A 144,179-nucleotide genomic window follows, 5' to 3' on the forward strand; every position below is an offset into this window, starting at 1 on the left:
GAAAATAAGTCGACCTAATCTAGTATTGTTCGCTAGGCACAATAATTAAAAATCATAAGAAAGAAGTATAACTAAAATTTACGTCAAAAGGCGCTAAATTAGAATATAGAAATATGCGTGCATACCCAGACGCTCAAAGAAGAAAGCTTGAGGACTATTCTCCCACATAGTAAATGCATAGAAAGTAGACTACGATTTGACAATGAGACTGGTTATGATACTGATTTAAAATACTACATGTAAAATGTTTAAAGATTGTAGGAGTCTGGGGGGGCAGTCTAGGTGGTAGTCAGGGGGCAGAAGTAGCTACTAGAGGGGCGCTCGCCCCCCTTGCCCCCCTCTGGCGTCGTCACTGCTTTCTTAGCTTCAGATATGTATGTAATACTACGCAGTACGTGCATATAAAGTTTGAGGTTTGCCCTACTTCGAGTTGGGACATGCAGTATGGAGGTAAAGTTTCACATTTACTCAACTTCGGCACTGCCAGGACGTTGTACGCCGGGGCAAATTGCTCCAGCCATCTTTATTTGTTAGGTTTCTCCAGAGATTCATTCTACACAGACTGGGTGAAACCCTGAGAAGTATTGGATAAAAATAGAACGAGGAATAAATCCCACTTCTGTAAGTAGTGTTGACCACGAAACGAGATATAAGATTTTTAGCCTCGTCTCGTAAATTCTGTAGAAGTTTCGTTTCGTCTCGATTCTCGAAGAATTAATTTTTCTCACTTTTCGAAAAGCTTTTATCATCTCGTTTCGAAAATTTCTCGTCTCGTAATTTTTTAATAAGTTTCGATTCTCAAATAATTATTTTCTCTTCTTGTCTCAATCTTCGAAAAGCTTTTCTCGAATCGTCTCGAAACTTTCTGCGTCCCGTAAGTTTTGTAAAAGTTTAGTGTCTCGATTCTTGTAGAATTATTTTTCTCATCTTGTTTCAATGTTCGAAAAAGTTTTCCTCGTTTCGTTTCGAAAATCTATGTACAAAATTTGTGCTCCTATTTTTTCTTAAGTCATCCAGAATTTATCAGAATCCTTCAACGTCACGAGAGGCCTTCGAGGGTGTGACGTAACAACATTTTAACAATACCTATTAATGTTGTATATTTTGTAATTTGCGTAACTTTAAACGTTGACAAATCGTCGCTGCGCCTCGAAGAACCGCTGTGCATTTTTTGTCGAAAGTGAGTTATGCCGTGCAATTCAACCTGAAAACTGTCAGGCAACGTCCTTATAATGTGATAAGTGAATAATCAATTGTTTCGACACAATAATAAAAAAACAATAGATTGAAAGTAAAGGTAGCACAAGTTCTCATCATGTACGTATTGATCATCTACATGCTTACAAAGGAGCAAAAAGTAGTATCCGACTTGTGCTACGTAAACACAAATGTAGATTTGTGTAGCAAGCTACAACAATGTCCAGTGCATAATGTACGCAGAACCAATTTCATTATATTTTTCAAGTATTTCCGTGAATATTTGACAAAATTATAGGTTTGGAATGTTTATTACTTTTCCTGAAAAGTACTTCGTTATCTTACTGACTAGCAATTAGTTTTTCGAAGTGCAAACCCGAACTTTGATGTCTAACAAAATATCTCTGGAACGGAAGGTTTGAACCCAAAGAAAAACACATGCTTACTAACTTCGGTCCAGATCAAATGAGTTATGAAATGAAATGAAATGAAATCTTTAAGTTTTACGTCCCACGATTATGCCGGTTAGGCTAAAGTGATGATGAGAAATGAATGAAATGGTGGAATGAAGATAATTGGAGGAAACGGGAGAACCCCGAAAAAACCCACGAGCACGGTGTTTGTCCACCACAAAGTCCACACGGCGCGAGCTGGGATCGAACCAGGGACCCCAACCACCCGAGGTGAACGCTCTACCACTGAGCCACCGCGCCCCCCTCAAATGAGTTATGTAAACCACATAAGACAGTGCTCAAAAGCATTGTAGAAATTCAAAGTTTAATTCTCACGTTGTGTACAGTGTGACAAATCAAACTCCTTACCGTGCTCGTGGGTTTTCTCGGGGTTCTCCCGTTTCCTCCCACTGTCTTCATTCCAACATTTCACTCATCTCTCATTATCACCGTCTCCTTTGGCCTAATCGGCGTAACCGTGGGACGTAAAACTTAATGATTTCATTTCATTTCATTTTTTCAAACTCCTTAAGGTGATGTACACTTGAGCTACTGATAGTGAGAAAGCTCTGAAATAACTCAGGTCGGTAAGCCGCTTGAATTTTTACATAAAGGTCAGTGAAGTTCTCATTGGGCTAGGGGCTAGTACGTGTATTTTTAGTGCATAAGGTTCCAGGTTCGTTTCCTAGTGGAAGGGTATTAATAACATCCTAGAGGTTTCAGATCCAATTTTTAAACTATAGATCTCGTTTCATGTAGCCTCGCTCCAAAAAACGGATATAAATACAAAAGCAAGGTAATATATTTATTTCGTTTTTATATGCGATTATATATTAATGAAAGAAAATAGAAAACACTGGCAAGGTGATAGTAATAAAAATGAAAAAAATGTAAGTTTATGGAATAAGATTCGATATGATATTACGCACTAGTTATATATATAGAATTCCTCCAATCTGTGTAATAAGAATTATAACACCATGAAGAAAGAGAAAAAGGCCCAATTTAAATAAACAAATGAAGTAAATTACTTTGGATACAAATAATGGATGTTATTTTTTAAAAAAATAGTGAATGAAAACAGTTACTGCACACATTAATGTCGTTTCTTTAGAATATACTTTTATTGTAAAATAATTTGCATATATTTTTCATAAAAGCAAAAGTGATATTTTCCATGCCCTATTTACATTTCAAGGCGTGGGCTAGAAATCAGCCTTTCTAGACACTACAACCAACTCAACGTTGCTAGTTAAGTTACTTCCTACTTGATACAATCTATCCTCGAAATTGAATTGCAAAAGGGAGAAGGTAATGTAAGAACTTACAATACATAAGAAACACAAGACAACCTCTCTCATAACATGTCATATTTATAGTGTATGCTTTATTATATATTGGACAATGTATGCTTTTTCTCACTTGAGAGTTTTGTATGTAAATGCACTAATGGTCTAGAAATTGCAAAGTGCAGTCGCAATTGAATTTTTAGAGCAAGTTGCAATTGTGCTTATTTGCTTTCCCTTCTGCTAAAAACCATTATGCAATTCTTCCTTCCTTTCACATTTCGTGTGAAAACTCATTTTAAAATATTTATTTTAATCAAATGTTGAAAACAACCTAGTCATTACACAATCCACAACAGTTCTTTATTTTATTTTATTTATTTATTTATTTTTTTGTTTAAACATATGACTGAATACGATACTAAAGTGACACTTTGATTGTAGTATTTCATATTTGTTTAATTAATTAATTTATTTATTTATTATTTTTACTTTCGAATGACGATAGGAGAGCAGAAATTATAGTAATCGTGAAAAAAAATCGATTTCAAGATATCAACAAATTTACGTTTCGTAGTCTGTATATACCCAAAAAGCGATGTTTGGATTTTTTTCTATTTATGTATACGTTCCTTAGAGTCTATACCGTCTATCGTACTCTAAACCAAATTTTAAATTTCAACTGAAATCAAGAGCTCCTTCATGGCTAAGCGGTTAACGTGCGCGCCTTTGGCGTGGGAGACCAGGGTTCTATTCCCTCCGGGAGCTCATGTGGTTCGGATTCTACGTTAATCAGCAGGTCCCGTCTCATATAACCTCGCTACTGAAAGGAATGTTAAACTCACAATCAACATCAGCATTCAACTGAAGCCAAATTTCTATAGGATTCTTCAAGTAGAAAAGGATATTCGAATTTTCATCCTAGTATCAAAAATAGTTTACCAAAAAATGGAACTCAAATATTCTGAATTTCTTCAAAACGCCTGTAACGATTCTGTTTATAATTCATAAATCAATATTTCATTAAAAAGATTTTAATGTGAATAAAATAATTTTAAAAAAGAGAAGGGGTATTTACTATTGGGGATAAACTCTTTTCGGATAGTTTTCCAAAACACGACCCAGACGATTTTGTTCATATTTTATAAATAAATGTGTCATTAACGTATCGTATATCTAAAAAGCATATGCATCCCTACCTGTAATCAAACCTGGGATCACATGCATTAGGTGTTTTCACGACATAAAAGTGTACTTTCAATTCACTGGGCACTCAGCACCCATTAAAAATCTCCAAATGATGTTTAAGCCCTGAAGCTCTACATATAGTCAGTGACCTTATCACAGGACATTAATAAGTAAAAGCAACTAAACTTCCTCGCTTCTATTCTTAACATTATATTATAATGAATTTATGTATTAGCATCAGTTATTACTGAAACTTTTGTTTATAAAATATGAATATATTACAATAGATGGTTTCAGAAAACTTGGTACGGAGCAAACCTGTCCTCACGAGTAAACTCATTATAGATTTTATTTTAGGAGAGATGACTTATTTCAAATTGCAGGATTATTAATTAGGTATTTATGAAATATGAACACAATTATATTAGCATATTTGAAGGAAACTGTCCGAAAACAACTCATCACCAAGAGTTAAGTAATCTTTGTTGATATTTTTTCTGAAGAAATTATTTATGTTATGTTGTAGGATTATTAATAAAACATGAACAAAATTACCTGAGATATTTTTGAGAAATTATCCGAAAAACTTACCTCAAGAGATCACCGCAACTAATCCCTGCAAGATTTTCCCCAGAGAGACGAACTATGACATATTGTAGGGTTATTAATTAAATATGGTTTCATGAAGTATATTGTTTTGGAGACAAAGATTTTATGAAAAAAAAAGCTTTAAAAAACCTGTTACAATGTTTCGGTGCTTAAGTGTGATTGTAAGAAGATCTTGAGACTGTAATCAAGATGAACTATTAATACGTTTTCCTTTTGAAAATGACTTGTCCTAAGGGACAAAGGTCATATAACGTAATGGGACTTTTCATTGCGAAAAAAATCATAGTTCAAGCACCTAATTTCAAATTAATGACTGATTAATTTTGTAATATAATGAGGAACCGGGAACAGAGATCATCCTTTTCGTCTTGGAAACTGCCAAGAGTGACAACGGACGCATCGACAGAAAGCGCATTAGCCATGTGCGGCAGAACTAACTTTGGACTTGAGTTGAAAGGGTATCATTTACTCATGTAAATCTCATTCGTTAACATATGTAAAATTTGGTTAAAAAACAAAAAAAAAAACAGTCTGAGCTTTTAGTTTTGTTTTCCAAGCGAAAATTGGTTGTGGAATGTAACTCAGAGAATATGTACATAGTGTTATTAATATCCTCTTGTAAAAATTAGAATTGTCTTTATGTTAATAAATTGTAGTGAAGGCATCAAAGGTGAAATGGTTCTTTTACTTGACTTCTACACAGAAAAGAATAGAGCCTTCCTCTTATGCTCAGTTCTGACAGGATGGGATACTGTTTCCCAGCAAAATAATAATATTTGGATACAACTACCAAAATAGCACACTAAACTTTCATTTTTATTAATCAATATATTATCACACTGTTATAATTTTATATTTCAGTATGTAACAATCAAATATTGTTACAACTTGGAGTTTTCTTTAACTTCCTATTGAAACCAGTGTTAAATTTATATGTTTAATAGAACCGTTTATATTTTTAAAAATTCCTTGTAGTAAAAGACAAATAAAAAGTTACATTTATGTTTGTTTTATGAAATATACATTTCTTTATGAAAGATCTGTTTTCAAGAAAAATAATAATTTTGGATTTTCACCCTCCAACAAAGTAACTTTATTGGAGGGTAGGGTAGGAAAAAGGGCGAAAGACTCCTCTGGAGAATCTTACAAAAACTTTAATCGTTGTCTCGGATATGTTGAACCGCATGACCACTAGGCATGTGCACAGATAGATATACAAAAATAATATTTTCTTCATATTGGGCTATGAAACGTGTAAATCGCTTGAAATCTCAAATTCAATCTTTTTTCATGATCACAAAACCTTTTTATTGTCTCTCGAAAATAAAAAAAAATGCTTGTGGTTTTCCCTAGCATCCTTAACATCAATCTACCGTGCTTTAAATTCTGTTTTTCATCATTCCGCCTTTGAACAATTATAAGGTTGAAAAGCTAAAACCACAACAGCCTATTTCAAAGTTGTAACGGTACCAATATCTCCAAATCCCTAGATTGGTAGTTTAGAGAACTGCTTTATCAATACGTTTCCATTAGCGCAACATTCAAGGATAACATTCTCTTACGCATGACAGTAACATATTTATGTGACAGTTTCACACTGTGATCTCTTATGCACGAAAAATTACAGAACAGACAGCGTGCGTGAATATCATTTCAAGACAGAGCTTTCAAATTTATATCCATCCAACTATCTCCCGTTTCTTTTAGTAAAGTGGATTCAACGATTGGAAGATGTCGATAAGTAATGAAAAGTTTTTCTCATAATAACCTAATAGTGAATTGAGAAACTATTTATAGAAATTCATGAACTTTTATATCGCACAGCATGTATCAAAGAAGAAATATTGTATTTCACTTTCTGTTATTCTAACGCTTTCAAAGTTTTAGTATCTACTTACTTTCACTGTTTGAGAAGATATCAGAATTATTCTGCACGTTTACTATTTTGTCTTATTGAACACAATGTTAGTTGAACAAGAGAAATTTTACGTATCTAGAGAAATTTTGCAGAAAAGTTCAGCATATAAGCAAAATGGAATTTCTGAGATATAATGTTAAAATTCAGAATAGTCAAGCTTCAGGCTGAATTTTATGACCATGTTTTCTTTCTATTCTCTATTGTGAACAATCTGTAAGCCTCAATTCACATCAGTTTCCTTTTTCGAAATCTTGGCAAATAGGCTACCTTTCCAAGAACAGTGGTGTTAACTAAATCATGTTTTAAATCATTCATTTTTATTTTGGTCGCAAAACGATTTCCCCCTCCCCCTTCTTAAGATATAAAACAAATGATAGTGCTTGACACTTTCAAAATGTTTTTATAACTTAGTGCAAAAAATTTAGAGAAATTGGTCTGTCATAGCCTGTTAACAACACAACCCATCGGTGTAACTTAGTATTCAGAGGAAAAACATAACATGTTGCGTTTTATATCTTCTATCTAACCGGCACCCCAACCTTATGTTTAAAAATAACTTGGTTTTAGTATCCTTGCCTTTGTCTATCTGTATCTACTCCGTCTCGATTAATCGCAGATATAATATCGATCGTGATGTATTGATATCAGAAACACAAGCTATTTTGAACTGTTTCTATCTCTTCTAAGATTTTTTTTTAGTTGCGGTCGGATCTTCGGATCACTGCCCTCCACCTCTTTGTATTTTGTATCATATCCACTATAACACCACACTGACCATAACGTTCTTCACACAATCTTCCCACTTCTTCTTTCGCCAACCTCGCACTCGTTTCCTATTCAGTTCTAAACCATCCCCTCAATGAGTTACGTATTCCGAAGATCTTCTCATGTATACAAACCATCTCAGTATACTTTCTTGCAGTTTTCTACTACTGATCTCACCTCTACTGTTCCTCGGATCACTTCATTCTTAATTAGGTTCTTCCATGGTATTCCGCACACCCGCACCTTCATCTCCGCAACATGTAACTTCTATTCCTCTCTTTTCTTCGTTGTCCAACATTCTGCTCCGTATAACGTGGCACGTTTCACTACTGATTTGTAAACTTTTCTTTAAGGTGTATTGGTACCCTACGGTCACACAATGCTCCTCCTGCTTTTCTCCATTTTGTCGAACCACTCCTAATTCTGCTATTTACATTTTCTATCTCTACATTTTTCTGCAGCTGATCCCAGTCGTATTCTTTAATTCTAGATTACATTTTTCCCGAAAGGGCAATGTAGATACTATTTCTTGATTTTACTAATTCTAAGCCTTTTGCTCTCAATGCTCCTCTCCAGGCATTTAGTTTCTCTTGTAGCATTGCCTTGGTCTCCGTACAATGTCGCCCGCAAATAGCATATTCCAAGGTGATAATTCTTGGATATCCTTGGTTAGCTCCTCGATCATAACTGCAAAAAGGTATGGGTTAAGACTAGATCTCTGATGAAGTCCTACTTTTAACTGTAAAATCTTCTGTTGTTTTATACGTGCTCCTCATTCCTGTCCTACATCAATCACATATATGTATATTGAATAATACTAATGTATGTGTTAGGAACACACTTCTTCTGCAGTATTACACGCGAGGTTCATATCTAGTGTGTCTAAAGAGACAATATGAAATTTCTAATCTCTCTCTTTCCAATGACACTAAGCTGATATATTTCTGTTCAGTATTAGTGAAAAAAAAAGCTTTCTGAAATTGTCTAATAATTTGTAATCAGTATTAATTAATCTCTTATATGAAAATCAAATTTGGTTTGTGCACTTGTTACTGTATTTGCATGAAAAAAAATTATAATCCTTAAGAATGATATATCATTCTTTGCATATCACAGTAGCAGAGCAATCCACAATGGTCCAACGATTGACACTAGCTTCCATTATGATGTGTTCCATTATGATGAACTAACTAAATTCACGTGGGATGTTAAAACGAAAGAAAGATAATAACAGCTACAAACTATTGACTGCGAATGTAGTTGGTTTTCATTCCTGATATTAGTATATACATCAAATAAAGTGATATTGAGTCTGCTTTGAACTCTCTGTACCATTCTTATAGCTCTACTGAACACTTCTTTCTTTCTTTCTTTCTTTTTTTAAAAAAGGATAAGCTGTTCGAAACATTCATACATTAGTCAGGATATTCATTGTTTGGTTTTAGATCTTATTGGACTGATCAAAATTATAAAGCTAAGTTCTAATCCTCATGCGAAATTTTCGAGAAATTGGGAGAAACTATTTGTTATGGTGTTAAGAAGTAATTATATCGTTTATTCCAGTCTGATGCAGTTGGTAGTTCTTACTCCAATAGGCGGTCACGGTGGCTCAGTGGTAGAGTGCTTACCTCTGATGCGTGGGGTCTCTGGTTCGATCTCCGTCCAAATAAGTTTGTGGTGACCAACATCGTGTGCGTGGATTTTCTCGGGATACTCTAGTTTCCTTCCATGTTCTCATTCCACCAATTATTCCATCATCATTTACTTGCCTCAGTCATCCGTCTGCCTTAGCCTTAAGGGCATAATCGTGGGACGTTAAACTGAAAGATTTCATTTTTATTCCATTACAATATATTATTTATTTTTGTACTGTATATGAAAAATATACACCGTAAAGTACCACATCGTAACTTGGTACCAGATCGTACTGTTTGATTCCCCTAACAGTGACACTCATACTCCTAACAGTGACACTCACAATTCTAATGAGTGAACAGCAATTGGCATGGTTAATGGAGAACAAAACCTCTGTGAAACTATCATATATCCCTTTGTCCAATAACTTCAGTACATTTCAATTATACAATGATACACCCACACGGCTAATCTTTGACCTAAAATTTATTGCACGTAGTTACGCCATAGTTAAAAAAAAAAAGTACCACGTTATAATTTACAAAAGTAAAATTCAATATGCATTGTGAATGTTTTTCCAAACGATCCTTAGAACAATAAAAAAGACAAATGAGATATCTCACTCGAGAGATCTAGGATCTTTATCATTCATTTTTCAGACAATAGCATATTCGTAAATCGTAAACAGTACCGTGAGATTTCATTTGGTAAGACAAAACTTAAAAAAAAAAAAAAAAAAAAAAAAGATACCATTCATGTCATAACCAAACATTCATCATATCTGAAGCTAAATTATAAGATATTCGTACTGTATAACCTATTTTTTTCTATGTGGAAGAAACATTAAAAACAATAAGAGCATGTAACTGATCATTATTTTTTTTATAAGTTTTTAAATAGTAATGTTGTAGGCTATTGCTCAATATAAAATTATTTTAGGTAGTCCAGCATAAATTTATCTTAGGTTCCTAATCCTAATTTTCAATATATAATTTACTTCAGCTTCCTAGCTTTCATCTAACAGTTTGAACTACGGAGAAAAGAAACTGGTTACTCTACACTGAGAAAAATCCTTATCCGGACAGTGGTATATTGTACAAACATACGTAATACTTACGTTTACTACGGAAATCAGTACGGAGCATACTTTACCCGTATACTACATACTTTTCCCATTTAGATATTACACCATGCAATTTCAGGATGTATGAAATCTAACAGTCTTCCGTATATTACATACACAGGTCAGCTATATGTTACATACGTCCATCTGTATGTGAGATCCTGACCGCTAATATACAGTTCTTTCGTTCGTAGGGAATTTTTTTTTCGGAACACTTATAAGGAAAGTGCGTATGAAATATACTCTTTTAGTTATATGTTTGCTGTACGTTGAGGAAAAAAACTATAGGATTTACACATGTAACCTACGTTTTTATGTAGGCCACATACGTTTTTTTCTCAGTGTCTCCCTGCTCTACCTTGATAATAGCACCGTCAATTATAATATGTGATTGGACTAGATTTTACCTTCATGAATAGTAGATAAGTTGTATGTAGGAAGTATATATAAGAAAGAAGCATTTTAGGCTATAAGGAACCGAAAGAATTTTCAAATACTTCATAGTTACAAAATGCATCAACCAACCACTATACAGTACGTGTCAACCACCTTAAGAGTTTAACTTTCTGTTTTATCATTAAAGGTACGTGACACGTACATCTATAGTTTAACATACATAGAATCTTAACCAAGTATAGGGGCCGTTGTAGCTCAGTGGTAGAAGGTTCACGTCTAGTGCATAGTGTCCTCGGTTCGATCCCAGCCCGCGTCAAGTGAGTTTTGTGGTGGACAAACACCGTGTGCATGTGTTATCTCAGGGTTCTTAAGTTTCTTCCCACTTTCTTCATTCCACCGTTTCATTCATTCTCATCATCATCGTCTCCTTTACGCTAATCGGCATTAGCGTGGGACGTTAAACTTATAAGATTTCATTTCAAAGATATGAACCAAATATATTTCCACGACAAGTGTTGATACATATCTCTGATAATACGGCGACTTAATTGTATTTCCAAATATAGGATTCCAAGCTTTCAGCACTTTCAAATTTCCTTCTGTAGATTGTATTTTACTGCCTTAAACAAGCAGTTTATGTGAATTTTTCGAAATCAGAAGAATATTGAGAAGAATATTGACATCAATAAAAGTCATTTTCCCACAGCATTCCCAAGATCAATTTACGAACAAGAAATGGTTGTTCATCGTTAAGAATACCGTCCCTGCGTTCCTCCTTACTTTTACCCTGGTATAGCCGAGAAAAATATGAGTTATGTTTCTGGTTGTTTATGTATTATAAGCTCATTCTTGTAGTTCATTCATTGGCGTAGCAAGTAGCAGTGTCACATGTACACCCCGTAAAGAAGTTTGGTTGTATGGCATGATATGTTCTCAGTTAATATTGAAACCGAAAATAATAGCAGATTTCTACCACTTCTGGTTTTAGTAAGGAGATTAAAGTAGAGATGGAATATATTCTTCGGACGCTTAATTCATTGTAGAAAACTGCATCTTTCTATATATTACAATTTTCAGTCTATAGCAAATCAACGTTAAAACAAGAAGTGATTGTTTTCTGCCACTTCTAGCTTGAAGAGAGGGTTAAGACAAAAGATGGTACCTATTCTTAAAACGCTAAATCAATTCCAAAGAAAATTACTATCGTTTCTGCTCTATGAACTGTAGATTAATGTTGAAACCGGAAGATTTAATGCATTTTTATTAATTTCAGTATTAGTAAAGACTTAAGGATGAAGGTAAAATGTATTCTCGGGACGCTTAACCGCTTTTTGCTATTTATTACGATTTTTGCTCTACAGTGATCAACGTTAAAACCGAATATGCTTGTTTTCTACAATAACTTGCGGTGAATGGATCACCTCTATCAGTGAACTCGATTTTCAGCTTTTGACCCCTCTACGTCCTGTTCAAAAATGATAGTGACCTTCAGATTTTTTTGTCTCCCAGATGGACATGCACATACAGAGACAGATAAAGAAAATACATTAGATATATAAAGGAGTTTTGGTAAAACCAAATTTCTTGAAGAGTGAACAGAATTGTTCCAAAAATTTACAAATTGACTTCTTTGAGTAGAAAGTAAGATTTTCTCCAGGATTGAAAAGTAATACAATATATTGGGTTGTAATGAAGAACACCTTGGAAAAAATTAGCTGGGTCAAATGGAAAATTAATGAGACATAGCTAGCAGTAACAGAAAACAATAGAACAGGATTGAATGTAGTAAAAAGAGAGAAAATAAACTGAATGAGAAGACGTTGTATCAGATCTTTAACGGTAACGGAATCTATAATTATAAATGAGTTCTACTACGTTTAAGTTCGGGATCGGTACTGATGTGCCTGAAAGAAAGCGATTCCGGTTGCGGAACCGGAACGAATTTCCTAATCAAAATAGTTTCCGAAATAAATTTTACGAGAAAGCGGTACCGGGCGCACAATTGAAATTGATATTCTTTAGAAAAGCAATTTTAGTTCCGGAATTGAAAGTGGATACTAAAGTGGAAGAAAATTAACAAAAATGAGTAAGAAAGTGAATAACAATAACACTCTAAGCCTATCCCTCGATCATTTGATAGTTGCTCAATAACCGTTTGCAGCTTGTAACAATCTTTAGCTAACGGTGTGTGCAAATGAAGATGTCAACGTGTATTTCAATTCTCTTTTCGAAACACCCCTAATATATTTTATTAGGTTTCCGGGATCGGAACCCCTAATATGTTTTCGGATTTGTTACTATTAAGAAGCCTACATTACATTCTGCGTAACGTGAATCATAGCTCAATTGCACTCGCACATAGTTCCAGATTTCATAACCAATGAAGCACTAAATGTTAGAATTTTTGTGATCTCCCATTATGAAGTAAATCTCCAATCAAACAGATTTAATAAGTCTGTACATTCCTAATTTAAAAAAAATACATTTTAATTTTCCTCTTCTTGAGAATACCATGTATTTAATAAGCAACTAAAGATATTAAAAGAATCATGCGAAGTTAAAATTTCGTCCACTAGATGCCAACCACTGGAGAGTGCTTGCTCCCATCTAACGGCAAGATGTGTAACTTCTAATACCGTTGTTCCAATAATAGAAAAAATGATATGTACAGCCACCGTTAAAGTCATCGTTACCAGTGAAAATGTTAACGGATTGACTTCATTAACGAATTCGGCCGAGAATATTTCTCTAACTATAGATTTCCCAAAAAAAGAAAAAAAAAAACAATTTTAAAATTTGCTTTCGTTTAAGAGCTTTCGTGTGAAGTAACGCACATACTAATAGTAGGATCTTACAAGGTTCACTTGCATGATCCTAATAACATGTTGAAAAAAGTTATATTTTGTGACTTTAAGATATTTCGCGGTGCATAGCTTGGCTACATTTCAACATAGTCGCCATGAACCTCCTGACACAGAGTGACAGTGAGTACCCTCTCTGTGAAAAAATCTGCCACATGACAGTGCAGGAAGTCCAGAATTGTTCTCTGATCTCTTGAGCACTTAATTGTCATTGAAATGCTTTGATGCAAGCCACTTGAAGAGAAAGAAAGAAATCGCTTGGGGGCAAGTTCGAGGCTGTAAGAGAATGATTGAATAGCTCCCATCTAAATCTTTGAATTGCCTCAACGGTATGAGGAGCTCTGTGTGGTCGTTGCCGTGGATCAGAAGAATTCCAGAATGTAGCATTCCCGTTCGATGATTTTGGATGGCCTTTCTCAGATGATTTATTTATTATTTACCAATACACATCTGTAGTTTTTCGTCTTGGTGCCAAGAATTCCACAAGAATCACAGCCCCGAAACATGGCTGCCGTGACTTTTTGAACTAGTCATCCCCATTCTCCCCCAGTGGACCAAAAAATCACGTGCTGCTGTTTTTCTTTCTCCTTATGAGCGTCTGTCAGCATTTTTGACACGCATCTCTCATAGTTTGTATAACCCAGCTTGTCAATCACAATTCGATACACAGTTTTCGCAGACACTTCTGGAAACTCTTTGGCGAGCTCAGCTACTATGAATCGACGATTGGATCATACTTTTTCTTGTTAATGCAGATCTTCCGTCTGAAAACTAGGCCTTCCACTACGCTCATCGTCATGAATATTTCAACGACCTTATTATTATCTCTCCCTAAATGGTACACAATTCCCGATGGATGTCAGCCAGCTGTATTCTGTCCTTTGCCGTTCAGAAATCGTATGAAAGATCTCACTTCACGTTTGGCGGAATTTTGTATTACATCATCCGTTTCACCTTACTGCTACTCGCACGTACGTAACCCCATTTGGTCGATCCTGTCTCTTTGGCAAGCACATAATACTAAAGCCTGTGACAAACATCTTGGCATTTCATCTAAGCGGATAAAATACAAACTCTGACGCAATGTTGCCGAATGCTAAGGGGTGTGGCTACGGCTAAGCAGACAAACTACAGCGCGATCAGGTGGCAGAGGATAGACGTGGATGTGTACAAAATAAACGTGGCAATACCGCTGGCCTCTCATTTGCTCGCAGCATTTAAAGGGAACTTCGAGCGCCGCCTTCCAATGCCAAGATGTTTGTTACGCCGTTGAGGACATGCTCCTGTGCATAATCAACTTCATCAGTTTTGCCAGCCCCTCTCGTAAAACTATCGGCCTTTTTTGAATGTGGCTCATAGTTGAAATAAATAACTGAAATATATTTAAAATAAAGTTATTTTGTGAAACTTTTCACTTAATCATGTAGTTTTATTTTAAAAATTTGATTTTTTTAAAAGAAAGATCAAAAGAATTTTTGATTCATAATATTGCATATAAATATTTTGGTATTACTTATAAACTGATTTTATTAAATTGATATTGACTTTTCAAGATTTTTTTTTTTGAAAATTTGAATTTTTAGGAAATAAAACAATTATATAATGAACTATTTCTTTATTGAATTTCTAATTTTGTGCAGTTACGGAGTGGAGAAAAGTATAATTTTGTATCAATTATTGAGTGAGCATCTACTGAGTATTGCGGCAAATACTCTTATCTATATGCAGTAAAGCCGACTACTCATATTAGTTTTCCAAGAATTTTCGGACTATTATTCAGATAATTTTTGCTTTTCTCATCATTCTGGAAATTGAGTGAAGCGTCGTGGTATTACTGTCTTAGGTTTCTATTAGTAAACAAGGTTTCTTTAAAATTATTTTATACAAATAATTTCCAGCATTTAGAATTTGAACAATATAAATTGTTAGCCAGAACATTGTATAATGAAGAAGGTGGAATTTAATATTCCTTCCTCTCTCTAAATTTAATATTACCTCTTTCAATCAGTATGATTAGACAGAGAATTATCAAGATTGGAGGAGTGACACCCTCCTGATGTGTGGTTGACTGTTCAAACTGTTTAAATTGTTGATAGAAATGTAAAATATTATCTTCTGCTGTAGCAATACCATTACCTCGTCAAAAGAGAGAGTAAAATCTTTTCTTTTATTTTTTTTTTAGTATCTACCTTTTAAGATTTACAATATAAAATAATATAGTTAAATGTATTTCTTCACGTGTCATATCATCCAGGCTCAATGCGAAGTGTATAGCTCTTAAGCAAGTGGAGTGGCTGTCTCCATTTGTTTATAACTGTTATAAATCAACCTGGACACAGTATAGAGAAACTAATATAATCATCGTGGAATCTAAGCTCTTAAGTTGAATTTCAGAATACGTGTATTATGTAGAAGCGTTTCTCTCATTTTCACTCCACTACACCGACCATATGCTGTGACGAGTTCCCAATCAAGTCGAGAAAACTTGCTTTCCCTATCTTAAAATATCAGGCGTAAACTTAAAATTTGACTTAGCAGATGCCACACGCAGTGCATAAGCTTTCTGTGAACAAATTATTTTATTAGTATATAAACGAAGAAATTTCTTTTGTAATTTTAATATTCTGAATGACCTCAATTGTAGACGTGAGTTCCATGTATTTTTAATTTTTAAAAGTTCTCTGTGAAACATTTACTTATTACTGAATAGGCAAAAGCCTTTCCAGTTGAACACATGAAAACAAAACTCTTAAGAAATGGTAATCGGTGACAATAGCTGAGTGGTTCGGCTTCTGATCACAAGGCGGAATCCATCGTGGATTTGGATTCCACTGAAGAGTATGGGCGCTTAGAACTATCCTTGCAAATTTTGCGTTCGTATCCCGATCGTAGGGGACTCAATGGAGTATTGGATAAGATTAATTAGAAGACCATGGGGAAGAAGTGTCCTGGTTGGAGATAATTTTAAAATAAAATTGACTAGCGTACGCGCAGTCCTTTGTTGCACATGGTCCCAGGTTCGATTTCCCCTGAGAGAACATTGAAATTTGAACATATTTCAGTGGTTCAAATTTCATCTTAAAATAAGTGTAAAGGCTTTACTTACCAACAGATGGCAGCACGTGCCTCCTAACTTTTCAATATTTTCTGTAGGGAGCGACAATATTCAAAATAATTCAATAAAATTCAAGAGAAAATATTCGAACTTTGTCCATAGACGGTTGAATACAATAACCAGAGACGTCCATATGCACTTCTTTGATGAGACAAAACTATCATTAATAACAAAACAGTGGCCGCAGTGGCTGAGTTATGCCCTGCCAGCTAGTCTAATGGCTAGTGTGTGTGTTTTTGATGTACGTAATCCCTGGTTCGATTCCTGGCAGGAATACATCTGTGAAATTTTAACTGCCCTCGATATTTCTGTACTCGTGTCACTGTCGTGTTAAGTAGGAAATGGAAAAAAAAGATTGAAATTAAGAAAATTAAGTAAATCTAGTTACTGAGAAATGTTCGGTTGATCAGTTAACTTTAAAAAGAAAGAAAGGATAGAGCATCTAATTGTGGTATGTTGGATCCGTGACTCTATTCCAGTTTGCGCCAAGTAGGCTTTACGGTGAAAAAAAGCACCGTGTGCGTGGGTTTCCTCGGAGCTTTCCTGTTTCTTGCTACTCTCTTCATTCCACCATTACCATATATTAACCATCACCGAATCCGTTAGCCTCAGAGCATAATTGTGGGACATTAAACTGAAGTAAATAATTTTTAAAAAAATGAAAATAAACTATACATTCGTCGGATCGTAATACTGCAAATTATGAATGAGTTAAAATATCAAATAATACTTTCGACAAAATGGATACTGTCAAATATCTAGGATCAATATTAGCAGACCAAAACCATATTCACAAAGAAATTAACTGTCGACTAAAATCGGGGAATTCGTGTTATTGTTCAGTTCAAAATATTTTCTCGTCGCGAATTCTGTAGAGGAATTTGAAGCTTAAAATATATAAATCGATGATCATATGGTGTTATCCCATATGGTTGCGAAACATGGTCGCATACTTTGAGGGCAGAACGTAGACTGAAAGTGTTTGAGAACAAGTTCCTGAGGCGAATATTCGGACCCAAGAGGAAAGGGAATGGAAAATGGTGGAAACTTCATAAATAGAAATTGCGCAATTTATACCATTTGCCAAACTTTGTTCCGGTCATCAAGTGTAAGAGGCTCAGATGGACCAGATCAATATCTGGTCAGATAGCCAGAAATGGAAGAAAGTAGGAACGCTTTCAAAGTCTTAACTGGAAGATCAATCGAAAAACGACCACTAGAAAAACCTAGGCGCAGATGGTAGTACAATATTAAGATGAATATAACAGAAATACGAAGTAGAAACTGGATCCAGTTGGCTAAGGACAGAAGTCAATGGAGAGCTTTGAACCTTTTGATCCCGTATGCCATGGGCTTAGCTAGTTAGTTATACATTATACATTATATTGTCAGTAATTTTGTGAACAGTGTTGAAAACTGTATTCCAGTTGGTCAATTCTTTTGCCAGCTAATGGTGTTAAATACATTTGTCATCTTTCTTTGTGGTTCATTGATTTATATTGGGAATTATTACTCTAGTTTCTCTCAAATTAATTGGAGTTTTACTGATTTTATTTTTACTGATTTCATTTTCACATCTATTTAAATATTGCTTACTTCATGAAATTTAGGGGGCGCGGTGGCTCAGTGGTAGAGTGTTTCCTCGGGGCACTCCCGTCTCCTCCAACATTATCATTCCACTATTTATTCCATCGTCATTTACTTGCTTTAATAATCGTCTCCCTTAGCCTAAATATCATAATCGTGGGACGTTAAGCTGAAAGATTTCATTCCATTTTCATGAAATTTAGACATTGTTATAATATTATATAATTTTAATATTTAATAATCAAATTTAATTAAATTTTAGTATTATGCAAATGCATTTTTAGAAAGCAATGGAACGGTAGACTTGAAAATAGGATCAGTAAAATCACATCATTAAAAATCAGAAAAATAATTCTCCATATAAATCAATTGGCTAAGAAGAACAAACATGACATACATACTCAACGCCATAATTACTAAGTACACAGTGATACTTTGGATTACAAACTTAATATGTTCCTAGAACCCGATTCGAGTTCCAACACTAACATCAAAGACAAAATTTAAGGAAAGCAATAAAATTCTAGAAATCATAGGAAAAATACCAGAATTTATTAGTGAGGAAGAAACTAATAAATTGATAGAAAATATATGGAATAAGGAATAAATAAATACTCGAAACTGATCTAAACTAAAACACATATACTCATATTAGATATAAGAAAGAAAATAGTGCCTATGGAAAAAAAAACAATGGAAGTTTTATCAGAACAGGAACCATTTATAACATATTTAAAAATACTAACATGTAAGTAGAAAATAATGTTAGTCTATGTGAGTCTGTGGGGAAGCCCAAAAAGCAAAACCCAGAACATATGGTATATAATGATTTTATTAAAAATGAAGAAATTAAAGAAGAAAGAAACAATCTACGAGAAATGGCCATAAATGATATACAGGCTTGTATCCAGGGGAGGTCTGGGGAGCCGGACCTCCCCTAAAATTTTGCCAGCCCCCTAAAATTTTCACGGTAAGCTTCAAATGAACTATAATATGGTTGGTTTGGGGCCTCCCTAACTTCAGCCTGGCCCCCCTCTACATTTTTGAGCTGGCTACCGGCCTGATGATATACTTTCCGACAGACGGATACACAACAGATTTAAAAAATTAGTAAAACATGTCGTCCCTGTCGAGAGAAAAGGGCGTATCTCATTTTCTTAACTTTTCCGGGAGACAAGTTTAAACCTTTTCTGATTATTTATTCTATCGTCTTTTTTTAAAAAAATCGTTTCAGATATATAACTTACGAGATCAAATTAAATTTTAACAGAACATAATAGAATAATTTATGATAAAATCTTTAAACGTGTCTCCTGGAAAAGTTGAAAAAAATAAGATAAGCCGCTTTGTCCCGAGAGGGACGATGTAATCAAAACAGCATGGGAAAACAGGAAAAACGTATAGTACTACTTAAATTGCCTAGAAACAAGTTACGTAAAACAATGAAACAAAAGAAATTTCATGAGCAAATAGTATTTATTTATTTATTTATTTATTGTCTTGAACAGAAAATGCATATGTTCTCCAATTACAGAACACTTGAACAAAGTACTTTACAATCTTATTATTATAATAATAGATTAAAATGAACGAAATAATAATAGAAAATAATAATATAATGTAGATAAAGATTATACAATTAATTTTCTAACTAATTATTAAAATTGTAATAACTACAGTAACAAAAATGCATAAAATTAATACATTTATAAGTAAATTGTATTCTTTATAGAAAATTATAAAACATTTTGCCAAATAATTGGTAGGTTTGAAATGACACGCTAAAATCTAAATACAACAATTTCTGAGATATAATATTATATGCTTTGCACATTCAAACCAATGGTAAATTTCGGTGAATGTAATGGTCCGTTCCAGGTGTATAATAAGAACCTTTGTCGAGTATTTGGTATTTTTGCATTAAACTTGATTGGACTCAAAAATGGACTATTATGATATATACCTTTAACCAGTTTGTATAAAAATATTAGATCATTTATTTTTTGTCTAGTATATAATTTGGTATAACAAAATTCATTTAAAAAAAACTTTGGTATGATATTCTATGCCTTAAAGCTGAGACTTGATATTTCTGAAAATCTAAGTAAATCTAAGTAATAGCATCAACTACTACTGTAGAAAATGTTTCTGATGTTAATCAAGAATTATTAGCAAATTTATATATATGGCGTTAGTGCGTTTAGTGAAATAGTGTTCGTAATATTAGCGAAAAGTATTAGTGTTGTGTGTATATCAATAGTGTCTAGAGGGTAGTGAAAGTGTGGAGAAAAAAAATCACGATGTAGAAATTAGCAAAATTTGAAAAACCAAATAGTTCATAATTGCAATAATGAGTTAGAAACAGTGGCGGCTATAGTGGGTAGGCCGGGTAGGCACGGGCCTACCCAAAAATTTTGAAAAATATGTAAACGCTAAAAGATAAAATAAAAAGTAAATATATTTTCCACTTTTGATATTAATGATAAATAATGATTTAACAAATAGCATCAACTACTACTGTAAAAGTAATTTCCTACTGTCATTAATCAATCTAATGTGTAGGCTATATGCATCCATAAGCGAGGAAGCGGGCCTACCCAAAATTAAAATCCTAAAACCATCCCCGGTTAGAAACAGTGAAATAAATGGCAATATTTGTAAATAAAATCTGGCCAGAAATCAAAGCGTAAAAGTATAGTGAAGAAGTTGAAATAATTATATGAAGCAAGTAAAGCAAAAGAAGGAAGCAAGCAACAGATGAAAATCTAAGTGAAACAAATTATAAACGATGACAGATGAGAAATCAAAGTTAGTCACGAAATCACCAAGGGAAACCATGAAAACAACAAAAAGAAGAGAAGTTGAATTACTGAGAGAAACCACAAATAGATAAGACGAGATATCAAAGGAAGAAGAAAGATCAAGGGAGTTGTGATAAAAAGTAAATAATATACAAAGTGAGATTAAAGGCCCGTTTCATATTTAAGTTAAGGTTCTAAACAAATTGCCTCGTCGTTAGCTAAAGGAGAATAAATCGAACAAGAGAGAAGAGATAAGACAAAAATAAATAAATAAATAAAGGAAGGAAGGAAGAGAGAGAGAGACAACAGAGAATAAGTTGCAATACCGTCTATTCTATAATAAGTCCTGAAGATACAAGCAGTATCAGAGGAAAGTGGAGAACAAAGAAATAATAATAATAATAAAGAATATGTTGAAAATGCTACAGCATTTTCGGAAATTCCGTTTTTACCGGGAGAAGGGGAACAATTTCTATTTTGTTTTTTCAATATAAAAAAATGGCGTCAAAGCTGTCAGCCTTATCAACAGGGAAAATGGGTAAACCATTTGAAATGAATTTTTGAACACGGAACATGACATATTATTATTATTATTATTATTATTATTATTATTATTATTATTATTATTATTATTATTATTATTATTATTATTATTATTATTATTATTATTATTATTATTTCAGTTTAATTGAAATGCGAATTCCACGGGCGAAAGAGGTTTAATATTTTCACAAAGAATAATCTTATAAGCGTATTCTTGCAATGTAAAGAATAGAAGCATAGGCTGAAGTATTTAGGTGCGAAGCCGTAGGCCGAGCAAACGTGGGTCTTTGGAACACCAGTATTTTACCAATGATATTACTCAAGAAACACAGGAAGGTGTACTATACAAATCCTTTGGTTCGTACATTAAGTTCCTATTATTTTGACATAACTCCCCACTCGGTTAGTAAAACTTCGTTTTTGATCTCTTACAACATTCTCCCGGCTGGTGAATGCTCTGGTTAAATTTCGAAGCTTTCTCGGAGATTAAAAAAAAAAATCATGTATTGATGACGTCACAGACTACTTTCCTAATGGGTACAGATATAGAGGAATACTACAGGATGAACACTAATATACTGAACATTTAGACGGAGGGAATGATAAGAGTTTTATTCATTCATAGTGTATATGTTCGTGTCCTATAGATTGGCTACTTATAGAAGTGTAATAGATTTGATTATTCTTTGATTTTCTTTTAAATTTCAGAAGTTTGTTGAATGCATAGTTTGTTCCTGATATATGCTTTAAAAAAATCAATAGTATTACTCTGAAGCGTGGGGCTTTTCCACTCACTGGCCCCGAGCAATTCCCCAATTCGCCCTATGCAAAAGCAGCCATTGCTCAAAAAAAAAATCTTACCCTATCTTTGTGCTCTGCTCATCGGTGTAACCAAGATATTTTGTTGATGTGAGCATGGCACCTTTCTGAGAACCACAATTTTAGGCTGTGGTCCAATGGTATTTTAGGAAGAGCCAACGGTGTTCTGGAGGATGGCCATCCTTGCCCTTCTCTACTTACATCTGTGGTTCTTTTTACGGGCCTAGTTAGAAGATATATTGATAAAATTAATTAAACCTAGAATTTTTCCACTCCCCTTCCCAAAAAAATCTTACAGACTCGAAGTATTTATCAGATAATTAGAGAGGGCGTAAAAAAAAGTTAAAGTTGAGTAATTCTACAGGCAAATTAAGTATTTATAGTATGGATAATTACAATAATGTATATAAATACGTGTAGTTAACATTTCATGTACGGCAAGAGGAAGTTTTACATAAAGAATTCTCTTGTCATAGTCAGTCAATGACTATGTAAGTTTGGGAAACAACCACTGACAGATGTGAGATGTTGTCAAAACAATTTATCCGCTTGTCAACGCTGTCAGTTGCAAGAAAGAGCACGCTATTTGTCAAAACTTTCATTGTGAAAGAAGAAGTCCCATACAATCAGCAATGCACTCATTTACATACATAGTGTAACTCGTGGACTTAGTGGTTCATTTTCCCTTTTTAATAAAAACGGAAGACCAAAAAGAGTGTATTAATCATATACCAACACACTCTCTGAGAGATCGAGAGAATCCCTACTGAATGAACGACGTCGTCCAAACGCTCTCCCCTTTTTTTTCTTTCGCAATGAATGTTATTTAATGTGAAGTCGTTTTATACATGCGTACATACAACCAAGAACCACTGCCAAGACAAGGCAAAGTCGAAGCCAAGCGCTCTCTTGAGAAGAGGGTCACCTGTAACCCTTTCTTCCGAGTGATTGCCCTACTCCTCCTCCTCCTCCTACCAATCGTAGGGAAGTGGCACACTTGCGCCCCCTTCTCTTGGAAAATAACTCTCTATATACTGCTCTCGTATCGGCACTGGTTAACCATTTGTAGTACAGTGTTCGACTTGGATAGATCTCAATTACACAGAAGACAGTGGTGGTGTATCATTTTGCAGTTTGCTCTTCTAAAGTACTTTGTGGCGTGCCGAATCCGGGCGAAAACCCAATTATGAAAGGAGTAAGTGATTGTGTTTGTTCAAGTGCTTTTTTAAAACCTGTTTCTCGTTCTTTAATGTTAATTTTTTCTTTTTTATGTGTTAAGTGATTATAGTGAATTTTGAGCGTGTGCATGAAACCAAATCCAATTAGAAGACCTTTCTGGATAGTTTCTTCAAGGACAGTGTGTAGTGGCATTATACATACGGACTATGTTTACGTAATGTGCTTTAAATTATCGTTAAGAATGGCTTTTGAAAATGAAGCAAGAAAAAATGTTTCGCAGTCCCCAATGAAGTTTGATTACCAATAGAAGCTCTCGTAGTGGCTACGGGATTGAACCCTACGCAGACTAGAAGGCTCAGTGGTAGACAGCTCACCTCTGGTGCAAGTGTCTATGGTTCAATCCCGGGTCATTTCACTATGTGATAGACAATATTGTGTATGTGGACACCCTCTGTAGTGCCTTCTACCATTCAGTCGAATTACTCATTCCTTTATTTATTTATTAATTTATTTGTTTCGGAGTTTAATGTCATTTTCCATCAGCTAGCTTATGAAATCTGGACCTAACCTACACGTTAAAACGAAAATCCAAAATGGATGTGCTCGCTGCGTGGACTATATTCTTCAATAATGAGAAATGACTACCAAGTTATAGTGCTGTAGATTATTGACCTTAATGGGAATTGAACCCAGGTTTCTAGCTCGGAAGGCGTATAGACTAGATTAATTAAATAGCCTCGAATAAGCTATTAGCCCTCCATAGTGGTCTTGTGGCTAGCGCCTTTGGTACATGTAGTTCCAAGTTTCAGTTTCCGGTACCAGAACATTAAAAAATTTCAACGAAATAAGCTTAGGGGTAGAGCGTTCACCTCTGTTGCATGGGGTCCTTTGTTTGATCCTAGGTTGCGCCAAATGAGTTTTGTGGTGGACAATGTGTGTGTGGTTTTTCTTGAGGTTCTTCCGTTTCCTCCTACTTTCTTCATTTCAGAAATTCCATTCATTTCTCATCATTTCCGTCTCCTTTAACCTAGCCGGCATAGCCATGGGATGTAAAACTTAAAGATTTTATTTTATTTTATTTTATTTTGAACGTATTAAGTTGGTTCAAATTTCACCTTAAATTGTAGGTTCATCTCGCATATAGTCTCAGTGCTAAAAAGGGATATTTAGTTTCAACAAACAAACGAAGAAACCATTGTTGACTTACGATCAACAGGGGCGAAATTATGCAGCTATACATGTTAATTTCAATTAGTGTATATGTAAGAAAACAAGAGTTAGAGGGATAAAGGGGGACGGTTGCTCAGTGATGGAGCGCTTACCTCATGTGCGTGGAATCCCTGATTCGATCCCCGGTCACGTATGTTTGTGGAGGACAACATCGTGTCCCTAGGTTTTCTCGGGGTACTTCCGTTTCCTTCCACTTTCTCATTTTACTACTTCTTCCATCATCACCCACTTGCTTTAATAATCTTCTCCCTTAGCCTAAAGAACACAATAGTGAGACATTAAATTCAAAGCTTTCATTTTATTTCAAGATTTTGAGGGGCTCTACACAGGCCGGTAGCCAGCCCAAAAATTTAGGGGGGGGGCTGAAGTTAGGGGGGGCCCGATCCAACAATATTATAGTTCATCACCATATTATAGTTCATTTGCAAGCCTATCGTGAAAATATTAGAGGGGGTCAGCAAAAATTTAGGGGGGGCGGCCCCCCTAGACCCGCCCTGGATACGGGCCTGGCTCTACAACATAAGCATATGTTTAACCGAATTTGCTCTCTTTATAAGATCCCATGCATCAGATAAATGTAAACGACACAATGTCTTGAATCAATACTTTACTTCCACGTTCTTGCAAGCCGACATAACCATAGGACGCCATCCTAAAAACTAGAAAGATATGCTGCTAACTCTCAGATGCAGTAAAGTCAAAATATAAACATAAAATTCACCTATTTCCTAATTGGTAACCATTACAAAACAGTTCATCAAAATAATGAACAGCTTTTACCTTTTAATGTCTTTTTTTTTTTTTCTTTGTTCTTGGATTAAAGAGATGAAATCGAGGTCATTAAAGTTGGCCGACTGTTGCTGGAAGCGCGGCCATTTTAATTGCGATTTTAAGATGTCAAAGGGCGTCCTAAATCTTCTGCTTTCCTTCTTTACGTATCACTAAATAGTTCCACACTGGTCTTTAGCCTTCAAGGAGATATTTTGTTTTCTAACGAAATATGACTGCCGCCTTCTTCCGCTCTGATAGCCTACCCTGTTATTATCAAACGTTTTTCTTTCACGTGTGGTAGATCAGGACATGAGATTTTGTATATTCTCAGCGAAACTGGTAATTTTCGTGTTTATCAGTTCTTCACATTCCTTTTTGTGCTTTTTAAAATTTTATTTAGTTATTTATTTATTTTTACCCGTTGACGATTGCTAAAGACTTTTTTCAGGGAGTGATGCTTCTTCACGACTCAAGCCTTTCGTGGTTACATGGTTACTAAACGTCTTTGGTACTAGAGTCTCGGATTCATTTCCCGGTGGGAGCGCTTGTGGTTTGGGTTCTACGTTAAAATCTGAGTTCACATCTCATATATTTCGGTTCTAAAAGGGACGTTAACAGGCCAGTAGCCAGCCCAAAAAAGTAGGGGATGCCCGGCTGAAGTTAGGGGGGGGCCGACCCAACCTTATTATAGTTCTTCACCATATTATAGTTCATTTATAAGCCTACCGTGAAAATTTTAGGATTTTCCAGCAAAAATTATGGGGAGGACGGCCCCCCTTTACACCTCCCTGGATACGGGCTTCGACGTTAAGCACCGACACAATCAACCATTCTTCACGGCTTATTTCGTCACGAGGACCACCTGCAAGAGCACGAAACGCTTCCCAAAATGTCTTTTTCCACTAAAGCAATGAAATGAAATCTTCAAGTTTTACGTCGCACATTTATGCTGACTACGCTAAAGGAGACGGTGATGATTAGAAAAAATGAAATGGTGGAATGAAATAAGTGGGAGGAAACGGGAGAACCCCGAGAAAACCTACGCACACGGTATTTGTCCACCACAAAGCTCAATTGGTGGGAGCTGGGATCGAACCAAGGAAGGATTCCATGCTAGAAGTGAACGCTGCACCACTGAGCCGCCGAGGCCCTTTACACTAAAGCAATATCTAGCTTAAAGCTATATATATAGCCTCGGTGTTGAAAGAGACGCTTAAAGCCAACCAATTTATTGTAGAACAACAATATGTTACAACAAAACCTTATTGTGTGAGGGAACGGGCTGTTGAAAATTAGAAATATATATTTCTAATTTTCAACAGCCCGTTCCCTCACACAATAAGGTTTTGTTGTAACATATTGTTGTTCTACAATAAATTGGTTGGCTTTAAGCGTCTCTTTCAACACCGAGGCTATGTGAGGTATGGAGCTACATCTTAGCGTGGGATCCGAACTCCATGAGCTCCCACCAGGTATCAAACTCTGATCTCCCGCTCCAAAGACATATGCGCTAACCATAAAGCCAGGGGTAACTCATGTGCAATAAATTATAACGTTTAATACAAAGTATCTTTTGTGTGCGTGTGAATGCACTTTAGCTCCATATAGCCTCAGTGCTGAAAATTTTGACAAGAAATTTAGTTGTTGTTTGGTAATCTCTATCATTAAAAAAAATGAAACAAAAACCTCTCCTGCTCTCCTAAAATGATGCATTTCCTGTTATGATTCTTCCCTTATGGGTATCTCTGCACCTATTTAGGCACCTTGCTCCTTGTTTCTCGGCACAAACTATCGAATATTTAAAAACTAAGTGCTATATAGTTGTTGGATAAAATGTATTTCTATTAACTTTGTACTAGATAATCAAAAAGTAAAATTTTAGTACACAACGAATCACTGTCAAAATACCTTACAAATCATCATTGTTAATTTACAGTCGAACGTGAAATAAACCATGGTTAGTCATATGCTATTTTTTAAGTTCTATTGTTATTTTACTATCAATGAATATTATTTTCTCAGCAATCATATTTCTAATTTTGTGCTGAAATTAATTTTAGTGTCGATGTTACTTTAGCAATTTTTTTTAAAAAACAAAATGACAAATAAGATTTTTCGTCTTAGTTCAAAATTTTTTGTAGACACTTTCTCATCTTGTCTCGATTTCTGGAAAGCTTTTCTCGTAATGTTTGGAAATTTAAGTAGAAAATTAATGCTTTTCCCCCCTTAATTTCATCTAGAAGTTATCAGAATTCTTCCGCATCACGAAAATTTCACGAAGGGTGTGATATAACGAACATTTAAATCATATTTATTATTGGATTATGTGTTTCTCGATTACTGTTGAATCTAGTCTTGACTATTGGTCTCATTTTTGAGATGACAATAGAATATTCTCGTTTCGTAGTAACACGAACTGAAGTTCTGTAACATCGCATTTTGCATGGGTCTCACTAGCCTGTCCCTAATAGAGGGCGCATCCTTGCCTTTATATTAGGCTTGTATCTTTATAAACAAGAATTTTAGGAATGATCAAAAATGGATCAAAATATGCGATCTTGGCCAATAATTAATTTTAGGATCAGGGGGGCACAAAATTTTTGAACGGTCTCTAAATCGAGTTTTCGTATTTTTTACGGAATAAGCACATCATACTGAGTTAAGTTATAGTTTGGGTTTGGCTACACTATATGTAGTTCTCCAGATATAAGGCCTACAAGAATTTTTTTGGCCGAAATATATTAATAGATCGTTTGATCAAAAGAGAAAAAAGTAAAGTCTTAATACGAAGGATCTACCATACGATTCTTGTCTTATAAATTGGTATAATTGTCAATCTGATAATGAAACGTCGTTAGTTTTTAAACAGTATTTTAGTTTTCTAGTTACAAAAAAAAAAAAAAAAAAAAAAAAAAAAAAAAAAAAAAAAAAAAAAAAAAAAAAAGACGTATAAATGGGAAAGATATCTATTTTTCCTTATAGATACTACTTACTATGTAAATAGCACGTAATAATTTATTAAAACAACTTTTTAGTAGTACCTGCTCGCAGAAGTTACATGAGCAGCGTTACAATTATCTCCTGCCTAGTTTGAGAAGTTCCTTATTCGACCTCGAATATGTACACTCATGTCCAAAATGATTGTCGCATATCTATAATTGTTTTCTTGTAAGAATATAATTTGATAATGATTTTGCAGGGTACTTTTAATACTGATACTATGTGTATAATCGGAAAATTTATATTTGTGGAAAATTTCATAGAAAAAGAATTATAAATACGAAAATTAGAATGCGTAAAACAAAATGTTGTTAAATGGACAAGAAAGTCTTATTTTCGTTTTATTGTTCTTAGTTACTGTTCTTTTCACATGAAATTTGCCACATACATGTCTTTGCCGATTATACACATACTAACATTATAAGAAATACCGGGCGAATTCGTTATCAAATTATATTCCTACAACAACACATTTATAGGCATGCGACAATAATTTTGGAAATGAGTGTACATTCTGATCTAATTTTTTTCCTAGATTCTATTGAATTGTATTGTGTGAGTTCCTGAATTTCATTTAAGAGTAAGCAAAGATTCACATTTCTTGAAGTTGAATAATAATAATAATAATAATAATAATAATAATAATAATAATAATAATAATAATAATAATAATAATAATAATAATAATAATAATAATAATAACTAAGAAGCATGGAAGCATGACAGATAATAAAGTATTTGTAAGGGGACTAGATTGAACTTATAGCTTCCCAACTGCACTAACTAGTGTTACTTACGAGTCGAATAGTATCTTTTCAAATTCGAGACAAAACTACAAAACCTTATTTCTCGTCTCATGAACACTAACAACCGACCAGAATAAATTTCCATTTTATCTTAAGTACTTAATACGAAGGTTCTTCTCAGATGTGAACTCAGTTCATTACTGAGGATGTAGCTTGAGATCACATTTCAGTATGTAGCCTGAGAGCAGGAAATCTCCTTCCCGGACCTAAACTCATACCGTCCTCAATGTGAATTCCAGTAATTTTGTAGTACTATTTTTCACTCTTACTGTGTTCAAATTCTCCTGGTCAAATCTTCTGAAATTCACCCACTCTAAATTTGCTACATACGGCTTCATAATTGCGAAATGGTTAGCATTTCCTCCCTTTCGCTAAAATACCCGGGTGTGAACTGACAGTGAAATCCAATTTAAGTTTCCTTATCATAAGTTATAATATTAAATTATAATATTAAAACGAACGATAACGTGAAGGAAACAAAACAATTATTATACTGTTTCGTATAAGAGCAATAACTGACTGTATAAGAGCATTGGAATCGTCATAATGGCCTTTCCAAGCTTAATTTAATCAGCCACAATAACAAATAAACCCAAGAACTTGAATATAGAACAAAGTAATGAGATTTTTCAAAAATCTACAATCCAAGTGAGTGAATTTGAAAAGAAATAAGTCCTATGTTTAGCAGAAGGGGTCCAGCTATTTTTTTCTAAAAAACATGTTACGATTTTGGTAATTTCTGTTCCCATTAGGTTAGTTTAGCTTAGGTTAGGTCAGTTTAGCTTAGTTTATATTATGCTAGTGTAGGGATCCAGCATAATTTTCCAAAAAAAAATATAGAATTTCGCTTATTTCTAATAATATTAGATTAGTTGATGTTAGTTCAGGTTAGCTTAGGTTAGTTAATGTTAGGTTAGGTTAAATTTGGTTACGTTGTGTTACGTCTAAGTACTTGCATTATCCATTTCTCCTGTAAATTTTGTGTTTTCTACGTGCTTCTGGACTCCTTCTGCTAAACATACTCCAGAAATAATATTATTTCTGTGTCATAATAGATGTTTAGAGATCGCTCCCTAAAACTGGGTATATTGATTCACAATTTTTATGATTGTAAATTACGTGTGCCATCTTTGAATATTTAAATTCATTGATTTTTGTAGGGCATTACATGCTCTTCATTTCCTTTCCTTTAAGCTGAAAAAATATGGAGGAAGCTTGCACATTGTTACGCTTAATGTAGCAGCTATAGTAAAGGGAGACAAATGATGCATTTAAGTGACAAAAAAAAAAAAAAAAAAAAAAAAAAAAATAGTGGGTGGAAGACCGGAAGAAATGAGAGAAGTCCGATTGGTTGATTGATTACAAATTTATATCCCTTTTCACAATGATCGAATTGGTTCGGTATGAGTAGATAAGGCCTGAAATCTTTCAGTTTAAGGTTCCATATTATGCCCTTTAGGCTATGGAAGACGGATGATCAATGCAAGCAAATGATGATGCCAGAATTGGTGGGATGAAAATGTGAAAGGAAACGGGTGTACCTCGAGAAAACCTACGGACACGATGTTGTGCATCACAAATTTACGTGGCCAGGGATCGAACCAGGGACCCTACACACCAGGGGTAAGCGCTCTGCCACTGAGCCGCCGTGCCACTCTAGTAGTTAATTAAGATGAAAAAATCATACCAGCTGATAAAATATAAAAAAGCAAAATAAGTTATATTGAAGTAATCCACAAGTATAAATCCGTTGATAGCTGATGCTGTGCTATATACATTGAAAAAAAGTAAGTTTTAATGAAAAGAGTTTACAGGAGCAACTAATTTAATTTTGTTCGTGCTTTCTTTAACAGTTTTACCTCATTTCCGGTAGTAATTTATTTTCAATTATTCCAGCAAACTTTTCAGCACTGAGGCTACATAAAATGAAACCTACTGTTCAAAATGGGCTCCGAACTGTTACTAGAGTTTGTATCTTAGACAAGCATCTCCGCCCCTCCTCCTACACACACACTGCCATGAGAAAACCCATGAATATGATAAGTGTCCATTTACAAACTCACATGGCCTGAAAACGAACCACACTCCTTTCAGCAGAGGATCCCAATAATATTGCCTTAAAGTTCACGAGATAAAAACTTAATTGTTCCAAGAAAAACACATTTAATATATCACGTTAATATCAACATCACAATCACTAAATTTACTAAGCACTGAAAATCAACTGACCTCGTACGTAGTCTAACATGAACAATTCAACGAAATGCGCTGAATATTGCGGTGGCTCAGTAGTAGTGTTCACCTTTGGTACATGCGATCTCTGGTTCGATCCTAAGGTCGCGTCAAGTGAACACATGCCGTGTGCGTCGGTATTTACTCGAGATACTCTCGTTCCCTCACACCGGTTAGTATATTATCATCATCATCATCACCAACTCTTATAGTCTTAGAATATAATCGTGGGATGTTAAGCTAAAACAAAATTTAGTAATTTGGATATCCGTCTCAGTGGCGCCGATTTCTATATGACTTTGGGAGGGGGCGTTCGGGTAAATGTATTTCTTTGTCAGAGATCCAAGTAAATAAAAATATCCTATCGTAGGAGGTCCCAAGAAAGCACTTTGTTTGGGAGTATCGTTCCCATACGGTTCACACATTATTGTTAAGAATTTCACCTCATTTTCTCGTCTCGTGTATTACTTAACCAGTATTTAAAAAAGTATTATTCGTTATGCATTATTTTAATCAGACAATTTGCTTTATAACCAGTCATTAGTGACTAGCATTTCCTGGTATTTTAATTGCATATTGCTTCTTGCTATGAGAGGTCTTACCTTCCGCCTGACGTAATTAAGTATAAAGTTTAAGGCGTTACATGGATTTGCATATAGTTATATCCCAACAGATAATGAGAGCGAAAAAGAATGCCACTTTGAAGCTCACATTGTGTCATTAGGGAAGTGTTTTGAAATATTGGAAAATACCTTGCATAAAGTGCGTAATTGATTTCAAGAAACATCCGATCTATGCAAAGCTGTGTTGTTCGAAATCAATTTACAATATGTATACGAGGCCTGTCTAAAAAGTATCCGACCTTAATTTTTTCCACGCAAAGTAGTGATTCTCAGGCGGCGCCACCGTGCACGGTGGAAGGAGGAACCTTAATGCGCATGCTTGAATTTTTTTACCGCGTTCGCGTGTGCCAGTCGTGAGCTGGTGGTCGCGAAGTGAGGTGCTGTTGGTAGTGTTCGTCGGATTTAGTGTTTCTCGCAAGATGACTGAACGAATTGAGCAAAGATACTGCATCAAGTTCTGTCAAAGGCTGGGTGATTCTCAAAGCCAAACAATTCGTAAGATTCAGCAGGTGTTTGGAGAAGATGCGATGGGTGTAACACAAATTAAACAATGGTTCAACCGATTCAAAGATGGCCGCACATCAGTCGAGAGTGAGCAGCGTAGCGGCAGGCCCCAAACTACTCGGAATGCAGCTGTTGTTGAGCGGGTGCGAAATCTGGTGATGGTAGAACGGCGTTTGACAGTGCGGGAGATTGCAGAAGATGTTGGAGTGAGTAAAGATTCTGCACATGCAATTTTGCGTGACGATTTGAACATGAAACGAATGGCTACTAAATTTGTACCCAAGTTGTTGTCTCAGGAACAAAAAGACACCCGTTTTGACGTTGCACAGGACCTTCTGGACACCACCAACACTGATCCTGGGTATCTGAATTCCGTGATAACTGGAGATGAGTCATGAGTGTACGGGTACGGCCCAGAAACAAAACAACAATCGTCTCAATGGAAGCATCCCAATTCTCCAAGGCCGAAGAAAGCGCGGCAGGTGCGAAGCAAAATCAAGGTGTTGCTGACTGTTTTCTTCGATGCCCGTGGAATTGTGCATCACGAGTACGCACCGGAAGGACAAACAGTGACAAAGGAGTACTATCAAGATGTTCTCAGGCGACTCCGTGACGCAGTCCGGCGCAAAAGGCCAGACATGTGGACAGCGAAGAACTGGCACGTCCATCATGACAACGCCCCAGCACATTCATCCCAATTGATCCACACGTTCTTAGCCAAACATGGAATTACAACCGTTCGCCAACCTCCCTACTCTCCAGACCTGGCTTCTTGTGACTTCTGCTTGTTTCCAAAATTGAAGACGCCTCTGAAGGGATCCCGTTTTGAGAGTAGAGAAGACATAATGCGGAACACGACGACGGAGCTGAACAACATTCCAAAAGAAGACTTCCAGCGGTGTTTCCAGCAGTGGAAGGATCGGTGGGCTAAGTGTGTGGAAGCACAAGGGGCCTACTTTGAAGGGGATAAGGGTCCCAAATCTGTCAGGTATTCGCAACTATTTTTCTGGCCAAAGGTCGGATACTTTTTAGACAGCCCTCGTAAATGGAATTTATTCGTCACAAAAACTTAGAATAATACAGTTTAACTTGCTTTAATATACAGCATATAAACTAAATAATGCATGTTAAAATCATTTAAAAATTTAAAACCTGTGAAAAGATATTTCTTCAATTGAAAACGAAGAAAAAAATTAGTTTTACGCGGCACGATTATGCCCTGTGGATTAAAGGAATCTGATAAGTAATGAAAGTAAACGATTATGAATGAAATTAATAAAACGGAATGTGGGAGGAAACAGGAGAACTCCGAGAAAACATGAGAATATGACATCTATCAAACTCACGTGGCCTGGGATCGAAGAGGGAACCCTTTGCACTAGAAGTGAGGGCCCAATACAATTTTTCTTTTTAAAAAATAAAAGTTATCTAATTAATCGAATATTTATCACTAACTTCATTTTGTCTAATTTTCCTAATTTCATCCTTTTCCAATTTTGAGAGCCTTCTACTGAGAGATTCGGTGTTTACAACAACTCCTAGCCTATAGTAAAAATTCGACTTGTTAATTTCAACTTACGCAGATCACTGGATTGATCTGTTTATAAGTCGAGGGACTATGTGTACTAAGGAAATTGCTGGAACTTAATAACTTATGGTGATATGGAAGCTTCTCAGTTGCGGTATGACCTGTGAATGACAGAATATCCACGATGATGATGATAATAATAATAATTTATTACCAACTTTAAAACGTTACTTTTCTGCCTTGTAATCAAAGAAGTTTTTTAATTTATTTCTTTACTTATTGTAAATTAGGCTTGGATGGACTCACGCCGAAACGAACCGTAAGGTTATTCAGATGCAACAAACTCAAGACAATAACTATTAGAATATTAGGAAAATCGTTAAATTTCGAATCGCAAAGCTTCCTGCAACAAAAAAGGACAATTTTATAATAAGTGTTCCTTTAGCGGTAGGATTTGATAGAATAATATTCCAATTTTCAATTTTGTAAGGTATTTTCAGTAAGTGCTTTCCTTCAGCTTTTGGTATTATACGCAGCTATGATTTCTAAGTATTGATAGATATATATTTCTCTTCGTTTTCTGGTGTCCTAAAATTATTTATAAAGAAAACTCTGATTCCTTTCTAACGTCTTAAATGCTTACAATAAATTTCCCATAGGAACTAAAGAAACAAAAAAATACCATTACCTCGGTGTTGCACATTCTCCCTCAATACTTTTGGCAAATACAGAAAAAAAGAAAGAAAGAAAACGTTAATTTGTGAGAAAGAAAGTGAATGTAGATGGAAAAGGATAGCACGTGTGTGGGTCATGGTCATGAACCTTTATTTCCGGAACAATTTACGATTTAATAGGTCATTGGCCAGTTGAGAGTTTCTTTGTTGTATATACATTCACACTTTCGTTTACGAACACACAAGTATATTAGGTAGATATACATTGTACTGAAGGTATCGATATTTTATTTACTGATACTGTTTGTTTGAAATTTTGCGACCCCTTTCAGCACCGGAGCTATTTAAGACCGTAGATAGATATACTGAAACCGACTTCACTCATTATTTCAGTTGCAAATTCTAGGCTTAAAACATGTAGGTATTATGATTTCAAAATAAAGCTACTTGAATTAAGAGATTGCGAACTCCAGTCTAGAAAGCCAGAAATGTACATTGCACTGGAAAGTGATGTGTTGACAACGCATTACCCAGTTGAGCATATACCATACCATACCATAACATTTTGTCAGTTGTGATCTAGGTAGTTATAATGATTATTATTATTAAAGGAGATCAGGAATCTTCTTTTGTCTTTATCCACATAAAATATTATTCAGATTTCTCAAAAAGTAGCTATATCGAAAAAAGTATCATAACTATATTGACCACCATTTCCCACACTTTGGGGTAATTGGGACTGTGAACAATCCCATAATAATAACATAATGAATAAAGGTAGAACAAATAATCATTTTGCTTTTAACTATGGGAATCATCATTCATCGTAATGTACATATAAGATAAAGTTAAGTTTATTGAAACAGATAAAGCCGTTTGTGTAATTGTAATTCTTAAAAAACGTATTTATTTGAAAATGTACAGTATAGTGTCATTTTATCAGTTTTATTATCGTGATTCCTATTACCCCCAGAGACCTTCAGAAAAAAATGCGTATTTTGTGCGTAAATTTAAAAAAAGAGAATAATTTCGTAACACTTAATAGAATAGAAAGTAAATGAAATACAGGGTCAAATGTTGCAAACAGATTTGTTATCATTTTCAATTTATTGTTTTTTTCTATGGAAAACTACTACTGAAACAACCAAATAATAAAGAAGAATGGTAGACGCAATTTAAGAAGAAACCGTAAATATGTAGTACACTGCTACTATTTCCCATAACTTCTCTAAACTCCATTGACTGACAAAATAGCGTTGTTAGCCACAGAGCTTAATGTTATTATGACCAGACAATAGTACGTGTCATAAACAAGTCTGTGCATGTATTTCTTAAAAACAGAAATAGATGATCCTTATTAGCCACTGGTCTTCATCAACCGATTTTTCCCTATTATTATTATTATAAATGTTTGCAATTTTGTTAGACTGAAATAAAATAGGATTTCCGTATTTTTGCAAGAACGAAAATAGTAAAAATGAAATGAAATATTTCGGTTTAACGTCCCACGGTTATGCTCTTTCGGTTAAGGGAGATTATCATCAAAGTAAGTGAATGATAATGAAAGAATTGGTGGAATGAAAGTGGGAGGAAACGGGAATAGCCTGAGAAAATCCACAGACACGGTGTTGTCCACCACTAACTTATTTGGCGCAAGATCGAACCAGCGACCTTACGCACCAGAGGTAACTTTTCTACCACTGAACCACCGTGCCCCCATTTAGTAAAAAGTAACAACTTCTTTTATACTTAGTTTTCAGAAAAAACATATTAAAGTGAGGAAATATTGCTAACGAACCACCCTGTTTATCTTTCTTTTGCACAATAAATACCATAGTCATGATTAGATATTTAGCATTAAAATTCCCTTTTTCTTCCGTCATCCAGGCCGAGGATTTTACTAGCTTTTTTTCATAATTTGATATTTCATAGTCATCCTCTTTTATTGTGTGCCTTTTTAAATTAACTACCACCTACTGGACATGACTTCTCCTCTTCTTAATATGACTTTGTCAACAAAGACTCTTCCTTCCCTTTCACGTTCCTTTAACAATCTCAGTCTTGAGACGTTTACGGCCACAATGACTACATGTTTTGTTGTCTGTCTTTCACTATTGTATAATAAAACATTAGCTTTCCACATCCGCTATCAAAAGAATAAATTACTCCGTAAATAATGCGTACGTATCTTTTCTATATGTCAACCTGGTTTCCTTTGCTGTTCGAATTGTCCAAAATAAAATGTTGACGAAACATCATTAATAATCATAAACTCATAAGATATACACACACACTTACTACGTCCATACGTAAAACTTAATAGTATTTATCGGTATATGGATTTTTCCTTTTTAAAAAAAAGAAAAAAGGAAGAAATATATTTCTGGATCTTTTATTACGTACTTAACACAATAAATTTTACATTAAGAGGCCTAATCTCCGCAAAATTAAAATACCGCTAATTTTACAGTAATTATGTGATATCTTCAAATAGATAAAAAGATAATCGACATGTGGAACAAGAGCACCCTAGAAAATATTATTTTACACGAGGTACCGTTATCATAAGTCTCCTAGTAGCTTTCCATTTGCAGCCATTTAGAAACGCGAAAATAAATTCCGATTTTCTAAATGGCCGGGAATCGAAAGCATATAAATGAGTCGTGATAATGGTATCTCATGTAAAAATAATACTGTCTAGGGTGCTCTTGTTCCACATTTCGATTATCTTTTATCTATTTGAAGATATCACACAATTACTGTAAAATTAGCGGTATTTTAATTTCTCCGTGATGGGGCCTCTTAAATACTTAATCCAGCACTCTTGGAGAAGAAATAAAGTGAAAGGAAACGAACTATACTGTGAGATTGTTATTGTATTGTAGTATGTGTACTCGGGTTCCGAATGCAGTGCCCTTCATAACCTTGGTTTTGACAAGGAAGCAAAACTCTAAAACAATAACTCAAAATTCTTATTTCAATAAATTTTACATTATGTACTGAATTTACTTTACATTACGCATATAACTGAAGAAATCTCATGTACTTAACTCAATAAATATTACATTATATGCTTAACTTAATAAGTCTTACATCATGTACTTAACTCAATAAATCTTACATTATGTACTTAACTCAATCTTACATTATGTACTTAACTCAATAAATCTTATGTATTTAACTCAATAAATCTTATGTACTTGACACAATAAATCTTACATTATGTGCTTAACTCAATAAACCACATATTATGTACTTAACTCAATAAATTTTATATTATGTATTTAACTCAATAAATCTTATATTATGTACTTAATTGAACAAATCTTACATTATATACTTAAGACAATAATAAGTCTTACGTTGTGTACTTATTCTACGCACTTAATAAATCTTACATTAGGCACTTATATAAACTTATATCTGAAAATAAGTGATAAACTAAACCCAGGGATTTATTTGTTGGAAGCTGATTAATTGTATTATATAAAAATAGAGAAAACTTTGTAAAACCTATAGTCATTCCTTGACCACATTCAAGAAATGTTTTATGATTTTTTTTAAATGAAATCATTGATTAATTTCTTTTGTTTGCAAGAAAACTATTGTAGAGTCCATATTTTTGGAATCATTGCGATGGAGCTCTTTCGTTTCATACCCTACCACAAATATTAAACTGACATTTGAGTTTCGTTTTAACAATATAACGTCTAGCGTCCTTTATATTTCATTTTACGTGTCACTTCTCAGATCACTTTCAGCATCACTTTCTATACATCATTGATCATACTTTTACCAAGCCACTTGGGTTCTACGTGCGGATAAAGAGAGGTACAAACCAACACGTAAAAAGCATTACCCTCCTTTTATACTTAACCACAACTGAAGGAAAACTATGGAACAATCTTCTTTCTTCTTCCATAACTCTTGAACTAATTTTCAGATGTTTTTGAAACCTGAAAAGGAAAGGAACATTATCCTTAATATAGTGCATATAATATAGGTTATGTATATAGTGCAAGTTGGAACTATAATGAATAGTAGGCAATATGGAAGTTAGAACAGGGGATAGGCCAATGACAGAGGATTTGCTGGCGAGACAGTGTATTACAACAATTGAATAACCATATTCAATGGAGAAATTCGTTTATCGTATACAAATATTGCAGGAATACGAGCACTATTCTAAGGGTAACCAAAATAATTACTTCAGCACAAAAAATCTAATTTAATTATCATTTTAGTGGGAAACTTAACCCTTCACGTTGTGGACTGGTATCTCAATGTTCAGTGATACTCTTGATGTTCCAGCTTTTAGAATGTTTTCAAACTGGACATCAGTTACCGATACAAAAAAAATCGATTAATTTTACGAGTTTACATAAGAAATGCATTTTCAGTAACGGATCAACCTTCTAAAATTAGAACAATGTTGCCACTACTTTCTATCCAACCTGGGTATATGTATAAATACAAATGAATGTAATGATGTTCGGTGGACAACTTCCATTCTGATTTTGATGATTTTTTGATACATGAATGGATCTTGACATAGCTTAGGCTCTTATCATATATTAGTTATTCCGAGAGGGTTCCCTAGAGAAAGAAAACGTCTCCAGCAAAAACATTTGAATTCTGACATATGGGGGTAAAATTAAACGACAATGGATTAATTTTCCTTTTCTTTTATTTCAATTGCATAACAACCTGTTTCCATCCTTTTTTAGACACATTTAAACTTTATTTTCAGCGATTTTAATGTCATGCAATTATGACTGACTGTAATTGCGATTCTTCTTTAAATACGCAACTACAAGATTATTAATAAAGAAAGTAATAATGTTAATGGTTGGGAGTTTGTGAATAAGAATTCAAGCGGAAGGTGTTGTAAAAAAAATGGCAATAATTGAGTAAAGAATTAGAATAATTGTGTAAGGATTTATCGAGTTATTAAATAATAATAAGTTTATGTGTCTCGAACTGACACTGGGAAAGAGGAGAGAAGGATCACTATCACTGCAATTTCAGTGAAAGGCATATCCTTTTTGAGGGTTTAAATACTTTTCACAAAATTATTGTGAGAGGAACGGGTGTTTCAGCTAACTCTGAAACATTGCAAGTTGAAAGAATTATACATTTTCTTTTGCATTTTTCTCGAAGTTGTTACAAGGACCTTTGGCCCGAAGAACGCCTATTTGGTGTTTAAGATATATGACAAGTGAACAAATGTGAATCGTGAAAAATCTACAAAATTACTCAACTCTTATACTTTTCAATCAAAGGAAAGTGTAACTTTCGGAAAATGAGGCGGAGCTCGAACAGTGGTGAATCTAGACCGAGGCCGGAGGGTTTAGTCCCCCAGTTTTTGAGTGACAAAAATAATTTAAGCTGCTATTTACAAATATTTTTTGAAGTTTACAGTAAGCTCATGACATACCTATCATAGTCTGGGTTCTGGCTGTCTCCCCCCTTCAATTCTTACCTTCTAGATCCAGCTCTGAACTTGAATGTGTTGTACACTAAAATCCCGGATATAATGCTCTATAATTTCCGGAAATTGAAATGTTACATTGCGGAGGGGTAGGGAGTATATGATAACTTTGTTTTGACTTAATGATCAGATCATAAAAAGAATTTACAAAGAGTAATGTACTTTGTTTCATATGTCCAAACTTGCGAGCCCAGCTCATGAGCTCAATTGATCTCGAGCTCAATAATTGATCGCGTGAACATATGTAAACATGAGTGCTATAGCCTATAAGTAGATGGCGAACCAGAGTCCGAGTGAACGCAACTTCCAATTATTAGATAGCGTGAGTACAAGTGAATGCGATCGTCAATGATAACGAGCCCAAGCTCCAACCCTTGGGGAACGGGAACGGTGAGCGTAGTGAAGTCAATGGGTGTGATATCCGGCTATAGTGTTTACCGACGATAGCGAGCCCAAGCTCTACGAGCATGAACCTCATTGAGACTAGTGAACACGAGTTCGTTTAAGAATGAGAAAGTCTGTCAGTGATGCCAACCTGAAAGTTTATAAAAATTCCATCCTGAGGGGCAAAAGTGTCCAATTTCTCATGCTAAACTAATTACAACACTTTAAAAATATGTTTCTAATAATCTTTTTTAACTTGCAAACTGTTTTCCGTAAATATTGATCCACCTTGTTTATCAGACAACGAAGTAAGTGCATACTTATTCTTACCTTTATTGATTTTTTTTTTTTTTTTGTTACGGGAATAGGGTAATATTGAAATCTTTATTTATCTAATTGTTTTATCCTTATAAAATAAGTTCCTACTCCCAGCCATTAGAGGGTTACGCCCTCTCTTTGGCATAGGTTACAATACGTATTGGTGTTGCTAATACAAGTACAATAGATGGTCTAAGTGCAATTTGGTTACACGGGGAGTTAATCATCATTTTATTCAGGTTCTATTTTATTTGATCATGGTAAAAAAGAAAAGTAGAAGAAGTAAATGAAAAGAGGAACATGAAGTGCACTGTCTCAACACAACACAGACGTGATAGTGTACCAGATGAATGTTATGTTCTGTCCAACTTTGGACGTGATGAAGACCAACGGTGCCCTGGTAAGACATGAGGTTGTTATTGTGCAGAGGATGAAGGGGCTATGTAATGAGGAACGACGGATGATGAAAAAGCTGCAACTGCGTCTAAATCCGGATGATCAGGAGATAGGGTATAGCGGTAAAGTGCAAAAAGTAGCGACAAAGGTGTATCCTGTAATTGGCGAGGTGGATTGAACGGGATGTCTGCTTGCATTGTGGTGAGGAGTAACGGATGCCGGGACTCGAATCGGTTAGTAATATACTTCGTCCGTAAAGCTTCAAGATGGAACAGAAGATGTGGAAAAGGCATAATGTCGTAAAGATCTTGAGTAGGACTTGGAAGTTTTATTCTGTAGGCTATTCGTATGGCATGTCGTTCTAGTATTTTCAGTTTTTCATAATGACGTTGGAGTGCGGCTATCCATGCAGTGAATCCGTAGGTCAGGACTGGTCGTAAGAATACTTTGTAGGTATTAAGAATGGTATTTGCTCGTGGTCCCCAAGTATTACCCGTGAGGCGTTTTAAAGGGTTAATCCTGTTATATGCTTTCTGTATTACATTCTGAAGGTGAGGGCGCCAAGTGAGATGGTGGTCAAAAATAATTCCCAGATACGTTACATGTTTAGCTGGATGAACCCGCATGTTATCTACTTGGATATTCAGAAGTGAAGGATTTCGATGTACCCGTGATCTGCGTTTTGGCGGGAGAAAGACTATTGCTTGTGTTTTATCTGGGTTGAGTTTCAGACGTCACTTCGTACACCAGGTGAGAAAAGTTTGAATTGCTGCATTAATTTCAGTACTTATACGGTGAATAGCCCGGCCTAATGTAAGAAATGCAGTGTCGTCTGCATACTGAAAGATATGTGTGTTTGGCGGCAATGGTGGCATATCTGCTACATATAGAAGATACAGCAAAGGTGATAAGGCAGACCCTTGTGGTACTCCAGAGAGAATAAATATCGGGTGCGAGAGAGTGTCATTAAGAGCAACATAAGCAATACGGTTGTGAAGAAAATTATAGATAAACCTGATATATGATATGGGAAGTGTCAGACGGATAAGTTTATATATGAGAGCTTCATGCCATACCTTATCGAATGCCTTTTCCAGGTCGAAGAGCACTAGACAAGATGGAAATTGTGTATTAAACTGATTGGTAATAATATTAGACAGACGAAGCAACTGATCATTTTATTGAAAAACTCAATAGAAAATGTTAAAAGATATAAGTACATATTTTGTTGTGAGATTACGTCTTCATCACGCCTTTCCGCTATCACTTTCTACTGGACACATCTATATATTTAAATACTAAACTGGATATTTTCATTGCTATTTACATTAACAATAAAATGCTGTAATGAATGAATTATCTTTTAACCTGTGATCTTATCCCTTCTCAAGAGGGATACTCTAGGAGAGGCACTCAGTGATTTAACCCAGGATGAGAGGCTTTGTAATTTCTTAAATGAAATGAAATGAAATCTTTCAGTTTAACGTCCCATGATTGTGTCCAGGGCCGGATTAAAGGAGGGGCTTAGGGGGGCTATAGCTCAGGTGGATAGGGGCCTCAACTCTGATCAAAATATCAACTGGCTATCTAAAAAGAATCATGAAGATACAATCATCATCATAAAATAAAATATGATCAAAATATTAAACATATGCCCTTAACTTTCCTTCTGTACTTTCATAGAAATGTATTAGGTGAAGTCAGCAGGGGCCACATATTTTTTTTCTAGCCCTGGGCCTCCAGATGAGTTAATCCAGTCCTGATTGTGTCCTATGATTTTTAAGCCTGAACAAGAGGAATATTAGCAGATCCTCATTATTTATTATGTGTGTTGTTACTTTCAAACTTCAACTTTTTTTCTTTTCAACAACTTCACACGAAACAGTGTTCTGAGATTACGAACTCACTTATAATTTTTCTCTCGTCAGCTCTAAGTGTGAGTAATGTTTGGTGTATGGTAGTATGCTTAGAAAAGTTAGATTGTGAAAGTATTTCGTTTTGTATCTTTTCTGAGGTCTACAAGGAAAAAAGTCAGAAAAGCAAATGCTTGAAGAGTTTAACCATTTCTTTAAGTTTCGATTGTGTAGATTGGTTTCCCTTTGTTAGTGTAGATTGATTTTTTTCACTCACTGGAACCAAATATTATTTATATTACTCGTCATTATATATCACAAACTCACGTACTTATTCAGTAATCAGGCCACACGGCGGATCAGTGGCGGAGCGTTCACTTCTAGTGCCAGGGGTCACTGGTTCTACCGCAGGACAGGTGAGTTTATGATGGAGAACTTCATGCTCGTGGGTCTTCTGGTGGTTCTGGCATGTGCTCCAACATGATCATTCCACCAATTATTTTATAATCATTCATTTTCGTTAATCATTCGTTTCTCTTACTCTACAGTGTATTAACGTGGGACTTGAAACTAGAAATTTTATTTCATTTCATTTAATAATAATCAGCCAATTGGAACTTGTTTGATATTTTACTGTGCTATATCTCTTAATTTATTGATTTAAATGTTAACTTATGTATTCAAAACACTTCAGTCGATTTCTAAATTTTTACATGGACCAGTACTTACCAAATTCTATCAAATATATACAATTCATGGAGTAATATAAATGATTTGCAAATATTCCAGTGACTAAAGAAACCGGAGGTGAAAATATTGTTAATGTGTAAAGTAGTTCGATTATTATACTGGAGAATTTCCAGAAAGCTTATGAACATGGTTATCATCTTAAGTTTGTGCGTTCTAGCATTGAATTCAGTTGAGAACTTAAGATTGTTTTTACTTGGGGAAAGGTCTTGTCCTAGATAAAAGTTCCTCGAGCTCTCCTCTAAAGGCATTCCTTATCGAATCAAAACAACACACTTTTCTATCGTTGATTTTTTTTTCTTAAGTATGAATAAGATTTCGCTTTGTAAGGTCGGTTGGTGACCCAAGTATGAAGACATTAATTAGTGTATTAACTCAGGCTTCAAACAATGTCCATTTACTTAAAGGTGCTAAATATAATTATTATCAAACGCTTACACGTGTCGCTTACAATACAGCTTTTAAAGGAGCTGCAAAACTTGAATGGGTATGTGTGTTCATAAGCACTGATTATGTTGTGCTGTTATGGAAAATAACACTAATTACATATTTAAATGGGTTAGTTAATTCAATACATTGACTGTATTATTGAGTAATACTTCAGTATATATACAGATGGTGATCAGAAAAATGGAAACACCTGAACGAAATTGCAACTTACCAGATTAATATGGTGTCGGGCCACCTTTCGCCTTCAGAACAGCCTTGATGCGACGTGGGATGGAGGCATAGAGGTCGTGAATGGTAGCAAGTGGAATTTTATACCATTCTTCGTGCAGGGCATCGGCCAGTTCTGTGAGAGAGGATGGAGGTGGAAATCGTCACCGGAGTCGTGTTTCCAAGACGGACCACAGATGTTCAATTATGTTTAGATCTGGGGATTGGGCGGGCCAGGAGAGGTGTTGAACTTCATCCCGATGTTCCTCAAACCACGCTGCAACAACGCCAGCTGTGTGGATGGGTGCATTATCATCCTGGAAGATGGCGTCATTGTCCGGGAACAACATCCGGACCATAGGATGCAAGTGGTCTCCTAAAATTGCGACATAATCGTTGGCAGTGATACGTCCCCTAAGTGTGACCACAGGACCCAATGAAAACCATGATATGGCGGCCCACAGCATCACAGAGCCGTCGCCATGTTACACAGTTGGGCAGAGACACTGCAGATCATAAGCTTCTTTGGGCGTTCTCCACACATAAACACCGCCCGTGGTTGGGAATAGGGTGAAGGATGACTCATCCGACCATATCACACGTTTCCAGTCCTCAACGGTCCAAGTTGCATGGTTGCGGCACCATTTGCAGCGTGCGAAAGCGTTATGGTCACTGATGAGCGGTTTGGCCCGTACAACACGACCCCGTAAGTTCATGCTATGTAATTCGCGGCGGACTGTGATTGTCGAAACAGGGTGGGGGAGGTGCTGATTGAGTTCCTCCGTCACTTGCTCCGCAGTGGCACGACGGTTCTGCGTGACAATGCGCTTTAATACCCGGCGTGACCTGTCACTCATGATTTTCTTCCGCCCACTGTTCCGCTTCCCCGATGTGGTTTTCCCGTGTGTTGTGTAGGCCGTCATCACCTTCGACACTGTCCCACGCGACACACCTAACACAGTAGCCACTGCCGTCACACTCACTCCACATAACCACGCACAAACAACTTTACCTCTTTGAAAATCTGAGAGGTCTCCCATTTTACACTACCTCCGTCTGCTGCAGCCACTGGACACTGCTGTCCCACTGCGCCTGACGTAATATGGAGACCGACCTAACACACCACAACCAGTGGTCCGGCGCTGCGGGCGCCACGACACCACTGCCAACCCATACATCTGACATGTTGCCAACTACAGGTGTTTCCATTTTTCTGATCACCATCTGTATATGGTGGATACTGTATTGTATAAACCTGCAAATTAGTACACTATAACTTTGCCCTTAGATATATGAGTATATTTAAATAATTGATTATAAACGAATAGATAAGCAATTTACTTTTCAAATAAACCTCAAGTTCTGTTACTTTTTTTATTTTTCGTTTCACTAGCAAGGTGTTAACACTTACAAAATATGGATCATATCTTTTTGTAAGTGGTTTCCTTACTGAGTGGCGCAGACAGTTTTCCCAGCACCCACAAATGACGTACAACCATGGCAGTCATGTTTTAAACATACGAGTAGCACAGACTCAATCGCATGTTTCGACTAGTTATAGACCCTAAACATGGGCGCCCGAAGGGGAGGGCAGGGTGGAGCCCGAGCCCCCCTCTAGCTCTCGAAAATGTATTAAATTTCTTAAGATTTTCTTAATACAAATAGTGGCCCCGCGTGGCGTAGTCGCTAACGCTCTCGCCTCCGGTGCGAGCGGTCCCGGGTTCGATTCCCGGTGGGGGCACTCGGTCGAAAAAGTGTAAAACGCTTTTTCAGGCCAGCCACCCTGAATGAGATTTTCCTGGGTTTTCCTCATTCACACCAGGCAAATGCCTTCAAATAACTTCTAGGTCCCAGGCCGCTTCCTTCCTTCCCCAATCCTTTCTTCCTTCCCTTACCCCGGATTGTGTGGTCGCCGAGGGACGTCATCCTTCAAAACGTGAAGGGCTAAATGGCCTTAGATGCCGAAAGCCCAGAAATCTAAATCCCATCCCATCTTAATACAAATAAAAATATATCAAACGTAATATATCAACCAGGGATTTGAGCCCCCGTCCCTAGAAATTTTTTTTTCGGGCGCCCGTGACCCTAATCAATGCATGAAGGAAAGAAAATGTTATCCGTAATCAGCTAGCTCAAGTATTTTATAGCAAAATAATAATGAAATCAGTGGAAATGTCCGTTAAGAACAAAAGGTGAAAAGCGTAACCTGATTTTCATGCACTATGTGTAATTATAACTAGAGCTACGGAATTTTGGTACAAAATTTTGATTTGAAAAAAATGCAAATTTTGTTTCAAAAAAAGTTCAAAATTTTGAAAAAGAGGTACAGGTTTTAAATGTGCAAAGAACAGATAGCGTTTAACGTTTCAATGAAATTCGCAAGTCCGGAAACTGTTAAAACATAACATTTTAACATTTCGATGTTCTTTTCTTCAGTGAGGGTGCATCTCCGATCATTAAGTAAATATATGTATGTAGAAAAGCAGTCAACAATACTGATTGGTATTACAGTATTGCAAAATGAAAACAACCAATCTCTTAATTGAAGGGCATAGGAGAATACAACGGTAACCAACAATAAAATCAATTTTGGTTACCATTGACTTTCCCCATCCACTTCAATTAACGTTCGTAATTTTGAGAACAGAGAAGGTATAAAAGCAATACCATATATGCAGAGAATCATTGGATTTTGTAAACGAATAAAAACAACACAGATCTTCATTTCGAATATCCTCTACATAGATTGTTAAACTTTATTTTTGCTATCCTGAAAACTTCCCAAATTGCATTATGACACACGGCGTTAAAAACACAAATATATATATATATATATATATATATATATATATATATATATATATATATATATATATATATATATATATATATATATATATATATATATATTAACTAGCTGTAATAGAAATCAACATACTTCAAATGAAATTCTGTCTAATAAGGATCGTTTATAACCATGTTGGGAGTAACATAAAAAGTATCTGAACTGGAAGAACTTTTGGTAGGTGTATGCTCGATTGTTTTCAAAAATTTTGCGTCTATCCAGTCGTACACATTACATCGCTGATTTAAAACAGAACCAGAGACATCCCCATGACTTTATTTCCGACAGGAGCCCAAATTCAATATCAGGATAAACTAAAAGTTGAAAAATTAACCTTAAGATTAGACAAAATTTACAGAATAATTGGGATTTCGGAGAGTCCGGATCTCCCTGCAAAGTTCCTGCTCTGAACTTTTTTAAAAAAGAAGGGGGGTTTATCGGATTTTGTTACAAAGTATAATTGTATAACCATTGCTTGGTGTAAGTATTTAAGACGCATTAAATTCTTAACCAAATCTATATTATTAACTTACTATGTTTCAGTGGCAGCTCGTGAGGATGATTACATTGATAAAAAAGTTACAATTTTATATATATATATATATATATATATATATATATATATATATATATATATATATATATATATATATATATATATATATACCGATGTTCCGGGTTCCTCAGGAAGGTTCATTCCCGTTTCGCCTATGGACCTTCCAGCAATATATATCATTATCTCAATCTCAACTTAGGTGTAAGCCAAACGGCTATTTCCGTTTGCCTACACTCACTCGACGAGGGATATTTAGTGTCTGAAATACTTTTTTTAATAAAGATTTATGAATAAGTGTATTTTTTAGCGTCAACAACAGCTCTGAAGTGATTGACTGTGATTCTAGCCAAATACATGCCGTGCCACTAGTAGTTCCAGAGGCCATCATTTCAATAACGATATACATTCAATTGCTCTATGGGCTCACAGAACAATTTAAAAAGGCGATGACTAGCTATTCAAAATCAGTTTTTCGAAGTTTACAAGGCTGGTCGGTACTCCCGTAATTCTGAGATATGAGAAATTATGCCCTCCAACTGCCCTGCTAGGAAAATTTCTTAATACAAGGAAAATTTTTCAGCCTTAGTGGTGGGTGGAAGTAACTGTAGTTTTTCTGTCTGAGTGCAGAAATACTTGTAATATTGTAAGTAGAGTAAAATTGAGGCCCAGGGAGAAGGTTCAGGATAGCATGAATGCTGGCTATTAAATTCAATTTTGAGTGCTTGATTTATTTCCAAGGTGGTGGACGAGTATCGAACCAAAGGTAGCAGAGGTGAAGTGAACAGAGTCAGTTGTCTCCCTCGTTCTTCCTGTGTGAATAAATTGAGCATGAGTTTCTCTGAATGAAGAGATATAGTTGTTTTACTTTGATAATATTTAACGCGGTTCTGGAGTAAAGGGCGGAATACCTCGAATGGAAGCTAATTAACTTCCCATTCTGAATTTTTTTAAACTTATTTTACCTAAATTATTAATTTTCATACCAAATTTCTCATAATGAAGGAATTAGTTTTATAGAGTTGATGGGCCGGGATAAGTCTTCAGTCAAAGCATAACGTTCTAAGTGAATATGGTTATAGTAGACAACGATGGGATTTGAACGTTGCTGAATCTCGTTTAAATATATTATGGGGCCTAACACACTCAATTTACCTTAATCGTAACCTAAAAAAAAAAAAAAAAAAAAAAAAAAAAAATTAAATAAATAAAGTTGAGAAATTTAAGCATAGAAACTTAGAAACACTATAGAGAAACAAAACTTACTACAGCATTTATGAATTAGAATGAAAATGTTAGACAATAAAAGGATTGCTATGCAGTGTTAATTCTGAAATTTTCTTTTCTGTAAAATTCAAGTTAATTGGTTTAATCTATTATTCCCTAGAATGATTAATTTCCATAGATTTAACTTGATTGAAAATGGCATGATTGCATTTAGTTGACATATTAATATTTTCATTATTTTTATATTGCGTTCCCACCTCAAACATTAAGTATCCCTCGTCCAGTGAGTGTAGGCAAAACGGGAATATCTACCCGTCTTACTTACAGATAAGATGAGATTGAGATAATGACAGAAGTTGCTGGAAGGTCTGTGGGCGAAACGGGAATAGGCCAAACGGGAAAACACCCTCAGGAGTCTTCGCTGCATTGTTCTGAATTTTTTTCATTTTTCAAGCACCAATTTATATGAGACGCGGACCACAGTTTAATTTTGGATACGAACAACGTACTCCCAAAATTACGAAATTACGAAATCCCAAAAATTCATCCTACTGAAAATTACACCGACAGCAGAAATGTTAAACAATAGTCACGAAGAAGCTCTCTTTGCTTTTATGAAGCATAGCAATCGTGTTAAGGAAATCAGTGCAAATTTTCTCTCTTTAATTGCAATTAAACCAAAAAAAAGTTTAGGTAAGTGAAAGATGCAGACTGGCAAGAGGGACAAGAGAGCGTATGTAAGTAAAGTGTTCACAATGTATACGCAACATACATATAGATTTGTCGGAACCTTTTTAAATGGCCGGCCAAAGCGCTTCTTCAGCCAGACAGTCAGGTGGTTGGTGAACCAGACAAGAGAAAGTAGAAACAAGACAAACTAAAAACGGCATTGCTCTGTCTTCTATTTCCTTCCTTCTCCTTCCCCTTTTCCTTCTTCTTTTTAAGATCTCCATCCTGTATACATGTACCACCTCATCTTACAAGTTGTTCGTCCCGTTCCATTAGCTATATATAAACACATACATAGAAACACATTAAAAATACATATTTAAAAAAAGACTTTTCCTTGCAACTAGGGCGCATTCGTCAAAAGGTAAGAGTGGATGTCTGTCTACTCGGCTGGCCATGACAGGTTGAATAGAAAAGAAATTTCTACTTCTTGTGTTCTCTCTCTTACACTAAGCCAACTGTGCGTGTGTGTGTGTGTGTGCGAGAGAGTGACTGAATATACGTATATGTGTATCATTTTGTGCGTACGTGTGTAAGTGTGTGTGTGTGTTGACTTCCGGTTTAATTTCCATTCAACTTTTTATTTTTTGTTTTATATAAGGAAAAATCATTGTCGGAATGACCTTGAAATCTCCATTCATTATTTTATATACCTAGTGAATAAAATATAAACAATACAAAGTTTCTCTTTGTACTTTCTTCATAAAAATGTACATTTTTATGTGAATATATACAGCATATATTTATTAATTTTGCACAAGCTTAAACTCCAAAATAGATCATTCTTTCTCTCTTAAATATTAATTTAGCTTTGTAATTTTCCTGCACTTTTTCGTTCTTCCATTTTTTCCTTGCATTATACACGGTATTAATGAACCATACTGACAAACTGTAAAAGGTGATTCCTCACATCAAAATAAGTCAACAAGTTCCTATGGACCTGCGCGCAAAAGTGCATAGTTTCAGAGCTACAATCGCGAAAAAGTTAAATTTCAAGAGGCCCAATTTTTAATTCGAGAAATCGTGGAGTGGTTATCCTTATCAGTGTAAAGGAAGTCACGCATACGCAATCCAAAAATGCATATTTCATTAATGTTCAATGGGTGTACAGATTATTCCCCGCAGAGTGAAATTCCCAGACATGCCATCAACCGAATTTTGGGATATGCTCTGACTTTATGATTGCTCTAAAGTAGGCAAACGATAAGCCCTGACAGCAGGGAACATGGAATCCTTTGGTGCAATGTCGGAAGTGTTAAGGATCGTCAACAGCACGGTCTCTCGTACTCGGGAAAAAGCATGTTACGATGTCTTCTTTGAAGCTTGTAAGTGAAGAAAACCTGAAATACACCGTGACGAAATACATCACATCACACGTTATTCCGAACACAAAAAACATGGAGCTGCCGGTTCCTAACACTTCCGACTTCCCTCCAAAGCATTCTATGTTGATTGTTGTCAAGGCTTACCTCCTGCCTACTTTGAATCCCCCTTGAAATCAGGGTATTTCTAAAAACTCTATTGAGAGCATAGTTGAGAATTATACCCTGCACACCCATTCGAAATTGATGTAATATACATTTTTGGATTGTGTACACGTGACTTCCTTTACGCTGACAAGGATCACCATCCACAGTTTCTGAAATTCAAAATAGGGCCTGCTGAAATTTAGCTGTTTCGTGTTTTGGGACAGCCTTAGCTCTGAAACTATGCACTTTTCGCAATAGGTCCATATGAACTTTTTCGTTTATTTTGATGTGAGGAATCACCAGTCTTGGGAAGTAACGTAACGCAAGTAACGCGTTACTTTTTAAGTAACGTTTCCTAGTAACGCGTTACATTTTTTCCAAAGTAACTGTAATGGTAACGCGTTACAAATTTTTAAGTAACCTACCTAGTTTGCGTTACTTTTTTCGCATTACATTTCGGATGAGTAACTACAATACATGTATATTTTTTTTTTCGGAAACAAATGTTTCTTTCCTGTAAGTGAATTTCTCAGAATAAACAATCGAGCATGAACTACGTATGTCAGTGACCGACAGTCACAGACACACAGAGAAACAGATAAGTTCCTAGTGCCACTTGTTGTTTTTTGAAGATGAGGACAGCCTTAGGGAAATCGCGTGTACTGATTGCAAGCACCTGGAAGATCTTGTCGTAGATTTTGACAGCTCCAAATCAATACATTCAATGAGTGAACAAGGAGTGCAATGATACCGGTAGTCTATTTTACTTTGATTGGTGTTGTTTTTATAAAGATGGAGAACGGAAATATTTTACCGTTCGAACATTTGAAAGAATACTTTTTTCTTAAGAGCTGAGGATGATGGTGGACGGAATTTAAAAGTAAAGTGTCTGAAGTGTCCCGGCGGAAAATATTTATCAACAACTAGGGTGCCATAATTAGCGATTTACAGTAAGGGGTTAATATGAATAAACTGTGTTCTGATGAGCAGGCCTACTTTATTACTAGAAAATAGTTTGCTGATGGTATGTAATATTGGAGTTCTTTCAGATCAGTTTGCTTATCCTACAGCCCCGTTGTTTATAGAGTAGTGTAATGTTTCTCTATATTCTGTATTTTTAATTTTACATAACAACATTGTTATTATTATGTAATTAGTTTAGCAGAATAATAATAATCAACCATTTTTTCTAACGCATAGAGATGAGCACGAGTCAAGCTAAAACTCGACTCGACTCAAATTCAAGTCGAGTTTCCAGTCAAGTCAAAGGTAATATGCTCGAATCGAGTTCCGAGTCAATTCAGTTTTTCGCGTCGAGTTTCAAGTCCAGTCGAATTTGATAAATGGCTCGTTCGTTTTAAGTCGTCTTGAAATCATGGCCTGATTACACTGGAAAACGGAAGCCATGATGGAATACTTTTAGTGTTGCTCACGAGAGGGGACACTGCTCGCATCTGTCTCGTGTCGATAGCGAGACCACAAGAGATTTTTATAACAAGCTCAGCTTGGCTCGGCTCAACTGAGAAGATGGCTCGAGCCGGCTCACTTGGGGTGAACCATCGGTTCGAGCTGGCTTGGTAGGGATGAGTCATTTGCTCGGTTCGGCTCAACTGAGCCGAGAGCTCTAGCCGAGTCGGTTGGGTGAGCTGTTGCCTCGGCTCACTTTTCGGTTCGGGTCGATAGTGAATGAGCTGTGAGCCGAGCTGCTCAAGTCGTTGACAATTCTAAACCCGGGCCGAGCAGTTTTGAAGATATTTGGCCAGTGCCCTATAACTTTTAACAGTGTTTGGCTCGAGCCCAAATACTCAGCCTAGACCCGCAACTCAAATTCAGAAGCTGGTGAACAATGTCCTTGACTCCTAGACTTCACGACTACCGAGGTTGGCAATCAACTAGTTTTTTAATATTCAAATACAAACCGCCTCTCTTTCATTTTTATATACAGTGTTGATATAATTAATAATAATAATAATAATAATAATAATAATAATAATAATAATAATAATAATAATAATAATAATAATAATAATAATAATAATAAGTTGTAGTAGCGTCATTGATAATAATTATACTGTCTATGTAATATACTTGAAGAATGTACTCGAAACTACACACCGGATTTGGCTCGAGTCAACTCGAAACTCGACCCCAATTCGAGTCGAGTTGGAGGAAATTTTTCGAGTTGAGTTCTCGGGTCAAGCTCAAAGATGTCTGTTTCTAGTCGAATCAAGTTTCAAAGAAAACTTGCTCGAACTCGCTCGTGTCCATCTCTACGAGTAACGCAGTATGGCATTTTATCAATGTTACATTATATGAAAATGTTCATATATCAAGTAAAAATTTGTCCTTGCATTTACATAAAGCGATTCAGAAGGTGCAATAATAAATAATAATAATAATAATAATAATAATAATATGAAAGCGGTAGTAATAGTAGTACGGAAAATTGAAGTCATATTTTTTTTCACATTTTTAAAGTTTCGGATCTAAAAGTAACGCGTTACTTTCGAAGTAAAGTTACAGTTACTTTTTGGGGCAAGTAACGCGTTACTAACGCGTTACATTTTTACAAGTAACTTACCCAACACTGGGAATCACCTCTTACAGTTTGTCGGTATAGTTCATTAACACCGTGTATATATATATATATATATATATATATCGAGAGAGAGAGAGAGTAGATGGATAGATACAATTCTCTTGGGAAACAAACCGTACAAGGTAGGCAAAAGTAAAATTTTTACTGCGTATCACAAGTAACAAGTAAAGACCTCCACAGCATACAGCATCCTAATACAAGATGGTGTGACGAAATTAGGTAGCATTGTGAATATCTTGGAAACGAATTATCCAAGATAGATGGTTGTCAGAAAGTATTGACATCCTAATAATCGAGATAAAACATATCTTGGACGCTAAGTCGATTCCAATAATAATAATAATAATAATAATAATAATAATAATAATAATAATAATAATAATAATAATAATAATAATAATAATAATAATAATAAGAAGAAGAAGAAGAAGAAGAAGAAGAAGAAGAACGCCTCTCGATATATCTTATCCGTTTTGCTCTATGGAGACCACTACTGAAACTGGAAGTTATAGTGGGTTTATACCATTTCTGGTTTCAGTAAACTGATGAAGGGAGACAATCTATTCTTGGGACGCTGAATTTATCGCAGAAAATCGCTTCTTGTTGTCAGTAGACATTGTCTGACGTTGTCTCTTCATTGTCTGTAGACAAATGAGCAGGCCGACGGATTGTTCCGAAAGATATTTCATGAAATGAAATGAAGTCTTTAAGTTTTACGTCCCAGGTATATACCGGCTGGACTAAAGGAGACGGTGATGATGAGAAACGAATGAAATGATGAAATGAAGAAAGTGGGAGGAAACGGGAGAACCCCGAGAAAACCCATGGACACGATGACGTCCACCACAAACTTACTTGGCCGGGGATTGAACCAGATACCTCACACACCAGACGTAAGCGCTCTACCACTGACCCACCGTGTCCTCAATAATAATAATAAACAACTGACAGACAAAAGTTTTTTAAAAAATATGCAATATCCGAAAGTTACAGAAAGATCGATCATTATCTCAGCACTATGACACACATAAGAAAATAAATAACACAAAAATATTAGTTTAATAAGTGAGAAGCTTTGTTTCATAGACAGACATCTGTGAAAGAATTCATTCATACCCACGAATTTCATGACTCAAAATTATTTGTCATCTGTATGATCTATATCAACCTGAATATCTTTTTTTTAAGATCTAAGTAAAACTAGTTTGTGTAATAATGGCCACTTTTTAAAATTTTTTATTAACTTGTCACACATTATATAATGACGGACGCAACCAAAGAATCCAGGGTATGATGGGAATTACGCGCACGCATGCACATGCAGATCGCTTACACTCACGTTTTCTAACAAAACAGAGTAAAAAAGAAAAAAAGAAAAAGAAAGAAGCTACTGTTAATAGTTTTCTTCCTACGGTACAGGATGTAACAAAAATACCTGGTTATTTATCTCTGAGATTTATTTTTCTTAAAATTAAAAAAAAAAAAAATACGCAGAATGTTTTAGTTAACATGGATTGAATATTCATCCTTTACGATCTACATATGAAGAGTTTTAAAGGATATTTTTAAGTTGTTGTATCTTTTAGGGATGGTAAAGAGAGAGGTAAAAATGAGACATATTCAGTCTACGTCTCTTTCCGGTTGATAAATAGCGGTCTCGATCTCGGACTCGTCTCGATCAACAGATGCTTGTCTCGATCTCGATCTCCGTCGCGAGAGCCAAGTCTCTGTCTCGTCTCGGTCTTGTCTCGATAATCTCGAAATAAATTTGTGTGAAATTCAAAATATATAAGTAGTATCGTATTATAGCTTGTCGTTTGCTCTTTTTATTGTTTTTTTCACTTCATACATGAGACTTGATTCATAACCTCGTACCCCTTCAAAGCTAAATGGCTAACGCTCATCCTTTCTCTGTGTGTGTTCTCGGATTCAATCCTCAGTGGGTGTAGCAAGCCTTGGATAAAACTCCAACAATGATCAACATTCCACTTTAAGCAACAGGCTTTTGTTTCATATAGCCTCAGTACTTGCTATACAATTGAGCTATAAATCAATCAAGTGTAATATTATTGCTTGTTCCTTTCCTATCAAATTATTCAATTCCACATACCGGATAACGGAGTAGATAGCAGTAAAAATGTATTTAATCGATTCGAAATTCAAAGTTTACAGTTTCTCATTTTTTGATGACGACTGATTTTGAGTTTAGCATCCCTTTCAGCAGCGGGGCTATATGAGACGTGGGCCTACTGATTAATGTGGAATCCGATCCGTATGAGCTCCTGCCGGGAATCGATCCGAAGGCGCACGGGAAGAATAAGGTTTATATTGAAAATATTTGAAAGCCATAATTATACATTTTTCTGATTTCAAACACTTGTCAACGCATGTTTGATTTCGCTTAAATCATGCTCACAAGTGCTCCTTAATTCTTTCTAAATATTTTTTCACCACGTTAAGTCGAGTCAAATTGTCTTCTCGCTTCCGGAAATGCTGGTTTAACTCAAATCCATAGAAATCGTTAAGCAAATTTTTAGTCAATTTTCACCATCTCAAAATATATTTTTTTAAAGGCACCTATTGTGTCAAACTTTTGTTCTAAGATTGCTTTCTTAGGTCCGAAATCGGAGGATTTTCTCAATGTTACTCAAAATTTGTATTCTTCACATTGAATTTTCTAAAAATCAATCTTGAACCAAATAAGTCTCTTTTCCAGTCTTCATTAGCCAAATTATCTTCTTGTATGAGATAAGCATATTGTGTGTGCAATATATATATATATATATATATATATAAATTTCATAGCTGTATGCTGAACGTTTCAAACGGAATTCGTAAGAATAATGCAAAACATTTAAATTAACTTATGTACGACTCGGAATACAATTACTCAAAACCCTGTCTTGGAAAATTTCAACTTTGGAGACCAAGAATATGACACATGATGGCTCAGCGGTAGAGCGTTTATCTCTGGTGCGTGGAATCCCAGGTTCAATCCTTGACCAAGTAAATTTGTGATGGACAACATTGTGTAAGTGGATTTTCTCGGGCTAGTCCCTTTTTCTTACACAATCTCATTTCACCATTTTTTTCATCATTCACTTGCCTTAATCATCTGTAACCTTTAGCCTAAAGGGCAAATTGTGTGACGTTAAAGTAAAATATTTCATTATATTTCATAGACCAAGAACAGGTTTATACCCCTTTTTCGCCCTTTTCAAATCTCGAATTACAGAAATTTCTATCTTATCAGAGTTAACGCTCAATTTTTTTTGGGAAATCTAGTAAACAGCAAAAACTTTTTCAAGCTTGCTTCCCCTTCCCCTTCCCTTAGGTTCACTTTTCGTAAAGCTCTGTCCTATCTTTAGCCAATAATGCAATGAGTAAATTTGTACAAAACCTCAAATTCTACACCTAAGAGTTTCAAAAATCTGGTAGAAGTTAAAGGAAAGTTTTAAAGCTTACTTCTCTGTGAGAGTGTCATTTTGTAATACTCTACATTATCTTTGGCCTAAAACTCAAGGAGAACAATTGTATGAAAATTTCAATTTCTTGTGTCACTACTATGAGTTCCGAAGACCTGGTAAAAGTTGAAGAAAGTATTCAAGTTCAACGTTTGACATGTAAACCTTCTTTACTTCCTCAGTCTAGGGTACATGGCAAATATGTAGTCTATATACATAATTTCTACATTCTACTCCTGAGTTACGGATAACAGTAAAATAAAATCAACGCTCTTTTCGCCATACGATTGCATTAAAAAAAGAAAAAATGAAACAAGGAAAGAAAGGAAGGAAGAAAATGAAAAAAAGAAAAAGAAAAACTCTTATTTATACCCTCGAGTATATGGAGAACATTTATTCAAAATTTCAAGATTCTGTATCTAATAAATTCGGAGATCTAGTAGAAGGCAAAAAAAAATCATTCAAACCTTTCTATTTCCCCTCAGCGGCCACATTTCGCAAAATAATACCTTATCTACAGCCTAGAGTACAAGAAGAACATATATACAAGATACTACATCTATTAGTTTCGGATATCTGGAGTACGGCATACATCATCATTCAAGCCATCTCACTTTAAAGGTCACAGTTTGAAAAATTTCTACTTAGGCCTATATACCAGTTAAAGTGCAAAATAGACATTTGTACAAAATTTCAATGATTTATGCGTCGTTTCAGAAATCTGAGAACAGGAAAAAATAATTCAAGTCCTCTTTTCCACCCTTAGGAGCCTTATTTAACAAAAGTTCTTCTTATATACAACTTGAAATCCAAGACGTACATTTGTACAAAAGTTCAAGGTTCTACGACGAATAGTTTCCGAGGTCTGGAGAACGAAAGAAAATCAAGCGTCATTATATCCTGTTAGGAGTCTATTTCGAAAATCCTGTCTTATCTACAACTTAAATTGCAAGGAGAAAATTTCTGCAAACTTTCAAGGTTCTAAACCTGATAGTATCGGAGATCTGGCGAACGGCAAAATATCATTCAAGGCCCGTTTTCCTCCTTTAGGGGTCTTATTTCGAAAAATCCCATCTTATCTAAGCCTCGAGTGCAAGGTGAACATTTACACAAATTTTCAAGATTCTACACTAATAGTTTCGGAGATGTAGCGAACGGCAAAAAATCATTCAAGATTCGTTATCTCTTTTTAGGAGCCGCTTTTCGCAAAATCTCTTCTTATCTACATTTTAGGAGCCAAAGGAAACATTTGTACAAAATTTCAAGTTTTTACACCTATTAGTTTCGGAGACCTGTTGCACCCATCTTTGTTATGCATGGCCAAACAAATTAAATTCAAACTCCTATGTCTTGCATAGTTCGGATCCACTTCACGTACATTCCATTTTGTTATTCATAAGGTTGTAATGTATCATATACATATACATATCTATCGTGACTTGCTTCTTGCGACTAACAACATGGATAGTTCCAAGTTATTGTCTGTCTACTTTTACGTAAAGGAATAGGCGTGACTAGAAGGAGCAGACTCCAGAACACCTTTGAACTCTCACAAAATACTTCTAGATCATATATAAGATTCTTCCAATTCTCAGACATGACCCCTAGCAAAATATACTAGTTATATGACATTGCATAAAAGGCATAATGAGGAACGTAAAACTAGAAATTGCAAATTGTATTGCAATACTCTCCTAAATTATAAGAAAAGTGCATCAATCCCATTTTTGATTAGGTCAAAATCCCCCAAATTTGAATTTTGACATTTTTTAGCCATGCAGGGGACCAAGATTAACAATCCAAATTTACAAGAGCACATACCCAAGTCTTAGAGAACAATTTCCAATTTTTATTTGTTAACAATTCGAAAATTTAAGGGGGAAGGCAAATGTACTTCTGAAATATTAGATGAGTGTCTCAAGATACTCATGTCCAATGAAACAAAACGAGACCCATATGTTCATATATTGCAACAAAGTATCATCTTAGTGGACCTTGGGGCACAATATTCAAAATTCCCGCCTCATGCTAGTTCAATTTTCCCTCCAAATATAAAGTGTTGCTTAAAATTCAATTAAATTTACAGAAGTATCGAATCAAAAAAAAAAACATTTATCAATTTTTATTTTGATAATTCCCAAATTTAAGGGATGGTCTTATGTACCCATCTCAAAATTAGAGAGAGGGTCCTTTATGAGCCTATGTCCTATTCAAAAAAAAAAAAGTCTCAAAATTCATTGATATGATCGTATGTTGTAATACGTAAAATCTCATCAAAGACCATAAATTAGTTTAAGAATTTACCACACGGTATAAAACATATTGCTCATCTTTATATATTTGTCAATTTCTTTCCCATAGAAGATAAGCAGGACAAGCCAAATTTACAGAAGATATTCAATTCCTAAATAAAAGTTTATCAATATTAATATTTGACATTTCCCATATTTAAAGATGGACCAATGTACCCCTCCCAAAATTTGAGAGAGGTTTGTCAATGTATATACCTCTGTCTTATGGCAGCAAATGAACCCCTGTACTCAACCATGTAACTATATAACATGAAAATGCCTGACCAAAGAGTATAAAATAGGTAAAAAACCTTCGAAGTTTGAGATTTTGACAACTTTTTAATCATAAAAGAGAACTAGTTTGACCATCTAAACTAACCTAAACTAACAGTGAATACTTTGATCCTATACCATACCAAAGTTCTAAATTTGGTAATTTCCAAAATTTAAGGGAGGTTGTTCTATGCACTGCTCCCAAAATTTGGAGTGTGGGCCAAATTACCCCTGCTAAAATGAAGAAAACATTAACCTCTATGGCGTCATACTATGTGATCCAGTCACGTTATGTTGCTCAGTCAATTAGAGCCAAGTTTCCTTAAACGGCCTGCTCAATACTCCTATGGATATCGTTATAACAATAAGAAACGGTATAGAATGCAATGAGCTGATCAGTACGGTACTGTATATCTACTTTTGGGCCACCCTGTATTTAGCTTCTTTTCCCTCCCCTTTTTAAAATCTCGCTCTAAAGATCCTAAGCATGCTGATTACTAATTCTAATAACTTTTTGAATCGGTTGGTTCCGTAAACAACAGAGGAAGTGCTAGGAAAGTATGTTAGGAAATTCCTCTTACAGTTATTAATGAATAAGGAATTGCCCTTGGATAAGTTGTGAAGTATGTACAGTGAGTACACATGAGAATGAGGGTAGATAAATGGCATCATCCTCTCATCAACCACCTACTCTTCTTGTATGTACACTTCATTGGCAACCTACGTAACCTCCACAGAAACACACCTTAAAGCTAGTTTCCAACTTGACCTAGTTCACGTCGCATGGCGCAATGAAACAGTATCGCACTGGATGACAGAGCTGGAAGGAAGCACTCACTGCACACATGAATGAGCAAAGCATGCGATTGGTGCCAACCGGAAGATCTAGGTGAAACGAGGAGAAGAAAAGACGTTCCAAGTAAAGCAATCACTGATGAGGATCTTGGGGAAACAAAACAAATACTATCAAGGTCATGGGATGGGTGTGAATTATGTAAGAGCAGTGAGGATATTCCTTTTGTTCTCTGGTTAGCAGCAACGTTTGTGATTTGGGTGCTTGATATGATTTTACCTGTATTGCCTCCCACGTTGCACTTTTGGAATAATCGAGATTTCTCTGATGATTTATAGAGCACAATCGCCTAAGATTATCCTTTCAAAGTGAATTTCCATGATCCATTTAAGTAACTGGATATCTGTAGAGTGGTCCAAGTATTGAATATTTAAAAACTGAAGTCATGATTTATTGGTATTCGTCAGTCCCACTAAAAGAATTAAACAGCATTAAGTATCCCAAATTATTGAATAATAAACACATTGGTTGCTTGATAGAGAATAGGCCTATACCAGATCCAATTTGGTATTTTAATATTAATCCACACTGTAGAGATATCTATTTTGATTGGGGTCACTTTCTCTGGCTCAGGCTCGCCATCCTGAATGAGCATCGCGCTAGGAGGTCAATAATTTTAATGAAATTGTGTTTGCGCTTATTCAACTTGAGTACGCAGTTGAGAGCTAGTACCGAACTCGCAAGCTTCGTTCACACTCAGTGGTAGAGCGTTCACCTCTGGTGCATGAGGTCCTTGATTCGATCCTAGCTCGCACCAAGTGAGCCTTGTGATGGACAAACACCATGCGCGTGGGTTTTCTCGGTGTTCTCCTGATTCCTCCCACTTTCTTTATTCCATAATTTCAATCATTTCTCATCATCACACGTAAAACTTAAAGATTTTATTTCATTTCATTTCAAACAGATAATTACAAACTGAAGTACATTAATTAGTTTATTGAATTAAAAGAAATTAATCAAAAAAAGGTGTCCAAAGTAAGAGCTTGTTTGGATCCACTTTTTTCCTCCACTGTCTCTGACCATAAGGTTTACATGCGTCCTTTAAATTCGTAATTTGTAGTTGTATTGTTATAATTATTCATTTCTATCTGATATTCGACTAATTGTTCAACTACTTAATTCTTCACTATTCGAACTTTTTTTATTTAAATAAATTGTTCAATAATCATTCAAATCCAAGAAATACTTTAGGTAAACATTATTGGGAACAAGTGGAAAATAAAGGATCTCATACACACCAAAATTTACTGAGAAATGGTCGAGATACAAAATTATTGTATACTATTGTATGGTGCTAAGCACCACACTAACGCCAGATAATTAAACCTGATCAAAATCAAGGAAACAAAACAATAAATCATTTAATATTTCATGTCGTTAATAACAAAAGAATATAATTATTACAAAAGATCATAAAATTTATGAACGCAACACCGGTTACTGAGGATATGAAGTTAATTTCTCAAAATCAGAAGATAAAAAGTTTTCATTAATATATGCACGAAAGCAACTTGAACCTTTTAAAGAGTAATAATAATAATATCAATGCCATTAATATATATATATATATATATATATATATATATATATATATTGGATTTTATACATAGAATATTGGATAAATACTACAAATAAAAGAAAATGGAGAGTAACTAACGATAAACAAATACAAAAATACCAATTACCAAAAAAGGGGCAAAAGACTTCGATATTTTCACAACCAAGAACAACTGCAATCATTCTCATACCTAAAATCCTATTAAAATCGTACGATAAAGGCAACCAGAATGCAATGTCCGTACATATGAAGAAATGCTTAATGAAATGAAATGATGTTGATAATATTGCTTGAAAGATACTTAAAATTAAAGAATCAATGACAGTTTTCAGTTATTTTATCTCATTAACCATACTAGTGTATACCATCTCTTTGCTAGTGTCATAATGAAAAACTTGATGTGGGGAGGAATATTTTAGTTTCATTTTAATATAGGTGGTTTGCTTTTGAGCCTGTTATTGTTGGTCAGGAATTACAGTTCTTTCTTTAGCGCCACAAATGTTTGTTTGTCAATTGTCTCGAAAATTACGAGGGCCGCGGTGGCTCAGTGGTAGAACGTTCACCTCTGGTGCATGGGATCTCGGGTTTAAACCCTGCTCCTGCCAAGTGAACTTTGTGGTGGACAAACACCGTGTGCGTGGGTTTCCTCGGGGTTGTCCCGTTTCCTCCCATTTTCTTCATTGCACCATTTTATTCATTTCTCATCATCACCTTCTCCTTTAGCCTAGCCGGCATAACTGTGGGACGTAAAACTCAAAAATTTCATTTCATTTCATTTTCGAAAAATACGAACCCTCACTCATGTTATTTTGTTCAGCTAAATAAGATCTATTAATCCCTATATGTGTCATGTTTGGACATTATTCTTTTTTATATACTCGCTAATACTACTGTACTATGTTCTAATTTTCAAATATTCAAAGAATATATTTTCGAATATTCGAAGTCGAACAATTTTTACATGTTTGCATGTTTTTGTTACTTCAACTGCTTAGCATTTCTTTAAAAATTTAATAAAGGAATTTCATGTTACCAGTACAAAAGAAATTAAATAAATCTTTACGGAAGTTCATAGATATGTGTTTCATCGACTTTTCAATGACTTCCCCAATCAACATAAAAATAATGACTTGAAGTAATCATTGAGAACTCGATGGCAAATAAATGTCAAAAAAGATTGAATTACTTCCAAAGCTGTTATGATTTTTTTTAAAAAAAAACTTTAACTCCATTTCAACATTCCAATTTTGTTCACTGGAATGCAATTTACGAAAGTGGGAGTATATAAACGTACTCAAAAAAGTCCTGTCGTTTTTTGAGGAGGTCTGTGTTCAATTGGCTCTCACACCGTTTGTTGAATGCGAATGGAGATAAGGCGAAGATCAGTTGTTGGTGTGGGTATATCCATCATACTACCTGGTTGTGGTAGTTCAGTTACACCGAGAACTTGCGTAAGGACAGAGTGAACACGGGACATCCACAGAGCGTCATAATGGTGTGTATGCTGTACGAGTTCAAACTGGGATCAAACGCCGCTGCAGCGGGGCGGAAGATATGTCAGGCCTTTGGTGAGGGTGTCGTGACTATGCGACCAGTACAGTGGTGGTTTAAAAGTTTAAGAACGGTGACGAAACACGAAGACACACCACGTGCCATAAGACAAAGATCTTCAGGCAAGAATTGAGACGAACAGTGGCCAAACATGTGAGGAACTAGAACTACAATTCGTTGTGAGTGGAGAAACCATTCGGCAGCACCTCCATCAACTTGGGAAGCAATACAAGTTGGGTCCATGGGTCCTACATGATTTGACTCTGGGCCAGAAGGCAACGCGAGCAGACACATGTGTTTCTTCCCTGTCTCGTCTGAGAAAGAAGCCATTTCTAGACATGTGATGAGAAGTGGGTCCTGTACAGAGCTCCACGGTTCCTTCATCATTGGTTAACATCCCATGAACCGGTTCCAAAACAGCCGAAACAGCACTGCACCAGAAGAAGGTCCTCCTGTGTGTTTGGTGGACTGCTCGCGGCATCGTGCATCATAAACTTCTACCAACTGGACAGAGTATCAATGCAACTGTGTACTGTCAGAAGTTGAGCCGTGTTCAAGAAAAACTCAAAAATCTGGAGCCAGCACTTCTGAATCGCAAAGGTGTCCTCCTGTTGCAGGATAACCCTAAGCCCCACGTGGCTAGGATGACCCTGTACACCGTTCTACGCCCTGGATGGGAAACACTATTGCATCCGCTATACTTCCCGGATATTGCACCGTCCGATTATCACCTGTACTATTCTTTGGACAATCACCTTAGAGGACGCCAGTTCAAATCCCTAGTAGAGGTGCAAAATGTACTTGATACCTTCTTCACTTTACGGCCCACCAAGTTCTACTACGATGTAATCCACGGCCTTTCAGAACGTTGACAGAAGGTCGTGGATGCTGATGGGACTATTTTTAATCTTCCAGGTACGTCTTAGGTGATATATGGATGTTCGAAGGTGGTGGATAAAAAAGCAACAAAATTTCTTGGTTACCTTTATAACAATATAGTTATGTCTCTGATTATGTAGGTGGAGAATCTTTCGCTCCCACCCCTCCCAAAGTACACCTTGATATGAAGCTTCTTCATTCAGCATCCGGCTTGATCTCAATAATATAATACTAAATTTTCTTCCACATAAAATCTTGTATACATTCAAGTGAGTTAGAATGTGAGAAAATATTATGTTAAAAAGAAATGGGTAAAAGAAATTCCCAAGCTGCATATCAAATTATTTTCTGCAAAAAAAAAAAAAAAAAAAAAAAAAAATATTAACATTGCATTATTTGAATATTTTGGTTTTAAAAAATTCTTAATTAAAAAGAATAATAGGATCCTTTTATTGTGTTTGTCCCGAAATATGGAATGTACAGAGTTTAATTTCAAGTTACTCTATATTTGCATAAGCGTGCCATACTTGCTATTCAGAAACGACACTCTTTATTATTTATTTAAGGTAACCATAACAAAGAGTGCATGTTGCTTAGCAATTGCAGTTTAAAGAAAATATCAACTCGGAAAAGAGGTTTGCCTCTTGGCAATTCCCGGTTGCGCTGAATAATTTTTACCACGAAACTAGAGTTCATTATCCGCTTTATTTTTACTTCATAATAACAGAAGAGTGTGAAACAAGCTATTTCAGGTTATGAAAAAGAGAGAGAGAGAAAAAATATTTTCCTTCATTTTTAGTTGTAATGTTTGCTATTTGTTTATATGTGTTTCTGTGTTCTGTGTATATGTGCAATCACTACTAGATATGCATATAATTTTAACACACACTGCTTACACGAAATAAATAAGTAAGTAGCCTAACCAGTAACTTCTTCCCGTAGATCACTTTATCACTTTGGCTAATTAATGTAGTTGGGTAGGATAATATATTATGAAGCGACAAATGTTAGAAATGAAGTAATATATTACAGTAAAACATGTCTTCAACGGACCCTTTACTAAACGGAAAACTGTCTTAAACGGAAATATTTCACGGTCCCATGAATTTTGGAGAACAAAACGTGTAAAAAGTCCCTTCATTAAGTGGAAACTGTGTTACGCGGACAACGGAAAGAAAAATAAACAATTAACGGAAAATTCTGAGTTCCGGACTACAGCGTTTAAAAGATGTTTAGACATTTTGTGAAATATATACATTACACTGTTTGCGATAAAATGCTAGTTCTTTTGTTAAATATTTCTGGACAGTGTTTACCTTCCCCAACCACTACTCATGTTCACCCCCACAAATTGTCCTTAATTCCTGCAACTTAATCAAAAATCATACGGAATGTCGGAAAGAAGAAAACGAGATAGAGGAAGAAGAGGAATACGATACCGAGTTCGAAGAAGAGTGTACTAGAATAAATACATATCAAGATGCTCTCAGAAGTTTAAAGGAACTGAAAAATTTGCCTTACGGAAAAATGATTCTGATTCACTTAATATAATTTCTCAGGCTAAAGTGTATGCGGAAAGACAAGCAGCCAAGCAGCAATGTACACAGAAAACCCTGCTTTGCTATTAGAAAAATAAAGAAAACGTGTGCATAGTATATTTTGTATTCATTTTAATTTTTTTGTGTATTTATTCGTAGAAGAAAGAAGTACTGTAATCGAACAATGTACGTACAGCAATATATTTTCTCAGTATGCCCCTTTATAAGCATGTATTTTTTTAAAAAAAGAGGAAAGGTTTACCTCCACTAAGTGGAAACCTGACTTTAACGGAAATTTTTGCAAGTCCCGCTCGATTCCGCTAAAGACAGGTTTCACTGTACCTTATTACAGAGTTCTTAAGAAGCAACTGTGACTTCATTGATTGATTAGTTCGCAGCAAACACGATGGAGGTTCGTACCCTGTCCCTCATCATCACTTGTTATTTGCATCAACTTTTACATTGAATTTATTATGATACCAAATAATTACCAGAAAAAAACTATATTTCTTACTAATATAAGCGACTGGGACCTAGATCTGCACCCGAAGACAAAATTTCAATTGAGGTTATGAAAGTTGAAATACAAGGTGTGTCCCAAAAGTCATGAAATATACTTTTTTGCCGTGCCCGTTGGGTTGCAGCAAGTTCAGGCGCGTTAACTAAGATGGGCAGGACCTTATACGTACTTTAGACAGGACTCTTAGCTTTGCAACGCACCCTAGGTCAGTCTGCTTCGAGTATCGGTGACGTCAGGATCGGAGATTTAGTGCACCTCTGCTTTCAGACCACGTTATGGTGGATGCTTTCAAACAACGTTGTGCGATCAAGTTCTGGGCAAAACTCGACAAAACCGCTACAGAAAATCATGAACTGATTAAGCAAGTACACAGGGAGTCTGTGCTTTCGTATGTACAAGTTACTAGGTGGATGAAGAAGTTTAAGGGAGTCAGGAAGGGGTAAATGATTACCCCCGCTCTGGACAGACGTCAACAAGCTTAACTGATGAAAATGTGACTCGTATGCGTGAGCTGAGTTGTTGAATACTATTCGTGCTGGCCTTCGAATGGTGTATGGCTGTTAGCTGATACTCTGAACATTCCCCAAACCTTTGTGCATCGCATAATTACCAAAGAATTGAACATGCAAAAAGTGTGCTCTAACCTGGTCCCCAAATTGTTGAAAGACGAACAAACGGCCAGTCGAGTGTTGATCGCGAGTGATCTGAAGGAACGTGTGGAAGTTGAACTGGATTATTTGAATAATGGTATTACCAATGATGAAATGTGGATATTTCAATACGGCCCAGAGACGAAACGCCAGAGTACTAAATGACATACCTCGGCGTCCCCAAAATAGAAGAAGGGGAGAATGAGAAAATCCAAATTGAAAACAATGTTGATTTTCGTTTTCGATGCAAAACGTGTGCTTCACAAAGAGTTTGTACTTCAGGGACAGACCGATACTGCTGCCTACTACGTGAGTGTTCTGGAAGATTGTGGAAAAAAGTAATCCGCATGGGAAAAGACATCGCTGCTATTTGGCTCCTGCATCACTACAATGCGCCCAGCCACACGTCTCCGCGCGTTCGTGAGCTTCTGACAAAGCATAACGTGTCAACGCTGCCCCAGCCACCCTACAGTCCCTACATCCCTACAGTCTGGCCTACTTCTTTTTGTTCCCCAAGATCCACAAAGTACTCAAAGGACGCAGTTTTGACAACATTGAGGGTATCCATGCGGCTGTGACAACAACTTTAAAGGAGATTCGCGTCGAGGTATTCGAGATTATGTACCGGGCATGGGAGAGTCGGTGACAAAAATATATAGATGCTTGTGGACAGTACTTTAAACAATATTCACCCCCAGATCTTGTTAATAATTTTTTTCTTTTTTTAAATTATTTCATGGCTTTTAGGAAACACCCTGTATTTTGGTGTTAGTGTGTTCGGAATGACAATTCTACTTTTGTTTCAAAGAGAAGCTTTCTCGGTGATGCCATTTAAGTTTCATCAGGATCTGATTGATGATAGTCATCGTAGCTAGACCATGAAAATCCTCAACAGGTGACAATGTTAATGCCGTAATTAACCAACTTCATTGTGCATATGTTCAGATTAAACAGTCAAAGCTCCTTATTCGTAGTGGTTACGATCCGTAAATACACCGCGAATAGCGAAATTATGAATAGGAAACGGGGGAAATGTATGGGATTATATAAGAAATATGTTCCAAATTTACGATTAATTATAAATCAAAAATGATTTTTAAAAATACACTTAATTGAAGTTCCTTTTAAAAAAAACAGCATAATTAATTATCAATTTTAGACAGATTTTGTATTTTTTTCTTCTTCTTCTTTCACGGCTTGTACAAAAGATGTAATTCAAACTGGTACAGACACTGGCTTCATCACTTTTACTTTTAAAAAGGATTCTGTCTCTAGATGGATCAACTTCTATGAAGAAGTCACAGAGACCAATGAGACCATCTTTTACTCAAGAAATTATTATTATTTTTTTAATGTCAGCATCTTCATCCTTTCTCCTTCTCTTCGTTCTTTCTTCCAGTTTGCATGGCCACTCACGAACCACTGTCACTAATGTGAACTTTCATTGTTCCCACACGCTGAAGAACAACCACTACTATCATATAGTACCGTTCATTTTTTTTTTTTATACTTGTTTGGACATTCCGTTATTTACTTTTTCTTTGCTGAAAGTGAAATTTCTTTTTTGTAAAACAGTAGTTTGAAATCCTACTGCGATGTTGTTTTATCTTCCCGCATTTCACTCTTCTTCTCCGTTATTTCTTTGCTGTCGTGCAGAAATAAATGATCGCTTCGTTTGTTTTCAAGGCCATTTTCCCTTTAGTTACCCATATACTTATAATATATACATAACGTGCATACATATAAATACATTTTTATTTAGCCCTTTTATTCAAGTAAGAAGGAAAAAAGGAAGGAATAAAAAACAGATTACAACAATTGAACCGTGGGAAAAAAAAGTTTGACAAATATTTTCTCTGTTCTTTGAGTAATTACTCGTTTACTCATAAATTTGTTGTACCTGAATATTTACAAGTCTTGCTTCTCTTATACCGTCTGTGTGTGACATGCTTTTCTTTCCCTCTTTTTGACATTGTGTTTAAAAGAAATGAATGATTTTTGGCCCATTTCCCACAAGTTTAAATGGAACCCTTCATTAAACTAACATAAGAGAAATTAAAAATTATAGCCTATACGTTTCTATGAACATAGGTCTAAAAAAATATGTAATTTTTTTTACTCAAACCACGTTTAAAGAAAAAACATGTTTTTACCAAGTCTTATTATTATTATTATTATTATTATTATTATTATTATTATTATTATTATTATTATTATTATTATTATTATTATTATTATTATTATTATTATTATTATTATTATTAAGCATTCTGCTTTTTGTCAGGTCCTGGGACTAATTAGGTTTTATTTCTTCTTCTTAATTTTCCTGGGCCTGGAAATGTTTCTTCCATGTTTCTCGATTTCAGCTTCCTCTTTTAACTCCCAATATTCTCATCTATTTTATAAATTTTCGATCGGCAATTTACCAAGTAGGCTACGTAGTGCGCAATATTACAAGTGGAGTATTTGCTTGCTTTTCTACTCATTAAATGCTGTCTTATTCTTTTTTGAAGTTTAACGTCTCTTCCATGGACAACGGTTTCAGATTCAGTGGAATCAGCGTTCTCAACCGTGAATCGAATACAGGACTCCGTGCACCAAAAGAGCTTGCAATATGATTATATATATGTGTGTATTATTCGATTTCATTTTACCGTTTCTTTTAGCCCATACGGCATATTCGAGGGACGTAAAACTCAAATATTTCATTTTTCATTTAATTTTAGTTTCTTAAAATTCGTTCCAAGCAGGGTTCTTTCCACGTCATTCTTTATAAGTGAGCGTTCTGCGAAATTCTACGTAACCCAAGCAAACAGTGACACAAACAGAAACTTCGAGGGTGTATACTTGAAAGCCGAATGGCCCATACTACTCGATTATTGCCACCGTTTAAATGAACTCTACATTTTAAGATTTAATTTGAAGCACCATAATGCTGTCTACTAGACCAGTGGGGAAGATTAAACAGTATGCTAATTGATGTATGTTTCGTCTACTTCTTTTCTTCTTCTATCGTAGATTATACCTTATTTCTCAAAATCTTCCTCAATAAGTATTTGAGGATTTGAGCGATTTTGTTTTGGGGGGGGGGGGCTATCATTGCCGGATTTTCTTTTTTAACTTTGCTTGTGATAAATCAATTAATGTGCAATAAGAAACTAGTGCTTTATGAATCTAACAAAACAGAGCTCAATTTATTTAGCTTAACTGAGAATCTCAGCCATCAAAATACCCAAAATATATACTGATTACATTTGCTTTAAGTAGGATATCCTTATTGAGGATCTTGTTTTCATGATAATGACCTGTAGAAAGTTATATATTGCATTCTTGGTGAGACTGATTTCTTTGTTGACATTCAGATTCCCTTTCAGCACCAAGACCATATGAGATGTGTACCTACAATATAAGGTTGAGATCTGAACCACCACAAAATGCGTTCAAATTTTAATGCTCTCGTACCGGGTCTCGAACTCGAGATCACATGCACGAAAAGCGCGTGCGCTCGCCATTGTATTAGCGGGGAGGTCTACAAGATTGATTTAGTTCGGATTGTTGTTAAAGATAATATTTAAAAAGCATACTTAAAAAATAAATATGTCAGGAACCAGTGGCGGATCTAATCCGGTGCCGTGGGCTCTAGCCTCCACAGTTTTTGAATGACAAAAATAATTTAAGCTATTATTTATATTGTTTTGAAAGTTTATAGTAAACTCACGATATATCTACAATAGTCTGGGTTCTGGTTGTCCCTCCCCCAGTTTTTACCTTCTAGATCCACCACTGTCAGGAACACCAGTGTTCATATTGACTTGATTTGATTTGATTTTAAGTTTAGAGGTCCCGTTCTGCAGCGAGGCTATATGAGACGTGGATCTACAGTTTAACGTGGGATCCCAACCACATGAGCTCATGCCGGGAATCGAACGCGGATCTTCCACGCCAAAGGCGTATACGCTAATCGCTTAGCCATGAGGAAGCTCACCAGTATTCCGTATTAATAAAAGTACACTAATATTATTAATAAAACGGTACCTCAACACAAAATAGATTCTTCTTCTTCCTGATGGAAGAAGGTCAAAATACCTCCCTGTGACTTTTGTCCTTGACGCTTAATAAAACTAAGTCGTAAATTAAAAATAAAATTCTTTCAAGTGTTAACTAACATAAAACGTTGGGTCAGAAACTTTTATCATACAAGAAAACGTAAGAAAAGAAGAAAAACAAAACAGAAAGGTATTAGAGTAACGGTAGTTTTCATGTTGATACACAATTATATAAACTTCTTTCTTCTTCTTCTTCTTCTTTCTTAAGCTTCGGGTTGTTTCTCATCTGGTTAAATTGAAGGCATAAATTAAATTTATCATAAAAAGACATCTGCTTAACAGCCTTTGATTACTTCTTCACCTTGCAGGCAAATGCTTTTCGAAAATACCATAGTGTAAAGTACTGGTATTGAATAATGGTTATGTTTTTAACATGTTATGAATAAGTTTCCGGTACAGTAACATGATTATGGCTCTCCCAACAGATATTAAATTGTTGTTTACTTCCATTCGATACCAAATTTATTTTTTTGTAGAGTATTATTCTGGTTTAATTCTAGGAATTAAATATTTTTGTTAAGTAGTTGTGGACTTCTAAAAGAAAAAAATTAAACACTACCGTTTGGTTGTTATTATACAATATAGAACACGATGTCGTCTTAAGAGCTCCTTCCTGGCTAAGCGTTTAGCGTACGCGCTTTTGGCCTGGGAGACCCAGGTTTGATTCCTGGCGGGAGCTCATGCGGTTTGGATTCCACGTTAAATCAGTAGGTCCGGTCTCATATAGCCTCGCTGCTGAAAGGGACCTTAAACTCAAAATCATCTCAACAATATCGTCTTTATTTGTTTAGAATTGCCAATATTTTGATGTGTATACAAAATCAATGAATCAAAATCTTTACTTTGGTTTTACGTGCCATGATTATGCAATGATGTATTCGGGCTGGATTGTAATAAAAATAAACGGCTATGGAAGAATTATTGCAATGAGAATATGAGACGAAACAGAAAGGCCCCGGGAAAGTGTACAGCCACAATATCGTCCACTTGAAACTCAACTCAAGAGGAATCGAACTAAGGACCTCTCGCATGAGAAGTGAACACTCTAGCTCTGAGTAGGGGGCACGGTGGCTCAGTGGTAGAGCGTTCACATCTGGTGCGTGGGGTCACTCGTTCGATCCCAGCTCGCTCCAATTGGACTTTGTGGTGGACAATTACCGTGTTGGTGGGTTTACTTGGGCTTTTCCGTTTCCTTCCACTTTATTCGTTTCATCATTTCATTCATCTCTCATCATTATCGTCTCATTTAGCCTATCCGGCATAAGCGCGGGACTTAAAACTAAAAGATTTCATTTTTTTTTCATTTCTAGCACTGAGTCATCGTATACCCTCGAAAGTAAAGAAATAACGGAATAAAGGAATAAATTTAATTTATTTTCCTACAACCATAATATCAGTGTGAGAACACGCGCAAGTACAATCTACTTTTCTAAATCTACAATGTCAGTGATGACACGAATTTAATCGGGATTACTAATTTGACAATTTGCAGCAAAACTTCTTTCCAGATTCATTAGTTTTTTAAATAAACATCTGTATATTCATGTAATTTTGGCGAAAACCTGTTTTCGGGTACGAAGGAAGCTATTTAGCTAGTTCGTAGTTGTGAAGCTACTCATTTAAGTCAGTGGCAAAATAAATTTGCGGAATAGAGTAATGCACAATTGAAGTACTAACTACAAAGGGCTTTATCTAGATCTATTTTGCCGATCAAATTAATTTAGAGGTGACTTCGGTAAAAACTCATTTTGCAGAAAACGATTTTCATTATGCCTAATTATATGACTCTTTTCACCTCAAAATAAATAAATAAAATTTAAAAAAAAAACACTCGGTCCTCAAGATATTTTCTAGAATTACTGACGTTTCTAAAGTCTAAATTAACTTATTGATTGAAAATTATCGACGATGCAGCTATATATATAAAGATTGACGGGAATAAGGTAAAGTATCGACAACATTAACCCTAGAAGTACGAAGGCCGTATAATGAATGTTAAGTATAGTACCAAGGGGGTTGGGGGGGTCAAATTTGCTTGCGTTCTTTTCAAGTGATAGTAACACTATATATTTATTGAATTTAAGTTAACATTAAAAAAGAATTAAACTAATAACAGAAATCTTTCAACTAGTTCTACTTTACTTTTGTCGTAACTCTTAATATATATATGGCTCCGTTTACATTATTAAAGCACGAACAGTTAAGTCATAATCTGAAGTTCGATTTTGTCTTGGCGATGTAAGTATGTATTTGCGTCATTTTTCAGAATGAAATTTATTACGCTCTTGTAAGCTTCAAGACAGAAGCAACCTATATAAAAGTTTAGGACTGAAAAAGAAATTTGGAAAAAAACAAAAACAAAGATGTGTAACACCCAATACCATCGGGGAAGGATTAAATCTACCCACAGGATATGAGGTATTTTATTTTTTAAATATAAAAATAAAATTGATGATATGATAATATAAAACTTACGGAACTAAAGATTATATTCAAACAGACGATGTAAAAAAAAAAATCAAGAGCTCTTAGGAAACACTTTATCCTGCGAAAAAAAAATCAAAATTAGAACTTTTGGCGGAGAGCGGGCAAAAAGACCCACCATAGTATTTTGGGGGTTAACAGTAAAGAAGGCTTCATGGTACAGGAGGGATCAACTCTTAAACTTTGATTTTTGATTATCTATAATATTGTTCAAAGAGATGTATATCAACCGATAGATCACTTCAAGCTTAACAACATAACATACTTAAGGTTAATTCTCATGCTTAATTTTTGAGAAATCAAAAAAAAAACTCATTTTAATGACGTTAATAAGTACATTGTTCTTTTTCAACTTGATGTGGTTAATAGGTTTATTCTGCTGGAATATATTATTTATTTATTTATGTTTTGTATGTGAAAAATATACGTTCTTAAGTAGCAGATTTTATCTATTTTCTTGGATTTCTCCTAAAATGACACGCATACTCCGAACAGTGATGCACATATTCCTAACAGTGACGCAATAGTCCTAACACTAATGGACATACTTCTAACGAGGATAGACATACTCCTCACAGTGATACACATAGTTTAAATAGTGATGCACATGCTCTTAACTGTGATACACATAGTCCTAATAGTGACGCACATAATCCTAATTGTGACGCACATACTCCTGACAGTGACGCTTATATTCTGAACAGTAGTGTTCATACTTCTATCACTGAGTATATATCCCTAACAGTGATGCAGATACTCCTAACAGTGATAAACTATGTGTATCACTGTTAGGAAATGTCTAACAGTGTCAAATGTTCCTAGCAGTGATACACATAGTCCTAACAGTGACGCATATGCTCCTATCAGTGATACACATAGTTCTAACAGTGACGTACATAATTCTAACAGTGACGTACATACTTCTAATAGTGACACATATATTCTAACACTGTTGCACATACTCCTTACAATGATAGACATACTCCTGACAATGATATACATAGTTCTAATACTGATGCACATGCTCCTAACAGTGATACACAGTCATAACAGTGACACACATGCTCCTAATAGTGATACACATAGTCCTAACAGTGACGCAATGCTCTTAACAGTCATACACATACTCCTAACAGTGACGCTTATATTCCTAACAATGATACACATACTCTTAACAATGATAGACATGCTTCTAACAATGAAGCACATAGTCCTAACAGTGACATACATATTACTTGTAATTGAAGGCTATCAAGAATATCTTACAATAAATCATCTCTACAAGCAATTAGAATTTATATGGCCTTTACCTTATTTAAATGTATTATCTAATAAATTTGTATAATCTATTCTGTTCGAGTTTCTCAACTATAATGTAATAGTCAACAGTAGTTGATCTAGCTCGGGGCCGGGGGCTAGACCCCCCAGTTTTTGAGCAACAAAAATAATTTGAGCTATTATATATATTTTTTTGAAAGTTCATAGTAAACTCATGATATATCTATCATAGTCCGGGTTCTAGCTACACCCCCTCCCCCAGTTTTACCTTCTAGATCTGATCGGCAATTGACTAGAATTTTTTTTCTGTCTTTTTCGGACCAATGTTCAATCTCAAAGGACCATAAGGGCAGATCTCGAAGACAACAGTTTGAGAAACACTAAGCTAGACTATATATTACCTGTACATTTATGCTACCTAAACATTATGACATGATCATTGTAATATGAGAAAAATGTATAAGTGCACTGCAAGAGAAAACTGAAGAAGCTTAGTGAATAAGGTGTTAAAGGGTTGATTTGGCACAGTGAAGTGAAGTATGTGAATAGAAATAGGGACATAGAGAGGTGTAACAGAAGAAGAATCCATAGTTAATGATCTACATCCGGTATATCAAGTTGCACAACAAGTTCTGCCTTTAATCTTTTCCGCGCATGCCCTCATGAGCGCCCACACGTGAGCAGAAAAAAAAACATAATCGAAATGATGGGACAGCGATATGCACACAACTTAAAAAAAAAAAAAAAAAGTTGAAACGGCATTAGCATTCTCGATCCTAAATGTATTTTAACGGGACAAATCACCTGCAGGTTTTTTTTTCTTTTCTCTTTTCCAGCTACTTCGGTATCTTCTATTTGTATTCAGTAAGCTAAATCTTATGACAATGTCACGCTACTGTATACTGACGTACAAACAAGGGTTATCTACAAAAACGCTTGCTGCATACATACTTACTCCACACACGTATGTTGTTACATACTGAGTATTTTACGGTGAGATACAAAGGAAAAATATAGGGTATGGGTTGTCTGTGGGCAATATTTCTCATATTATCATAGTTTTCCTTATTAAAAACACTTTTTTTTTTTAATGAATATTAGGTGGCAATATTAAACCACACCCAACTTGAAGATCCTTAGCCAGGAAACATCGTGTATGACAAGAAAAAAATGAGACTATAGTGATTTCTTCTTGTTTATCGTAACAACGAGAAATCCTGTGAGAACTGTAAGGACATCAATTCAGTAACTTAATAGCCACTACAAACAACCAACGGCGTCATTTGGGAAGGGCAAGGGGAAATTTCACCTTTTGAGTTTGAGAAACATATACTTTATAATAAATTGAATACTAATGTGCTATTAAAAACATGAAACTCTTATGTCGGTGAAAAATCTTGTCTCCTTCCCTCCCCCCTTCTCTCCAGCAAAATCTGAAATGACACTACTGAGACTGATATACGCTTAAGATCACAAAACAGATAAAAAATAAAATTTTATGAATCAATATATACGTACTTTATAAGTTTCACTATATATTTTATATTTTACTCAGATTAACGCATGCATTTGTTTGCAGTGTGGTCAGCACTAAATGCTGCTAGTAACTGTGCCGCTACCCTTCCGGCTTAAATGGTTAAGTAGTTGGCCTTCTAGCCCTCTCTTGATGGTGAGTCAACTCCAAATCTGAACCCGATCAATAATAAAATCTGGGATCACGTGAATCAAGGAAAGTCATATTAGCAATTCAACCACTTATTATTATTATTATTATCATTATCATTATTTTATTATTTTCTAAAAAAAACTTCAATATACTTTGTACTGTATTTCTCATTGTCTTTGTGTCAAATATTTGGCTTCTTGATACTACAGGAAGTTTTTTTCTTTTTTCGGAGGAATATAGGTATTAACTTACTTGTGCGCGTGAATATTTATATAGATCTAATATATATAGTATTTACAGTATACAGTATTATATATACAATATTTACATAATTCAAATGTATACGTTGTATTTCCAATCCTAATTGTCAACCTTTAAATTCTAACTCCGTAATTTTTAGCTTTTCGTATACCCCTTTTCAGGGGTGATTATTGACTATCCTCCCCCCAAGGGCTTGGACACAAATCTTTTAATTTAACGTTATTCCCACCAATTTACCATCTTCCCCTAAATTTACCTTTTATCCCTTAAATTTACCATTTTCCACCAAATTTACCCTTTCCCCATGTATCATCTCCTCCAAATTTACCTTTTCTCCCTTAAATTTATCTTTCTTCCACCAAATTTACCCCTTCCTCCAAATTTCCCATTCTCCCCAACAAATTTTTCATTCTTCGCCAAATGTACCCCTTCTCCTCTAAAATTACCATTCTTCCACCAAATTTACTCCTTCTTATAAATTTACCATCCTTCTCCATAAATTTACCACTCTCCTCAAATTTACCTTTTCTTCCCTAAATTTATCATTCTTCCACCAAATTTACTCCTTCCCCAAATGTACTATTCTCCCCCAAATTCACCATTCTGGTCCCCAAATGTCCCTATCTCCCCCAAATTTACAATTCTACACTCCAAATATACCTTTCTCCCCCAAGTTTATCATTATCTACTTCGATGGTACCATTTTCAATGTGAAATTGTCTTCCACGGGCGCAATCTTCCTTTGAGAACCCCTGTCCTATTTCAACCACAGGAGGAAGGTACTATAGTATGATTCAAAAATATTACGGGTTAAGCTATACTTCATATGATTATTTTCGGAAAGATATATACCTATTATTACTATGATAGTGTCTGTTCGATTCATCAACAGGTAAAACGATATCACAGCAATATTCCAATGCAACGATACGCTAATCCTAGTTCCCACTTTGTTTGAAGAGTTGCTTCATCCCAATATTTCTGAACCCTACTTTAGTTATCCTGTCTCTACCTAACTGACTATGTGACTAGCCCATTATACTAGGTAAGTAGATTAAAACTTGCTTTTGGGCAGATATTTCGTACCCCTTTGTGGGCGAATGATTAACGGGTGTGCTATTTGTGTACGTGATTCCAGTTTCGACTCTCGGTGGGGATACTTGCCTCGGATACAAGCTCAAATAGTTGTTCGGATCCTGTCTCATATATAGCCTACCTCGGAGATTTTAACTCAAAGTAAGCAAGCAACCAACAGAATTTTCACGCAGGACATGATTCTGTGGGAGCAAAATGATTAGTCTTTTGTTCTCAGAGTGGAAAGTTTTATATTGTTTGTTCGATAATATCTATTCAGTAGCTATACTAAAATGTGGCACTAAGGAAAACATATATACGAAATATACGTTGCTGGTTATACGAAATATTCTTGTAGCAGTTATAAGATGTAAGAAGAGATTAGGAAATGGGTGAAAGAAGTAAGTTAGGTTTATATAACCCAGCACGCGGTATTCTGCACGAGAAACATAAAATGTTAGTAGTAAAGAAAGAAAAGATCATTAGAAGAAGATTAGAAGAATTGATAATCATATGAATCTCAAGGAAATGCAGTATAATTTTTTTAGCAAAATTACAATGACTTACTGTTAGATACAACTGTCATTCTGTCGTTGTTAATTAATTAGTATGAGTATTATGGCTTACAATTAATTAATGATGATTGAAATACTAATGCAACGGTAAATGTCAATAACGACTGTTCATTATTTTATTATCTATACACTCTTTCATCTCACCCGTACAGCTGCATTAACTTATCTGTCAGAAGGGCAGAATGGCTCACTGGTAGAGAGCTTATCTCTGGAGCGTGGGGTTCCTAGTTCGATCCCCGGCTAAGTAAGTTTGTGGTGGACAACATCGTGCCTGCGGATTTTCTCGGGGTTACTCTTACTTAATCTTACTTTCTAATTCCACCAATTTTCCAATCATCATTCACTTGCTTTAATCATCGTCTCCCTTAACCTAAAGGGTCTGTTGTTTACATTGAACTATTGTGCCACTTCCCTTCCCAAAATAATTTGATATACACGAGATATACAGGGTGATCCAAAAGTAGGTATACAATCTCGTACTGATCGGTTTATGGTATTTTATAACATTTACTTGTTATCCATACAGGTATTGGCTTAGATTCTTCCTTATCTGTTCTTAATTTATTTTCACTTATAGCTTAAGCTCAGAACAAACCAAAGCAAATAAATTCATTATCTTAATAAATTAAAATGTCATACTTAATCGATTTAATTATCATACGCATTTGTTATAAACACAAATTCTTTATTTATATTACTTCATGTCCAAGTAAAACAGTAAAAAAATAAATAATTTCCATTTCTATTGCTGTCGAAAATGCTATTGAAAGTTTATAAGCTGGAACGCAAATTTAAACTTGTTTCAGAAATTGGTATGCAAAAACCAAAATCTTAGAAAAAAGAACATATTATACGTCGATAATAATTAGCTATTTCACTAGAAGCTGTTACATTACAGTCTACAATAGTTTTTGTTACAAAACACATTTATTTTTCTGTAAGTTGGCCATTTGCCTATGTCGGCCACTTTTCGATAGAACCGATAATGACCAATATAGGCAAGTTTTACTATGGTGAAATGATATACTTAGGATGTAGGATCTTTTACACGTTCAAACAACCTTCAAATTGTGTTTAGGTTAAGCTTTATTTGAAAAGAAGCAAAAGAATAGTTCTACTGAAAAAAATTTCAAAACGAGTATTACTGAAAACATCTCGTTTTTTATTATTTTTTTAAAAACGCTTCAACAGAGTTTTTTTTACAACTACAACAAAGATAAAGCGTACATGCAGAAGTCTATGCCGCCATTAATTCTTTCTTCCTTTAGTTTTATTTTTTATTGTTTTACTACAGCTACTAAATTTCTTTTAATTCCCCATTCCCCATTAGATTGTATCTGGGTCTCTGGTTCTTTCATTAAACACTTCGAATTTCATCACTAATTTTACATTTTATAAAATCCTGCAATGTCTATCCACAAAATAAGCGAAAAAGAAGGTCTAATGAATTGCACGTAGAAACCATAGTTTAATGGTCTGTTTAGAAGATATTAGGGACGATACAGAGACCGAGACTAGCCTTGAAATTTCGAGTTGAGACTAATATCGAGACAAAACTCGACATATCGAGAATTATGACTCGAGAGGAAACCGAGATCGAGACAGACGCTTGTAGTTCTAGACTAGACTGAGTCCAGTCTTAAAAGTCTTGGTCTCCTCTCGAATATTGGTCCAAAAATACTGAAATTATTTTTACTTAAAATTTGTGCATTGCTAATTACATCTAAAATAGTGGAGCAACTATCCTTGGATGGCCGCAATCATAGGTGTATACACCGGAGAAACAGGAGTCAAATGCCATCTCTGATCACGTGGTATTTCAGAAGTTTTTCAAACACCACACAATTTTGCGTTAGTATTCGATATATTTTATTCTTTCTCCAATGATTCTAATTACTCAAAGAGCAAGTTGTCAGGTATTTTGAAATGTAATTTGCACAGCAGCGTTGCCTTATGCAGTTCATAAGAGCACGTGCCTTTTCTTTCTTTTATTTTCTTTGCCGTAACATTGCAGTCCCTTGCTTTCCCCCTTACGTATATGCATTCCAGCGTCACACCACGTTCACCAAAGCACTGCGAGCGTGACTGGCTTCCCTGTGTGTAGCATAGAAGGCCAAATGTGAGCAGCAGAGGAGAGAAATTGCGCTTTCCCGACGTTCAAGACAAGATTTGAACGTACAGCGTAAGCTGTTGTTGACTATTTTTGTGAATTAATATGACGCCTTAAACAGTATCAAAAGAATAAACTTTTGCAATTGAAAATAGAATAATGTAGTAGTAAATAACTCATTTTCTCAATCAGTAATCTGTATTTTTGTCTCAATTTCTTATAATGAAAGTAAACTAATGGAACTAACAAAATTTCGGTTTTCCGAGGTAGTACGGAAAGGAATGGGAAGTTTAGAACTCTTTCCCACCGACTGTTAACGCAGAATAAAACTATTTGTTCAAGTTGTTTTGAAATCTTTTTTCATTTAATACACACAATCTCTGGTTTTTCTTTCGGTTACGGTTTTCCTGTCTAAATAAACTGAATATTTGTAAGAAAAGCGAATAGCTGATGAAATCACACTGTTCTTTGTAACATTGCTACAATGACAAGAGCTTACCATTGATACAAAAAAACATGTGAAAATCATAATGAATATTGATGTGTCCACTTCAGAATCTTAAAGTTGCCTTATTACATTAAAGAATATAAAAACATTTAAAGAAATGCCATAATTCAGAATCATCTCAATGCATTAGCTATAGTGTCAATAGAGAAAAATGGTAAAAAGTTAGACTTTTTGAAACTAGAAGAGTTATTGACAAATTGGCTGTCCCGAGGAACACTAGAATTGATTTGATATACAAATGAAATAGACCATTTGTTATGAATGGGTACTTTTTTATTATATTTAAGATATTTGGTTCCCTTCATTGATTTTATCGTTTTGTTTATTTAGAATACTGAAAGAATTATAGGATTAGAATTTTCTAACGGCTGTGAACTACCGAAAAATTGTCATGAGACTATCACTGAATTTGTAAAGCAAACACAAGTAAAATTTCAACCTTCCAACATTATTTTTTTTTTTCACATTTCAGTAATTATCTGGAGAAAGATGTGTTTAAGATTTATTGTTCTTTTTACTACAACTAATGGTGTAAGTAAGGGTACCAACTTTACTTTGAAACTAAGTGTAGGGAGCACGATGACTCAGTGGTAGAGCGTTTACCTCTGGTGTCCCTGGTTCGATCCCCGGCAAAGCAAATTTGTGGTGGACAACATCGTGTCCGTGGGTTTTCTCGGGTATTCCTGTTTCTTCCCACATTCTCATTCTACCAATGTATTTCTAAAAAAAAATGTTTCTACTAAGTCGTAAAAGCGCTACGAACATTCTGTTCCTTTATCTTTACGGGAAGGGTAGTTTGAAACGCAATCCTAACATTTGTAGTGAATTTAGGGATTCTGTGATAGGGGTCCTATTACTCTTTTTAAATACAATAATGTAATCGTCACCATATAACCAAGGGAAACTTGTGACCTTAAACATACTTAGTTTTTTCTTAGTTTCTCTAAATTTTCAATACAAATTTTAAAAAACGCCATATGCATAAATTTTGAGGGTATATGTTTCCTAGCAGCCCTGTTTCGCAACTGGGGCTGGTAATGTCTCATAATGCCTATATACTTTTACTGCATCTGGATGCTTAGTGACATTGTAAGATGAAATAGTGCTAGCTGTATACTTTTGAAAAGTTACTTTTGTTGACCTTTAGCAGTTTTGATATGTTCAGTAAATTAAGTCGCAATTGTCAATATATCACAATAGCGTCCCAGTGTAGCTCCTCTTATTTTTAATTCTGCTCTTCCTCAGGCAAAATTTTCTAAAAGAAAGTCCGGATAATGCACGCACATGTAGCCGAGTACTTAGTAAGCAGTGGTTTTGTGCACGTGAATATCAATTATGGTTCCTGATTAGGGTATAGAATGATCAATGTTAATTCATCAATTAGGAATTTACTTTAATTTAAAGGCAGCGAACAATTGGGCTAGAAAGTCAGAAATAACATCGATAGGAGCCAAAGTGTTGACTTGAGTTGAGTTGATTTTGAGTTTAACGTCCCGTTCAGCAGCGAGGCTATAGGAGACGTGGACCTACTGATTAACGTGGAATCCGAACCACATGAGCTCCCGTCGGGAATCGAACCCGGGCCTCCCACGCCATAGGCAAAGTGTTAACGTCTGGTCATTTACCTAAAATATATGTGGTGGCCATATGCAATCATGGAGTGTTAATAGTGGTGTGCGCAAGGATGGGTTTCAGGGTTTAAGCCCTAACAAGCAAATGGAAGGTTAGTTCATAAGTAAACATTACATGTAGGAAGATGGATGAACACACAACCACCATAAAGATAAAGAGAGATAGAGATAGAGAGAGATAAAGATAAAGCAGAGAAAAAAAGAAGAAAATAATTGTCGTTACAAAAGTATTTCTCTTAATTGCAACTGTATACAATAGTACATTTGAAACTATGTGCATTCCATGGCATCAGGAGTTTCTCCAAGAATCCACAAGTTGGCAGAGACTCTAAGATGTGACATGTACGTGTTCCTGCTCTGTACTATTGTGTACCGTTGCAATTAACAGTAAAACACGCTTAAAACGACAAAATCTTTGTCGTCTTTTTTCTCGTGCTATATCTTTATGGTAGTGTGTATGTTCATCCATCTCCCTATATGTAATGTTTACATATGAACTAACCTTCCATTTGCATATTTCAGAATTTTTTTATTCTTTACCATTTTTGAGAAAAGAAATAGTTGCCATGACTTTTGCAATGACCCTCGTATATATATATATATATATATATATATATATATATATATATATATATATATATATATATATATATATATATATATATATATATCCAAGACAATATATAGTTATTCCAGAAATCAAGTTGATTCTCAAAGAATATGAGATTAAATGTTTGAATTCTCTCCCCTCCACAGCTTGATGAAATTATGTACGCCACTAAGTGTAAAAATCTAGGGAGTTTAGTGTTTAGCAAAATATAATCTGGAAACGCGTTGGATGTTTATGCTGGACTTTCTTAACCACAATTGGTTTTGACAATACCGACCACTATACAAGTATCATTTAAAAATACCTGTTAGTTTATATTCAACTGTCGTCAAGATAATTTTCCTTCCAGTTTAGTAACTTGACTACGATGGGAAGAAAGAGTAAAATTTAGTCTAACCGACATGGCGCATGCGCACACCATAACTACAGCTAAACATAAACTAGTTTTTGTTTGATATCTGTGAAAATGAAAGAAAACCAAACCAACCATGTGGTCGAGCGAACAGGTTCCGCGGTGGATCGGATCATCTTCACTTCATACCAAAGGAATGGACAAGAATCCGGTCTTCTCACTTTGGTCTGAATATTGTATGTGTGAGTGTGTTGTTCTTTGTTGTTACGTCAGTTTGGCTTTTGAGGAGGCCAGTGGGTAAAGAATTGAGGCCAAAAACTACATATCATCACTCCTTGAATTCACCAAAAACCTGCCTTTCAATGCATGTTGATGTGCCACTTTTTATACAATATTCCCTTTGCAAATCAATGTTTGTCTTTTTTTCCCCATTTGATTGTTGAGATCCCATTGTTTCCTTATACTTGGAAGAAAAATAAGTGTTTTGCTACCGCAAACAGGCGCGTGACAGTAATTTTACCTTTTAGTGCATTATAGTGAATTGACGACGTAATGGTATTCTTCAGTTTCTCTCCTAGCTCCTGCGGGTATCAAATATTCTGCTGCTGTCTACGGTATTTGGGACAAGAGTGTCTTTTGGGGAATTTCATGGTCTGTCCCTACTTTCCTTTCTGATAGTTTATGTTTTCACTAATGTGTAAATTATATTTACGTTGTGATTTGGCATTTCCGCTCCAATTCTATGCCACCTGAAGTCAGTGGGTTTTCAACTTATATATTTAATTATTTATTTACACAGATTTCACACGTGCAAAATTCCTTCAGTTGTCGTGTATCTTTTCATATTTTTTTCCCTTTATTGGTATTATTTGTTAGTGATTACGTCTGATTTTATCTTTACATCTTTATAGGCCTATACAATGAATCCAGGCTTACGAACATAATCCGTTTCGCAATGGTATTTGTGAGCCAAAATTATTTTTCCCATTGAAATTAGCAAAATACAATTAATCCGTTCTCGTCACAGAAGCATGTTCTTTTATTTCCCACTTTGGAGTGGTAAAAACAGAAAAAAATGTATAGTTTTGAAATTTAACACAGTTGTACAGAGTATCTTAAGCGAAACACTGAAATCTCCCGAGGTACGGAGTCGGCGAACGGTGGAAGGGGATTTAAAGGTACATTTTTCAAGTTTCTTTTAAATATCTTTAGAAAAAAAAGAACTATGGTTGTAACAAAAAGCATTTCAAGTACAAAATTAAACTACATTAAATTGTGGGAGCACGGTAGGTCAGTGGTAGAGCACTTACCTGTGGTGCGTGGGATCCTAGTTCGATCCCCGGCTAAGTAATTTTGTGGTGGACAACATCGTGCCTGTGGGTTTTCTCGAGGTACTCTCGTTTCCTCCCACTTTATCATTTCACCAATTCTTCCATTATCAATCACGTACTTTAATCTTCGTCTCCCTTAGCCTAAAAGGATATAATCGTGAGACGTTAAACTCAAAAGATTTGAAAGATTTCTCTACATTAAATTGTCTACGAAAATAAGAAAATAATGCTACAAAAAGAGTCCTATACATTTTTTTTTCATATGATGAATAGAATAGTTTAGAAGATTAAGGGGATAAAAATCAAATTGAAATTAAAACTGTTCCGGCAACCTTCAGCGAAAACTTCATCTCTATACAACAATATACAAAGACAATACATACTAACGTACGGGTATGGTCGAAGTACCTGCGCGGCCGCAGGTCACTTTTCTACGAGCCGCGTGCTTATAGCATTTCACATCTTGTGTAGTTCTCACAACACTCCGAGCATGGACAGAGGTAGCCTGTGTGTCAAGTATTCATGTGTTATACTAATATTAGTAATTACTTAGTGTACGACAAGTGTTTATTATGTGACGATGATACTTTGGGTAATAAGTGTGATGTAAGTGAAAACGGGATAGAGTGGTTAATAAAGGCAAGTATTGCAAGAAAGGATAGGAAGTACGAAAAGTTTAGAAGGAAGGAAAAGGATATTCTTCTAGCAGGGATTAATACACAAGACCTCAACCAATCGGAAGAGACCTGGAAGTACATGTTTTAGAGCAAGTCATCAACGTCGTGTTCTATCCCCCTGCAGTTTTCTTCCATTGTCGTACATTTTGTAGCTGATAATAATGTTAGAATAACACACCAACACCTAGCACACAAACTACGTCTACACATGCTCGAAATGTTTAGGAGAATAAGCAAGATGCAGAATGCTACGCACAAGCGACTCGTACAAAAGCGAACAGCGCCCGCACTGACACCCCATGCGTTGCTTGAGTACGAAATTGTGTATAGGCTTTGTATATTGTTATATAAGCTTGAGGGTTCCCTCCCCCCTGAAAGTTACATGAACACTTTCGGTTAGAATAGGATCTTTTCTTAAATATTTATTTTTTGTCCTCTGAATTGTAATTTACTAAACAAATAGTAAAAAATAGTATGAGGACTATCTTCTAATGTACTAATTCTACGAAATAATGTATAGAACTATTTTCGTAGGAAATTTAAATTCCGGAGACTTGTCGTTTAGGGCACATCCCTTACAACTGTGGCAAATTTTAAAACCACGCGATTTATTGTTTCTACACTGTAAAATAAAATAATAAAATAAAATAAAGATTTAAACACTTTTAGAACAGAGTTTGAGAGGAAAATTGATCAAATACTGTTTAAAAAGTGTGCTTTGCGTATGCAAAAAGACATTAATTCTCAAAAACAATGTATAGTGTCACATACTGTATTTAAAACACTTTTTCTCGGCAATCGCTTTGAAACCATAATGATGACATAAAGGAATCACATCTGGGACATACCTCAAAAACAGTTTCTAAAATGGGTGAATATGTGCAATCCGGGATGTTCAATGAGTGTCGGTAAAGTGTAAAGTGATCCAACTGTGTCTAAAAGTTGTTTCTAAGTGTATACTGTTTGACACATAAACAATATTGATGCATTTTGAACACTTTTAAGGCACTTTCTGTAAACATTTTGTTCACTAATAGAACAGTTGAGGATACATTTTGACATGTTAAACACAGTTCAAAAGTAGTTTCTAAAAATGTCTAAAATGTGTTCAAACATTTTTTTTTTTACAGTGTAAGCAGAGTTTTTGACCCTCTTTGATTGAATTATATAAAGTGAAAACAACAATATCCTTTTCAAAGACAAATAAATAAATAACACTAAATAAAACAAAATAGTAGCCCTAAGAAAACTTAAAAAAGTGCCAAAAAGAACAAAGAGTAGTTTTTGAACACAGCACTCTGGAAAATAATGTTTACGCCAAACGTGCTAAAGGACTTCTCGGCACATGAAATTGTGGGTATAAGCAGGTGAGTGTGTTCGCACCCCAGAAGAAAATTATTCATAAAATTTGTTCGTAAACTAATTTGTTCACGAGCCGACGATCCACTGTAAATAATTTTATTCATTTAAAGAGACTAAATAGCATTATATCTTTCAATGGAATTGAATATTTATTTGTTGTTCATTTTTGATATATAGGGATTGCATTAACGACAGAAATACAGAAGAAATTCTCGTTCTGTTAAAAAAAAAAAAAAGTATGGAAATATTGGATGATCAAGAAATGATTATCCCTACTGTAAAATGAAAAAGATGGATTTTAATGGTTTTTTTTTTTCTTCTTTAGTGGTATCAAGCTGTGGCGTAGGTAGGGAGCTTCCGGCTCAAGCTCCTCCTTAGTACAGTGATATCGAAAATGAATTCTGCTTACATGCTGTATATTCAATTTGTAATCCCCAATGTTACTATGCTTTCCTTTTATAATTTACCCGCTTTTCACTCCCCTCCCCCTAAAAAAGCTAGCATTACATAATCATGTTTAAAAATATTACTTCCAGCTCTAGTGAACTACACATAAGATTTCAGCAAATTTCAGTTACCTATAAACGATAATGTTCAATTTTTCAATCTCCTTCTCGTTAGCGTGTGTGTGATACCTAGTTCTTTTCCCCGTGAGAGCACTAAAATTGTCTGGAGCTAACCGAGCACCGTGAGACGTTTGGGGAGCTACCATATTATGAGATATTGAACTCTAGTCTGGAAAGCCAGAAATAATAGCACCTTTAGGATGATGCACTGACTACGCACCACTTATGCTAGTTGATTTTGCGTGTTCTGGTCCGCCATAGCACTTGATTGGCTGTAGCGACTGTGAGTTAAGTAAATACTTCTGCCTCTTCTTTATCTGTCTCTTCTCTAATTCACCTCATATCTATATTGTGGAAGAAAGAGATTATCTCCATGTTCTCTATGTCTGTGTACTGAAATAAAATACTGAACCTCGTGCTGTAAGAGCCCATGATATATGCCTATGCAAAATTGAATAGGGAGCACGGTGGCTAAATGGTAGACGGTGACAATAGTCGAGTGGTCTTGAACGTTTGGCTTTGGGACATCGAGCGAAAAATCAACAAGAACTAGTTTAACCTTGGGAGTATATTTTCTTCGAAGTTTTCTAAAAACGCCTATTGTAATTTAGTTAATATTTCATAAATAAGCATTTTAGTAATAACTACAACACAACATAACTTGATTTAATTTAATAAATGGAAAGCAGAAAGTGTAGTGCAGTGGTCCGTATCTTTTAATGCATTTCTCTTTAAATATGTGTTTTAAATAAGTTTCTCAGATGTTATTAATTAAATAATGTTAAGTAGTAAAGAGTCTTATGCTTATTTCATCTAATGTAATTTATCTCTATTTTAAGCCACTCAAATAGTAAGAGTAGTATTAGAAGACCCCATATTTACCTTGCCCAAATTAAGGATAAAACACTTTATTGATATTTGAGATGAAAGAAATTTTGGCCAAAAGAAGACAAAAAAAAAAAAAAAAAGCAAAAGGTTGATAAAGAAAATTAAGAGTTCCATTATGCTACTAACATACGGTACCAAATTACTTAAACAAACTTCAGTAAATATAATTTCATTATAGGAAATCTCTGAGGAGTCTTACATAACAGGAGTGTCAGTTTTTGTCTGGGTTATTAAATGTTTTTGAAATACCTATTATTATTATTATTATTTATTATTATTATTATTATTATTATTATTATTATTATTATTATTATTATTATTATTATTATTATTATTATTATTATTATTATCAAATTTGCACTAACCGAGACACTTGTCTCCGTATGGTGAATCTTAATAATCTTATTCAACATTCTACGTTATGCACTACGACAGGCAAATGAAATGAAATCTTTGAGTTTTACATTCCACGGTTATGCCGGTGAGGCTAAAGGAGACGGTGATGATGAGTAATGAATGAAATGATGGAATGAAGAAAGTGGGAGGAAACGGGAGAACCCTGAGGAAACCCACGCACACGGTGTTTGTCCACCACAAAGTTCACTTGACGGGGGCTGGGATTGAACCCGGGACCCCAAGCACCAGAGGTGATCGCTCTACCACTGAGCCACCGCGGTCCCCAGCACTACGACAGGGACATGAACACAGAAACGTCAAGGATATTTAAGGGTGCTCATGCTCTTCAGTGGGATTCGAACCGAAACCGAACATCCGACACCATTAAGCTATTACCATCGGGTAACCAACCATTAGGGCCTGCATTCTTAATTGTTTGCTAATAGCTAGGTTTTTGTTAAACATAACACCGCTTCAACTGCGTTGTTTTTTTTAATAGATCATGCGAAAATTCATTTCTAACCTACTTAAAAAAGGAGCTTCTTACTTTGACGTGTACATGTATACGTATGTGATAATGTTCGCGATTATTTCGAGAACTGTTGATAATATTTCGATGCGGTTTTCATTAATCGAATAAGCTATTCACAATGAAGGTTATTATGTATAAAATATCTGCAAAATAGATAATTAATCTATAATATTAATGTATTATAGATTAAGATTGGATCATTAATGTATTATATAAAAATAAAAGGTGGTAATATTTCTGGTAATATTTCGAACTGTTGGTAATATTTCGATGCGGTTTTCATTAATCGAATAAGCTATATTCACAATGAAGGTTAATATGCATAAAATATCTGCAAAATAGATAATTAATCTATATTAATGTATTATAGATTAAGATTGGATCATTAATGTATTATATAAAAATAAAAAGGATCTTATTTGTCATAGTGTCACGGGAAAACCCTTTAATATCAATTTATGGATGTAGTGTGACTTATGAGTTACCTCGAACTGAGTTCGTATCATATTACTTTGATTAATGTGTGTATCGTAAGGGAATGCGTGTTGTAATTGAGATTCTTGCGATCCTTTCAAGTTAGGAAGATGAAACTTGATATATAAACTCCTGCCCTAACAGCACAATTACATAGCAGGCATATGCCTATCATGTTCCCTCAGTTACATGGGAATGTGTCCACTATGGATCGCAAGTGATAGTCACAGTCTATATCCGCCCCTAGGCACATATCTGACATGTACCTGGAGAACGTGCCTAGTATTTTGTGTAGGTATGTTCCTCATACCGTAAGCATCAATGAACTACAAAATTACTACCCCATAATATGTTAAATCGCCTATATGCGTAATATGTTTACATTAAGGTGAGGTCTAAACAACACTTTAAACAAGTAAAAAAAAAAAAATGTAGGGCTACGCTAGGGTTGACGCGAACCACCAATCATTGGATTACTTAGGGATGCGCACGAGACAAGATTTGTGGCTGTCTCGTCTCGAAAATGTGCTGTAAAAGTGATGCCTCGACTCGAAAAATGTATATTTTTCTACTGGAAGAGCCGTGTCTCGACTCGAATTTTGTCAGGAAAATCCTGTCTCGACTCGTCTCGTGCGCATCCCTAGGATTACTAGCCGCGTGCTCTTTCGACTTTTCCACAAAGGCAATGAAGGGAACATCGCTTGTAAAGGGATAAATTCTTGAGGTATTTTGCATTCGGCTAATCAGAGTACTCCACATATATTCGACTATAACCATTTGGGATCAGATAAAATCTGCTCGCCATGTAATTTTATAACACATTGACGAGTATCTATTTACTTTATTTCATGGTTCTTCCATATTCACTTTCAAATGATCGGCGACAGTTGCCATCTAATAAAGTTGATGCGTTTATTGCTTCTAGTACACAATCGCTTAGAAAAAGAAGCAACAAATGCATTAAATGTGGGAGATGAATTTAGAACACCTAAACGGCGAATGCCTAGCACACCTTGTGCTGTTAGGGTATGTGAGACAATATGTACCTAAAACCATATTGCCACGTTAAATGGATCTTGTAGCTGTCATAAAAAAAATCTTGAAACCCTACCATATTTCATCATGTACACATATTCTTGAAAGGGTCATAAAACATTTTTTCCATTTTGCAAGAAGTTAAACGATGCGCAACTTTCTGAGACGTCTTGCTTGCTGCCTGTTATCACCCTCCCGCTAACATAAAAGAAAAACCAGTTTCGCCGCTTCCGAAACAACGGATTCTTTTGGACAGGGAGGGGAAGTGCGCCAAAATACACGTTTTTAATGAGGAGATTCACTGTTTGTCCACTAGAGTGCAGTGCTGCATATGTGGAGAAACCTTTCTTGCTTTCAAGAAGTTGTAACATGTAAAGAGTAAATAGAAAGATCGGGTTGCACGTTTTTTTTTAATGATAGCTACAAGATTCATTTAACGTGGTAATGTGGCTTTAAGGACGTACCTAGAACATGACAGATATATGTCCCAAGTGACGACAAAAAACAAATGACTGTTAGAGTGCGAAACTGAGCCAAGTATATAAATGCTATATTTGTGGTACATAGTTGCAAATATCAATTAGATGTAACAAGTACCTAAAACTGTAGGTAGCTGAAGTATATACTTAGCACATGAATATCATATGTGTCAAGTGTCGGGTACCTAAAGAGTAGCTGGGACACCTAAATGGCACATGCCTAGCACATCTTGTGCTGCTAGGGTCACTAAAAATAGAGGACCGTGTCGCAACGTTTCAGAGAATTCCCGTTCTAAGGGTAGGAGGGGTTTGGTATTTTGGGAAACAGTTGACTCGTTCAAAATGAATTTTGGAACATACTATAATTAATACCTATCTCAAGCTGGAATTTTATCATGTCACTTTGATTAAAGAGTGTATCCTAAAGGGGGTATGGGATTCAATTTTTTTTTTTTTTTTAAGAATAAAGTATATAATGGGTGTTTATCGTTACACCTTCACTGAAAAACGTATCCGAAGGTAGTTCAAATATTTCCTCTAAACCTGATCTCCCCGTTTGAAGAACGGGAATTTCAACTGGTTAATTGTATAAAAAGAAATCAAGTAATTCCTGCAACACCTAATGAAACATATCCTAAAATATGCAGCAACCAAATAATCAACCAAGTAAGGTGGGTTGCATGTAACCAAGGGATCAAACATTTTTATCATCCTAAAATTGTTTTCGATTTTAGTACGTACTTATTTCTAAGAGATCAGCTCACTCCTTTGTAATAAATTATATACTAATAAAAAGAAACGTGAAACCTTTATGTCGATGGACAATCTGATCTCCTTCCCTGGCAAACTCTGAAGTGACTCTACCAAGCAAGAGAAAAAATTATAATATTTAGTATAAAGAACATATTTTTTAAAAAAAAACTGTTGTAATAAAATTCATTTTGCTGTATCGCCAGACTTCACGAAAATCGAAAATAGTACCAAAATATACTACATTAGGTTGGATTAGGTAAGCTTTAAAACGAACACGTGTATGTGCTGCATTAGATTAGATTAGAGTAAGTTAGGTTGGTTAGGTTACATTAGGTTAGGCTAGGTTGAGTTAGAAATCACCATGCTGGTTTATTTTTGGCACGCCACATTTTGGAAGATTTACAAGTAAAATTCAATACTTTGCATGAAAAGACATATTTATAAAGAAGAAATTCCTGCAGTCGATAGAATTAAATATAAATTAATACACCTGTATTGTAGGTTTACAAATGTAGGGTTAGTAGTGTAAAATCAATACAAGTGACGATTAAAACAAGGGAGTGTATATGAAAGGTGATTGTATAAAATACTATTTTCCAACGGCTGTGTATTTCTGTGCAGAAGCTGTATTTTATGTTTACAAGTGGAGCGCAACTAGTATGAACCATGACAAATGCTATTGAAACTCGTATCATTCTCAAAACTCACTTGTTTTCACTACCCTCGATTATGCGTATACCGCTGTCTTTGGCGTACCTGTTCTCTTCAAACGCACCTCCTCGCTCCGGCTCGAGTGCCCCAACTTCGCCCTGCCCTGACTCGGTTAGATAACAATCGTGTTTTTTGCACTGTAGTTCTTATGTCATATATCCGGATGCCATATTTATAAGCAATTCGTAAAAGAATTGTAATTTTTCAACAATTACTTCTGATGGCCCCCTTGAATTTTATCTATGCCAAGTGAGTTATTTTCAAATCATTTAGGAGACAATAAGAAGAAAATTAGTGAAAGAATTATAATTTTTCAACAATTATCTCAAGTGGTGTGTCAAATGTAAACCTGCACGAAAGTTACTTACCTTCAAAACAGAGGTGTTCAATTCACCCAGTAAATTTCCTAAAGTTGGTCCCTGATACAAGTTAAGCCATGGATAAAAAATATCTGAAAAGTAGGGGAACACATGACGTTATCTATCTTTGCCCACTGTAATTTTGTAGGAAGTGGGTGGACACCATATATATTTTATGGAAGTGAGGGGACGACATCCCTCCGCGTTTCCCCTCACTTTTACCCCTGAGTTAACCCTAATAAAATCGTGTAAGGTTGAATCGTTTATAAATGTGCAAGAAGATTTAATTAAATAGTAAATTTACACAATTTCGCTAGAGTTTTAGTTAAGTGTGAGTAAGAGTTCATAATATGAACTGTTGTTACACTACTGAGCAGGTGTAAAAGTGGATCTGAAAAGGTAGGGAGACGCATGACGTCACACCGTTCCCCGTGCCTATCTTTGCCCTTGTAATTTTTAGGAAGTGGAATGACCTCATATATATTTTCTGGAAGTAGGAGAACGGCGTCCTTCCACGTTCCCCTTCACGCTTACCCCTGCTACTGAGAATTAAACTCTGGAGTGCAATTCCGAAGATGAGTTTGCTAATCATATAGCCACAAGAAAGCTCTAAAATATACATAAAATTCTGTAAGTTTAGAGGGGACCGAATTTACTGAACTTCTATGAGTGTTTCCCGCTTTAAACTTACTCTACATGCCTTGACAATTTGCTGAAAACCATAGTAATTCTGACTCTTAGACTAGTACAAGCAAGAGAAATTCATGTTTATGTAGCCTACTTCTTTATAAATTTTCAAAGTTTATTTTTCGAAATTTTCCTGTTTTCTATTTGTATTTTATAACGATTTATTTGAGTTGCAAGTGTAACACTTACGTATTTACCTGCAGCTTCGCATGCATTCCTTCTCACCAAAATTTCAGAGGTAAATTCATTTAAAATGCAGTTCAAGAACACTCATTCGTTCCCTAAATGCTTAAAAGAAAAAAAAGTTGTATACACGCATAAGGTGTTACTAAATTTCGTAATCATAAAATTATTTTTTTAAAAAAAGTATTGTAGGTTTTCCTTCATAATAATTTTTAATCATATGAACGTCACATTGAAAACCTACTGCGGAGCTCTCTCGCCGTTGAAACAATTAGTCACTCCTTTCGTCGCAAGAAGCAGAAAAATATCTCACCCTTCGAGTCCCCCCTTCCTTCCTTCATTCCCTCTTCCATACAGTGCACAATTAACACTGAATTAATAGGCTGGCTTCACAAAATTTCTTTCATTCAAATTATAGTATTTTCGTTCGCTGCAAGGCCATAGGAAACTAAAGACTTCATAGTCAGGGCAGGAAAAATGTGTGATTACCTTACGTAAGCCCAGGCATTTAAAGATCTGTTGTACCATGAGGGAACGCTAAAAAGAACGAAGACAAAACACGTGAATAAAGAGTAACATCAGGCATTGTGACTTAATGTATCAGGGTTTCAGACTACATATTGTCAAGGAACGTTAAATTTAGATATAAATTTCTATTGTAAATTCATTTATTTGGCTATCTAAAGTTAAAAATGAAAAGTAAATTATAATTTAAAATTGGCTTGCATTTCAGAAGTAAAAAATAATGCAGACAAACTAGTTACCAAATAAGATTACATTATGTTTATGTTTGTTTTGTTTATGTATAAAGTAACAATACAGACACGAGTCTGCACGTGTCATCACAATGTCAACAAACATTGATAAAAAAAAACTGTAAAACTTTATAAATTTCTGTAAACACTAACACATTCTAAAAGTTGGGCAAAATTGTAAAAACCGCAAACGTAAACTGTTTGAAAATTTGATCACTAAAAAACAATGTAAAAACTATGGTTTCAGCAAAAAAATGTAATAACATCAAAATTTAGTAAAAAAAAAAAACATCATCATCGTCTGGAGGACAACATAAAAAGGTTATGTCAAAAAGAATCAAAATCAATTCATAACAATCAGTCTATAAAAATCAGTTTCTAAAGATCAATCAATAAAATTAAATCAGTTCCTAAAAGTCAGCTGTAAAAAATCAACAGCAAGTCTTTAACGGTGGAAATCCTTCCACTGTAAATCAACGCAAACACTAAACTCAAAATCCATAAGTTCAACTACATCAACTTCAAGTATGTGGTATTACATCTCAAGTTGCTCTCAGTTAAGTAAATAGCCAACGGTCTATCATATGTGAAGGGTAAGGGGAAAAAACAAGGAATGTCACAAAACTGCATTTTCGAGAAAACGGCGTTTTAATATTGAAAACCGCGTGCAAAGAATAGGATTTTAAAATCTTTTGTCACTTTTTACATGAACATTTCTACATCTACGGATGCATGGCATAGACAGTCAAATAGTGCCAAGAGTCACCAACAGATAGGACAAAGCACTCGAAAAAGCACATACATGGACATTCCTTGTTTTTTCCCCGTACCCTTCATGTAATCTAACAATTAACTAACTTATTCTCAAACATACATTCTACACTTAAATCATCAATTCTTAACAATAAATAATTTAATAGCATGTATACAAAATCTAATCTATAATATAATCTCTCACATGTTAATTCTGTAATTCCTATCTATTCCAAATAATAAACAAAAGCAACCTTATTCGTGTCCTTAAAGCATTCTACATCCCAACAAAACACAACACGAACACTGGGTTAAAAATATTAAAATTAAAATTTGTGTTGATTCGTTCCTCATTCGTAATCAGGAACATACGTCTATAATTGTGTGCTTTTTAATATATTTTTCTTCCAATTAATTGGAAAGACACGTGACTTTGTGACTACATTACAGAGTTGCCTTGAATTATACAATTGTACAATTTACTCATTTCTAAGTAGATCAAAATGGTAATACATTACTTGTGAGTTCCATAAGAAATTCACACACACACACATTTTTAAAGTTTTGGAACTAATCTGAAAATCTGCAAGTTAATTATTTAACTCAATGAATAGGTATACAGACCTCTAACGTAAGGATAATGCCTCTCGTTTTTGTTTTCCTGCCTGTTAAGCAATCGTTAATGTACTAAAGAAAACAAATAACATTTTCAGTTACATTTAAAATAGGTATTACACTTATAAACATACGTGCTGAGTTCTGCAATTTTTCAATGCTTTCATTTACCATGTCATTTTATTCGTAATTATATACTTAAAGTCATTCATTACTACAAGACATTTGTCTAAGCACCACGGCAAAATATGATGACTTTGAATAGCACGTTCACACAATTAAGAGACTGTAATACTTCTTTTTATGTCTTTCTTTTTATGCTTTTCTATCTAATTCTTCCGTGAGTGTTATACCAGTAACTTATATAAATTGCAACATATTTCACAAACCTTCAACCAAGACACAAATATTTCCTTCCTGTTCAATGAATTCATACAAAAATAAATTACAGTATTTGCATTCTTCCTCGACATCTTAAAGAAAGAAAAGAAAATCACAAAAGAATAGTGTCACGTGGGTGTGAGAAAAATAATTCCATTTTTTTGTGTCCGTGTGTGTGTGTTTGTGTGTGTGTTGCTTAAAGGAATAACAACTTCCTCTCTTAATTTGATTAAATCACACACATATATATAAAGGGAAGAATCAAACATTAAGGTAGATATTCCTGAACCAGTGACGACGCCAGCTTTAATTTATGGGAAAACGGAGAGGCAGAGAAAATTTGGGGGCCAGTTCAGGCCGGTAGCCAGCCCCAAAATGTAGAGAGGCGGTAGAAGTTCGAGGGGGCCGATCCAACCATGTTATAGTTCATTTGGAAGCATACCGTGAAAATTTTAGGGGGAGGCAATAAGAATTTATGAGGCGGCCCCCTAGACCTCCCTGGTTACAGGCCTGGGCCAGTATATCTTTTATATGTGGAAAAGGATACTTTTGGTATTACTCGACCTACATAAACAATACCACGTGTCGCGTATAATATCCTTTACACCATCTGGCATCGTCACTGTCTTGCGCGTGAAGTACAAATATGAATTGTAGTAATTTCTAAGTATGATTACTCTAAAATTCCACGCAATCACCACTGTAGTCAAGACATTTATTGCAGTGGAAGAACAAGTCGTTCTTGCTGGCTACAAAACAATTCTTGCTTCAAATTTGTGAGGGAGGTAACGGTTGCATGTTGCACTGCTTCAAGTGTGTCAAAACATTGTCCACGGAGGTGTTTCGTCAGGGGCCTTGGTAGTCAGAGTGGGCAAGCTCATCAGGACTGTACGAAAGCTGTTGGGGAATCTTGCAGTTGAAATCCTTAGTGTGTGCTCGGACATGATTGTCGTGCAATAACACCACTCTGTTACAATGTTCCTTGGCATTTCTGGTGTTCTTAAACCTGTTTATAGTTTGATAGTGCCTATCAAAGAATTTCAGTATTCTGATACGTAAATCCTACATATAAATGATATAGGCCTATCTTGTGAAATGATATAAACATAAGAAATATAATAGTTGGTTGATTTGAAGTTTAATGTTCACTTTCAGGTCCGAGCTTTTATATGATGTACACTCATGCCCAAAATTATTGTCTCATGTCTATAAATATGTTGTTCTAGGAATATAATTTGATAACGAATTCGCCCGGTATTTTTTATAATGTTAGTATGTGTATAATCGGCAAAGACATGTATATGGCAAATTTCATTTCAAAAGAACAGTAAATAAGAACAATAAAACGAAAATAAAATTTTCTTGTCCATTTAGCAACATTTTATTTTACTCACTCTAATTTTCGTATTTATAATTATTTTCCTATGAAATTTACCAGTAGTATCAGTATTAAGAGTACCTTGCAGAATCATTATCAAATTATATTCTTAGAAGAAGATAGTTATAGATATGCGACAATAATTTTGGACATGAGTGTACATCTACAGCTTAACGTGAGATCCGAATCGCATGAGATCCCACCGGGAAACGAACCCAAATCTCCCCCTCCGAAGACGTATATGCATACCACATAATCATGAAGAAACTTGATAATTAATGATTCACATTTCGCTTCATTTCGTATATCGTAGGTACATTACAATTTAATCAATCAATCTATAATTATGTAGCATATGAACGTATATAAACGCATATGAAATATTCTTTTCAACTATCAGTATTTAATTTCCAATTAGTGATGGTTTTGGTATGAATACAAATAAATAACGCAGCTCATGAAATGAAACAATCTCTTTAGCTTTGTGTTTCATGTCTATATGTTACGAGAAACGGTTAATTAATGAAAGTGTGTGTGTGTGTGTGGAGGGGGAATTGGACAAACACCGTGTGCATGGGTTTCTTCAAGGTACTCCCGTTTCCTCCCACTTTCTTTATTCCACCATTTCATTCATTTCCTATCATCACCATCTCATTTAGCCCACACACACATAACCCTGGGACGTAAAACTCAAAGGTTTCATTTCATTTCAATGTAATGAAAATGGGTGATAATGGTAGAATTAATGGAATTTGGTGTTCGGAAGAAGAACGGGAAGAACTGGGAAATTCCCGAGAAAACCTACTGCTATGATGGTGCTCCCAAATTTCATTAGCTGGATCGAACAAGGGATTCTTTGCTAGAGAACATCAAGATCTTCAGAAGCATTCATGTTAACTAAAGAAAAAGTTAGATATCACTAGCGTTAAACATAAAAGTTTACCCACTGTGAAAGCTTAAATTTCTAATTTAAAGATTCGTGAAAGTTACGTAATATTTTCATAACCTTTTATCAGTAATGATCTTATATTTATCTTCCCATAGCTTTGTTTCTTGATCATTAAATGTGAAAAAGGAATTAGGAGTGAAATCTTTCTGTTAACTTATGGCTGATGCCATAATATATATATATTTTTTATATGTGAACTCGTGCGTTAACATTCTTTTAATGTGTAATTACTTGTTTTACTCGACTTAATAACCTTATTAAGAACCATTATTCAGGTGAATAAAGATTATGTTCGCTTAAAACATCAAACACACAGATATAATTGGTGATACATTTTTTTTTTTTTTTACAAATAAAACATAAACCATGAGAAATTCTTCGTGAGAGCAGGCAAGCAATTAAACAATGTTTAAAATGTTGTTATGTTGTCATAATTTCTTTTCTACAAATTCAACACTTTTAATGTACTTATTAACTAAAAATATACACATTTGAACGCGAGACACAACATAATGTCTCGGGAATATTTCGTATGCACAACCATAGTCTGTCCTACGATTTTGAACAGGAGGCACACAAAGTTTCACATCCGAATTAGAGTCTATTTACTTGTCAGGGTTTTGAGAAAATCTGGTTTGAGATACCGAAATTTACAAAATTTTACATTTGTATGGTATTAAAAAAAAACTTCAGTTTTACTAATACGTATTAACTAAAAGTTAGAGATATAGTAGTGGATTTCTATTGTCAAGTGAACATCAAATGTACAACATTTCTAAATGCATGACATTCAAACATTTCGGATTACGCAAGTAATTATGTAATCAATATCAAGTCAACAAATGTACTCATTAATGGCTCTTGCTTCAGTCAAACAATGAATAGATATAGGAATTAAACTTAAGTTATTCTAATCTTTAGCATGACTGCAAGAATGAATAATATCAATCTAGCATAATGCAATTTATTTGCAGATAACATTAATAATATTAATATTACTACTGTTAATAATAAAAATAACATAAAACATTCACCCATGCCTGAACACTGACATATGCAATTAAATTTTTGTGATCTCAACACATATGAGTTAACAGCTTAGAACATGTAATAATAAGACAATTGAATCTTCCAAATATCAACGTTACAGTGAAAAAAACGTTGAGAAATTTCTGATTGTTCTTTGATTTTGAAATTAATTTTGCTTAAGGGAAACTTTATATATATATTTAAAATAATTCCTTCCAGTTTTTTTTTTAATTTTCTAATTTCCCTTTGTACTTGATTAATGCTGCTGACCAAAATCACGAAATACGATTTTGCAGATTAGTAAACATTTTAGATTGTTTATTAGATGATGTACTCTGTACACATATTTCAATATATCCAATATATTACTGTATTCCTTAGTAATGTTGAAGTTAGCTATTTTTTGGCTGCTAAGGGAAGAGAGGAAAGGATGGGAGAGAGGTTGATAGGTATTCCCTGAGGAAAGATTCTCAAATTTAACAGCACTATTAACGGAAATTTTTGCTACTACTAAAATGATATTACCTTGTAACTTCATTATTACGATCACATCAAATAATTAAGATTCACAGTGATAGTAAGACGCTGGAATTCTAAAAAGAGGCCCCTTCAGAAAGGGAGAAAAAAATTATATTGCTTATACCATTTCCTTCTCTTTCCCGTTTTCACGAGCTCCCTAGTGACTAAGAGGATAGCCTACGCACTTTTCGCGTAGGAGACCCGGGTTCGATTCCCGGTGGAAGCTCATGTGGTTCAGATTCCACGTTAATCACTAGGTCCAAGTTTCATCCAGCCTCGCTGTTGGAAAGGACGTTAAACTCAAAATCAACTCAACTCAACTCATTCCCATTTTCAATACTATCAAGTGATTTTCTCTAATCTTAAGCAGGGCTCGATTTATACGAAGAGGGGGTTGGATATATAGTTTTTCTTTTTCTGTAATTTTAATTTCCATAAAATATATCTGAGCCTGGGTAGATCTGTTGAAAATAACTAAAACATTTCTCCCTCGTGATATTTCATAAAATGTACACTAATGTTAACATGTAAAATGAATTTTAATTTTAATTTATTGCTATCTCGTTATTATGCAAAATCATCTTCAAGAATTTAAATTATGTACATTTTTCAGTGTCACGTGTTCTATCATAAAATAAGAGAGCAGAACAAATGGGTTTTAGTATTCAAATAACATGAAAGAATGCCGTAATATGCTTGCAGCGAATACTAAAATCAATCACTCATACTATCATTTTGTTAAATCGCCTTTTTTTTTCTTTTTTTTTTAGACTTCCAAACTATGTTATGCATAAGTATCGGAAATCATAGAACGGCTTTGTCCGTCCTTCTGGCTGTCGACAAGTATCAAAGCAAAAACGATAAGGGATATCGAGATGCGGCTTTCGCAATCGATTCAGCGTTCAAAGAGTAGGTTCCATCTCCTTAGTTAACTCTCTATTTAAACCAGGAGTTGTTCAAATTAGTCATTTCCGGTTTTAACGTTTATCACCATAAAACAAAAATGATAACAGATAGTGAGAAGCAGTTTGTTGTAAACGATTTAGCGTCTCAAGGCAACATACCATAACTATCCTGAATATTTTATCAAAGCCGAAAGCGGCTCAAATGTAATATTACTTCCAGTTTCAGTACTGATTTCCACAGAAGAAGAACAGTAAGAGATATCGGAAACGAGTACTCTGCAATCGATTCGTTGCCCACAAATTAGATTATATCTTCTTCATTAACCCACAATTCAAACAGGAAGTGGTTCCAATTAGCTATTTCTGGTTTCAACAGTATTTTCCATAGATAAACACGGTAAGAGATATCGAGCTGCGGTTTCTGCAATTGATTCAGCTTCTCAAGAATAGGTTCCGACTTCACAAGTCAACCTTTAATTCAAACCGAAAATAGTTCAAATTAACCGGAAGTAGTTAAGTGAAGAGGGTCATGGAAACATACCGTAACACTTTACCAAAAAAGGAAGTGGTTAAAATTTACTATTACTTCCAGTTTCCATACTGATTTCCGTAGAGTAAAAATGGTAAGAGATACAGAGATGCAGCTTTTTGGAATTGATTTAGCTTCCCAAGAGTAAGATTCTTTTCCTCCCTCAACCCTTTATTGAATACGGAAGTGGTTAAAATTAGCCATTTCCGGTTTCAACACCCATCGCCATAGAACAAAACAGTAAGGCATAGCGAGTAGTGGCTTTTCGAAATTGATTCAGCGTTCAAGGAAATGTATTGCAAGCAGTAGCTATAGATGTATTACTTGAAGTTTCAGCTTTCAATTCCCATTTTTTAAAAGTCTACTGTAGTTTCAGACTGTGAACCGAAACTCGCTTGTTTCATAATACAAGGATAAACTCAATTTTATAGTTTCGAAAATACAAACTAAAGGTTAAATAAAGGATTATTTAATTGTAATAGTCATCGGTTCTAGGTAAAGAGCATGATGTAATTTTGTAGATGAAGACGCCTAACCACAATTTGAATACACAACAAAAAATATGCTTCCAAATTTAGAAACGAAAAAAGTACTGCTATGTTTTCTAGGTGAAACCATTAGTGAGCATTGAAACAGGAGAAGAGGAAGAAAAAGGAAGGCAATTACCTAAACCAGTATGCTTTGTTGACATGTTTCTTTAGTGAAAGAATAATGAGAACTGTGTAATATTTCTCACTTTAATACTGAGTTTTCTCTTTATATTTTAACAATTAATTGTAAAATTATTTGGAAATGTTTAAGCTTGTTTTACTTTATCATACCACGCTCGTGTGTAGATGAATAGTTAACGTCCATCTTTCAGCAAGCGTAGCTCCGGAGTTAATTCCTATCAGAGGTATATAATGTTCAATATTGATCCAGAATTAAGTTGAATTAAGAAGAAGTAAACTACAGTTTAGAAACAAAAACTAAAAAAATTGCTTACATAAATGCATTTTTAGTACCTCTGTCTTTATTATTTTCTGGAACATTCATTTGATTGGTAACTATTTATCTGTTTTCTTTGAAATAGAATAAAATTTTAATATCGCGATCTTACTGAGTTCTTCTTCAAGCCCAATTGCCGTTCTTTGCACGGGGAGAATAGGCTTATGGGAAATATTTTAATTCCATTCCTCCTTAGAACATTTATTTCAACGAAAGTGTAATGATAAAAATATAGAAGATACTCTACTTTTTGGCGTGAATATTAAAAACCTACCCCCACAGAACACGTCTTTAATCAAACTGATATGTTTTTTTTTTTTTTTAAAAAAAACAGCTTGAAGGGTACCAACTATCTTCCAAAAATCACTTCAAACGGCTCAGACGTTTTCTCTACCCGGAAATCTGAATTCAACACACATCTAAGTCATCTTTGACATTTTATTTTTCACCTCACCCATTCTGCTCTCTGTAAATGGGGATGAACCTGAATTTAAGCGGTATTGGGGGCGTCACTACTCATTTCAGCAACCCCGAAAACTATTGATTCGACACTAATATCAGTCATTTTGAGTTATTTTTACATGACCCCTAGGGTGCTAATGGGGCCGAACTTGAACCGCCATCTAAAGTGTCATTCTTTTATCTAAGTGACCCCGAAAACTATGGATTTGACACTAATATCGGTCGTTTCTTATCACTTTTATGTCTTCCTCTCTTATTTCCCTAGGAGGGTTAAGAGAGTCTTGCTCCCACTTGGGGCTTAACTTGGACTTTAACGAAGTTTGAAATAATTTGTCTAGAGGATGAGACATAGCTGGGAATTCTAGTTGGGATTCTAACCGAAAATAGTTATCACTTTGTCACCACTTAACATTTAAGATTACAAGTTAAACATTTGAAGGAAAAAGTACTTCACTGCCTCTGGCAAGCACGTTTTTCTTGATGTTATCTTAGATTTGTTCTCCAGCCTGGATAGATGCGATTCGTTTTGAATGTCAAACAGCAGATTCATTCTTGTACTGAGAGGTATGTTAGACTTATCAGTGTTCAAAATTATCTGTGCTAGAGCAGAGGTTTATAAATCTCATAAATACACATAAATTGCGTAGGATATTTGGATATTTCCGTAGTAGAGTTAATATTTTAACAAAATTTAGTTTCTTTCTATTTACTTTATTTTTTTATGTCACTTTCACTATGTGGTAAGTGGTAAGAACTCTATACTCTGTTTCTTCTTATTACGTTTCTTTATCAAGTACTAAATGAAATATGTTAATGTAAATGCAAATAACAATATGCCATGCAATTGAAGTATATATAGGTAATTATTGCTTAAATGTTTTTGTTATTTTTAACAGGCATTACGTTTGCTGCTAGTGGTAGCAGCATATCAGCTAGCTCATGGGGAGCCTCCACCTGCAGCTGGACAGCATAGAAATCACAAGTATACAATTGCTGATGAAGGGAAACCAGTGAAGTTCCCTGGACCCTCTACAGCCGACGAGAAAGCGTCCACTTCTCCAACGGTTTGCTACTTTTATTATTACAATTTTAAGTATTTATTAAATAACACACTATTCATACTCAACACTATATATGGATAAACATATGTAACTTATCTATACATAACTTACATATGTATATACGAAATAGATCCCTGGCCGTTAGGAATAAACCTGCATTTCTCCATCTCGTTAAGCTGTATTCTTTTACATAGTTGTGTTCTTGTATGTTACAGTGTTCTTATATATAGTTCTTATGCGAAACTTTACTATCGCTGTTGTATTAACATGATTTAATTTTTGTCACATAAAGTCAAAGCAATTGTGCTTTACTTAACTTACATTTGTAGTATAAGTTAGTCATATGATTAATTTTTCATCCTTTGTTCGTATCATCACATTACTTATTAAAGAAGGTAACGATCCCATATGAAATCCGACTGCGAACTCTGTTCTCTTCCTCCCCTGCTTCCGTATTCTATTTCTCCGTGAAACCCAATAATTCCCTCATCTTGGCTCCGTATGTTTCCATTGAAATCTCTTTCTTGTGATAACTCTTTCTCCTTTTGCTATCACTAGCTCTTCTTCATTTACTAAGTCTTTAATTTTCATCCTTTTTTCGCCTCTTTTCACCATCTGAGGTGCATATGAGTTTATCACGTTAATTTCTACTGTTACATCTAACTTAATTTGTATCACTTTGTTACTTCTTCAGCAAATGTCTATGATGATTTCCTTAATTTCTCTAAAATGTATAATTCGTTCTACTTTTTCTTCTTGTTTACTTACTCAGTTGTTAAAAGTTTTGCATAAGTCTCCTTGTTCTCGTGTTCTCTTGCTCTCTCGCCTTGACATCTGATTTCTTACGTGCATATTATGTCTGAAGTCTTTCTTGCATATAATTCTTTTCCTCCCTTTCTCTTCCGGTAATACTTCTTACTTGTATCTTCATAAAATGAATCAAATTAAATCAAGTTTTATCCTCTTTTATCTTTAGAGGTAGTTTGATTAACATAATGATGAGTGTGAATTTACTATTTTGCTGATTTACTATTATTTTTTTTTTTTCCTGTATGCTTTCAAAATCCTCTGTAGTATAAGAATTTCGAATCCTGAATTTAGTATTAGGTGTTTCAACATCTCTATTGGAATATTTTAGACATAAAACGTATTTGGAGTTTGTTTTACAAATATCTGGTATATTAATTTACTACCTTATTTGTTGTCTTGTTTTGTCTTGTTATAATGTCTCCTTAGGTATAATACTACAACATGCATCACTTACAATTATTATATAGGCGGCAGAAAATCTTTCGCGGACATAATTTCCGTTTTATCAATATTGAAGCGTTATTTTTACTGACTGAAAGCTTTGGAAATAATATTTAAATTTTATTTTCTTTTTCAGTGGAAATCTATAGACTGTAACTTAATACCATATTACTTTATTCTGTTTGTTTACTTCAAGTAAAAGTAATACTAAGCTTATGTGGACAGAATAAATTACAATTGCAACTTTCCTAATTGAACCGTGGTAAATTCTGATCTCAAAGAATTTATAAGGTTATTCTATCAGGCATTATTATTGTTATTTATTCTAGATCGTTTTTAAAAGCAAATAAGGAATAGAGCGAAAATTAAATTCGGTAGATAATATTTAAAGTACATTATACTTAATTTTGTCTCATTGCTTGTCCAGCAGCAAGCGCACGCGCTCTGGATACATGAACTCCGGGCTTAATTTCCGGGGAGAGAGTATCGAACACACTACAATTCCACTTTCAAGTGTGTGTGTCTCATCCTATATAACCCTGCTGCTAATAAATCAATCAATCAACCAATGCTTAATCTGCCAGCTGTTTTGCTCTTCTAGTCTTCTATTTTGACACAATACATTTTACTTTAAAGTTATTTATTCACCGGTTTCCTTTTCTGGTTTTAAATGGGACTACTAACGTAGATAAAGGTCATACATTTTCTTATCAGTGAGCCACAAATTTATATTTCATTTGTCTGAAATTTTATTTATATGTATACTAATGTAATAAAATTCTAATTAATACATGAATATACTTGTAAGTGTGTGTGACTTTCTCTAAAAACTCGAAAACATGTCCTTATGAAATTCTCAGAATAGTTACCGTATTGGATTACCCTTAGTTATCATCATACTTAGATGTCAAGAGCTGACTAATAACGTAAAACGTGGAACAAGGTGTGTGAAAATTTAATAACAACTATTTTTGATTCTCTTTCATTATTTAATGCTTCTCATGAAATAGGGATGAATCTAGTTTTGGAGTGCAATAGAGCGATTCCGTTAGATCTGGTCTTTAAGAATTTCAGAGTAACTTTGATAAAGAGAAAATAATAATAATAATAATAATAATAATAATAATAATAATAATAATAATAATAATAATAATACCAGGGACTTTAAAGTTTTTACAAAAGATTTTCATGAAATATTTGAATTTATTATTTCTTGATTCCAGAAAAGGATTTAGCCACCTTTCAAATTTCAAATAAATCATTTAAAGGTGAGAGACAGGGCTACAGGATAAACAAACTCTGATAAATTCGAATTCTAGTTAACATTTATGTCTGAGGCAGAATCCAGAATTGTACAGGATGTCCAAAAAGTAACTGTGCAGTTGCGGTGTAGAGAAAATGTTGGAAAGTAATAGAAGTTTCTTATTAATTTTCCACGTATGATATTGTGAAATACACCGTTATGTACAGGCATGTGTTTAGGCCACAGAATAATATTCGCAACATTTTCTATAGAAAAATCTGCGCTGTTGTAGGTAATACTTCAAATTTCCAATTTTACTTACCTAACATGTCTAGTGCATAGGTATTTACCGTACATCTTGTATATGTTGTTAAGTATTTTCCATTAACCTTACTTGTTAATGAGCAACAAACCAACACTTTGTCGAGTATAATAGGTATCATATTCATTACTTCCTTTTTTAGGAGTAATAATTTGATTTTTTTTAAAAATTGTTCTCTTAATGATCAGTCTTATCCTGTGATATATATATATATATATATATATATATATATATATATATATATATATATATATATATATATATATATATATATATATATACCTGCAGAAATCAAAGACATGCTATTAAAATTATGATTTGGTCGAACAGTTTGTCAATATGAACGATTAGGAGACATATTGCTTTAAAACATATATACTTTCTACCTGTGTCACTCTATTTTTTAATTTTTTAATTTACTTCAAAAACATTATTATTGCTCTCACAATTTTATACAGTTACAATAAAATTATAATTATTTTTGTTTACTAACTGTAAAAAACTAGGATTGGAAGGTAAGCTTATCAAATATCGTTATTATTGTTTTACTATTATTAATATTAGATTTCGATATTACGCAATGGGATTGGAAAATGAAATGCGAGAAAACACAAAAACAATATTACAACTTAATGAGAGACACACTAAAGTAATCTCGCTACATGCTTCATCAGATGAAAGGGAGTAGGGTCAAAGAAGTAGGGAGAAGTTAAAAGAAAGTAGGAAGAAGAAAGAAGTGAGGAGAAATTAGAAGAGAAATTAACGGAAGTATGAACAAATCTGAAGAAGTAAGGATAGAAGAAAAGATTTACAGAGAAAAGGAAATAGTAGAAAGGAATTAAAAGAAGTAGGGAGTAAAGAAAAGAAATAAAAAGAGATGAAAAAAGAAGGGGAATTTAAAGAAGTATGAAGAAAAGGCTAGAAGTAAGGAGAAGAGAAAAGAAAGATTAAACAAACAGAGAAGTATCTGTAAACGGTCCAGGACAGCATTATGTTGGAATGAATAATCACGTGAAATAGAAGATCATTTATAACAACTAGATACTCGTATAGAGCTTTTACAGAGCCTTTTACAGGAGAAAGTAAAAACTTCCACTGTAGAAAAGATTATCATACACACTGATTTAAATAAAACATATAGGACTTCGAACTTTTAATTTTTGCCAAATGTCTTGTAATCTTCTAAAATTGACTGAAAGTAAATGACTAACCTTACAGTGTCAATAAGTTTAACCTAGCAGGATCATTTCTAGAGCCGCTGCTTTTCATCCCCAGCCGCCCCAAGTACGAAAATGAATGAATGCGCTAAATTCACATATTAATAAGTATAGCAATATATCGATTATTCTTGCGCAGATAACCTGATTTGTTAGTTATAAGTACAGAGTATTATATTCTGATTATTAATATTTCCTTTCACTTCAGTGAAGGTGTTCGCAAGACTGAATTGAAATGTCTGTGAACTCGATCGCAAAACTAGCAACGCGTGTGCCGTAAACTGCAGCGATGAAAACACAGCTGCAGTATAAACAAAGTAATGCATAAGCGAATGGAACTGGAAAAACTTATGAAAGCTAAATGTAACAATGTGATTTCAATGCAGTAATGTATGCACACTAAGTAGAAACAATGGTGTAGAATATAAAAAATACTATATTTTGACATGCGTATATAATTCTAATTTGTTAACATTAGAGTAACAAAAGAAGCTTTATCTTTATAATTATAACTTAGTTAACTCTTATTTAATATTATTTATTTATTTATCTATTGTCGAATATTGGCAACATCCATGTTTATGATTATCTTATTCTGAATAATTACTGTGGCAAACCAATAAACATCTTTGAATTTTCATGTTTTTCGGTTATTCGTGCCACTTTGTCCAGTGACTAGCACGAATAGTCAGGAGTTTGCTGTATATGAGTTCAGCGTTTTATTTGATTTTCGTATTTCGAGCGATCAAGAATCAGAGCAATAACGGCTTTTGAAATGATGCCGCTGAATAAATAAACACTTTTACACACTGAAAGGCTATTTTTCAGTCTAAAAAGTGTTAATTTAAGTTCTTAAACTGAGATAAATAAATTACTTAGTTCCTATGAATTATTGTGTAAGAAATTGTTTGCTCAAAGTAATACATCTGGAGAAGTAAGTTATTTTTACAAATCCTACATGCGTAAAAAATATACAACATACACACAAACACATAAAATATAGACCATAATTTTTATTCTAAAAATTAATGAATTTATTAAAATTAATAATTAGTGACAGTTTGTTTTACAACAAACTTTCTGTGTTTGTGTCTCCTTCCTAAAAATATCCCAGAAAACACATGAATGTGAAACCAGTATAGTTTGCATTTTATTTATACATAGTATCATAGTAAAGTTGAAGGCTTTTATATATATATATATATATATATATATATATATATATATATTATATTGCCATACTGTGTATAGAATGTACAATGACTTATCACTTATAAATTAAAGTAATAATAATATTAACAAAATATTGTTTGTTACGTTTCGACAGTGTAACAGGTTTTTTTTTTTCATCATGGAAAAAGATAGTCTGAAGAATGCTTTGTTGTGCGCTGAAACGTAATGAATAATGCACATTGCAAGTTCTTCTTCTTCTTCTTCTTCTTCTTCTTATTATTATTATTATTATTATTATTATTATTATTATTATTATTATTATTATTATTATTATTATTATTATTATTATTATTATTGTCATCATCTTCGTCTCAAAAATACTATTTTCCTTTATGTTATATATATATATATATATATATATATATATATATATATATATATATATATATATATATATATATATATATATATATATATATATATATATATCCTTCCTTTCATTTTTCTAATGAGATTGAAATTATCATTGACAGGATAATAAAATATCACAAACCTGTTTCAAATAGTATTTACGTAACTTTATTTAGTCGGCTTTTTCTTTCTTCTCTATAAATTAAACTGTTTTCTTGATGCAAGAATTAAGTAAAAATGAAACACTAAAACAAGCTATACTTGAGAGCTATACCTGATACAAATAAGTCTTTGAGAGTTACAATTTATAGATCATATTGGACTAAAATGTATGAAATAGTTGTTTATTTATACTTTTTTCATGAAACAGAACATCTTGAAAATATAGGTATTATTTTCTTCATGAATTCAGACATTTTGAGGTTCAGTGTTAAGTTCTTCTCTTTAATATGCATTTGAACTTTTAATCTCTATGTTATTTCTATTTCTAAACTAATATAATTGGCCTAAATTTCGATTTAATTTCTATTTTGAAATGTGCTTTTGTATGTTGTGAATCTGAGAACTGGATCTTAATATATATATTTTATTTTTGTTTTTAAGGCAAATTTTGACTCTACTGGCAGCGAGTTAGATTCCGTAGTTGGCCAAAGTGGAAGTGCTAATGTGCAATACGTGCCTTTGCCTCAGCCTGGTGTTCCTTTATATGTGTATCCAGGGCTAACTCAACTACCGGCTCACGTGTTCAGTAGTGTATCCAACAACCTCCAACAAGGAACTCAGGATGCTGTAGGCTCCAGCTCTAACACTTACGCCACTGCCCAAGCTGTATCATCTTTTACTGAAACTGTAAAGAATTTCCCTCCAAACTTTCTTCCTCCTGAAATTACTAATCATTTTCAAGGGCTATATGGTTCTACAAGTGGTTCAAAAATACCAATATCACCTGGACCTGTTGCCTCAGGCACTGATCAAATAGGTTTAACGTATGGTGGTTTTGGATCCTCTGGAGGAGATAGCTTTTCGTCTCACGGAGGAGACAGTTATTCATCATCTTTAGGTGATACATATGGTGCTCCTGATATTTCTTCAAGTTACGGACCACCTAAATCAACATACAGTTTTCCGTCTAAAAACACTTTCCCTCCGAAATTAACTTACGGTCCACCAAAGAGTTCACACGGGCCACCCCCAAAATCTCATTATGGACCACCACCAAAGGCAAGTTATGGACCTCCGCCTCATAAGTCGCATAATCATGGACCACCAAAGAATTCCTATGGGCCTCCTATAAAACCATCTTTTACTCCACCTAAAACAAGTTATGGTGCCCCATTCGATTCATTCGGTTCACACAAACACTTTCATAGTCACTCTCATACCAAAGGACCTTCCTCTTCTTATGGCCCTCCAAAAACTTCATATGGGACACCTGTATCCAGCTATGGTCCTCCCAAACTTTCTTTCAGCGCCTCAAATAGTTACGGACCTCCGAAGCCGTCTTTTGGACCATTAAAATCACACGGTCCTCCCAAATCAAGTTATTCTATTCCCTCTCCAAGTTATGGTCCTCCAAAAAGTTCACATAAACCATCAAAAGCAGAACTGCAAATTACACAAGCTATTTTCCATTCAGCAAAAGACTCTTATAATGGAGGACATCAAGACTCATACGGCTCATCTATAGGAAGTTCATACGGTCCACCTCCAAGCAATAGCTACAGTTCACCATCTAAAGGCAGTTTTGGACCACCAGCAACCTCCTATGGAGTACCAGACAATACCTATGGACCACCGCCATCTAGTTCCTATGGACCACCAAAAGATTCCTATGGTCCTCCCTCAAAATCTTTTGGACCACCGAAAGACACTTACAGTCTCCCAACCGAATCCTATGGTCCACCATCAGACAGTTACGGTCCTCCATCCGGTTCCCACACTCAATCCCTTTTGGACAGCTTCGGCCCAATTAAGCATTCTCACGGTCCACCCCCAAAGAGTAGTTACGGGCCTCCGAAAGATACCTATGCTCCATTAAAGAATAGCTTTGGACCACCACCTAAAGATAGCTATGGGCCGCCAGGTGATCTCTACGACTCACCTAAAGATTCTTTTGGACCAGCAGGACTTGGAGTAATTGCTGATAATTTCGGACGACCACCATTTGATTCATTTTCACCTCCCGACGACGCATACGGACCTCCTCCAGGTGATTCCTATGGTCCTCCTGGTCTATCGTCTGGCCCAATTGGTGACTCACATGGACCACCAACTGGCTCATTCGGACCTCCTGATAGTTATGGCCCCCCTAGTGATTCGTACGGTCCCCCATCAGATAGTTTTGGAGCATATTCACATCATTCTCACGTTGCACATAAAACGCCTGTTATTGTATACAAAGGAGTTCGCCCACCAGTACGCGTATACCAAAAACCAGTAGGAGAGCCACAGAGAACAAGGTTTTACACACCAGAGCATTATCACGATAGATCAGATCCACTTTCTGCATCATCATCCTTTATATCACAACATACTTCATTCTCTTCACCCGATCAACAATCATTCTCCCCACGCGATCCAGTGTATTCTTCAGCATCTTCAGACTGGACACCAATAAATGCTCCTGCTGGCGCTGTACCGGCACGAGGATATGAAATACCTGCTCCAGATCTCTCTCAAAGATCATCTTCACATCGAATTGACAGTATAGATCGAATGGATCACGTAGATAACATCGACCGAGAAGATCTAGGAAGTAGCAAGAAAGACGATGACCCCGAAAAAGTAGTATCAACAATGGTTTTAATTAATAGAAACAGAAAATCATTATCGTTACATAGATAAGACAGTATTGTGATCAGTGTATTAAAATATGTCTTTTTAAATAATCAAACTGTAAGAGTTTAAAAAATGACAGTATGCAAGTGTGATATTACCCCATCATGTGTGTGTGTATATATATGTTTATCATATCTGATATAGACTTTTTTGTATACGTGGTGAGACTAGTAAGTATGATCCAACATTTTGACTATAAAAAATCATGTGATGTGTGTGTTAGAGTGTTAATCTGTAAGAATGTGCATGTTTAATCATAAATATTGAAAAAAGAAATTCAAAAGTAGCTCATTAGTAATTTAAATGCACCAAAAATAAAATTGAAAAGATAAGAATGCACTTTGTGTTTCTTATGTGTATGAATTAGGATTATATAAACAAAGTAAGACTGATTCATAAACAAATTAAAGATTTTATTTACTGAATAATGGAGTGATTTCTGTACTTAACCTAATTAATTATTTATTAGGTTTCCTATTTGTATACGAGAAGGCAACGACACTTAAGCATCTTTTATTTATTTTTCTACAGTAGAATACATAGTATGTTTTGATTTATATATAATTTATTAAAATTCATTGGCAAAAGCTACTTTACTTATTAAGATTAAGATATAAAATTTCGGATGAAAAAAGTGCAGACAAGCTAATGTTTAATCAACTGACAAATACGTTAATTTGCTTAGAAAATAGAAGAGTTGATGAAGTAAGCACGATAATAAATATACTTGTAAACATATTTAAAAATAACATGTTATTACTAAAATTTGAAATATATAAATAATCAATACATATTAAATTAAAATTCAAATTACAATAAATTGATTACTCAAGACTGATTTTTTTCTTTACTTAACATGTTTCCTGCAACAGGTTTTTCTTGGGTTATTTATTTATTTATTTATTTTATTTTATTTTTTATTTTTTTTACGTCGATTCGGGTAACCAATGGACCGAACAAACTTATTTTTTTTGCTTTTGACTTGGGTCACTGGTGGACCAGATGGTGATTTGAATTTCATGTATGTAAGCAATTTGAATTCTATCGTAGTTTCCTTCTATTATCTAAATGTTTCATCTCTAAAGTTAACAAAAGTTTGATTTGTTTAGGTATGGGAAATAAACTTGAAATGTACACACACTAGCAATAGGCAATTTTAGGGACATGATGACTCACATTTCACGAAACGTGTTAACAAACAGAATAAAATCAATTTAGGAAAGAGAGATCAAAGTAAAAGCTGAGTTCTAGGGAGTTGAATCTTCGCTTAAAGTATTTGGATGAAATAAATATTAAATTGTAAACAAAGAATAAAACATTTTGAAGAGCATACATTTTAGTAAAATTTAGTCTATACCCCCTTCAGACGTAAAGCTTGGATATGCCACTTATTAAATGTGCCAATAGAGTATTGTACTTTTTCTTCAATCCTTTAATCCTTTACAATACTATGGTAAAAGAGGATAGTTAAATTATATCTTCGTTAAATTACAATTTAATATAGAATATAGGTGTAGTAGATTTTAACAAAACAGGAAAGAAACGCGTAAAACAATTCAAATATATTATATACATTATAATTCCTTTTTCATTCATAAATTTCATTACCTGATATAGTTGGCATTCTTCTGGTGCATTATAAACAAAGTACATTTTATAAATATTATCTTTACTTATGTTGAACCTTATATTGTGTTTTAAATATTTAAAGTGTTTTGTAAATAATTTTTGTACGAATGTGCAGATGAACATGAGTAATGTTATCTTATGTAAATTATTTATTTTGTATTGTTATATTGATTATATTTGGCTTATGGGTAAAACTTGTTGATATTTTGAAACCGACAAAAGAAAAATTAATAAATATTATTATTAAGAAATTTGTATTTCAATATTTCCTCCAACTACTGTTTAAACTGTAATTATATTTCAGAAAAAAAAGTGCAAGTAAGATCAGGGGCCTATTCCACCATTGATCTTTGCCACTTTACACTTTGCGCTTTGCAATTTGCAGCAAGGTTTACGTTCCACGAAAAAAAAATATGTTTGCAAAGTGCAAAGTGCAAAGTGCAAAGCGAAAACTTACAAAGACTTTGCAGAAATTTCTGATTTTTGTTCCACCACCATCTTAAAACTGAAAAGTGCAAAGAAAGTTTGCAAAGTTGTGTTGTATTTTGCAAAGATAAGTTTCGCTTTGCCTATATGATTGACTAAGAGCCATTGTCGTTTGAAAATGTTTCGGAGGTTAGTATATTCATCAAGTGATGAATCAAGTGAGGATGAGATTCGTAAGAAAGTGTATAAGAGCACAATCAACTTCCACCTCATGAATTTATTTGTTTAAAAAATGCTTTCGTTTGACAAGTGAGCAAGTAGAATTCGTAGTGGAACACATTGGAGAACATTAACGAAGTTAGCTCTATAATTACTCAAATGTACACTTGGCAAATACACAAGGGGAAACACTTTCCAAGTCCATAGCACAGGAAAAATGAACCAAAACCCAGACTGAGATAACTTTATATTCCTATTTTTAATTAACTGACGTGCAGGTATACTTTTGGCGTACCACCCAAAATAATTGTTGAAAAATTATAATTCTTTCAGTAATTTCCTTTTTGTTGTCTCATAAAAGATCTGCGTTGGGCGACATGAAGATATCTCACTTGGCATAGATAAAATTCAAGGGGGCAACCAGAAGTAATTGTTAAAAGCTTACAATATTTTTCGATTTGAGTATAAATGCGGCTTCCGGATGTATGGTATAAAAAATACAATGTAAAAACACAAACCAACCTCTGCTAGGTGACCACAAAAATGCACGAATGCTATCTAACGTAGTCGCCGCCGGTCTAAACACACTGCCTGTGGAAAATAACTTCTAATAAAGTCATCTGTCATATGCATTCTGTTATTTTGTGCACCTTAACTGATTTGTATATATTTTACTACACAACAATAATTGTTGCTAGGTCCGAACTAAACTCATAATTTATTAGATTTGTTGCAAGACACGATACCAACTACGGAAGTGTAAAATAGATAAATTCTTGTATGAAATGCATTCAGTAAACATACCTTTATAAGTTATTCTGTACTTGTTCATAATAAACTAATATGTATGTCACGAAAGCGATTGCGAAAAAACCTACTTGCAGAAATATTTGCTTAAGAACAAACATGGCTCAAAATAAATAACATTTATGAAACCGGTACCACAGCACTACATAGTGACAATTACCACTAACTTGTTAAATGCTAGACGTAAAAGGACTCAGTCTAAATGAAATAATGGAAACACATTTACTTTACTGGTACACATGAATTAACTCAATTAATAATTACTTGCTTGCAACAGAAACGTTATTTATTCATTACACATTTATTTTAACGTAAGAATGTATGTCATGTTTGTCGGTTATAAAAAGTCTAATGATACTCTAAAATAAAATTCCCATTATACACTGTAATTTGTGTCTTTATACCTGTTCTACGTCTTTCAATTACATCATATCTTGAAACTTTTTTTCTGAGTAAAAAAGTTTGCAAAGACTGCAACTTTGCAGTTCAGAATATAAAATTGCTAAGTTCTTGAAAAATAATGGTGGAACTCAAAAACTTTTCACTTTGCAAATTTTGCAAAGTGAAAAGTGAAAAGTGAAAAGTTGCGAAGTTTAATGGTGGAATAGGCCTCAGGACTCAAGTTAATCCTCACTTTACATTTAAATTCTAAAACATTTAATTTTAGAATAGATACAATATATTCAGTTATATATTCAGGTGTATATGGCAGTCCCTGTGGGACATCAACAAAGACTATGTATGACGGTGTACGACGTCTCCCACACGTGTGACAGAAGATGATAGGGATGAGAGGTGATTACATCAAAGGAATGTAACAGGCGTTTTTCTGTACATAACTACAAGTACGAATTATGACAATGTTTCCATTATTTTTTATCCAGCTCTTGTATATTATCAAAAGAGTCGATTTGTTATTTTCCATGTCATGTCCATGGAAAAATAAGGTCAAGGCGTAAGCTAAAATTATGCAATCTCTTCTCATATTCAGTAAAAATCAGAAAATTTCTCTTAGCATTCTAAAAGTTTTTAATTTTTTTTTCAAGTGTTCAAAGGCAAGTCAAATGAAATGTAGATGTCTTTCACATTCAATTATAAGAAGAAAACTGATTAAATCTTGCTTGTGGCACTTTGTTAGAAGTCTGAATCTCCGAATTATTTTAATCAATATATGTGGAAGAAAATTTGACAATTTAAACGGAATAACAAATTAAATTTATATTTCAAAATATATCAGACACATATGCATCAGTTAATTCATTATTAAATTGCAGCTATTTACTAGAGTTCTATTTACAACAAATGTTTTCAACATTTGTTGGTCTTGAATATATATTAATTACTATTCTTGTGTATCAGGTGATAATCTTCTTTCTTAGGCTACGCCTACAGTGAAACCAAATATGAAAGTGAAAATTCGTATCCTAAATCTTGAATGATACATCGATAGTATTCACTTAACCGGAATGAAATTGCATTCTCTGTCACATTGCTATACTGCTGTGTCTGAATTATTTTATTTTGGATTAAGGATAAGGTTCCCAGATTTTCAGATTAAGAAACTGGACACACTATGAAAATTTACACTAAAATCCAGGACACTCTATGCAAATTTACAGTATAGTCATCCTTTGGACTCCCATATTTGTAGAGCTAAAATACCAAGACATCGTATAAAAATTTACACTATATTCGTAGTTAATTTTCTTGATTAGTTATGCCTTTATATTTAAAGAATGTGGACAATACCTGATTTGAGCATTTCGCCGATTCAACAAATTTGTGATTTTTTACTTTTGATTGGATCATAATATTTGACTTGTGTCCGTGACTAATGCTGAGTATTGATCTACATATAACAATCCACTTTTGAGTTAATTTGATTGAACTCCTTCATATAAGGATAGAATGCTTTTAAATTGTCTGAAATATGACATGACAGCTGTCCACACTCTAAAGTTATCTTCACGGTGAAAGTCACAATAACATGCAACTTGTAAGAGTGATTTTGCAAGATTCTACCCATCATTAATTATAACTTACAACCATTATTCGTGCATTTTAACCAGAGTATGTGCTCCATAATGCTACGAGCCGAGTACATTATTTCTATCAATTGAGTATGAATTACTTTTTTTTTTTTTTTTTTCAACATCACACGAATGATATTAAGTTACGATTTAGAGGGAAACCTGAACATGTTGCCATCCGGAAAAAAAATATTCCGGACAGGTGGATAGATTATGTAAATCCGAAATTGTTCTGGCTCAACCGATACATCTAGAACCCATAATTAAGAAGCTTTTTATTCCGTTTGGGAAACAAGTATAATTTAGAAAGGCATGTTATTCACTTTATGCCTATTGTCTTACACTACAATGTGCCTGGATGTTATGATAAATAGTACAATACCAGAATGTACATAAAATATGAAACATTTAAAAAAGAGAAATCGTTTAGTACACATACGTAATCATAGGTTTGATCTTCATTGGAAACCTGTTGTCATTAGTGGGAGTAGTGTTGAATTCAGACTGAAATTTTTCATCAAACAGTCATAGTATAAAATATAAAATTGTTCGGAATATTCTAATCTCTTCTAAGATATATGCTTCCACTTGACTTACTTGTATTTTTCCACTAAACATTATTTCTAAAGGGCATAACCGTGGGACGTAAAACTCAAAGATTTCATTTTTTTTTTTTCATTTTATTTCTAAAGGTATTTTCCGCGATGAAAACTGCATAGATTCCGCTGCAGAAAAGCTCTATTCTCAAGATTTTGAATGAACAATCCCAGTATATTTGCATTCGCATCTTTAGATCAGTTTTCGGAATTGACACTGTAGTACTTTTGCAAATGCTATACAATTTCACATTTGGAATAACCATTCGGTTCTGGTGGAGACATCCATTAAACCTCAATTGAGGTTTTATATCTTCTGTTGCAAACGTAGATTCGCTGGCTTTTGTTATAGATATTTGTTTTGTAACATATTATTTTAATGTAAAACAAGTAGATAAAAATGATTGATGATGATGAAAGATAACGGATAAGTCTCGGTCTTCCTGGCAATGTTCAAGTGTCTATATTTTAAAGATAAATTTTAATATCATAACACATTTTTTTTATAATATGTGCCATCCCTGATAAAGACAAAATCATTTGTTCTTTTTATAATAAGATAAACATAATTAATGTGGAATTGATCACATTAACATTACACACAAATATATATATAGTAGCTTCTTCAATTACACTTATACTGTAATAAAATACAGATTGCTAATATATGACATAACTCAAGAAAACATCAAAGAATAGCCCAAGAACAATAACAATAAAGCAAGAAGAATAATAAGAGCAAAAGCAAGGTAATAGTGATTCCGTTACAATGTATTCGGTTACTTTAATTTTCTCAACAACATTCGTTGTTAGATTACAAGCTACAATTTCTTGGTTTTATTTTTAAATATCACAATTATTTATAGCACAATACACACTAAGCAAGGTGTAAAAACTATGACTCATTCTTCCTGCTTGTCTTCATAGCAATTTATGTGGACTTTCTTAATAGTTTCTCTTTATATTTATACTGTACATGAATAGTATTCATCTTTTGAATAAGAAAGTATTGCCATAATCCAGCTTTCGTTAATTGTTGGCTTTATATATTATATCCTCCTTTAATATTGAATTACACAAGAAGAAAGTTATGTGGTAAACTATAATAAAATAATCATTAATTTGTTTAATTTAACATTAAAAAGTATTAGAAGTGTTTTAACCAAAGGTTTTGGCTTCTCTATTAGTTCGCAAACGTTATTTATCAAACATATCATGGACTGCCATATTTATCTTTTTTTAAATTTCCTAACAACTGAAGAAAGAAAAAGAAATAGGAAAAGATACTGAAACTTTAACTATAGATATTAAAATCATATTTCTAATATCTTCACTAATTATCTGTAACTGACGGTGAGTATAATTTATGAAGAATAATTTTACACTCTCTAATTTCACTTCTGACACAAATTCGCCAGAATAGCAATGAATTAGGCAAGAGCAATATGTTACTGTCCGCAGGCAAGGTGAATGAAATTTTACTTTCTGATGTTCTTTAATTTTCCAGAAGTAAACTTTCTACGTAAACCACCAAGAAACAAAGGGGGGGAAAGATATTCTGAATTATAAAATAAAAGTAATAAAGGATTTCGTAAAACGTAGAAGTGCCTTTTGAATTACGGAAAGCGTATTTTAGGATAGTAAACGTAAGAGCACGGCAAAAATATGTAGCTAGTAACCTACAAGTAGAAGGAAATACAATGATGATTTTGTTTCACAAAGATGTAACTCATAAAAATTAAGAATAGAGCTTGTCGAATTCTGTAGGTTTCAAGAAACCCAAATTAAGGCGTAAACAAATAGGGAAAGAACAGCACTGACAAAGACTTAGTAATGCTATCTATATACAAAAGAATATCTACTATAATTTGCGAAAGCAGATTATTAAGAAAAACTTATTAAATAAAGAAATAGGAAATTTGTTGAACCCTTTGGAGTTCCAGCTGATTCCTAAACAAGTTCCTTAAATAATCTGGTATTCCTGATAACGTTTAAAGTAAAATACTATTTAAATATTAAATATTATATAAAACATTGAATATATTACTGCACATGGAACACATTATTGTAAAGTTCCCATTATATTGATATTGAGAAAGAGGAAAAAAATTAGCCTTTAGTTAGTAATTGCCTATATGGAATCGTGACTGAAACAGAATTCTATGCAAGCTTTGAAACGGCAGAGGCTTAAAAGAAGGCACAGCCACGGTACATTTAATCCTCTGCCCCTGCTCTTCGATAAAAAGTTACCTATAATTTTATATCTGAAAGATAGAAATCTAACTTTCTGTTAACTCTAAATTGAACACAATTGAACACAAAACCAACAATGAATTGACTTTTTAGACCATATTATTGCTTGAGTTTAACAGCAAATTCGTAACCACATTAGAGTTGCAATACATGTATGCTTATTTGGTATGCTTTTTCCAAACAAAATCCTATATATGGACTAGAATTCTTTAGAAGAGCGATTAAGCTTATATTAGTTAGTGATTAATGACCTTCAAGTTCAAAGAGTCCATCTTTATATATATATACAGAACATTACAGAAATAGTTTCCATTAAAGTTGAATTTGACAACAAAATTAAAAATAAAACACTAAATAACATAGAAGAAATATTCCTTACACCAAAGAATTGATCAGAAGTCTCATTTTATCATCCACAAATTTCTGGCAGTTTCAAACCAACAACACAAAAATACTATTTTAAAATTAATTTCCGCTGTATTTTCCAGAAATAGAGAAAAGTCATCTACCAGTTACAAAAGTTAATTCATACTTAGAATCAAATTCCTTCTCAGGCGTTTACATAACAACATTCAACTGCTGCTGAAAAAAAAAAAAAAAAAAAAAAAATGCTACAACTATGGTCAAAGTACATATAACGAGGCTAAAATGAAAACAATTTTTCCGGTTTATTCAAGTACTTGCAAGAATTTCAGTACGAAGCCAGTCAGGTTATCATAAGTCAAAATATAAGAGAAATCCAGAGATTATTCTTCATTAAAGTACAAAACATAATCCTAATAATGAACGTCAAGCGAACATCTCAATTTATGCGTTATGCTAATTCTAATAATAAACAGTCACGCTAATCCTAATGATAAACCGTCACGCTAATCATAGTAATAAACAGTCACCCTAATTATAATGATAAACAGTCACGCTAATCATAATAATAATAATCATTCACGCTAATCCTAATAATAAACAGTCACGCTAGTCCTAATAATAAACTGTCACGTTAACGAAAGTAGCTATCTCTGCTATCGCTTATCTGTATAACTAAATCCTTGAATAATTGCATAAGTACGATATGAAGTTCGGGTTCGGTATGGTGGGCAAATAAATAAATAAATAAAAATGTTGTGTAAATAATTAGAGATTTTAATTAAGTACGATTTTATCCAACATATAGTGCACAGTAGGCCGAAGGCTTAGCTGAAACAACTACTATCTTAAGTACAGAGAAGGATGATCAAAGTAAAGAATGTAATTACGTAGTGTGGTAACACGCTCAGAAATACTACGAATCATTTCACTTACTTCAAATTCTGATTCCTTAATATTCCTTGCATTTTCAAGCTTTCGGTTCTTCTCTAGAGCCTTGTTCACTGAAGATAAAAGTGGGAGTAAGGGGAATGAAAGTATTAAGCAATATGAGCTCGCCTGGAAAGAACAGTAAAGATATATCTTGTTGAATCAATGTAACATAGATAAAGGTTTATTAAATTACTAATAGAACACTATAATTAAAATAATGCATTGAGTATGTTGACAGAATAACAATAAAAACAACATAAGTTGGCTACCTTGATTTTTTTCAAAAAAGCACTCAAACCTTAACGTCGCCATTCCACAGCAATCCGTACCACCACTTGAGACCAACAACAGCAATACGGACTATGTGCGTCTGTCCTTCCCTGATGAGTTCAATCCTTAATAATTCCTTTATGTTTATATTTTATTTACTCCTATTTTTATCTTCCATGATTTAAGCTCCAGGGAAGAAACGAAAGCTTGAGTGCACAAAGAATATTCTAGAATCAGAATCTGAAGTAAGTGCGATTTAATTCTGTAATTATCAGAGTACATTTTATTAAAGCACTATAAATACAAAACAAAGTAAAGAAAGAAAGAAAAAATATCATCATTAGCAGCGGAGCAAATCTGTCTGAAACATTGGAGGGGGGGGGGTTACACCGTTCCCATTTTTTTTTTTTTTTTTTAGCGATTTTTCAAAATATTTATGAAGTTGAAAAACAATGCTGTGGAAAATCAGGGGAACAGAGTTGTATTCAACATTGGGAGGCAGGCAGATTTGAGGCTTATTCTGGGGGGGACATCAATTTCATCTCATTTTCCTTTGTGACAATCGGACACAACCTATTACATTTCTCCGCAAAAACACATTTCAAATTGGATTATTGAGGGATACAGTCCCCTCCAGTTCCAAGATTGGAGGGGACATGTCCCCCTCATAGCCCCTGAGATTTGCGTTAGTGATCATCAGGTATCTGAAGAATCAGTCAACTATCTACTACACCACCTTCGGCTGTCGCTAAGCATATGACCCACACAAGCTGCTTGATTACTTTGTCTCATAAGAGTCATCAGATATACTTACGTTCTTTACACCATTTTCTTCTTCTTTTTTTTTTTTTTTAATTTTTTCTTGACACACTACAAATCTTATAATCATTTTTCTTCTCAATGAACAAAGGGAAATATAGCTAGAAACAGACAATATTAAAAATAAATTAAATTAAAAAAAAAAAGAAAAGAAAAGAAAGGGAAAGATGATTCCAATACATGGATAGGTGTATCTTTATTTGATTTGGTCTGAAACAAATTATGAAAATTTTTCACAAAGCATATTATTAACATAGCATTAGTACCTCAAGGAATATAAGAAAAACTTAATAGCTTATAGAAGTTTCTTTTCTAATCCGCGGAATTTCTCATGTATCTATAAGGTCACATGTACATGTTAAGACATTCATATAGGCATAGCAAAGAGGAGCACGCATACTAGGCTATATTGAAAGAATGTATTCGTGATGTTAAACATAATCATGGCCGAACATCGGGCCTTTGAAAACACCTGAAACGTACAAAGCACAACATCAATAAAATGGAAGTAATAAAAAAAAATCATAATTCATAAAAAGATAGAGGCTCACAAAACTTTTTTATTCGAATGGTGGAATCAAAATTAAATTATGACATGGGTACGCTGAACAGAAGTAGGAATAATCACTGACATCAGTTCGTTACCAACAACAGTAGAAAATTGCAAAGTTTTCAAATCTCAAGAAATAAGTGCAACATTTCCAAAAGCACAAATTTTCAACATTGTTTGTTATTTCCTATGCAGCTAATTGTTGTTCATTATATGGCCTTCTTTGTACTCATATGTTGACAATGTCAACAACTTTAGCGAAAATTTGACTTTTAACATGAGTTTTTAAATAAAGGAAAAAATGAAATGAAGTTTTTAAGTTTTACATCCCACGTTTATGCCGACTAGGCTGAAGGAGACAGTGATGATGAGAAATGAATGGAATGGCGGAATGAAGAAAGTGAGAGGAAACAGGAGAGGCCCAGGAAAACCCACGCACACGGTGTTTGTTCACCACAAAGTTCACTTGGCGCGAGCTGGGATTGAACCAGGAATCCCAGCACCAGAGGTGAACGCTCTACCACTGAGTCATCGCGGCCCCTTGAATGAAGTGTAATAAAATATAGAAGAGTAATATTAGAGTTGTCTTAAATTTATTTATTGATTTAACACAATTGAACTGATTAGAACATTTTAAAACTATCTGTTTTCACAAATTAAATTAAGAGAGTAAATATTACAATGTAAACTCTTTATTTCTTTTCTTGTTTCCTTTTTGATTACTTAAAAGAAACCTTTTGGCAAGGTATATCTTAGTCTACTTTTCAATATTTATAAATTTTTAACCTAAGTCTGAAATTTTAAAATTAATGTAAATGTTTCATAAGAAGCTTTTATTGAGGCAGCTATTTGCATAGCATAAGTTAACAAATAATGAGTTGAATTTTGTGCATATATACAAAATTCAAACGAATTGAATTGTTTCCGTATACTAAACAAATAAACTATTATCATAACAATTTTATTTTCATATTCAAAGATTTGAATTTTTGAACAAAAGTTTCACATTTTTGTGGTATTCTATAATTACTGACTAATTATCTTCGATAATTAAAGACAATTAGAAAGTTTATATCCCAACAAATTATTTCTTTTGTCTCGTTTAATTTGTAGCGCTTAGTATAGATAGGACAATTGAGAATGCACACCCCAACGGGTAAACCCATTTTAATTCAATTTTCATTGGTATAAATAATACTAAATTCTATGTTTACTACTTAAAACAGTATTTCAATTTGTCAGTTTATTTGAAAGCAACTGACATAAGAATAAGTAGAAATGGTTTATACATTTTTGATTATAATTGTACTTATAAGGTGCCGACCGAGGAAAGAATAAATCTTGTCAAATATCATAAATATCTTATTTCAAGAATTTTGTAAGACATATTTCTGTTGTAAAGAAGGAAATGTCAATTCAGTTCATACTGATACAATAACCGAAGAATGGATATTGCCGAAATGTGTAATATATTCTGTAAACCTTGATTTCCATGGCAGAAACAGAAGTATAGAAGTTTGTTCTTTCGGCTACTGGTAGTCAGTACATTATTGTAAACTATCAATTTATGCTAAGTGTGGTAACGAACTTGACTAATAGACCATTTAAGGAATTAGAAAGAATTCTTTTGATCTTTGCAATTCATAATAGTTTGACATTAGATAATAACTTATTCCCATTGCTTCTAAAATTTATTTTCGAATACTTGATTAGGAAAATAAAAAAAGTCAACAAAAGACGATAGCATTGAATGGTTTAACTTATCGTTAACATATGGTGACGATGCTCTCTTGCAAACTTAAGTAGCAAATTGTACTACCTACGGGTAGGAATAAAGACACAGCAGCAGATAATTTATACATCAGAATTTACATTCACTTTTATGTATGCATAATTATGAAGTTATTAATCAAATGCGCAGAATTTATTACCATCTGAATTTCATGATCTGGAACCTTGAGGAGCTGCTTCGTAATTGATGTACTTAATCTCATTAAAATTTTGTAGGCGCACAAGATGATGATTCAAATTAACAAAAGAAAGAAAATTTTCCTACCAGTATATCTTCCCGTGAGAAAACTAAATATTCTCCAAACATATCGGAATAACAAGCTAGTTCCGTATTCAGTGGTAAAGTGACAAGAATAAAAATGAATGAGAGAAATATGGTTTGAGAAAAGGAATACATACCACCAAAATAAATGTAACGTAAGGATGGGTACTAGAAACGATGATCAGAGCACAGTTGAGAAAGAAAGAAAGAGCTGAGTTGGAAGAAGCGCAGTGACTATGCTACGTCACTGTTGCCAGATCCAAAGTACAAATCAAACGTAGGTTACCAGATTTTATCAATATTACCAAAATCCAGATTTAAAGTTGGTATTTGTGAATTAAGAATGATTCTTTAACCTCCCGTGTTTTTTGTTTTTCTTTCTTTCTTCCTGAACTTATCACATTATCCTGTTTTATATTATGTGTATATTATGTGTATGTTGTTTTAGGTGAAGTGATAATACTAACATACCCTCTTTCTGTGACTTTTTTTGATTGTCTAATGTGTTCTTTAATTTGGGTTTTAATATTGCATTTGGTTTGATCTACATATATATGAAGAGCCACATTCACACTAAGCATGATAAATATCTGACTTATTTAGTGGATGAACAAGAAAAAATTTACAGCCGGTAAGATGCTTTTCTAAACATTCGGGGCATACTGAAAGCAGATATGTTATGCTTGGCAAGAATACGTTGAATTTTTATGGATAATTGTGGAAAGTGAGGAATTCATGTCCAAGTTTCTGTTTCTTTGAGAATAACATTTTTAGGGACTTGCACCGATCTACGTGTTTGATTAAACTTTTTTCTGTAAAGTATGCAACTTATAATCATTCTTTTGTTCTGTTTGATATAAACACTGTATTTCATCATTGAGATCACTTAGACAATCACAAATTAATAATGCCCTACGAAAGAAATTCTTAAATATTGGCCTTGTATAGTGGTGATGGGCTGACTTGATGTACGTAAGTAGCACTTGTAGGACAAAAGAATTGTTATAAGTTCAATTATAAGATGTAAAATCAATTTTTCATATCAGAAAAAAACATTATTTTATATAATGTTGTGATTTTTTTGTTTGTTGAAGTTAACGTCCCTTCACAGCACCAATGCTTGTTATCGTGGGTTACTGTTTCTGTATTACTTAAATCAGTGGCACCAAGTCCTTTCGCTTTACCTTTTTCTAGACTTCTTCTTATGTTTCTCGCTTCAATTTCCAAAGTTTGGTTTAAGTGCTAATTGAGGAGTTTAATGCAATAAGGGCGTAAGTCTGAAACATGCAGATGGAGAAAAACGATGTTCAAAATTTAGGTTTTTTTTTCTTTTTTTCTTACATAAAACAATGTAATATGCAGCATTTTATTCCGATATTGAATTGAAATGTTACCAGGAGGCTAAACAAGCATGGCAAAAGCCACAAATGCGTTTGTTGCAAAAAAAGGGCGTAAACTCGCTCACGCCCTGATTACATCAAACTCTTCAATTGTTATTGTAATATTTGTTAAACTGATTTCTTATTCTTTCATGTAGGAATTTATGAAGGTAGGTAACGAGGAATTGAGAAGCAAAGACATAGAATGTTTTACTTAGGTAATGAGAAGTGCGGTTGCAATGGTAATTCTGGATAAACGCCTGAAAGAGAAGGTAGTGCAATAGAATTTGTCAATATTGTGTTATGATGTTAAGACTTAAAGGAAAAAAGTTTCATTTAGTGGCTATACAGACATACATATCGACCACTGCATAGACTGAAGAAAATAGAGAAGAAATATGAGAAAATAGAAGAAATCGTAGACAGTAAGTAGAGGGGTTCATGCGTAATTGTGATAGATTTTAACCCAGTTGTTGGAAAAGGGAAAGAAGGCTGTGTCGTTGACAAATATGGTTTACGCTAAACGAATGAAAGAGAAGATCGGGTGGTCAATTTCCAAATAGTATTCACTTGTAACTGAATACTTGTTCAACTAACGAAAGAAAACAAGATATCCATTGAAACGCTCAACAGATGCCCTGAGATACCAAATAGACGATGCTATGATGCAGAAGGTGTATTGGAATAGCTTAAAGAAAGCGAAGACAACCCTTCGGAACAGACTTTATGGTGGCCGAAGTGAATATCCAACTGGAAAATCTATTCAGAAGAAAAGCACAGAACAATAACTTCTATACTGAAAAGATGAAAAAATAAAAAATGAAGAAATCGTTTAATCGATAGTTTGAGGAGTAGTATTCAGACGTGGAAATAATGGATTGAGGTACTAATAGGCGGTATAATGATCGGTATGAAGCTGCCGATAGGGAAAGGTAGAAAAAATAGAACAGGTGGGTAGTTTTCGATATCTGGATAATATTATTGGTAAAGACATGAAGAGTGAATGTGAACAAGGATAAAGATTTCGAAATAAACAATTGAGAGGAAAAGTCTATTTTTGGGTTTCTTAATAAAAAGATAAAAAATACCTATAAAATATATCGTGCGGAGTATTGTACTATATGGGATAGAAGGATAGACACTATGCAAAAGTGAGGTAAAAGCATTAGAAACTTTCGAATGTTTGTGAGAAGAAAAGAGAAAAATAGGTTGATTGGGACGAAAACTGAGTGAGGAAGTGTTAGGAGCAGTCGGATACAAGAGAACAATTTTAAACGTGATTAAAGAAAGAAAGAGACATTGGTTAGAACATTCACTGAGAAGGAACTACACCATGAGAATACTGACAGAATATATGGTAGAAGGAAAAGAAGAAGGGTTGAAGAAGGCTGCAGTTAATGGACGGTATTAGAAAAATGCTACGTCAAGACTTCGAGGTTACCTAAGAATCGTGTCGCATGAAAGCTTCTTAATTTCCGGCAAGTGATCTGCCAGTAATTTCAGAGTATCTATGATGACGATTGCTTTATGTTATATCATTTTCTTCCGAATCTTTAGGTAACATAAAGATATTGTGTATTTTTAACATCTTTACTTGTATTTCATCTTTACTTGTATTTACGGGCAATATGTGCTAGTAAAATATGCACTAGCCAGCTAAGAGAAGAAGAAGAAACATGATTGATGTTTTGTCGACATAGTAATTTGATGATATATGTTATTTGGTTGTCATAGCAACGAGAGATATAAGTTATAACAAAGGATCCATCTTGTATAATCTACATGCATGTTATTTAAAAGGTGTAAATGTTTACTTAATTACGCATTATAATAAAAAGTAATACCAAGATGAAGTATTTAAGTGAATTTTGGTAAAATAGTATACTAGATTTTAGACATATTCGAACTGTGGACCTCATAGTAAGAGTTTGTCTATTATGTAGTCTATAGACTCTTCCCAAATTATTTTCATCACTTCATCTTCTTTCTTCTAGGTCGACAAAACTTTTTTAATTTTGATTTTTTCTATTGTCAATTTATATGATGTCCCCCATGGATCCTGTTGCAGGTTTGCCTTGATTTTTTTTCCTATTTGATTGTTTTAGTTCCTTCCAGTTTTATCTCAAATTCCTTTTTCAGCTGCTCTGTACTTCTGAAGATTTGTACTTGATACTTCATTCCTTTAATTTTTGTAACATTTCCCTTGTTCCTTTTGCAAGAGTTTTAGTTCATTGGTTGAGAAAAGCAGCTTGTCATGTTCTGTGAAGTTTGTTTTCTGTATTTTCCTTGCTATTGCCCTCTTCATAAACTCTTCTATATTTATCATCTTAAAGTTCTCCTAATCTATTTCTTGAATTAACTTTTCCCAATTAGCCATTTTAATTCTTTTTCTGTGCTTCATTTTTATCTCTGTGTAGATGAACAATATCAAATTTTGATAGCTCTTTGTGATTCCATCTTGAGCTTTCCAATTAGTTATTGTAGATTAAGATCTCTAATACATCTGTGCTGCTACTCATTCCTGTTCTGTTGTGAAAAGTAGATGGGTTGTCCAGTGCAATTATATCTTGGGTATTGTATCCTCTCAGGCCCGTATTTAAGTAAGTGCTATTCTGTGCTCGAGCACAGAACGGCAAAATCTTGGATTTTTTAAATTAAATTAAATTAAATATTAAAGTTTTACGTCCCAAGCTTAAAGTCTAGGTAAAGGAGATGGTGATGATAATGAATGAAATGATGGAATGAAGAAAGTGTGCGGAAACGGGAGAACCGCGAGAAAACCCACGTACACGGTTTTTGTTCACCACAAAGCTCACTTGACGCGAGCTGGGATCGAACCAAGGACCCTAGGCACCAGAGGTGAACGCTCTAAAACAGCCACCGTGGCCCTCAGGATTTTTGTTAAGATTCACAATGAAGTAATATTTAAAACTAGCAACCCGCAGAGTCCCGTGCAAGCGCGAGAAAATATATTAATGTTTAATTCGCTCTAATTACAGTAGTTGTTAATTATATAACTTATCTGATTATTTTTAAAAAGCCATCTTCTCCCATTCCAACCCAAAGGTGTGAGGACGAACTTGAACATCATGAAAACTGATACCGTTAAACTCGGCAATCTCGAAAAACTATGAATTCAAAACTAATATCTGTCGTTTTCGATTACTTTTAAAATCTCGCCCCCTCCCTGGGGAGTGGAGTATGACCTTGAAGTTGAATCGAAGTAAAACTGTCACTATTCATCTCGGCGACCCCAAAAACTATGAATTTAACTATAATATTGGTCGTTTTTGAAGTGGAGGGTGGCAAATTATTGAGAGCACAGGGGCGCAAAATATATAAATACGAGCTCGCATCCTCTAATTGTCCACCTCTGATCAGATCCATGCAACATTACCGACTTTGCATTTCAATCTGTTTATACTAGAAAGTTATGAGGATCTAATATTTTAAGTGCTGATAATATTTTATTGATAATGGACTCTGTCTCATCTTGAAATTAGAAGAAAAACCATATTATTCATTAAAGAATACTTAGCCGGAATGCAACCAAAATTATCTAAGTATCTATGTTTCAGCAGGAAGTTATTGTCTGTTTCAGTACATATTTTTTCAGAAAACTATGTGCACGTTGATTGTGAAAGTACATTCCGTCAATTATCTTCTTCTTAAGAGCATTACTTTTCTTACTTCTATTAGTCCTCCTTAAAATTTCCCTTATACCTAGATATTCTTGTTCATGAGCACTAACCGGCATCTTATGTCTTTAGAAGAGCTCCTTCGTGGCTAAGCGGTTAGCATACGCACCTTTGGCGTGGGAGACCCGGGCTCTATTCCCGGTAGGAGCTCGTATGGTTCGGATTCCACGTTAATCAGTAGGATACGTCTCATATAGTCTCGCTGCTGAAAAGGACGTTAAACTCAAAATAAAATCAATCAACTATGTCTTTAGAACAGCTAGTAGAAAGTAAATATGTATGTAAATACTGTGTCAAATAGTATCCTGTGATACTCTCTTAATGTTATAAGTTTTTTCTTGAATTTCAGTCAGTAAGCCTACCAGTGTGTGAACACTACGTCTAGAACTATATCAAAGTATTAAAGGAAATTAAAAATCAGATTACTTTTAAACTATAAGTCTATGGAGTAAAACTGGTAAGATATTTCAATTTAGCATTCAAATAACTAGTGATCATTCCAATCCACGCTTGGATAAATTTCTAATTGGGTCTTTTATACTAATTTGAGAATTCTGAATATAGTGAAACTATTTTTAAACATATTCATTCGTCTGTGGGATCACGAGAAAATTAGCTCAAAGTGGAGTCTTTGAGATATTGCTTATGCCAATAACAAAAATGTCCACTCTTTGATGCATTTCCAATTGAGCTTTTTATACCAACTTAAGGATGCTGAATCCAATTAGAAATTTATTCAAACGTAGGCATTTTTTATTAGTGGCATGAGCGTTATTTATTTATTTATTTATTTATTTATTTTTTTTTTGTAACAATCACATTTTTTTTTAGAACGATGTTAATTAGGTTAGATTATAGCAAGAGTTTCCAACGTTTACGTGTAAATTAAAATTAATTTGGCAAGAATTTGAGTTTGTTTGTGTATATTCATTTAAGACATAATACTTCATAATAAACTCAAATCCAGATTTTAAAACATAGTACATAGCATACACAATTAAAGGAATAAGTTAGGAACAAACAGAAAAAAATATATATTTTTCTATTACTGTTTAATTATACTTGATTAATTGTTGCTTTCATAAACATGTCAACTACATATTGTATGTCTGTGGTATTTCCCAGTATGCATAACATACGTATATCTTTCCTCCAGTCTCACTTTGAGAGTCATTTAGCATCTGCAAGGTTTCTTCTAAGGCAGATAGTAGACTAATAGATGAACGGAATAAAGTTGTCAGCCACACTACACCATTTTGAACAAAGAGTGAGCCACAAACTGATAGTCTAAAGCCAGTTTGATAAGTAGAAGTTATTGCTGGCGCTCAAACAGAATATATTGACAGTTGCTGAAACAGGTTGCTTCTTGATAAAATTGAACGTTCGATTTCTTCCACGTTGTACTCAATAAGCATGGGAAAGAAACGAAAGAAAAACGTATTAGAAGAATATTTAGAAACAAACGAATAGCTATTACAAGTAAAACCGATATCTTAGAGATATGACCAATGTACTATGTAGAAATCTTGATTACACACTAAATTTCAAACAAGCACAACTTCGCAGAAGACTTTTATCTGAATACTTTATTTTGGTAATTTATATCTTTAATTATGCGTCTAAATAATATTCGGAACTATTTATCGTCGTAATGTGGGTTTCTGTCACCACGGCATGTGTCCTCGGGTTGCAGATCGAGTAGAAGGCTTCTAGATATAGAGGTTAGCTGCGAATACACTGAATAAGCAGTCGCGGTCAGATGACTAGGGGTGGTACTCCAGTTTGGGGGTTTGTGTGAGGCTAAAAATCTCATCCTGTAAAAGAAGGCATTTGTTCGGAAACATTCACAGAAGCCTCGGTCCAGGATTGATAACTTGGTACGACCTCAGCAAAAGAAAATGAACGTGAGATTTGAAACATGGAAAATGGACATGACATTTGGAATATTAGAAGTCTTTATAGGGCAGGCGAGTTAAAATCTGTAACGAGTCAGTTAGAGAAATAGAGGAAGTACCAAGTAGAAGTTCAAGAAGTTAGGTGGGAAGAAAATGGAATTGTCAATTCCGGAAATTTTACGTTCTTTTAAGGGAAAGGAAATGAAAATTACCAATTAGGAATAGGGTTTTTAGTTCACAAACGAATAATTTCAGCAATTAAGCTGGTTGAATTTGTTACAGATAGACTTTCTTTAATTACTCTTAAGGGTCGGTGGTTTGATATTATTGTTTTAAATGTACATGCCCCAACAGAAGATAAGGATGATGATATAAAAGACAGTTTTTACGAAGAAGTGGAACAGATATTTGACCAACTACTGCGATACCATATAACAATTCTATTAGGGGATTTCAATAGGACGAGAGGATGTTTTCAAACCGATTATAGGGAACGAAAGTCTGCATAATGAAAGTAATGACAACTGTGTTAGACTCGTGAACTTTCCAGCATCCAAAAACATTATAGTGAAGAGTTCAAAATTCCCACATCGCAATGTTCATAAATACACTTGGGCCTCACCAGACAGAAAAACACAAATCAAATTGATCAAATTTAAGTAGATAGAAGAAGACAATTTAGCATAACTGATGTTCGATCGTTTAGCATAACTGACGTTCGCTGATTGTGACATTGACCACTAGCTGGTAACAGCGTTAATAAGAGAGAGATTATCGTTGAATCAAGGAAATATACAATGTCTGAAAACGGGGAGATTTAATTTAAAGAAATTAGAAGAGAGCCAGATAAGAGAGGAATACCAGATTGAAGTTTCGAATAGATTCTCGGTTTTAGAAGATTCGGAGTGCACTAGTATTGAGGATACTTGGGTTGAAATTAGATATACCATTAAAATTTCAGCAAAGAAAAATTGCTACACGCGGTAATACGTAGGAACAAACCATGATTCAACCAGGAATGCATTAAACTAGCAGAGAAGAGAAAACAGTCAAAATTACGTTGGCGACAAAATCCGAATGAAATAGTTATACAAAATTTCGTAGACATAAGGTGTTAAACTTCCAAAACTTTTAGAATAAAGAAACGCAATTTTTTGAAAGCTAAAGTTAAGGAACATGAGGGTAATAGTAAAAATAAAAACATTCGGGACATGTATAAGGGGATCAACGAATTTTAAAAAAATGCTATCAACATCGTGCTTATATATTAAAGAAAGCTGACGGAACAGTTCTCACTGATATAGATAACATCTTAAATAGATGGAAAGATTTCTTTGACGATTTGCTTAACACGCAGCCAAAAACTAATGTGCATAGAGAAAGGGAAATCACACCGTAGAACCGTATATTCCAGAACCTAACCGAATAGAATTAGAAATCACTATAAAGAAATTAAAGAAACACAAATCTCCGGGCATAGATGAAATTCCGGCTGAGTTAATTTTAGCTGGAGGCGAAACATTGTGGAACAAGATATACAAACTCATTCTTCTTAACTGGAACAAGTAAGAATTGCCACAAGAGTGGAAAGAATCAATAAATTTTCCAATTCACAAGAAAGGCGACAAAACTGACTGTAATAATTCTTCTGTCAACATCCTATAAAATTCTTTCAAACATTCTATGAGCAAGATTGACCCCATACACAGATGAAATTATTGGAGATTATCATTGCGGATTTAGACGAAATTGATCAACTATCGACCAAATATTTACAATTCGACAAATAATAGAAAAGAAGTGGGAACATAATACCCCGGTACATCAACTATTTATTGATTTTAGAAAGGCTTACAATTCGGTTAGGAGAGAAACATTGTACACAATGGTGTTATTCAGCCGGTTCGCAGCGGTTCGTTAGAACCGGTTGTTAAAATTTTCGAGTTGGCATAATCGTTTGTTATACCCAGACAAACACACACACACGCATGACCTAACCAAGAGTGAAAGAAATAAGCCAAACAAATTAGTGGAAACATCTCTGTACTTTTCCCGCTCGTTTGTATGGGAAAAGTATCAATTGTTTAAATTGAATGAGCAGAGAGAAATTTGAATATGAATTCCGGGATTTTGTCCGGGATATTGGAATCTGTGAGTGTAATGAATGTAATACGTATCTAAGGTATCTAAGGGGTCGTCCACATATTATGTAACGCGGCAAAGGGGTAGAGGGGCTTCGGCCTTGCGTTACGAAGTATGACACAAGGGAGGAAGGGGTTAACGTCTTCGTTAGTAACGTGCTCTTTTTTTGTAATCTTTATTTTTATTCTCAGGTTTATATGCAACCTTTTAAACAAATAATTTTATTCAATTCCTTTCATTTTGTAAATAAATATTTATATTGTTTTGGAAAATTGAGAACATACAGCTGAGAACATAAATTGAATCATGCAGAAGGGAATTGAAGACGCTACTAGACATTAGCATAACTAGTGACGAATCCTGCGTGTATTACAATACAATAAAGCTTGTTTTGTGGCTATCGCCGCAATGCATTTGCGGTACACGCTTTTCTGGAGTTAGTTGTTACCGATCGTAACTACCGCTTGAAAATGGTCTCGCGTTCCCATTCGTATCGCTGTTTCTGAGAATAGATTTAAAACTTTTGATTTCAATTATTACCCACTCTATTCTTCCAAGAGGTTTAGTATGTGAAACAGAAGAAACTTTCGTGAAATAATATTTTCTGCGACAGAACGATCCAAGCACAGTAAGATATTAAAAACCGAATTCATCGGATATTCATCTCATACTGAATTTTGTAATCTTTAGATTTGAATTTTCCAAGAGAAATCGAGTTTTTTCGCATTCTGGCACTGATTTAGGACAAGAAGAATTTGAAAAGGAGTAAATTGATGTCCAAAGAAGATGGCCGAAAGCTTCTTCACAAATGAGATCTCCCTGCTCCTTCAAGTGTGCAGCCACTTCGAATCTGTGATCTACGAGGAAAAGAACTTCTTTGTATCGTCGACATTGGGAAACTTCAAATACAGGAAGCATTCTGGATTCCAGAAAAAAGAAGTCAATATCAATTCTCTAGATCCTGTTTCACCTACATCTTCCTGCAGCACTTCCTCCTTGCCAATCATCGGAAAGGTTGGGTGCGATCTCCTTGGGAAAACGACAGTATGGAATTTCGAAGAATTAACATTGATTAATTAAAAACCTTATGGGGTTAAAAATAGTATTATGGTACACCCATTTCCTAATACTTTGATCTGCTGGAAAAGAAACACTTCAAACACATTTAAAATACAAGCATTTTGTAATGAAAAGTTCTGCCATTAATTTTTTTTTATTTTGATAACCCCCAAAATAAGCAAAATTGTTGAAAAAACAAAAATCAATAAGCGTTAGGTAACAAAGGAGGTAGGGTTTCAGCCTTGCATTACGGAGTGTGACAAGGGAGAGGGAGGGGGTAAAATTGATCAAAAACAGCGTTACGTAATATGTGAACGGCCTGTAATGCCTATTACGTGTGCTACCTGTCTGCAACACGTTTTTGAATAACTCCGATATCTTCTTTAGTTCTCGAGATATGTACCATCGAAGCAAGAAGTGGTCTTTTTATCGATATCTCGATCTATTGCTTGTCATGCCCAATCCTATCCTTCCTCAAAATATTACACTTTCCTGGTGGGACACCCTATATATATATATATATATATATATATATATATATATATATATATATATATATATGTAGATAGATAGATAGATAGATAGATAGATAGAGAGAGAGAGAGAGAGAGAGAGAGAGAGACCAGTTGTTTAAAGATTAAAATAGCACCACTGATTGTACACCGTCCTTACATAATTTGAAATACCGAAAAGGCTAATTAGATTAATTAAGATATGTTTAAATGAATCCCAAAGTAAAGTCCGAGTAGGAAAATTTTTGTCCACGAGCTTTCGTGTCGAGAATGGCCTGAAACAAGGAGATGCTTTGTCGCCATTATTATTCAACTTTGTTTTGGAATACACTATAAGGAAAATCAAAGGTAGCAACCAGGGCCTACAGTTGAACGGTGTTCATCAGGTTATGACGTATGCTGATGATGTAAATTTAATAGCACAATAGGAGAACAGAACAAAGAAATGCAGAAGTCTCACTAAACGCTTGCAGGGACATGGGTTTAAAAGTAAATGCAGAGAAAACTAAATACATGGAAGTTCGTCGGGATCGTCTTACGAAAAATTATGGATGCGTTAAAATATCAAATAATACTTTTGATAAAGTGGATACTTTCAAATATCTAGGATCAATATTAACAGACGAAAACCATATTTAAGAAGAAATTAAATGTCGACTAAAAGCAGGGAATTCATGTTATTATTCAGTTCAAAATCTCTTGTCATCGCGAATTCTGTCGAGGAATTTGAAGCTTCAAATATATAAGACAATAATCATACCTGTTGTTCTGTATGGTTGCAAAACATGGTCGCTTACTATGAGGGAAAAACATAGATTGAAAGTATTTGAGAACAAGATCCTGAGACGAATATTCGGACCCAAGAGGAACGGGAATGGGGAATGGTGGAAACTTCATAACGATTAATTACATAATTTATACCGTTTACTAAACATTGTTAGAGTAATCAAGAGAGTCAGGTGGGCAGATCATGTAGCCAGAATGGAAGAAAGTAGGAACGCTTTCGAAGTCTTATCTGGAATTCATCAAGATCAATCGGAGAACAACCATTAGAAAGACCTAGGCGCAGATGGGAGGACAATATTAAGATGGATCTCGCAGAAATGGGAATACAAAGTAGAAACTGGGTCCAGTTGGTTAAGGATAGATATCTTTGCAGAGCTTTTGTGAATGCGGCATTGAACCTCCGAGTTCCATAGGCCATAGAGTTAGTTAGTTAGTTATTGTCGTGATAACAGAATAAACACCATCGTAAATATGAAGCTGGGAGAATTCACAGTCTCAATTAAACGACTAGCAGTTAATTTCCTTTCGTAACACGTATCTACCTGTAATCCGCACTTATAAGCATTTATAACTGAGCCTACAATTTCATTCGCATATAGCTAAGTTTGTGTCAAGACAAAACTTGTTCTCTCTTAAGGCATTTTTTTTCTGCCTGGTAGTTAACTTTTAAATAACTATCTGCTTTAAACTGAAACCTTTGAGGATTACACACAAGCTACTAACGCATTTATTAAGATGTGTTCTTGTTCCTTTTCCATATTAGAATTCCACTACTTTGTTTTAAAATCCTACATAATAGAATGTATAGTGTAAATATAAATTTAAACTCTATTGATTATAATACAAGAAAATTAAACACCAAATAAAATTAACACTTTCGATCCTGGGCTAATCTGACCTTGTTTATTCAAGTATCCTAGGGTTTTTAGGCCTTTTAAAAAAATATAGCTCATTGCTAAATAATAATAGACGCACTAAAAACATTGCAAAAAAATTTTTGGACTTTGGATTTTATTATGAATATATGTATATGGTGATGTAAGAAGAGGTAGTTCGCTACACTGCTGTTTGAAATATATACTTTTTGAACATACGAAAAAAAAAAATACAATAGAAAAATAATACTCCCGCTGCGTATGAAGTGCGAACAGTGACAATGGTGTACAATAAGGAGGGGGAAATTTGCGGGAACTGGCCGCTGAGTTCCGTTATTGTGAGGATTCGGGAGGAAAAAGGAAAGATATATATAAGATGGAAGGAAAAAGTAATAACAAGTGCTCAAATCAAGGAAAAGCAGTGTTTATTTTTGAAGATTTTTTCGCTTCCCGCCAACTATGGTGGCGCTTTGCGGCTGGTCGGTCGACTTCACTCATATGTACGGGGAGGAGGATGCCGTCGTACACTCCTGACCCGGGCGCTGATTTTCCACAGCACGAAACTGCTCATGTACTCACCTACTTTTTAAATTTCGAAATCAGGATCTAAATCTGAATCGTCAATTTCACCTTCCGCACGGGATCTAAACTGTACTCTTCTGAAATCTTTGATATTTCTTCTATATTCATTTTACTTACTTCAAATAAGACAACTTCTGTAAAATTAAATAGTTTTCTAAACAAAATATTCCACTATATTATCGAGCGTGTTGCAGTGAAACAAAGATAATTAATTACAACAATCAAACTGCAAAAGTTCGTTTACTCTTCGCTTTATATCAGGTTAATAGTATTTCTTCAAGAACTGAGTCTCACTTAGTATTTAACACGGCCGATAACCGACCAGAACCCATAATATCTTACATAGGGACTATTACGTAAAAAAACAAGTTGGACTCGGACTTCGAGGTTTTGGAATAAACAGCCAACCCGAGTCTGACTCGAGCTTAGGATTGAAAGTGTTAAATTATTTCAGTTTATGTACAGAGGTATAAAATGCAGGAGAACTTTCCTAACCGGACATAACAGCTTCACGTATTCAAATGTTAAGTATCATTAAATGAAAACCAGTTATTGAAAGATGGATAGGTGCAGGCTCTTGCGTAGATTTTTATCTAACATTAATATGTGACTTGTTCTTCCATTTTCCTATAGAATTAAGGATTCTTTTCTCGTAAGATCGATGTTATCAAACTGTATCAATATCCAATCAACAGTTACCTGTAGAATATATTCCCACAACAAAGTAAACTGGACAAGAGATTTGATATATGGAATATAAGAAGCCTTTTTACAGCATAGGCGTATTAAAATCTGTAACAAATGATTTAGAGGAATATAGGATGAACCTGGTAGGAGTTCAGGAAGTTAGGTGGGAAGGAAATGGAGTAGTGCAGACAGAAAAGTTTACTAATAAATGTTCTCTGGGTATCAAAAAGGTGAAGTGTTCGCTGTCCAACGTTTCGAGAACAGACATTGTTCTTATCTCAACATACTGACACTGAAGATGAGAACAATATCTGTTCTCGAAACACTGGACAGTGAATACTTCACCTGGTTGATATCCAGAGAACATATATTCACATCATGTCATTAGAAACGCTTCAGTTTCTAAGAAATTTTGCGTTATTTTATGGGGAAGGAAATAAAATTCGCCAACTAGGAACAGGATTTTTTACGTTAACAAACGAAAAACTAAACAATTAAACGTTTTGAATTTGTTAATGAATCTAGCTTTCTTTTATAACTCTTTAGAGTCTAATATAATATTATTGTTCTAAATGTACATAGTCCAACAGAAGATAAGGATGACAATATAAAGGAAAGTTTTTACGAAGAAGTAAAACGAGCATTTGATAATTCCCACGAAAGCATATGTAAATTCTACTAGGTTTTTCAGTGCGAACGTAGGACGAGAGAATCATTTCAAATCGATTATAGGGCTCGGAAGTCTGCATAAGGAAAGTAATAAAACGATGTTAGACTCGTGAACTTTGCAACTTTGGAACCTTATCGTAATGAGTACAGAATTTCCACATTGTGACCATTCATAAATATACTTGGACCTCATCAGATGGAAAAACACACAATCAAATATATCACATTTTAGTAGATAGAAGAAGACAGTATAGCACAATTGATGTTCGGTTCGGTTGTTAGGAGGAGTGATTTTGACACTGACCACCACCTGGCAGGAGTGATCATAAGAGAAATATTATCTTTTTAAAAAGGGGAAACTGAGAGGTGTAATTTAAAGAAATTAAAGGAGAGTCAGGCGAGAGAGAAATACCAGACTGAAGTGTCGAATAGATTCTCGGTTTTAGGAAGTGCTAAATGCACTAGTGTTGAGGATACTTGGGTTAAAATTATGAATAGCATTAAAATTTCAGCAAAAGAAAAATTAGGGCGTGCAGAAATACGTAGGAACAAATCATAGTTCGACCAGGAATGCACTAAACTGACATAGGAGAGAAAACAGACAAGACTTGGTTAGCTACAAAATCTGAATTATATAACTGCACAAAATTTCGTTTACTTTAAGAAGGAAATTTTATAATAAACAAGCGTGTTTTTCTGAAAAATAAGATTGTTTAATTTGAAGACAGTAGTAAAAATAAAAATATTCGAGACAAGTATAAAAACATCAACAAATTTAATAAAAGACATCAACTTCATGTGTATATATTAAAGAAAGTGAACAACACAATTCTCATGCATAAGGGTAATATTTCGAATAGATTGATATATTTCTTTGATAATTTGGTCAAGAGGCAGCCAAAATATAATGTACGAGAAGAAAGAGAAATGCATATAGAAGACCGTAATTTTAGAGCCTAACCGAACATAAATATGTAAATTGGTATAAAGAAATTTAAAAAATACAAATCTCCGGAAGTAGACGAAATTCCGGGTAAGTTAATTTTAATTGGAGGAGAAGAGTTGTGGAACGAGATACACAAACTCATTCTTCTCATCTGGAACAAGGACAAATTGCCACAAGTGTGTAAAGAATCAATCACTTTTCCAATTCATAAGAAAGGCAATAAATCTGATTGCAATAATTATCATGGCATCTCTCTTTTGGTAACATCATATTTTTTGCCTCTCAAATATACAGTTAGCAAGATTGATCTCATTTGCAGATGAAGTTATTACAAATTATCAGCGCGGATTTAGGCGAAATCGATCAAGTAGCGACCCTATTTTACAATTCATCAAATACTCGAAAATAAATGGGAATACAATATTACGGTACATCAATTATTCATCGATTTCAGAAAGTTCGACGATTCTGTTAGGAGGAAAACATTGTACAACATCCTTACCGAATTCGGAATACCGAAAAAGCAAGTTAAAGTAATTAAAATGTTCTACTTACTGATTTCTGTAATTCCTGAATTTTAATAGCTCCAATCTTTCGACTCTCCTCTGGAGTCTTGGTCATAGAGGTTAAAAACAGGAAGAAAAAGAATAAAAACATCAAAGAATATAAAGGAACGGACTTACAAAGGAAGAGCTGTGTTGTACATAAAACCACGCTGTTCAGTGCGTCAATGATCCCCAAATTTATTTTCATGTACATTCATGTCCAAAATGATTGTCGCAGGTCTATAAATATGTTGTTGTAGGAATATAATTTGCTAACGAATTCGCCCGGTATTTCTTATAATGTTAATATGTGTATAATCAGCAAAGAGATGTATATGGAAAATTTCATGTCAAAAGAGCAGTAAATAAGAATAATGAAACGGAAATAAAACTTTTCTTGTCTATTTAGTAACATTTTGTTTCACTCATTCTAATTTTCGTGTTTATAATTCTTTTCCTGTGAAATTATCACAAATATACATTTCCCGATTATACATATAGCATCAGTATTAAAAGTACCCTGCAAAATCATTATCAAATTATATTCTTACAAGAAGACAGTTATAGATATGCGACAATCGTTTTGGACATGAGTGTACAACACTTTTTTTTTTTGTAAGTCCGTTCCTTTTTATTCCTTGATGTTTCTATTCTTTTTCTTCCTGTTTTTAAAATCATTGACCAAGACTCCAGGGGAGAGTCGAAAGCTTGGAACTATAAAAATTCAGGAATTACAGAAATCTGTAGGTATAATAATAGTTAGAATTGCTGAGCGTGGTTTCGCAATAATTAAGATGTGTTTAAGTGAAATCCAAAGTGAAGTCCGCGTAGGAAAATACTTGTCCACGAGCTATCGAGAATGGCTGAAACAAGAAGATGCGTTGTCTCCTTTATTATTGAATTTTGTTCTAGAATACACTATAAGAAAATCAAAGATAGCAACCAGCGTGTAGGCTGAATGAAACTCACCAGGTTATGGCTTGTGCTGATGATGAAAATTTCATAGAAGATGATATGGGGACAATAGAAATATATCCAGAGGCTTTATTAAACGCCTGTAGGGACATGGGCTTAGAAATAAATGCAGATGAAACTAAATACATGGAAGTTCGCCATGACCATAATACTGCAAATTATGGATACGTTAAAATATCAAATAATACTTTCAACAAAGTGGATACTTAAGAATATCTAGAATCAACATTAACATGCCAAAATCATATCCATGAAGAAATTAAAAATTTATTGCAAGGAGAGAACTCATGTTGATAATTTAGGTGAATATCTTTTGTCTTCGAGATCTCTGTCGACGAATTTGAAGCTTAAAACATATAAAACGACTTATGCCTATTGTACTAAACGGTCGCTTACTTTAAGGGGAAAACTCAAACTCAAAGTATTTGAAAATAAAATCGTAAGGCAAATATTCGGGCCCAAGAGGGATGGGAATAGGGAATGGTGGAAATTTCATAACGAGGAACTGCATAATTTATACCTTTACTAACATTGTTATGTTCATGAAGCCTAGAAGGGTGAGATAGGCAGGTCATATAGCCAGAAAGAAGAAACCAAAAACGTTTTCAAAATTTTAACTGGAAATCCAATAGGAAAACTAGAATTAGGAAGACCTGGGGCAGATGGGAGGATAATATTAACATGGATCTGGTAGAAATAGAAATACAAAATAGAAAGTGGATTCAGTTGACTAAAGACAGAGTCAATGGAGAGCTTTTGTGACTGCGATGTTGAATCTCCGGGTTCAATAGGTCATAGAGTTAATTAGTTAATTAGAATACCCCATCCTCCATACGTGGGTGTTGGAGAACACTAAGTCGGATGATTTTGAAAACTCAGGAGTGTTGGGGTTGTATGAGGTGGATAGACAAATCACTTATAATAAAAC

At 34.4% G+C, this 144,179-nt stretch overlaps 1 protein-coding gene and 1 non-coding gene across 2 annotated transcripts; both read left to right on the top strand.

Moving 5' to 3' along the window:
* Positions 1 to 23,187: 23,187 nt before the first annotated feature.
* On the top strand, positions 23,188 to 115,433 carry LOC145694665 (uncharacterized). Its single transcript, XM_081771140.1, has 3 exons — positions 23,188 to 23,490; positions 104,934 to 105,101; positions 111,319 to 115,433. Exons 1-3 carry the CDS (start codon positions 23,482 to 23,484, stop codon positions 113,557 to 113,559), a joined length of 2,418 nt encoding a protein of 805 aa, XP_081627266.1. The 5' UTR covers positions 23,188 to 23,481; the 3' UTR covers positions 113,560 to 115,433.
* On the top strand, positions 46,356 to 46,429 carry TRNAR-CCG (transfer RNA arginine (anticodon CCG)). The gene has a single exon. It is a non-coding gene; the product is annotated as a tRNA-Arg (tRNA).
* Positions 115,434 to 144,179: the final 28,746 nt, after the last annotated feature.

Source organism: Thermobia domestica, chromosome 1 (genome assembly GCF_964235325.1).
Source record: "Thermobia domestica chromosome 1, izTheDome1.hap1.1, whole genome shotgun sequence".
NCBI classification, from domain to species: Eukaryota; Metazoa; Arthropoda; class Insecta; order Zygentoma; family Lepismatidae; genus Thermobia; species Thermobia domestica.

Excerpts from the sequence above, each read along its gene's own strand:
- LOC145694665 (XM_081771140.1), top strand. Across the intron at positions 105,102-111,318 it reads AAGCGTCCACTTCTCCAACG|GCAAATTTTGACTCTACTGG; the intron begins GTTTGCTACTTT and ends TTTGTTTTTAAG.